We start from the raw sequence: 144,179 nt of genomic DNA, 5'->3' as shown, positions 1-144,179 counted from the left end.
GAATATCGCTCTCAGTTCCAGAATGTTTATCGGGAGAAGAGAGTCTTCCCGAGACCATAGACCCTGAGCTTTCAGGGGTTCCCAGACCGCGCCCCAGCCCACCAGACTGGCGTCGGTCGTGACAATGACCCACTCTGGTCTGCGGAAGCTCATTCCCTGTGACAGGTTGTCCAGGGTCAGCCACCAACGGAGTGAATCTCTGGTCCTTTGATCTACTTGGATCGTCGGAGACAAGTCTGTATAATCCCCATTCCACTGTCTGAGCATGCACAGTTGTAATGGTCTTAGATGAATTTGTGCAAAAGGAACTATGTCCATTGCTGCAACCATCAAACCTATTACTTCCATGCACTGCGCTATGGAAGGAAGAAGAACAGAATGAAGTACCTGACAAGAGCTTAGAAGTTTTATTTTCTGGCCTCTGTCAGAAAAATCTTCATTTCTAAGGAAACTATTATTGTTCCCAAGAAGGGAACTCTTGTTGACGGGGACAGAGAACTTTTTTCTATGTTCACTTTCCACCTGTGAGATCTGAGAAAGGCTAGGACAATGTCCGTATGAGCCCTTGCTTTTGACAGAGACGACACTTGAATCAGGATGTCGTCCAAGTAAGGTACTACTGCAATGCCCCTTGGTCTTAGCACCGCTAGAAGGGACCCTAGTACCTTTGTGAAAATCCTTGGAGCAGTGGCTAATCCGAATGGAAGTGCCACAAACTGGTAATGCTTGTCCAGAAAGACGAACCTTAGGAACCGAAGATGTTCCTTGTGGATAGGAATATGTAGGTACGCATCCTTGAAATCCACCGTGGTCATGAATTGACCTTCCTGGATGGTAGGAAGGATCGTTCGAATGGTTTCCATTTTGAACGATGAAACCCTTAGAAACTTGTTTAGAATCTTGAGATCTAAAATTGGTCTGAATGTTCCCTCTTTTTTGGGAACTATGAACAGGTTGGAGTAAAACCCCATCCCTTGTTCTCCTAATGGAACAGGATGAATCACTCCCATTCTTGACAGGTCTTCTACACAATGTAAGAATGCCTGTCATTTTATTTGGTTCGAAGATAATTGAGACCTGTGGAACCTTCCCCTTGGGGGTAGTTCCCTGAATTCCAGGAGATAACCTTGAGAAACTATTTCTAGCGCCCAAGGATCCTGAATATCTCTTGTCCAAGCCTGAGCAAAGAGAGAAAGTCTGCCCCCCACCAGATCCGGTCCCGGATCGGGGGCCAACACTTCATGCTGTTTTGGTAGCAGTGGCAGGTTTCTTGGCCTGCTTACCCTTGTTCCAGCCTTGCATCGGTCTCCAGGCTGGCTTGGTTTGAGAAGTATTACCCTCTTACTTAGAGGGTGTAGAATTTGAGGCTGGTCCGTTTCTGCGAAAGGGACGAAAATTTGGCTTATTTTTAGCCTTAAAAGACCTATCCTGAGGAAGGGCGTGGCCCTTTCCCCCAGTGATGTCTGAAATAATCTCTTTCAAGTCAGGGCCAAACAGTGTTTTACCCTTGAAAGGGATGATAAGCAATTTGGTCTTGGAGGACACATCCGCTGACCAAGACTTTAGCCAAAGCGCTCTGCGCGCCACGATAGCAAACCCTGAATTATTCGCCGCTAATCTAGCTAATTGCAAAGCGGCATCTAAAATAAAAGAGTTAGCCAATTTAAGTGCTTGAACTCTGTCCATAACCTCCTCATACGAAGATTCTTTATTGAGCGACTTTTCTAGTTCTTCGAACCAGAAACACGCAGCTGTAGTGACAGGAACAATGCATGAAATTGGTTGTAGAAGGTAACCTTGCTGAACAAACATCTTTTTAAGCAAACCCTCTAACTTTTTATCCATAGGATCTTGAAAGCACAACTATCTTCTATAGGAATAGTAGTGCGTTTGTTTAGAGTAGAAACCGCCCCCTCGACCTTGGGGACTGTCTGCCATAAGTCCTTTCTGGGGTCGACTATAGGAAATAATTTCTTAAATATAGGGGGAGGAACAAAAGGTATGCCGGGCCTTTCCCACTCCTTATTTACTATGTCCGCCACCCGCTTGGGTATAGGAAAAGCATCAGGGGACACCGGAACCTCTAGGAACTTGTCCATCTTACATAATTTCTTTGGAATGACCAAATTGTCACAATCATCCAGAGTAGATAATACCTCCTTAAGTAGTGTGTGGAGATGTTCTAATTTAAATTTAAATGTTATGACATCAGGTTCAGCTTGTTGAGAAATTTTCCCTGAATCTGAAATTTCTCCCTCAGACAAAACCTCCCTCCTGGCCCCTTCAGATTGGTGTGAGGGCATGTCAGAACAGTTATCATCAGCGTCCTCTTGCTCTTCAGTGTTTAAAACAGAGCAATCGCGCTTTCTCTGATAAGTAGGCATTTTGGATAAAATGTTTGCAATAGAATTATCCATTACAGCCGTTAATTGTTGCATGGTAATAAGTATTGGCGCACTAGATGTACTAGGGGCCTCTTGTGTGGGCAAAACTGGTGTAGACACATAAGGGGATGATGCAGTACCATGCTTACTCCCCTCATTTGAGGAATCATCATGGGCAATATCATTATCTATGGCATTATTGTCCCTACTTTGTTTGGACACTATGACACAATTATCACATATATTTAAATGGGGAGAAACCTTGGCTTTCATACATATAGAACATCGTTATCTGATGGTTCAGACATGTTAAACAGGCTTAAACTTGTCAACAAAGCACAAAAAACGTTTTACAATAAAACCGTTACTGTCACTTTAAATTTTAAACTGAACACACTTTATTACTGAATATGTGAAAAAGTATGAAGGAATTGTTCAAAATTCACCAAAATTTCACCACAGTATCTTAAAGCCTTAAAAGTATTGCACACCAAATTTGAAAGCTTTAACCCTTAAAATAACGGAACCGGAGCCGTTTTTACATTTAACCCCTATACAGTCCCAGGTATCTGCTTTGCTGAGACCCAACCAAGCCCAGAGGGGAATACGATACCAAATGATGCCTTCTATAAGCTTTTTCAGTGGTTCTTAGCTCCTCACACATGCATCTGCATGCCTTGCTTTCCAAAAACAACTGCGCATTAGTGGCGCGAAAATGAGGCTCTGCCTATGACTAGAAAAGGCCCCCAGTGAAAAAGGTGTCCAATACAGTGCCTGCCGTTTTTTTAAAACAATCCCCAAGATTATAATAACTATTAATAGTTATAATCTGCCAAATATGCTTAGTAAAGTAATCGTTTTAGCCCAGAAAAATGTCTACCAGTTTTTTAAGCCCTAATGAAGCCCTTTATTCTTATACTAAACTAAGAAAATGGCTTACCGGTTCCCATAGGGAAAATGACAGCTTCCAGCATTACCAAGTCTTGTTAGAAATGTGTCATACCTCAAGCAGCAAAAGTCTGCTCACTGTTTCCCCCAACTGAAGTTAATTCATCTCAACAGTCCTGTGTGGAAACAGCCATCGATTTTAGTAATGGTTGCTAAAATCATTTTCCTCTTACAAACAGAAATCTTCATCTCTTTTCTGTTTCAGAGTAAATAGTACATACCAGCACTATTTTAAAATAACAAACTCTTGATTGAAGAATAAAACTACATTTAAACACCAAAAAAACTCTTAGCCATCTCCGTGGAGATGTTGCCTGTGCAACGGCAAAGAGAATGACTGGGGTAGGCGGAGCCTGGGAGGGACTATATGGCCAGCTTTGCTGGGCTCTTTGCCATTTCCTGTTGGGAGGAGAATATCCCACAAGTAAGAATGACGCCGTGGACCGGACACACCTATGTTGGAGGAAATGAAGCATTTTCAGCCCCCGCGAGCCTAACAGCCCACAGGGAAGAGTCAAATTTTTGAAGGTAAGAAAAAATGATTAATCAAATGCATTATCCCAAATATGAAACTGACTGTCTGAAAATAAGGAAAGTTGAACATTCTGAGTCAAGGCAAAATAAAGTTTGAATACATATATTTAGAACTTTATAAACAAAGTGGCCCCAACCATAGCTTAGAGTGTCACAGAAAATAAGATTTACTTACCCCAGGACACTCATCTACATGTTGTGTAGAAAGCCAAACCAGTACTGAAACGAGAATCAGCAGAGGTAATGGTATATATATAAGAGTATATCGTCGATCTGAAAAGGGAGGTAAGAGATGAATCTCTACGACCGATAACAGAGAACCTATGAAATAGACCCCGTAGAAGGAGATCACTGCATTCAAATAGGCAATACCTCTCCTCACATCCCTCTGACATCACTGCACGCTGAGAGGAAAACCGTGGCTCCAACTTGGGCGGAGCGCATATCAACGTAGAATCTAGCACAAACTTACTTCACCACCCTCCATCGGAGGCAAAGTTTGTAAAACTGAATTGTGGGTGTGGTGAGGGGGTGTATTTATAGGCATTTTGAGGGTTTGGGAAACTTTGCCCCTCCTGGTAGGAATGTATATCCCCATACGTCACTAGCTCATGGACGCTTGCTAATTACATGAAAGAAAATGACTGAATTACCTCATTGTGGATAGCAAGAAACCGTTCTCACACTGAAGTTTTTCTGTGCTCCTCAGCTTCTGTGGGAACAGCAGTGGACCTTAGTTACAAATGCTAAGATCATCATCCTCCATGCAGAAATCTTCATCTATCTCCTGCCTGAGAGTAAATAGTACAACACGGTTACCATTTAAAAATAACAAACTCTGGGGCGGAGCTAACCGCCAGCAGAGCAAGAAGCTATCATATAGAGCTCTACACACCAATACTGGTTTAAACTATTAAAAACTACTATTTCTTGGGCAAATATCAGATCTACACTCTTCGATAAGTTCTGTTAAGAGGCCCCTGAACCAGCCTATCTGATGAAGATTTTAGAGAAGCCCGCTTTGTCATTAAGCTCCAGCATGAAGAAGCCCTGAACTAAGGAAAGCTACAAACCACCATTTCTGAGGCACTAGTCTTTCCTTTCTCAACTAGGCACGATAACTAGTATTAATGCACGCCTATCCATTTCCTTACGTTAAACTCCCTTCTTTGACCCGCTGCAATCTGGATTTCGTCCCTATCACTCCACAGAGACAGCTATTGTTAAGGTCACCAACGACTTACTTTCAGCTAAATCAAAAAGGCACTTCTCTCTGCTTATCCTCCTTGATCTGTCCGCAGCTTTTGACACTGTCGACCACCCTCTTTTGCTCCAAACCCTCCAATCCTTCGGCATCTGATGACACAGCCCTTTCGTGGCTCTCTTCCTACCTGTCATAACCGTACCTTCAGTGTAGCCTTCTCTGGGGCCTCCTCTGCCCCGTCACCACTTTCTGTCGGAGTACTGCAAGGCCTCTGTCCTCGGTCCCCTTCTCTTTCTCAATCTATACGTCATCACTAGGTTCCCTAATTAAGTCCCAACGGTTTCCAATATCATTTGTATGCCGATGACACCCAAATCTACTTCTCTGCACCAGAACTATCTCCTTCTTGCTAACCCGTGTCACTAACTGTCTTTCTCACATCTCTTCCTGGATGTCCTCTCACTACCTCAAGCTAAATCTCTCAAAACTGAGCTCCTCATTTTTCCCCCCTTCTTCCAAAATCCTCCACCCCCTAATATCTCTAAAACTGTCGACAACTCCATCATTACCCCTACCTCGCATGCCCAATGTCTCAGGGTCAGCATTTGACTCAGATCTTTCCTTCACTCCTCACATTCAGTCCTTGGCTACAGCCTGCCGCTTCCACCTTTAAAAACATCTCTAAAATTAGCCCTCCTTACACAAGACACAACTAAGATTTTAATACCACTCTCTCATTCTTTCCCGCCTTGATTACTGCCAAATCTCTGTCCTCTCTGGTCTCCCCACCTGCCGTCTAGCTCCTTTTACAATCCATAATGAATGACCTCTGCCAGACTCATCTTCCTTACACGTCGCTCTTCATCTGCTGCGCCTCTCTGCCAATCCCTTCACTGGCTTCCTCTTGCCTCTAGGATCAAACACAAAACTCTCCACTCTTACAACACAAAGCCCTCAACTGCACTGAGCTCCCACCCTACATCTCAGACCTCTGTCTCCAGATACTCTCCCTCCCGTCCCCTTCGCTCTGCTCATGACCTCCTACTCTCCTCCCTCTCTTGTCACCTCATCACACTCCCGTTTACAGGACTTCTCCAGACTGGCTCCCATCTTGTGGAACTCTGCCTCGCTCACAAGACTCTCTTCTAGTTTTAAAGCTTCAAGTGCTCCCTAAAGACTCTACTGTTCAGGACGCATACAACCTACGATAACCCTTCCTAATACTAGTTCCTCTCCTCCACTGCAATCCCCTGAACCCTCTTAGCATGTAAGCCTAAAAGGTCCAGCTGTTTGTAGATACCTTCTTAAGAGTGACTACAAAAGTGCAACCTCTTGGCAGGGGCCCTCTACCCTATAATTGTTTTGTTGTACTCCCCCCTTTTGTTTATAGCGCTGCGGAATCTGTTGGCGCTCTACAAATAACCGATAATAATAATAATAATTTTCAACGCATCACTCTCCATAGAAAGCTACTACAACAAAAATCTTCTGTAGTGGGGACCCGGACCTGCAACCGGACCCCCATAACTTTTTAACTACTAGCAAATATCCCTGTCCTTGTGATCGCTACTCCGTGTCAGGGCAGCTGAACCACCCCCCCCTCACCTTCCTCCTCCTCACAGTGGGGACTACGCAGAGAGCTACGGAACGACAGCGGTGAGTGTACAAGCTTCTGTGTCACTCACTGGCAGCTGCCTATACATATCCATCGCACTTACCAACATGGCACTCGTATACACGGGCGGAGGAAATCCTATGTCAGAGATCAATAGTACAGCACCTTGATCTCAGCAAAGCTGCAGGCACTCATGGATCTGGCCAAGTTCCTGCCACAAGTCAGAGCGGCTCCGCTGCAGAGGGACACAGAGACCTGTCTGGACCGCAATAAAAAGCGGCACCTGAGAGACTGCGCTATACCTACTACAGGCACAAGCCTTTGTGACTAATTCCACATCACCCCTGCAGCGAGTTCACTGACTAATGAGACACTTTCAAGAAGCCGCTTTGTACCCCAGCCACCTAGATGTGCGGCTAATATCGGGACTCACTCTGCTTTCTCTCAGGACTCCCTAGGCACGACCTGGGGGAAGACGCACAAAGGAGATTCAAAAATATGCAGAACTGCTGTGACCCACTGTGCTGTGTTGTCCAGATATCCCCCACCTTCCGAAAGTGCCCACGCACACCACGTGGGAAACATGGCATCGAATCTTTGATCTGGACTACACTATCTAGTTGTGCCCAAATCTGGAATAGGCTACGTGTATTTCTACCCAAATATTTGGTCTTCGGAGGATATAGGTCTGTTTTATAGCAGTCGACTACTCTCATGGCACCATGACCTCCTCTCTTTAAATAAAAGTCTCTCATGGTTCACATGAGGTAGCAAGATAGCCCAGCACAGATGTCTAATCCTCTAAAGACCTAATAGAGATTGTTAAGCCTTTTCATATGTTGTCAAGTTATTGTATATATGAAGTCTATCTGACAGATGTCTGCCTAATAGCTGATGACCACTCTTATCACCTCAGGAGACTCCCCTCCTATAGCACACAAACCTATGAGGCCTGAGCATTGTTTATTTCTTCATGTTACTCTATCATCTTTTTTCTTGTTTCATGACTCACCTCCCCTATCCCTTAATCCACATATGAACACCCAGTGCACTTCCCAAGTCTCCCTTCTCCCTGTGTATAGTAGGGTATAGTAGTGCATATTCATCTATACATGCCACACTTAATTTAAAGCGATTCATTATAGCTCCGCTCCCCCCCCCCTCCCCCCCTACACTGGGTTCTTTACCCATTTCTCTTTTAACCTAAGCAGCTCTTTTCCTGCCCTCGCAGATTTATTACTAATTATACTGTTGACATAAATTTTTTGACATACTATCATCTTGCATCCTCTTCAGCTTACAGAGTGCGGTTACATAAGCTTACCTAGCAACCAAGACAAAGATTTAAGTATGTTAACCCACACCCATACTATTCCTCATAACAGTTCAAAAGAGACCCTATATTTACTTCCGTGACCCTTACACCGCACACTACCCGCTTACAAATGAAGACCTACGTGTGTGTTGGGTGCGAGAAATTATTTTAACTTAGATGTTTAACACTCATCATGTACTTTTGCATATCTGTAAACCTACATGCATATATTCATGTGAAGTTGTAATATGTTATAATTTCTTGTGTGTCTCAATAAAAAATTTATTAAAAAAAAAATAAAAATAACAATCTCTTGATTGAAGATAAAATAAAACTAACAGTTTAACACCTCTTTCACTTTACCCTTCCTGCTTAGAGCCGGCAAAGAGAATGACTGGGGGTGGAGTTAAGGGGGAGCTATATAGCACAGCTCTGCTTGTGGGTGCTCTCTTTTGCCACTTCCTGTTGGGAAGGATAATATCCCACAAGTAAGGATGGAACCATGGACTCGGTACATCTTGCAAAAAAAACAATGGGTATTATGTTCACCCAAAGTAGATAAAAACAATTGTTATAACAGAACCCAACACGTTTCTCAGCTTGTCTAGCTGTTTCCTCAGGCATCTGTAAACATTATGGAAGCACAGGTTCTCTTACCACACTTGAATGTTCCATTATGTCGTAGCCAAGAGCTAGCTCTGCTTTCATCTCTAAGAAGACTAGGAGACAAGAGGTTGCCCAAGGTTAAGTTCTTTCTGTAGATATATGTATATCCTTTTTCTATGTATTGTCTTAGATTCCTGTCCCCCATCATAATGGGTAAATTTTTCCTAATAATAGAACACAATTTTTTACTTCAGTTATTACAGAGCACTGGGGCTCCCATACATTCCAGAGTAAGCATACCTCCAAGCCAGGAGCCAATTGCAGGTGACGCATGCAATGACCGTGACATCACAACGTCAAACAGCGCAGACCAAAGACCGCTGTAAGCAGAGGAACCGATTGAAAAGAGGGGGTGAGAAAGGCCTGCAAGAGCATTTGTGAGACTAGAGAGAGGTCTCCTCTTGCTAATCGTTTGATGCCTTCTACAACCCGAATCTAACTTGATACCTCAGCGGGTGAGTTCAGCTGTCACTGCTCATCGAGTGGGATACCACTATAGCAACACTGTGTTGTACCTTTATCTGCTATTCCGAAATAGAGGTAGGAGGGACATACTCCAACCGTGACATGTGTTGTTGTGGGTTGAGCCTTTTATGGCTAAAGTAATCACTGGCTAAGGACTCTCAAGGGTCTGCTGTGTAAATGTGACTATTTTGCTACATATGAATATACAGGTATTTTAACATTGGATATCTTTTGTACTCTTTTGAACATAGTCAACTATTGGTTCAGTTTGACCATTTTTTTTCTGTGGCTTGCTAAAGGTAACCATAAATATTTGAGGGGCTGGGGCCAAACATTTAGGTAAAAATCTCTGGCCTATACTTTGTACATACAGTCTTGAAAAAGGCTGCCTCAGCTATTCTGTTCATTGGATCTGTTCCTAAAGTGTGTCCTTTAAAAGAATTATGGTACATTTAGACAAGATAGTAATAGGCCTAATTTACTGGCAGAATGTCTTTCTAGATTTACTTTAGTGTTCTTATAAAAAGATTCAGACTTGCTAGGGGAATAATATCTTTGAGCAATATTGAAGGGCTCTCATGGGGTTGTCTCCCAAGTTTGTACTCATACGTGAGAAAACTGATCCTAGGGATCTGCTAGTAAAAGATCCCCTTAACTTGGTTCAGTTTCAATTTAAAAAGGGAAGGAATCCCAGGCGCTTCACAAACTGACGGGAGGCTAGGTGTGTTTTTGTAAAAGGAGTTTTATTGACTAAAACGTTATACAATAAAAACAATATATAATATATTCTCATGGATCCATGGAACAATAACAATGTATTACAATATATTTAACGTCTTAAGGTACACATGACGAATTTTTTCCGTCATAAAACATATTGAGCAACTGAAAGCTGTGTCCTTAAAGGGTTTAAAACAATAAAACACAATATACCACAATATAAACACAATAAAAACAGATATTAAATTGCTGAGCCAATTTAACAGTGCCTTGAGTGATACAGTTCATATAGAACAGATCGCTAGAGTAGGTTATCCACTCCAGTGGATTCAGGTGAGGACAAAATAATAATCCAAATGTGTGACAAAACCAATACGTGTCTAGAAGTGAAAATGATCCTAGTGTTCCAATGAAAAAAATGAAAAAAATGGTAAATAGGAAATTGTGTACTTGAGGATATTCTAAGTTGGGGATGGTGAAAAATTGTGGCGATAAGACAAAAGATAGAAAAAATTAATTAATAACAGTTCGCCCAAAAATAAAAATCCAAATCACACACAATGCGCAAAAATGTGCAAAAAAAATGTGCAGAAAAAATATATAGAAAAAATATGTAGGTAAAGTGAAATTCCACACAATCAAGCGGTCAGTGTTAGTCTGTGTGCAAATAAAACAAAACAGGAATCCGTTGAAGAAGAGTGTGATAAACCACAAATAAATCCAAAGTGTATATCAGTGCTAGAGACTTATAGCTAAAGGCTCCTTAGTGCGGGGTATGCAGAAATTGAGACAACGGTTCTCAAGGTGTGGGGAATATTACTTCAAAGTGTAGGGAAGAAGCCATCGGATCAATGCCTGTGAAAAAGCAAACACAAAACAATGTGCAATACATCCAAAATAATCAGCTAGGATTGAAATTAAACTCACCAGTACGGGGTCTACGCGTTTCGGCCCTTATAGGCCTTTATCAGAAATCTTGATAAAGGCCTATAAGAGTCTTGATATTGCACAGGAAGAATCAAAACTGAAACAGCTGCCCGAAGAACTTTCCTACCAAAAAACTGCTTCCGAAGAAGCAAACACATCAAAATGGTAGAATTTAGTAAATGGATGCAAAGAAGACCAAGATGCTGCTTGCAAATCTGATCAACCCGTAGCTTCATTCTTAAAGCCCACAAAGTGGGAAACTGATCTAGTAGAATGAGATGTAATTCTTTGAGGCGGGGCTTTACCCGACTCCAAATATGCTTGATGAATCAAAAGCTTTAACCACGCGATGCCAAAGAAACGGCAGAAGCCTTCTGACCTTTCATGGAACCAGAAAAGATAACAAATAGACTAGAAGTCTTCCTGAAATCTTTAGTGGCTTCAACATAATATTCCAGAGCTCTCACCACATTCAAAGAATGTAAAGATCTCTCCAAAGAATTCTTAGGATTGGACACAAAGAAGGGACAATAATTTCTCTGTTAATGTTGTTAGAAATCACAACCTTAGGTAAAAATTTAAATGAAGTCCGCAAAACCCGCCTTATCCTGATGAAAAATCCAAAAAGGAGATTCACAAGAGAGAGTGGGATAATTCAGAAACTCTTCTAGCAGAGAGATGGCCAAAAGGAAACAACACACAATACCCTGCTCTCTGATTACAGAGAGTAGGGCACCGATAACCTTTGAAAAGATTCTTGGAGCTGTTGCTAGGCCAAAAGGAAGAGCAACAAATTGGTAATGCTTGTCTAGGAAAAGAGGAATCTCAGGAATCTGATAGTGATCCGGATGAATCGTAATATGAAGATATGCATCCTGTAAGTCTATTGTGGACATATAATGCCCTTGCTGAACAAAAGGCAGAATAGTCCCTTATAGTCACCATCTTGAAAGTTGGTACTCTTACATATTGATTCAAAATCTTTAGATCCAAAACTGGTCTGAATTAATTTTCTTTCTTTGGGACAATGAATAGATTTGAATAAAACCCCAGGCCTTGTTCCTGATAAAAAATCTTCTCACAGGTGGTCTTACTCTGAATCCTATTCTGTACCCCTGAGAGACATACTCTGAATCCAATGATTTTGGACCAAATTGATCCAAACATCTTTGAAGAATTTTTAATCTGCCCCCTACCAGCTGAGCTGAGATGAGGGCTGCACCTTCATGCAGGACTTGGGGGCTGGCTTTGTATCTCTTAAAAGGCTTGGATTGTATTCCAATTTGAGGAAGGCTTCCAATTGGAAACAGATTCCTTTGGGGAAGGGATTAGATTTCTGTTCCTTATTATGTCGAAAAGGAATGAAAACGGTTAGAAACTTTAGATTTACCTTTAGGTTTTTTATCCTGAGGCAAAAAAAACTCCCTTCCCCGCAGTGACAGTTGAAATTATTGAATCCAACATGAGAACCAAATTAATTTATTACCTTGGAAAGAACGAGAAAGCAATCTGGATTTAGAAGTCATATCTAAGATCTTGAGCCCAAAGCTCTTCTAGCTAAAATAGCCTAAAGACTTATATCTAACATCAATTTTGATAATATCAAAAAATGGCATCACAAATGAAATTATTAGCATGTTGAATCAACTTAACAATGCTAGACAGCATAGTCCTTGGACATAGAAAAAGACAAGAGGCAAATAAGAATGGGGTCTTAAATAATGAAAATATTTGGCGCCAAATATGACGCACAACAAACAGTAAAATATTTTTTGGCGCCAAAAACGTCACACTCGCGTCATAGATGACGCAACCTTGTGAAGGACTCGGCGTCAACTAAGACGCCGGAAATGACAAATTTGCGTCAATGAACGTAACTTCGGGCCAAAAAATCTTTGGCATTTTGCGCCCTTGCGAGCCTAATTCTGCCCGCAAATTTAAAAGACAGTCAATTTAAAAAAGAGACTATACCCCAGGTAAGAAATACATTTTCATAAAAAAGCATTTCCCAGATATGAAACTGACAGTCTGCAAAAAGGAAATATACTGAAAACATGAATCATGGCAAATATAAGTACAATACATATATTTAGAACTTTATATAAATACATAAAGTGCCAAACCATAGATGAGAGTGTCTTAAGTAATGAAAACATACTTACCAAAAAGACACCCATCACATATAGCAGATAGCCAAACCAGTACTGAAACTGTTATCAGTAGAGGTAATGGAATATGAGAGTATATCGTCAATCTGAAAAGGGGAGGTAGGAGATGAATCTCTACGACCGATAACAGAGAACCTATGAAATAGATCCTCGTGAGAAAAACCATTGCATTCAATAGGTGAATCTCCCTTCACATCCCCTCTGACATTCACTGTACTCTGAGAGGAATCGGGCTTCAAAAAATGCTGAGAAGCGCATATCAACGTAGAAATCTTAGCACAAACTTACTTCACCACCTCCATAGGAGGCAAAGTTTGTAAAACTGAATTTGTGGGTGTGGTGAGGGGTGTATTTATAGGCATTTTGAGGTTTGGGAAACTTTGTCCATCCTGGTAGGATTGTATATCCCATACGTCACTAGCTCATTTACATGAAAGAAAGAAAGATATTTTACCTCAAAAATTCCTCAGTAGCCACATCCCATTGTAAAGGATTTCTATGCAGCAAATCAGTATGCCTGTCCCGGGACAGCTAAAGGGAGTGAGCTCACGTGCCCACTCATCTGATTTCCCTATTCAGTTTAGGAAGTTTACTATGAAATCTCATGAGAGTTAAGTCAAATCTCATGAGATCACAGTAAAGAGTTCATGACCTCAGCACTGTTTATGCTGATTGGCTGCTGTTCATTTCTTCCTTTTTTTTTTTTTTTTTTTTACCTGCAGCTGGGGCAGCAGCTGAGTATAACTTTTTACACAGAACTTACTCTGCTGAGCTGAGGAGATTGTGAGGTAAAATATCTTCCTTTTTTACATAGAGATGCTCAGGTGATATTTTCCTGTCAGCTTTTTTACAGTTATACTGCATCAGTTTCAAGATCATTTAGCATATGAGTATTAGGTCCCTTTAAGCAAATAGAGATAGAAGAAATAAATTGGAAAGTTGTTTAGCTTCTTTCAGGTCCTTGATTTAAATCACTTCCTCATTTAAAGGGACAGTCAAGTCAAAATATAAACTTTCATGATTTAGTTTAGGGCATGCATATTTATACAACATTCCAATTTACTTTTATCATCAAATTTGTTTTGTTCTCTTCTGTATTCTTTGTTAAAAGTTAAACCTAGGTAGGCTGATAAACTGATTTCTAAGCCGTTGAAGGCCGCTTCTTATTTCAATGCATTTTGACAGTTGTTCACAGCTAGATAGTGCTAGTTCATGTGTGTCATATAGATAACCATTGTGCTCACTCCCATGGAGTTATTTATGAATCAGCACTGATTGGCTAAAATGCAAAGTCTGTCAAAAGAACTGAAATAAGGGGGCTGTCTACAGACAAATAGATACAAGGTAAATCACAGAGGTAAAAAGTATATTAATATAAAAGTGTTAGTTATGCAAAACTAGGGAATGGGTAATAAAGGGATTATCTATTTATTTTAAACAATAACAATTTTTCAAGTAGACTGTCCCTTTAAACAGAAATTTAATTACTGTAAAAATGTCACCAGTAAACATATCATTGCAAACAGAGCAAGCCTGATTGACCCTGGATTAGACATTACCCTAAATGCTGCTTATACCCAGCTATTTTGTCTCCTGCAATGTAGCGAGGAAACTTCTCCCACCTAGAATCATACTAGCTGGCAGTAAACTAATCTATGTATCTGTCCAGCCCAGTGAGAAGTATATTAGAGCTGCCAGTGAGTTTTTAAAACTCTCCTGACTGAGCTGTAGTATAATAATGGTGATTTAACTTGTGTACATTTTTCACACAACAGAGCTAAAAGGTAAATTTTCTAAACCTATACCACAGTGAAGTAATTATACTAAGCACAAAGCATACAATTAAATGAGTTAGAGAAATAATAGGAAGATAAAATGTATACAAAGCATTTGGCTGCAGAGACTGAAACTACAATATGAAGTAAAATGAGGTCGTGCCAGCCAGCATATAACTGAAGGGGAACAGGAACCCCCCCTTTTCAATTTCCCACAATATAATCACTATCCCTAGGGACTATTTACTCACTTACTGAGAGAATGGGACACAGTAACCATGTATAGGGTTGCCACCTTTCTTGGAAGAAAATACCGGCCAAGCTAATTAACATATATTTGCATAAATAATTACTCAAAAACTAAAGCTGATAGGACAGATTTAAATGCATATTTGCTTATAACTCGTATTCATTACACAAAAGAAGTTTCACTTTGACAGGGGCTTTCTTTCAATATTTATTCTTTATTTTCTACATTGACATGAACCTTAAAAATACCGGCCGTGTCAGTAAAATACCCGGCTTGGTGGCAACCCTAACCATGTAGTTTGGGATTAAATATATATTGTATGTTCAGAAGACATTGCATAGAGCTGTAGGACTTGCTGCATGCAACCCTGTCAATGGCCCAAGACCTTGGCAGAAGCAGGAAAGTGTATTGAGAGGGGTTTACAAACTTTCTTAGATCATCAGCATAGAATAATTAGCACATCCCTCACCATCAGTCCCTTGAAAAGTAAAACAAAACTAAAACCAATAAGAAAAGGAAGTGATGTACAAGTGGGAGGAGTCTCAGTGTTTCTGAGAAGTTTCTAGCTACTGCTTATTACAAGAATATAACAGAGGCAAGAGAGAGAGATTGACGTATAAGTAGATTACAAATCTTTGTAAGTAGGTTTTTGCTGACATGTCTCCTTCTTTACCAACTGGTCAACTGGGGGATATATATATATATATATATCTATATTTATATATATATACACACACACACACACACACAAACAAATATAACTGCGCACACTACAACAAATAAAAAGTAAATTAAGTCTGTTTCCAATATTTACTTGATAATAATAAAAAGTAAAAATAAATCAAACTGAAACTTCCAATCACTGATTGACAAAAGTCCTTTAACTAGGTAGAGGAGACCGGCAGCTTCCTAGGTATGCAGGAGGAGGTTCGTCCCTGAAGGTGTATGTACGTATAGTCTGAGTTCTTGCACATGCTCAGTAGGAGCTGCCGGTGACTCAAAAAGTGTAAATATAAAAGATTGTGAACATTTTTTTTAATGGAAGTAAATTGGAAAGTTGTTTAAAATTACATGCTGTATCTGAATCATGAAAATTTAATAAAACCTGAGTGTCCCTTTAAATCTGAAATGAAAAAGGAAGCGCACAAAGATACTCCTCATAGTGCGTATCTTTAATGATATCAAGATTCAAATAATAAAACAAATAACGATGCAGCCCCTTAGGGTGCCTACTCACAGGATAGACCCTCAAACAAAATGAGGTATGTATGCATATATAAAGATAGTCTCTCCGACTCCCAAGGTGTCAATTTGCTTGAAGCATCTCTCCACACTAGGTACAAATGCACCGGCTCTCAACAAAGGATAATTGTTCTTGAAGAACTTCCCCCTATTTCAAAGGTGAGTATTTTCCCCAGACAGTACTTAGTCTTTGTTTAATTCTGCTACAGAGTTTTACTGAAAGCAGGTGAGAGTCTTCTTGCAGCGTGGAACAAGCGACACACAAAGCAGATAGCGTTCAGTAGCGTGAGGTGGGTGTATATATATATAACATAATTTATGTAAGAACTTACCTGATAAATTCCATTTCTTTCATATTAGCAAGAGTCCATGAGCTAGTGACGTATGGGATATACTTTCCTACAGGAGGGCAAAGTTTCCCAAACCCTCAAAATGCCTATAAATACACCCCTCACCACACCCACAATTCAGTTTATACGAATAGCCAAGAAGTGGGGTTGATAAAAAGTGCGAAAGCATATAAAATATAAGGAATTGGAATAATTGTGCTTTATACAAAATCATAACCACCACAAAAAAAGGGCGGGCCTCATGGACTCTTGCTAATATGAAAGAAATGAATTTATCAGGTAAGTTCTTACATAAATTATGTTTCTTTCATGTAATTAGCAAGAGTCCATGAGCTAGTGACGTATGGGATAATGACTACCCAAGATGTGGATCTTTCCACACAAGAGTCACTAGAGAGGGAGGGATAAAATAAAGACAGCCAATTCCTGCTGAAAATAATCCACACCCAAAATAATGTTTAACGAAAAACATAAGCAGAAGATTCACACTGAAAACGCTGCCTGAAGTACTTTTCTACCAAAACTGCTTCAGAAGAAGATAATACATCAAAATGGTAGAATTTAGTAAAAGTATGCAAAGAGGACCAAGTTGCTGCTTTGCAGATGGTCACCCGAAGCTTCATTCCTAAACGCCCAGGAAGTAAGAAACTGACCTAGTAGAATGAGCTGTAAATTCTCTGAGGCGGAGTTTTACCCGACTCAACATAGGCAAGATGAATTAAAGATTTCAACAAGATGCCCAAAGAAATGGCAGAAGCTTTCTGGCCTTTTCTAGGAACCGGAAAGATAACAAATAGACTAGAAGTCTTACGAAAAGATTTCGTAGCTTCAACATAATATTTCAAAGCTCTAACAACATCCAAAGAATGCAACGATTTCTCCTTAGAATTCTTAGGATTAGGACATAATGAAGGAACACAATTTCTCTACTAATGTTGTTGGAATTCACAACTTTAGGTAAAAATTCAAAAGAAGTTCGCAAACACCCCGCCTTATCCTGATGAAAAATCAGAAAAGGAGACTCACAAGAAAGAGCAGATAATTCAGAAACTCTTCTGGCCAGAAGAGATAGCCAAAAGGAACAAACTTTCCAAGAAAGTAATTTAATGTCCAATGAATGCATAGGTTCAAACGGAGGAGCTTGAGAGCTCCCAGAACCAAATTCAAACTCCAAGGAGGAGAAATTGACTTAATGACAGGTTTTATACGAACCAACGCTTGTACAAAACAATGAATATCAGGAAGAATAGCAATCTTTCTGTGAAAAAGAACAGAAAGAGCAGAGATTTGTCCTTTCAAAAGAACTTACGGACAAACCCTTATCTAACCATCTGAAGGAACTGTAAAATTCTCGGTATTCTAAAAGAATGCCAGGAAAAATGATGAGAAAGACACCAAGAAATATAAGTCTTCCCAGACTCTATAATATATCTCTCGAGATACAGATTTACGAGCCTGTAACATAGTATTAATCACAGAGTCAGAGAAAACCTCTTTGACCAAGAATCAAGCGTTCAATCTCCATACCTTTAAATTTAAGGATTTCAGATCCTGATGGAAAAAAAGGGGCCTTGTGACAGAAGGTCTGGTCTTAACGGAAGAGTCCACGGTTGGCAAGAGGCCATCCGGACAAGATCCGCATACCAAAACCTGTGAGGCCATGCCGGAGCTACCAGCAGAACAAACGAGCATTCCTTCAGAATCTTGGAGATTACTCTTGAAGAAGAACTAGAGGTGGACAAGATATAGGCAGGATGATACTTCAAGGAAGTGATAATGCATCCAGTGCCTCCGCCTGAGGATCCCGGAATCTGGACAGATACCTGGGAAGTTTCTTGTTTAGATGGGACGCCATCAGATCTATTTCTGGAAGTTCCCACATTTGAACAATCTGAAGAAATACCTCTGGGTGAAGAGACCATTCGCCCGGATGCAACGTTTGGCGACTGAGATAATCCGCTTCCCAATTGTCTACACCTGGGATATGAACCCGCAGAGACTAGACAGGAGCTGGATTCCGCCCAAACCAAAATTCGAGATACTTCTTTCATAGCCAGAGGACTGTGAGTCCCTCCTTGATGATTGATGTATGCCACAGTTGTGACAATTGTCCTGTCTGAAAACAAATGAACGATTCTCTCTTCAGAAGAGGCCAAAACTGAAGAGCTCTGAAAATTGCACGGAGTTCCCAAAATATTGATCGGTAATCTCACCTCCTGAGATTCCCAAACTCCTTGTGCCGTCAGAGATCCCCACACAGCTCCCCAACCTGTGAGACTTGCATCTGTTGAAATTACAGTCCAGGTCGGAAGCACAAAAGAAGCCCCCTGAATTAAACGATGGTGATCTGTCCACCATGTTAGAGAGTGTCGAACAATCGGTTTTAAAGATATTAATGAGATATCTTCGTGTAATCCTTGCACCATTGCTTCAGCATACAGAGCTGAAGAGGGTCGCATGTGAAAACGAGCAAAGGGGATCGCGTCCGATTGCAGCAGTCATAAGACCTAGAATTTCCATGCATAAGGCTACCGAAGGAATGATTGTGACTGAAGGTTTCGACAAGCTGTAATCAACTTTTAGACGTCTCTTGTCTGTTAAAGACAGAGTCATGGACACTGAATCCATCTGGAAACCCAGAAAGGTTACCCGTGTCTGAGGAATCAAAGAACTTTTTGGTAAATTGATCCTCCAACCATGATCTTGAAGAAACAACACAAGTCGATTCGTATGAGATTCTGCTAAATGTAAAGACTGAGCAAGTACCAAGATATCGTCCAAATAAGGAAATACCACAATACCCTGTTCTCTGATTACAGACAACAGGGCACCGAGAACCTTTGTAAAAATTCTTGGAGCTGTAGCTAGGCCAAACGGCAGAGCCACAAATTGGTAATGCTTGTCCAGAAACGAGAATCTCAGGAACTGATAATGATCTGGATGATCGGAATATGCAGATATGCATCCTGTAAATCTATCGTGGACATATAATTCCCTTGCTGAACAAAAGGTAAGATAGTCCTTACAGTTACCATCTTGAACGTTGGTATCCTTACATAACGATTCAATATTTTTAGATCCAGAACTGGTCTGAAAGAATTCTCCTTCTTTGGTACAATGAAGAGATTTGAATAAAACCCCCTTCCCCTGTTCCGGAACTGGAACTGGGCCATAATTACTCCAGTCAACTCTAGATCTGAAACACATTTCAGAAATGCTTGAGCTTTTACTGGATTTACTGGGACACGGGAAAGAAAAAATCTCTTTGCAGGAGGTCTCAACTTGAAACCAATTCTGTACCCTTCTGAAAACAATGCTCCTGAATCCAAAGATTGTGAACAGAATTGATCCAAATTTCCTTGAAAAACGTAACCTGCCCCCTACCAGCTGAGCTGGAATGAGGGCCGCACCTTCATGTGGACTTAGAAGCAGGCTTTGCCTTTCTAGCTGGCCTTGGATTTATTCCAGACTGGAGATGGTCTTCCAAACTGAAACTGCTCCTGAGGATGAAGGATCAGGCTTTTGTTCTTTGTTGAAACGAAAGAACGAAAAACGATTATTAGCCCTGTTTTTACCTTTAGATTTTTTTATCCTGTGGTAAAAAAGTTCCTTTCCCACCAGTAAACAGTTGAAATAATGGAATCCAACTGAGAACCAAATAATTTGTTACCCTGGAAAGAAATGGAAAGTAAAGTTGATTTAGAAGCCATATCAGCATTCCAAGTTTTAAGCCATAAAGCTCTTCTAGCTAAAAATAGCTAGAGACATAAACCTGACATCAACTCTGATAATATCAAAAATGGCATCACAGATAAATTATTAGCATGCTGAAGAAGAATAATAATATCATGAGAATCACGATGTGTTACTTGATGCGCTAAAGTTTTCCAACCAAAAAGTTGAAGCTGCAGCAACATCAGCCAAAGATATAGCAGGTCTAAGAAGATTACCTGAACACAGATAAGCTTTTTCTTAGAAAGGACTCAATTTTCCTATCTAGAGGATCCTTAAACGAAGTACCATCTGAGCGTAGGCAATAGTAGTACGTTTAGCAAGGGTAGAAATAGCCCCATCAACTTTAGGGATCTTGTCCCAAAATTCTAATCTGTCAGACGGCACAGGATATAATTGCTTAAAACGTTTAGAAGGAGTAAATGAATTACCCAAATTATCCCATTCTTTGGAAATTACTGCAGAAATAGCATTAGGAACAGGAAAAACTTCTGGAATAACCACAGGAGCTTTAAATACCTTATCTAAACGTTTTAAGCAATTAGTATCAAGAGGACCAGAATCCTCTATTTCTAAAGCAATTAGTACTTTCTTTAAGTAAAGAACGAATAAATTCCATTTTAAATAAAATATGAAGATTTATCAGCATCAACCTCTGAGACAGAATCCTCTGAACCAGAGGAATCATCAGAATCAGAATGATGATGTTCAGTTAAAAATTCATCTGTAGGGAGAGAAGTTTTAAAAGATTTTTTACGTTTACTAGAAGGAGAAATAACAGACATAGCCTTCTTTATGGATTCAGAAACAAAATCTCTTATATTATCAGGAACATTCTGCACTTAGATGTTGAAGGAACTGCAACAGGCAATGGTACTTTACTAAAGGAAATATTATCTGCTTTAACAAGTTTGTCATGACAATCAATACAAACAACAGCTGGAGGAATAGCTACCAAAGTTTACAGCAGATACACTTAGCTTTGGTAGATTCAGCACTTGACAGCGATTTTCCTGTAGTATCTTCTGACTCAGATGCAACGTGAGACATCTTGCAATATGTAAGAGAAAAAACAACATATATAAAGCAAAATTGATCAAATTCCTTAAATGACAGTTTCAGGAATGGGAAAAAATGCCAAAGAACAAGCTTCTAGCAACCAGAAGCAATAAAAAATGAGACTTAAATAATGTGGAGACAAAAGTGACGCCCATATTTTTTCGCGCCAAATAAGACGCACCACATTATTTGGCGCCTAAATGCTTTTTGGCGCCAAAAATGACGCCACATCCGGAACGCCGACATTTTTGGCGCAAAATAACGTCAAAAAATGACGCAACTTCCGGCGACACGTATGACGCCGGAAACGGAAATAGAATTTTTGCGCCAAAAAAAGTCCGCGCCAAGAATGACGCAATAAAATGAAGCATTTTCAGCCCCCGCGAGCCTAACAGCCCACAGGGAAAAAGTCAATTTTTAAGGTAAGAAAAATGTTAAATTAAAATGCATTATCCCAAATATGAAACTGACTGTCTGAAAATAAGGAAAGTTGAACATTCTGAGTCAAGGCAAATAAATGTTTGAATACATATATTTAGAACTTTATAAACAAAGTGCCCAACCATAGCTAGGAGTGTCACAGAAATAAGACTTACTTACCCCAGGACACTCATCTACATATAGCAGATAGCCAAACCAGTACTGAAACGAGAATCAGCAGAGGTAATGGTATATATAAGAGTATATCGTCGATCTGAAAAGGGAGGTAAGAGATGAATCTCTACGACCGATAACAGAGAACCCTATGAAATAGACCCCTTAGAAGGAGATCACTGCATTCAAATAGGCAATACTCTCCTCACATCCCTCTGACATTCACTGCACGCTGAGCAGGAAAACCGGCTCCAACTTGCTGCGGAGCGCATATCAACGTAGAATCTAGCACAAACTTACTTCACCACCTCCATCGGAGGCAAAGTTTGTAAAACTGAATTGTGGTGTGGTGAAGGGGTGTATTTATAGGCATTTTGAGGTTTGGGAAACTTTGCCCCTCCTGGTAGGAATGTATATCCCATACGTCACTAGCTCATGGGACTCTTGCTAATTACTGAAAGAAATATATATATATATATACCACACACACAAGTATATAACATGCTTTGCAGATGACACTTAGAGACTTAGGAGTGAAGGTTTTATCAAAAATGCTTTTTCCTCATACAAACATTGGCAGTTCTACATGTCCTTTGTGACTGTATTTAGCTCAATTTCAGCTCAGGGCATTGAGCAATAAGACTCATGTAAGTATTTTGACCTTTATCTGCAGTAAGCACCCTGGGGCACAAATAAATGATAGACATCTTTTGACAAACAATATACAGTATGTAGCAGCTTTAATAGTATAAGCCATACAGAATTCATTTATAATTCAAAAAAATTCCCTGAACTGCTTGCTCTCCAAACTGTTCATGACTTCTGGCACCTGAGAGATAAAAATATTTGTATCAGTTAGGTGACAAAAGAGAGGCAGAGGAAGAGAACAAAAAACAATAGCTCATCCAAACTCAGACAAAACATATAAAGAATGTAAAAAAAAAAAGATTTATATCTGCTCCACATATTGACACAAGGTGTCACTAGAGATGCATATTTGTTAATAGAAGTACTGCAATGAGATGTACATTTATTATCGAGGAGGTTTTTGGCAATTGAAATAATAGGTGAACTATGTCATGTCTATTTTAACCACAAAGGGCTCCTATTACTCCTTATAATAGCTCTATAATGTCTCCTGTTCCACAGAAAATCTCTCTCTATAAAACTGCCATATTAAACTTACCAGTACAGTTGTTTCTGTTGATCCATATACACTCTCACCCATTTCCTTCATATTATATATCTTAATATGATACTTCCCAATAACTTATCCTAGTACTCCTCTGTACAATAGTAATATTAAATCTATATAACACAACCTAACAAATTGCCTGCAAATTACATTAAAACTGAGATCTTATTCACACAATATGGCCATATATGCTTAGCCAGTCACTAACTTACAAGGTCCCAATGATGACTTTATTGGGTTAAAAGCACCCCACCCAAGCTCAGGTGTGCTCATAATAGTGTATTGGAGTTGTATGTATGAAGCCATAGAGTCTCATTCTATTTAATAAGTGACATTAAACACTAAATAAATGCTAGATAGAATGATGTGTTCAAACAAAAGATTAGTCTGTGAATAAAATGTAGATGCCTTTTTTAAAGTTTCATTAGTTGTTCAAATATTGACAAAATAAGGGTAAAGTTTTAGTGTCTATAAAGCAATGGGAGCTGCTATGTTGTAACTTAGGTTACCTTCTCTGCTGAGGCCATATAGAGATAGTTATACATAAGTCAGAAGAGTGTGCAGCCAATGACTGTGTAGAATATAACAATGTTCTGCACTTCCACTACTAACAGGATGAAATATGGGAAAAGGGGACAAAATAAATAATGAAAGTATATTGCACAGTTTTGTTTATATATACAATATATAATTTTATATGACCATCTAAAGTTTTTATTGTCCCTTTAAAGAGAAAATCAGGAATGATTTAGCCCATAAAGGACTAGATTAAAAGTGGAGGGCTATTTATCACCCCTTTTGCACCCTAACTCCGCTAGAAGTAAGCTTTTTACTCATGTCGGGTAGCACTTGTATTACAAGTTAAAAGTAAGTTTTCGCTCGCACACTAAATCAATGCAGGTAAAATCTGATTTCAAAAATCACAACTACATTAACGTTTCCTCCCATAGAAGTCAATAAGGCAAAAAGGTGTATGTGGGGGGGAAACCTACTCGCACGCAAAACCCGATCGCATATTCTCAAGTGCGCTAACCGGTCATGAAAATATTATATTTCACATTCCAATGTTATTTAAATAGCAGAATATGTTCTATTTATTCATAAAGTACATATTTCTACATATATCTTATGGTATTTTGGTACAATATGTGTGTGTAATGTATACTATATATATATATATATATATATACAGGTAGCCCTCAGTTTACTCTGGGGTTAGGTTCCAGAAGGAATGGTTGTAATTGAAACCGGTGTAAATTGAAACCCAGTTTATAATGTAAGTCAATGGGAAGTGAGGGAGTTAGGCTCCAGGCCCTCTCAAAATTGTCATAAGTAACACCTAATACATTATTTTTTAAAGCTTTGAAATGAAGACTTTAAATGCAAAAGAGCATTATAAACCTAATAAATAATCACACAAAAACAGAATATATCATTAAACTAAGTTACATAAACAAAAACATTTGCTAAACAGCATTATAAACTAATAAAATAATCACACACTTTACTTGCATTTCTCTGACAAACAATCTTCTTTCTATGCATTCCAATTGGACAGATTTATAGACCGGAAGATCTTGTTCCTATGAAAGCTGCTCGATAGCTCAGGTCTAGTTATACTGATTAATTTTTAGCTTGCTTGGCTTGCATATCATTGCTGCAAACACAAGCGGACAGTTCCCACCTACTGGCTATTTTAATCAATGCCACTGCTTCACAATGCTTTTCAATAGCAGACACATGACTGAAAAAAAGGTTGTTATTCTGAAACAGTGCAAATTGAACCGTTTGTAAATCAAGGGCTACCTGTATTATATATATATAATTTTATATATATATATTATATATATTATATATATATATTATATATATATAAAGATATAAATAAACTAGAAGCTGTCTAAAAGAGGTTTACTAAAATGGTACATGGTCTAAAATATAAAACGTACAAAGAAAGACTCTGATCTAAATATGTATAGTTTAGAGGATAGAAGGGAAAGAGGTGACATGAATAGAACCTTCAAATATATGAAGGAACTTAATAAAGTAGAAGCTGAAATCATTTTCCACAAAAAAATAAATGCCAAAACAAGGGGTCACAATAAAGTTAGAGGGTAGCAGATTCAGGAGAATTTTGAGGAAGCAGTTTTTTTACAGAAAGGGTGGTGGATTCATGGAAATAAACTTCCATTTGAGTTGGTAAACACAAAGGGGCCAAATTATCAATGTCTGTCCGACATGATACTCTGTAGCGTATCATATCGACAGACATCACTGAATGCCGACCGCATACCGCTGTCAGCATTTAACATTGCACAAGCAGTTCTAGTGAACAGACAGAGATCTGAGAAAACGCGTTGCTTGTTTATCCATTGTTACGGTCACATTTGTGACATTTTATATTGTATTTTACTGCACCATTAAACTATGGTATTTTAACTCTTCGCTGAGAGTCTGAACTTGATTGAAACCTACCCTGGAGTGATTTGCTGCACTGCCTTGGTCAGTGAACTGGAACACTGTGAACTCTCAGTCTTCCTCTAATAAGCACAACAGAGTGCTGCTTTACTTGTGAGTATAAAATCTGTATTCACTCTTTTTAACATTTGTCCAAACTGTATCACACGAGGAGGTGCCTTTGTCTTTGTAATTTTCTTTGCCACAGAGAGAGTATGTACTCCCGTTAATAAAAGGACACCTGTCCACAACCTCTAACTGTCACACTCCAAACTCCACTATGGTGAAGACCAAAGAGCTGTCAAAGGACACCAGAAACAAAATTGTAGACCTACATTAGGCTGGGAAGACTGAATCTGCAATAGGCAAGCAGCTTGGTGTGAAGAAATCAACTGTGGGAGCAAATAATTAGAAAATGGAAGACATACAAGACCACTGATAATCTCCCTAGATCTGGGGCTCCACGCAAGATCTCACCCCGGTCAAAATGATCACAAGAATGGTGAGCAAACATCCCAGAACCACACGGGGGGACCTAGTGAATGACCTGCAGAGAGCTGGGACCAACGTAACAAATTCTACCATCAGTAACACACTACGCTGCCAGGGACTCAGATCCTGCAGTGCCAGACGTGTCCCCCTGCTTAAGCAAGTACATATCCGGGCCCGTCTGAAGTATGCTAGAGAGCATTTGTATGATTCAGAAGCGGATTGGGAGAATGTCATATGGTCAGATGAAACCAAAGTAGAAACACAACTCATCGTGTTTGGAGGAGAGAGAATGCTGAGTTGCAACCAAAGAACACCATACCTACTGTGAAGCATGGGGGGTGGCAACATCATGCTTTGGGGCTGTTTCTCTGCAAAGGGAACAGGACGACTGATCCGTGTACATGAAAGAATGAATGGGGCCATGTATCGTGAGATTTTGAGTGCAAACCTCCTTCCATCAGCAAGGGCATTGAAGATGAAACGTGGCTGGGTCTTTCAGCATGACAATGATCCCAAACACACCACCCCGGGCAACGAAGGAGTTGCTTCGTAAGAAGCATTTCAAGGTCCTGGAGTGGCCTAGCCAGTCTCCAGATCTCAACCCCAAGAAAACCTTTGGAGGGAGTTGAAAGTCTGTGTTGCCCGGCGACAGCGCCCAAAACATCACTGTCTAGAGGAGATCTGCATGCAGGAATGGGCCAACATACCAGCAAACAGTGTGTTGAGAACCTTGTGAAGACTTACAGAAAACGTTTGACCTTCTGTCATTGCCAACAAAGGAGATATAACAAAGTATTGAGATGAACTTTTGATATTGACCAAATACTTATTTTCCACCATAATATGCAAATACATTCTTTCCAAATCAGACAATGTGATTGTCTGGATTTGATTCCACATTTTGTCTCTCATAGTTGAGGTATACCTATGATGAAAATTACAGGCCTCTCTCATCTTACTTAAATGGGAGACTTGCACATTGGTGGTGACTAAATACTTTTTTGCCCCACTGTAATTATGTGTATATATATATATATATATACACACATACACACACACACAGGTGGCCCTCGATTTGCTCCGTTTCAGAATAACAACCTTTTTTTTCAGTCATGTGACTGCTATTGAAAAGCATTGAGAAGCATTGCATTGATTAAAATAGCCAGTAGGTGGAGCTGTCCGCTTGTGTTGCAGCAAAGATATGCAAAGCCAAGCACAGAAACAGGCTGGAAATTAATTTGTCTAGCTAGACATGAAAAGAAAATTAGATAATAGGAGTAAATTAGAAAGTTGCTTAAAATGTCATTGCTCTATCTGAATCCCCAAGAAAAAATGTGGGTTCAGTGTCCCTTTAATTATATATTCTGTGTTGTGTGATTAATAGATACTGTTTATAATGCTGGTTTAGCATTTAAAGTCTCATTTCAAAGCTTTAAAAATAATGTATTAGGTGTTACTCATGACTTTTGAGAGGGGCCTGGAATCTAACTCCTCCACTTTTCATTGACTTACATTATAAACTGAGTTTCAATTTACAACGGTTTCGATTTACAAACTATTCCCTCGGGAACCCTAACCCCGCATAAACTGCGGAGCTACATATATATATATATAACCCCAGCATAAACTGAGGGCTATATATATATATATATATTATATATATATATATATATACTATAATAAGGGCATATATATATATACAATAGGGCTCCAATGCACACACACACACACATATATTATATATATTACTACACACACACACACAACACTATATATATACACACACACACACACACACATTTATTAATAATATACACTCCACATATATATATATATCACACACACACACACACACACACATATATATATATATATACACACACACAACACACACATATATATATATATATATATTTATAGATGTGTACATATGTGTATAGATGTCTGTTAAAGCCCCTTTGCACTGAGACCTCAAATCTTTAAACCCCTTATAACTTTTTTGTGCAATATTTTTTTATTAGTGTTATTATGAGTGTAAAACTGTACTTTTTCCAATGTCATTTTTGATGTGTTTTTGTGACAATTTTCATTTCGAGCGTAACAGAATAACCAGAGCTCTGAGGTCACGCTATCCAGATGGGCGTTTAAATTCAATTGCACTCAAAGTGATTACATTTACTTTCAACTTGCAATATGCGCACTTCACCCAAAGTGCGCAAACTGCCGTGATAAACCCCGATATTGCTCACTCGTAGCTGTTAGCGCGCCACTCGTAATCTGGCCCAAAATATTGTAGTGTTAAGACCAGTCAACATTGGGACACTTTGTATGTTGGTGACTGACTGGCAAAGCAGGAATATTGCCATGTTGTGGTGAATAAGATCCCAATTTTAAAATAAAAGCAAAACATAGGCAATTTTTGCAGCAAATTAAGTATATATTTATATATATATATATATATATATATATATATTATATATATATAAATGTGTGTGTATTGTATAAATCTACTTAAAGGGACATGAACCCAAATTTGTTCTTTCATGATTTAGAAAGAGCATGCTATTTTAAACAACTTTCTAATTTACTTCTAGTATCTATTTTGCTTCAATCTCATGATATTGGTTGCCGAAAAGCATATCTAGATAGGCTTAGTAGCTGCACATAGATGCCTCATGTGATTGGCTCACCAATGTGCATTGCTATTTCTGCAACAAAGAATATCAAAATAATTAAGCAAATTAGATAATAGAAGTAAATTGTTTAAAATTGTATTCTCTACCTGAATCATGAAAGAAAACATTTGGGTTTAGTGTCCCTTTAAGTTAATAGTCAACCCAATTGTAGATATAGCAAAATGCCTGATTGCCTGCTGCAATTACTTACTAGCACTATATATCTATTTTTGTATCCGTCTATTTATACGTGTGTAAATAAATATATAAATATATATATATATATATATATATATATATATACACACATATAGTATATATATATATATATATACACACATACACACACACACAGAGATATATAAATATATATATATATATATATATATATATATATATAAATATATATATATATATATAAATAACCCATTTATATGCACACATATAGATATATACACACAGAGCATATACGTGTGTGTTGCATTAGGTTCCTGACGATTTACTTCTTGGTAACATATGTCACTGTAGCCCTTGGGTGACTGAGATTAAGCAGTCTGGTGTATGTGATGTGGGATGGAGGAAGGGGGAGGGACAATGGGATGTGACAAGAAGGGTTAGAGAATCCTAAGACACGCAGCATCACTGCATCGTGAGCAGAGAGGACACACAGCACGGCGACACTGCCAGGTGACACACTCCAGATCGAACAGACTTACTGCAGGTAAGAGAGGGAAGGGGAGATGGGGAGAAAAGAGGAGTAAAGAGGAACGGATGATAGAGAGAAAAGCACAGAATAGAGAGTTTAAAAGAGGTTGAACTGTGTTAGAGAAAGATTGCAGAAGAATGAATGAGTCCAAAAATGATGATTAGAAAAAAAAGAGGAAACCAGAGAATGCAGTGAAACATGAGTTTATGGAACCAAAGGACTGCAGAATACAGTGGGAATAAAATAATAGGGGGTATATGTGGTATAGGACCAAACAGGTTCGGAGTGGTGACTTTATAACTTTATGCCTTCTACATGGCTGCTTCAAGAGGCCTTTTATGTCCTTATGGTTGCCAGTTTTTCACCACAAAAAATTGGATGGTCAGCGAATAACCATTAGGTGAGAGCATAATCCAGACCTCACATTAGATTTATGACCCCTTCACCCCTCATCAGCATATGACCCCATCAGACCTCAGATGAGATCCAATGGTTCTGCTAGCCCCTGACAATCCAATGACTATATCAGACTCAGCTTAGATCCCATTGCCCTAAGGACAATGTCAGTTATACGCTCACACTGCAACTCATATTGCCACCTATATATATCAAGTTAGATATCACATTAGACCCACAGTCTTGTAGCTTTGTCAGCTATATGCCCAATTATCTAACCTCAGACTAGATTCAACCAGTGTCCAGCTCTATAATGCAGGTTTTACTGGACAGCTGGTTGAAATACCAGATTATCCAGTTCAATACTGGGCAACCAGCAACCCTAGCTGTGTTTAACTGGAGGCCGATTACTTGTATGATGTAAACAGATTGTTTATGTATATAGAGGCACGCTATTTGTCTGCCTATGTGATATCAGCAATGATGTGTGGAAGCAGATTAAATGTTTTGTTAGATGATTATATATATATATATATATATATATATATATATATATATATATATATATATATATTCATATTCAGTGTGTTTGTGTGTCTAGGCAGTTGTATATGTGAGATTGGAGGCATATAGTGAGCATGGCTGGAAGCAGCTTGCGTGTGGCTGGGGGCATAACATTTTTAATCGGAGGTAGGTTGTGAGTGATTAGAGGAGTATAATGTATGTGTGTAACTAGACACATTCAGCATGTGTAACTATAGTCATACAGTATGTTAAAATAGAGGCATACAGTGTGCTTGACTAGAGGTATATAATGCATAACTAGAGACATACAGCATGTGTATCTAGAGGTATACAGTGTGCATATCTAGAGGTATACAGCGTGCGTATCTAGAGGTATACAGCGTGCGTATCTAGAGATATACAGCGTGTGTATCTAGAGGTATACAGAGTGAGTATCTAGAGGTATACAGCGTGTGTATCTAGAGGTATACAGCGTGCGTATCTAGAGATATACAGCGTGTGTATCTAGAGGTATACAGAGTGAGTATCTAGAGGTATACAGCGTGTGTATCTAGAGGTATACAGCGTGCGTATCTAGAGATATACACCGTGTGTATCTAGAGGTATACAGAGTGCGTATCTAGACGTATACAGCGTGTGTATCTAGAGGTATACAGTGTGCATATCTAGAGGTATACAGTGTGCATAACTAGAGGTATACAGCATGTGTATCTAGAGGTATACAGAGTGCGTATCTAGACGTATACAGCGTGTGTATCTAGAGGTATACAGTGTGCATAACTAGAGGTATACAGCGTGTGTATCTAGAGGTATACAGAGTGCGTATCTAGACGTATACAGCGTGTGTATCTAGAGGTATACAGAGTGCATATCTAGACGTATACAGCGTGTGTATCTAGCGGTATACAGTGTGCATAACTAGAGGTATACAGCGTGTGTATCTAGAGGTATACAGAGTGCGTATCTAGACGTATACAGCGTGCGTATCTAGAGGTATACAGCGTGTGTAACTGGAGGTATACAGCGTGTGTATCTAGACGTATACAGCGTGCGTATCTAGACGTATACAGCGTGCGTATCTAGACGTATACAGCGTGTGTAACTAGAGGTATACAGTGTGCGTATCTAGAGATATACAGCGTAGGTATCTAGAGATATACAGCGTGCGTATCTAGAGGTATACAGCGTGCGTATCTAGAGGTATACAGCGTGCGTATCTAGAGGTATACAGCGTGCGTATCTAGAGGTATACAGCGTGAGTATCTAGAGGTATACAGCGTGTGTATCTAGAGGTATACAGCATGTGTAACTAGAGGTATACAGCGTGTGTAACTAGAGGTATACAGTGTGCGTATCTAGAGGTATACAGCGTGTGTAACTAGAGGTATACAGCGTGTGTAACTAGAGGTATACAGCGTGTGTATCTAGGGGTATACAGCGTGTGTATCTAGGGGTATACAATGTGTGTATCTAGGGGTATACAATGTGTGTATCTAGAGGTATTCAGCGTGCGTATCTAGAGGTATTCAGCGTGCGTATCTAGAGGTATACAGCGTGTGTATCTAGAGGTATACAGTGTGCATAACTAGAGGCATACAACGTGTGTATCTAGAGGTATACAGCATGTGTATCTAGAGTAGATACTGTCACTGGGGATATGTAGTATGTGTGATGGGCGTATTGTGTGTGACTTTGTCATTGAAGGTAGCATTGTGTGTTTGTTTTGGCTGCAAATGTCTAACAGATATGAAGAATGTATGTGTATTTGTCAAGGAACAGGTGTGGGATTGTAATATTTGGAAGAAGGTACAGTGATAAACTCAGTACAAAGGAAAACAGCATTTTATATATAGTTTGACCATGGATTGTGTTCTTATGTATGAGAAAATAAGGCACTCATGGAATTGTTACTGCATATAATGTTACAGGGCAATGAGGAAACTCGGGAGCTGAGCTACTGCAGTAAAATATTACAACCACAATAAAGTTCTTAGGAACTATGGGGTGATAATATGAGTAGATGAGAAGTCATTGTTTGTAGTTATTATACAATCAGGCACTTGAGGTAATTGTAACAATTTTCTCTGTCACCTCCCTCTATTCTTCTCTGAAATCCCTCAGGTCCACTATGTGTCCCCTCTTCCTATCCCTGCTCTCCTACCTATCTCCTGGTTTGCTCACTCTCAGGCGTATAAGAGAGCTGTCTTTTTGGAAGGAAGAGTAAGCTTATCCCAACTGCAGAACCTGAGCTGAGGGTGTGCCGGCAATATTCTGAAAGTGAGTATAAGCATATCTGTAGGTGATCACTCAGGATTCCTTATTGTTAACAGGACATATGTTACACACACCTCCCCCAGAGATGTCATTTTGTCTTTAATTAGGTCCCCTCCCATCACTGTCTTCTTTATCACGGTCTGTAGCATCATCTATACCTGTCCCACACAAAACTCATCTAGACACTAGAAAGTTGTTAAAAACTGTGTGATCTGTCTAAATCATGAAATAAATTGTTTGAGTTGAATGTCCCTTTAAGGAATTCCTATTGATGCCGTACTATATATAGCAATATATTGCATGTAAACAGTGCTAATACATTGTTATCAGGGTTGGAATTATATATATCTATATCTGTTTATTAACAGTCAACATTTACTACTCTATTCAATATAAAATAAAGTATGATTTCTTATTAGTCCACTGCAATTTCTTACTACTCCAGGACTATATACTGTTTAATTATTGTGAATTAAAACGGATTGTAGAGCTGTAAGGATGCCATATTTAAGACACAAATTCTAATACTGAGAGTAAATCCTCTAAATTAAAAGACCTCTTTTCAAGAAATTGGAATGCAAAAATCACAATTCATCCTTTTCCCGTAAATTGAACAAACTAAATGCTTTTTGTGCATAGCAAAACACCCTTTCTATACTTTTATTTATTTTGAATTTAACTCTGACAAATAGAGAAATTCTGTCTTATAGAATTATGTTTTTTAAAAAAATAACACAAGAAGAGATTAAATGGACAGTTTATTGCAAATTCGCTCTTATTTAACATGTTTCCAATACTCCATTTTACCTGCTGGAATGTATTAAATTGTAACAAATAAATCATTAAAGGGGCAGTCAACACCAGAATTTCTGTTGTTTAAAAAGAAAGATAGTCCCTTTATTAACTATTCCCCAGTTTTGCATAACCAACACTGTTATAGAAATGCACTTTTTACCTCTGTGTTTACCTTGTATCTAAGCCTCTGCAAACTGCCCCCTCTTATTTCAGTTCCTTTTGACAAACTTGCATTTTAGCCAATTAATGCTCACTCCAGGGTAACTTCACATGCATGAGCTCAATGTTATCTATATGAAACACACTGAACTAGCATCCTCTAGTGGTAAAAAAAACTGTCAAATGCAGAGGCGGCCTTCAAGGTCTAAGGAATTAGCATATGAACCTCCTTAGTTTAGCTTTCAACTAAGAATACAAGAGAACAAAGCAAAATTGGTGATAAAATTAAACTATAAAGTAGTTTTTTTGGACTTGACTGTCCCTTTAACGGGACACTAAACCCCAAATTTTTCTTCTCGTGATTCAGGTAGATCAATACATTTTTTAACAACATTCCAATTTACTTCTATCTTGCTTCATTCATTAAATATGATTGGATATAGTGGTGTGTGGATTAGCGCTAAGGACCCTAAAATAACCTATAGCTTTGAACAAAGGCTACCTAGTAGCCAAAAGAGACAGTAGTAAGCTAGTGGTGTTCAAAGAGCCAGAATAGGCAAGGTATATGAATTAGATATAGGTATATATTAGTGTGTTTAGATAAAAATGCTTTAATTACATCGCACTATAGTGTGTGTCCCACACTAGATTAAATAAGATATATAAAATACACAATAAATATACATACAATAGATTTATATGATAAAACTAACCCAGTGGCCACTGTTCAAATTGTTTTTAAATAAAAATAGCGGATCTATGAATACATTGAGATAATTAAAGAGTGTCCCCCAAGGTATATCAATACCAGAGACTGTGAACCTTTTGTGGTTAGTGTCCCAAATGAGACAATTTGTGTGCACAGTATAAATGGCAATATAAATTAGTAATGTAAACAAATCCTCAAATGTATGCAATACAAATGTGATCAACCAAAAATAACAGGTGATATGTGTCCAAAAAAAGAAAAGAGAAGTTGTAATGGGTCCTGAAAGAGTCACAACTTCTGTTCCTGATGGTGTCATAAAAATAAAAAATGAAAAATCTCTGTGTGACACTCAAAATTCCAATCCTATAGTGAGTAGTGGAAAAAACAATGTGGAAAAATGAAAGAAAAAAATGGAAAAAAAATGCAAAAAATCCCAATGTCTGCATTTAGTGATGTCGAGCAAACATTATTTGCTATAGCAATCATGTTTGCTTGACATTTAGTAAATTTACCCCTAAGTGTGTGGAATCTAATTCTAAACAAAAAAACTTTTCAAAACAGTCTTAGAAGCTTTACTTTCTGGTTCTATGCTGTATAATATTTATGCACAATGTATGCTAATGAGTAGGGCAGGTATTTTTCCTCAAGAAAGCTGGCAACCCTACTGGCAATCAATGAAAGCTTAAAGGGAAAGTCTAGGCCAAAATAAACTTTCATGATTCAGATAGGGCATGCAATTTTAAACAATTTTCCAGTTCTACTTTTATCACCAAGTTTGCTTTGTTCTCTTGGTATTCTTAGTTAAAAGCTTAACCCTAGGAGGTTCATATGCTAATTTCTTAGACCTGAAGCCCCACCTCCTTTCAGATTGCATTTTAACTGTTTTTCACCACTAGAGGGTGTTAGTTCACGTATTTCATATAGATAACACTGTGCTCGTGCACGAGAAGTTATCTGGGAGCAGACACTGATTGGCTAGACTGCAAGTCTGTCAAAAGAACTGAAAAAAGGGGCAGTTTGCAGAGGCTTAGATACAAGATATCACAGAGGTTAAAAAATATATTATATAACTGTGTTGGTTATGCAAACTGGGGAATGGGTAATAAAGGGATTATCTATCTTTTAAAACAATAAAAATTCTGGTGTAGACTGTCCCTTTAATTTCAACATGGCGGCACATTTGACTAGATGCAGGTTGGGAATAACCTCTATACTATGTTATAACCCTTAAAATCATCAGCCTCAGTAACTGTGGGGAGCTAACAAGCTAATTCTAAAAATTTGGTCTTTAACACTTAAGCATAATGGACGTAGGTACTATGTCACAGGGTACTTTGCTTAGGGTCCAACATCTGCCTCATGCTGCGGTCTGGGCTGTCAAGCTTTAACAGTCGTTCTTCCTTTGCCATATGAAGTTAGATTACCAATGCAAACAGTGACACTGTGTACATGTCTGCATTGGCTTGCCGTGGTGCGGAACAGTGTAAGGGAAGAAGGGAGGCGTTTGGGTGGCCCCATCGCCAGAGGGGAGCTGGAGGAAGGGGTTTGATTGGTAGGCCTAAGACAAAAGGAGAGAGATCCACTCACTACAGCAAAGTGGTTTGAGAGGGGCTCTACAGTATAATCACTTGAATGGGGGGTAGAGAGGGTGATGGTGGGACACTGCACTACATGAATGCTTTTTGTTAAAAATGAATTAAAAAATATATAAATAAAAGTGTATATGCTTGGTACTGGTAGACAGCTGCCCAGTACATAAGATGGAGCGTGGGTGGGGGGTGAAAGAGCTGTTTGGGAGGGATCAGGTAGGGAACATGGAGGTGTCAGATGGGGAGGGTAATGCCTACATTATAATATTATTTCCCTTACCAGTTAACTAATGAAACTCTTCACTGCCGTGAATTTCAGAATCATTTGTGTCATTTCAATGAGAAACCCAAAGTTTGTGGAAAGTTAACTTTTTTTTTTTTTTTTTTTTTTTTTTTTTTTAATATGATTGCATTTTGCGGCACAAAACAGTGGCATGAAATTTACCAAAGTGAGTCAAGATCAATACCTTGGGTTGTCCACTAAAAAAATATATATAGGTTGATAAGTAAATAAAAAGCTCCATTTCTGTTTAAATGTAGAGATGGCAAAAAAGCTAAAACAGTCTCTGGTAAGTTGGGCAAGTTTTTTGCTAAAATTCCCAGACCTCAAGGGGTTAACTCATAAGAACTAGAATAAGACTGCATTATTACAACATGCTAAGCATAGCTAAATTCCGTTAGCGAAAACATCGCTAGCATTAAGCTTTTTGCACTTGCCAGTTTCCGCTGGTATTACAAGTTGAAAAAAAAAGTATTTTGCACTACCGGTAACACGAAAAGCGACCTTGCATTCGCCCCTTGCCTAATAACTCCTAAACTGCCATCGCCCCACATCGCAAAGTACCTTATAAAATATTAACCCCTACTTCCCCCGCACATTGCAAACACTAATTTAAACTATTAACCCCTAAACCGCCATCCCCCACATTGCAAAGTACCTAAATAAAATATTAACCCCTAAACTGCCATACCCCCACAACACAAAGTTATAAACCAACATCTAAACCTCCTAAACTATCACCCCCTAATTTAACCCAAATTAAAATACCCCTAAATAGACTAAAACAAAACTACCTTAAAAAAAAGCTAATCTGTAAAATTAAATAAAAACCTAACATTACAAAAAATAAAAAACACTAATATTACAAAAAATTAAAAAACTAACATTACAGATTTTTTTTATAATATTGATTGTATAATTAAATAAATGATTCTAAAACATGCTCTTATGACTTTCAATTACTATGTCTGTGGTATAATATGAAGGAATTCCCATACACTCTATAGAGCAGATAGAATGTGTTAGTGTATTTAAAGGGACATTGTACTTCACAACATTAGATTTGATATTACAACGCAAACATTAATTGCAGTAATTTTGTGGTGACACAGCTACAACCACAATAAGACAATATCTTAGCGGGAGAACTCAAGTGAAGTAGGAATAAAGCATTGCAAGACAGTTTGGACATCATGCCAAAATGTCCTTGTTTTAACAACTGAAGTTATCCAGCTGGACATACAAAAAATTATCATTTTTGCTTATGGGATGGTTGTGTGTTCTACCGTTCTTGATCTCATTCAGTGGTGAAAAGCTCCATCTTGAAGGTTTCTCAGTGTCTCTAAGTATTTGTAAGTCCTTGTTACCAAATCTTTAATTTTGGTCACACAGTAATGAGCATATCTGCAATACTGGTTGCCGCTTTTTTTTATTATCTATTTATTGTGATAATCAAGTGACTCTATGGGAGTTATAGGAGTTATAGTACTTATTTTAAAATAAAGAATATATGTAGCATAATTAAAATTTATATAAATATATATATTCAACACATAGCATTACCTTTCATTTTACGCCTCAACCCTAATTCTATGTGAAATCCTAGTGTGTTGACTGTCTACTCCAAAACATCATATACAGAGCAATACCACATAATACAATTGTACCTTTATTTGATTTGTTCTAAGGCATGTGCGCACAGATTTTTAACCCTGTGTTTGTCAGAATATCTCAAGAAGTACTCAATGCAAACTCAGAACTCAAATTATCTTTCAAATAGCAAAACACAGAGAAGATTATGGTTATATAGTAAACTGTGATGACCTTTGTAAACAGTGTACACAGTATACAGTGAGAATGATCAGGTAGAGAATCACCTTTTCTGTCTAAAAAAAATAAATTTATGTTTACCTGATAAATGTATTTATTTCCGGATATGGTGAGTCTACAACGTCATCAATTACTGTTGGGAATATCACTCCTGGCCAGCAGGAGGAGGCAAAGACCAAAACAGTTAAACTGTTAAGTATCACTTCCCTTCCCACAAACCCCAGTCATCGACCGATGGTAATGGAGAAAAAGGAGTAACACAAAGATGTAGAGGTGCCTGAGGTTTAGTCCAAAACAAAACAACTGTCTAGAAATAAAGGGCGGGTCGTGGACTCACCATATCCGGAAATAAATACATTTATCAGGTAAGCATAAATTTTATTTTCTTTCCTAAGATTTGATGAGTCTACAACGTTATCAATTACTTTTGGGAACCAATACCCAAGCTAGAGGGCACAGATGCCTAGGGAGGGACAAGACAGGCAGGCCTAAACAGAAGGCATCCCCGCTTGAAGAACTTTTCCTCCAAAAGAAACCTCACCCGGGGCAGAAAAATGAAATAGATAAAATTTGGAAAAAGTATGCAAAGAAGACTAAGTTGCAGCCTTGCAAAACCGATCCACAAAAACATAATTTATGTAAGAACTTACCTGATAAATTAATTTCTTTCATATTAGCAAGAGTCCATGAGCTAGTGACGTATGGGATATACATTCCTACCAGGAGGGGCAAAGTTTCCCAAACCTCAAAATGCCTACAAATACACCCCTCACCACACCCACAAATCAGTTTAACGCATAGCCAAGAAGTGGGGTGATAAGACAAAAGTGCGATGTGCTTTATACAAAAAAATCATAACCACCACAAAAAAGGGCGGGCCTCATGGACTCTTGCTAATATGAAAGAAATGAATTTATCAGGTAAGTTCTTACATAAATTATGTTTTCTTTCATGTAATTAGCAAGAGTCCATGAGTTAGTGACGTATGGGATAATGACTACCCAAGATGTGGATCTTTCCACGCAAGAGTCACTAGAGAGGGAGGGATAAAATAAAGACAGCCAATTTCGCTGAAAAATAATCCACACCCAAAATAAAGTTTAAATTATAAGCAGAAGAATCAAACTGAAACAGCTGCCTGAAGTACTTTTCTACCAAAAACTGCTTCAGAAGAAGAAAACACATCAAAATGGTAGAATTTAGTAAAAGTATGCAAAGAAGACCAAGTTGCTGCTTTGCAAATCTGATCAACCGAAGCTTCATTCCTAAATGCCCAGGAAGTAGACACTGACCTAGTAGAATGAGCTGTAATCCTTTGAGGCGGAGTTTTACCCGACTCGACATAAGCATGATGAATTAAAGATTTCAACCAAGATGCCAAAGAAATGGCAGAAGCCTTCTGACCTTTCCTAGAACCGGAAAAGATAACAAATAGACTAGAAGTCTTTCGGAAATTCTTAGTAGCTTCAACATAAAATTTCAAAGCTCTAACTATATCCAAAGAATGCAATGATCTCTCCTTAGAATTCTTAGGATTAGGACATAATGAAGGAACCACAATTTCTCTACTAATGTTGTTAGAATTCACAAACTTAGGTAAAAATTTAAAAGAGAGTTCGCAACACCGCCTTATCCTGATGAAAATCAGAAAAGGAGACTCACAAGAAAGAGCATGATAATTCAGGAAACTCTCTAGCAGAAGAGATGGCCAAAAGGAAACAAAACTTTCCAAGAAAGTAATTTAATGTTCTAATGAATGCATAGGTTCAAACGGAGGAGCTTTGAAGAGCCCCCAGAACCAAATTCAAACTCCAAGAGGAAGAAATTGACTTAATGACAGGTATTTACTACGAACCAAAGCTTGTACAAAACAATGAATATCAGGAAAGAATAGCAATCTTTCTGTGAAAAAGAACAGAAAGAGCAGAGATTTGACCTTTCAGGACTTGCCGACAAACCCTTTATCCAAACCATCCTGAAGAAACTGTAAAATTCTCGGAATTCTAAAAGAATGCCAGGAAAAATTATATGAAAGACACCAAGAAATGTAAGTCTTCCAACTCGATAATATATCTTTCTAGATACAGATTTACGAGCTGTAACATAGTATTAATCACAGAGTCAGAGAAACCTCTTTGACTAAGAATCAAGCGTTCAATCTCCAGAGGCGGAAAGATATAGGCAGGATGATACTTCCAAGGAAGTGACAATGCATCCACTGCTTCCGCTTGAGGATCCCTGGATCCCTGGATCTGGACAGATACCTGGGAAGTTTCTTGTTTAGATGAGAAGCCATCAGATCTATTTCTGGAAGTCCCCACATTTGAACAATCTGAAGAAATACCTCTGGGTGAAGAGACCATTCGCCCGGATGTAACGTTTCGCGACTGAGATAATCCACTTCCCAATTGTCTATACCTGGGATATGAACCGCAGAAATTAGACAGGAGCTGGATTCCGCCCATACCAGTATTCGAGATACTTCTTTCATAGCCAGAGGACTGTGAGTCCCTCCTTGATGATTGATGTATGCCACAGTTGTGACATTGTCCGTCTGAAAACAAATGAACGATTCTCTCTTTAGAAGAGGCCATGACTGAAGAGCTCTGAAAATTGCACGGAGTTCCAAAATATTGATCTGGTAATCTCACCTCATGAGATTCCCAAACCCCCTTGTGCTGTCAGAGACCCCCAAACAGCTCCCCAACCTGTAGACTTGCTCTGTTGAAATTACAGTCCAGGTCGGAAGAACAAAGAAAGCCCCCTGAACTAAAACGATGGTGATCTGTCCACCACGTAAGAGAGTGTCGTACAATCGGTTTTAAGGATATCAAATTGAGATATCTTTGTGTAATCCTGGCACCAATGGTTCAGCATACAGAGCTGAAGAGGTCGCATGTGAAAACGAGCAAAGGGGATCGTGTCCGATGCAGCAGTCATAAGACCTAGAATTTCCATGCATAAGGCTACCGAATGGAATGATAGTGACTGAAGGTTTTCGACAAGCTGAGATCAATTTTAGACGTCTCTTGTCTGTCAGAGACAGAGTCATTGGACACTGAATCTATCTGGAAACCCTAAAAAAGTTACCCTTGTCTGAGGAATCAATGAACTTTTTGGTAAATTGATCCTCCAACCCATGATCTTGAAGAAACAACACGAGTCGATTCGTATGAGATTCTGCTAAATGTGAAGACTGAGCAAGTACCAAGATATCGTCCAAATAAGAAATACCACAATACCCTGTTCTCTGATTACAGACAGAAGGGCACCGAGAACCTTTGTAAAAAATTCTTGGAGCTGTTGCTAGACCAAACGGCAGGAGCCCACAAACTGGTAATGCTTGTCTAGAGAAAGAGAATCTCAGAACTGATAGTGATCTGGATGAATCGGAATATGCAGATATGCATCCTGTAAATCTATTGTGGACATATAATGCCCTTGCTGAACAAAAGGCAGGATAGTCCTTACAGTTACATCTTGAAAGTTGGTATCCTTACATAACGATTCAATATTTTTAGATCCAGAACTGGTCTGAAGGAATTCTCCTTCTTTGGTACAATGAAGAGATTTGAATAAAACCCCAGCCCCTGTTCAGAACTGGAACTGGCATAATTACTCCAGCCAACTCTAGATCTTAAACACATTTCAGAAATGCTCGAGCCTTCGCTGGATTTACTGGGACACGGGAAAGAAAGAATCTCTTTGCAGGAGGCCTTATCTTGAAGCCAATTCTGTACCCTTCTGAAACAATGTTCTGAATACAAAGATTGTGAATTGAATTGATCCAAATTTCTTTGGAAAAACGTAATCTGCCCCCTACCAGCTGAGCTGGAATGAGGGCCGCACCTTCATGTGGACTTGGGAGCTGGCTTTGGTTTTCTAAAAGGCTTGGATTTATTCCAGACTGGAGATGGTTTCCAAACTGATACCGCTCCTGTGGATGAAGGATCAGGCTTTTGTTCCTTATTGTGACGAAAAGGAACGAAAACGATTATTAGACCTAAATTTACCTTTAGATTTTTTATCCTGTGGTAAAAAAGTTCCTTTCCCTCCAGTAACAGTTGAGATAATAGAATCCAACTGAGAACCAAATAATTTATTACCCTGGAAAGAAAGGGAAAGCAATGTTGACTTGGAAGACATATCAGCATTCCAAGTTTTAAGCCATAAAGCTCTTCTAGCTAAAATAGCTAGAGACATATACCTGACATCAACTCTAATGATATCAAAGATGGCATCACAAATAAAGTTATTAGCATGTTGAAGAAGATTAACAATGCTATGAGAATTATGATCTGTTACTTGTTGCGCTAAAGCTTCTAACTAAAAGGTTGAAGCTGCAGCAACATCCGCTAAAGATATAGCAGGTCTAAGAAGATTACCTGAACATAAGTAAGCTTTTCTTAGAAAGGATTCAATCTTCCTATCTAAAGGATCCTTAAAGGAAGTACTATCTGCCGTAGGAATAGTAGTACGCTTAGCAAGAGTAGAGACAGCCCCATCAACCTTAGGGATTTTGTCCCAAAATTCTAATCTGTCAGATGGCACAGGATATAATTGCTTAAAACGTTTAGAAGGAGTAAAAGAATTACCCAAATTATTCCATTCCCTGGAGATCACTTCAGAAATAGCATCAGGCACAGGAAAAACTTCTGGAATAACTACAGGAGATTTTAAAAACCTTAATTTAAACGTTTTAGATTTAGTATCAGAGGACCAGAATCCTCTATTCTAATGCAATTAGACTTCTTTAAGTAAAGAACAGAATAATTCCATTTTGAATAAATATGAAGATTTATCAGCATCAACCCTCTGAGACAGAATCCTCTGAACCAGAGGAACCATTATCAGAATCAGAATGATGATGTTCATTTTAAAAATTCATCTGAAAAATGAGAAGTTTTAAAAGACCTTTTACGTTTACTAGAAGAGGAATAACAGACATAGCCTTCCTTAATGGATTTAGAATCAAAATCTCTTATAATAACAGGACACTCTGAGTATTAGATGTTGACGGAACAGCAACAGGTAATGTAACATACTAAAGGAAATATTATCTGCATTAACAAGTTTGTCATGACATTCAATACAAACAACAGCTGGAGGAACAGCTACCAAAAGTTTACAGCAGATACACTTAGCTTTGGTAGATCCAGCACCAGACAGCGATTTTCCAGTAGTATCTTCTGTCTCAGTGTCAATCTGGGACATCTGGCAAATATGTAATAGAAAAAACAACATATAAAGCAAAATTGATCAAATTCCTTAAATGACAGTTTCAGGAATGGGAAAAAATGCAGTGAACAAGCTTCTAGCAACCAGAAGCAATAAATAATGAGACTTAAATAATGTGGAGACAATAGTGACGCCCATATTTTTTTAGCGACAAAAAAGGCGCCCACATTATTTGGCGCCTAAATGCTTTAGCGCCAAAAAATGACGCCACATCCGGAACGCAACACTTTTGGCGCAAAAAAAAACGTCAAAAATGACGCAACTTCCGGTGACACGTATGACGCCGGAAACAGAAAAAAAAATTTGCGCCAAAAAAGTCTGCGCAAAGAATGACGCAATAAAATGAAGCATTTTCAGCCCCCGCGAGCCTAACAGCCCACAGGGAAAAAAGTCAAATTTGAAGGTAAGAAAAAAATTGATTATTCATATGCATTATCCCAAATATGAAACTGACTGTCTGAAATAAGGAACGTTGAACATCCTGAGTCAAGGCAAATAAATGTTTGAATACATATATTTAGAACTTTATATAAAAGTGCCCAGGACACTCATCTACATGTAGTAGAAAGCCAAACCAGTACTGAAACGAGAATCAGTAGAGGTAATGGTATATATAAGAGTATATCGTCGATCTGAAAAGGGAGGTAAGAGATGAATCTCTACGACCGATAACAGAGAACTTATGAAATAGACCCCGTAGAAGGAGATCATTGAATTCAAATAGGCAATACTCTCCTCACATCCCTCTGACATTCACTGCATGCTGAGAGGAAAACCGGGCTCCAACCTGCTGCGGAGCGCATAACAACGTAGAATCTAGCACAAACTTACTTCACCACCTCCATAGGAGGCAAAGTTTGTAAAAACTGATTTGTGGGTGTGGTGAGGGGTGTATTTGTAGGCATTTTGAGGTTTGGGAAACTTTTGCCCCTCCTGGTAGGAATGTATATCCCATACGTCACTAGCTCATGGACTCTTGCTAATTACATGAAAGAAAGCTTCATCTGTGAAAGCCCAAGAAGAAGAGACAGCACTTGTGTAATGAGCCATAACTCTCCCATGAGACTGCAGCCCCGCAGTATGAATAGCAAATTAATGAAATTTCTCAACCAGAGAAAAGAGAAGAAAAAATATTAAGCACGCACAACATCTGAATTGTGCACAACGTTCCTCAAGAGATAAGAATGAGGACACAGAGCAGGGAACAACAAATTCCCAAACAATATTTCCATTTAGGATAAATAATTGCCTTATCCAAAATAAGATAAAGCAAATCACACTGCAAAGCCGAGAGTACCTAAACTCCCCAAGCAGAAGATATAGCAAAAAAATGAAAATTTTCAAGATAAAAATTTAAAATCTAAGGAATGCTATGGCTCAAACTGAGCCTACTGCAAAACCTTAAAACAAGGTTAAAGCTCCAAGAGGGAGCAACAAACTCAAACACAGGCCTGATACTAACCAGGGTCTGACAAAAAGATTACACGTCTTGCACATCTGCCAGGCACTTGTGCAAGAAAGGATAACGCAGAAATCTGACCCTTCAGAGAATTGACTGACAAACCGTCCTTTAGACCTTCCCGGAGAAAAGCAAAACCCCTAGGAATTATTAACCTTCTTCCAAGAGTAGTCCTGGAATTCACCCCAATCAGGAAATTTACGCCCTGCCTTATGGTAAAAGTTACCAGTAACAGGTTTGCGAACATGAATCATGGTCTCAATGACCGATTCAGAAACCCCACACTTAGACAGAACTAAGCATTCAATCTCCAAGCAGAAAGCTTCAGAGAAAACAAAAGTTGGATGAAAGATTGGCCCTGAATTTGTAGGTCCTTCCTCAGGAACAACCACCAAGGTGGAGAAAATACATCTCCGCTAGGCTTATGTACCAGATCCTGCGAGACTATGCAGGCCAAGGAACCGCCAGGGTATGTAACAGAGCAGCCTGCTGATCTCTTGACCTTTAACATAACTTGGAAGCTTGGCGTACTGCCATCTCCAACCCCAGCATCCCAATCACGGCAAAGGAACTCCAGGTTCCTCCCAGGCGGTTAATGTAAACCACTGAGATGAAATTTTTAAACTAGAACCTGAAAAACCAGTTAAGATAACTGAGGCCAAGCCATCAGAGCATAGTAGATGGCTCTCAACTCCAAGATGGTTAAGAGGAGAGCAGACTCCTCCCGAGTCCGATGTCATCCACCTAACAGGCTAGCGACCATGGTCACAATTACTCAGGAAGGTCTCCGGAAGCATGTGCCCTGGAACAGATGTTCCTAAAAAAAAAAAAGATTCTGGAGAATGCGGGCAACAATCCTGCTACCTCTCGCAAGCTAAGCGAGCACTCTACCACTAGTTCCCCTCTCTGATCCACAGGAAAGAATCTCATGTTGACAAATCTAGATCTATCCTCCGAGACAGAGCCACAAGAACCCGGTCCACTATCTAAACATGCATAACAGCAGACTCTCAGATGGAATTGAGCAAAGGGATGATGTCCAATGAAGCAACCATCAGACAAATTACCTCCATACATTGAGCCACTGAAGGGCCAAACAGTAGAGTGTCGAAAGAGGCAAGAGGAAAGCATCTGTTTTATGACCTCTGTCAAAAATATTTTCAGAGATAGGGAAACTAATATGGTCCCTAAGAAAATACCCCTGTAGTTGGAACAAGGGAACACATTCTCAGATTCACTTCCATCCGAGGGAATGAAGAAATACAACACGAACTCTGTATGAGAGTTTGCTTGTTGAAAAGATGGGGCCTGAACAATTATGTCATCCAGGAAGGGTACCACAGCAATTCCCTGAACCTGATCACTGCCAAAATAACCCCTTCTGGGAGCCGTGGCAAGGCCAAAGGAAAGAGCCACAAACTGAAGTGTTTGACAGAAAGGCAAAACTCAGGAACTTGAAAAAACACGTACCCTGAGAAGACTTGTTGAAACACTTTAGATTCATCATAGGAAGAAAAATTCCCTCTTTCCTTACAGGAACTGGTACTATCACTCAGAGAAGAGAAGGCCCAAACTCACTTCAAAAATACCTCACTGTTATCCGACCTGCAGATAAGATGAGGAGGAATCTGCCTCTGGGAGAACTGTATGAATTCTATGTAGAAGGCTGCGAGAGGACTGCTTGCTGTGTATAATGCACATTGCATTTGAGCTCACAGTATGTATGGAGTTAATAAGCGTAATGCCAGTCAATACATTTTATCTAAAGTTTTTTTTTTGTTTATTTTGCTTCAACCACTAGCAGAATCAGCACTGTACTTGAGAAGAGGCACAGGCTTAACACTGTGTTCGGCTTTAGAGGAAAAGTATTCAATTGCAGCCTGCCGCTCACCCTATTAGCAATTTAGCACATTTAACTGAACAGTGAGTCACAAGAATATTACGAAATCTTTCTTATTAAGCGCTCAATATTATTACAGGCCCATTGTGGAGGGTGGTATGTTATAGAGGGTGGTATATTATAGAATATTGATCCAGTTTTAACAGCTCAATATATATTTAACACAGCAAGAAGTGTTACAGGCCGACTTACAATTTGATCTGCAATGTAAGCGCCCGGCTCCTTCCATTAATGCGGTCATGTGATTGATATTCCGGCGTGTGATGCTCCTACTCACGGTAAGCTCGGTCCTTCTTCAGATTCCAAACTTCAATTCTCAAGTGAAAACACTGGACCGCTCACCGGACTTAAAACTCAAATAACGTTAATAAACTTATTTGAGTTTTAAATCCGGTGAGCGGTCCAGTGTTTTCACTTGAGGATTAACAAGATTATCTAACCTCAGAACAAGCCCACTGCCTGCCCCTTCAAAATCTAGCGCGGCTCTCAGTTTTGTGCAAGCTAGTAAGTGCAGCAGGCTGTGAGCAGAGGCATGGTTACTGTTTGGAATTTTGTTTTAACAGGATATCCGCACGGCCCGTCAGCTGCCAGTATTGTGCTAGTTGAATAAGCTGGGCAGTCATCAAAATTTTGATAACTAGTCTACAAAGGGTGCAAAAAGTGCGCCCCCCCAAAATCTGCCGCCCTAGGCCGTGCCTTGTTTGCCTAGGCCATAATACGCCCCTGTACTTAGCCTATGTGGGACATCTCGTATCCATGTTTGAAGACAAACAGAGAGAGTCAGCCCCCCACCTGGACCCTTTTCCTGAAATATTAGAAATATTCCTGTCAGGTCCGGATCAAACAAGGTTTTACCCTTGAAAGGAAACGCCAGAAGCTTGGACTTCTGCTAGCGTGCTAGCACAGCGAAGCCAGATATCTTGGCTCCCAGCTTAAAAACTTGCATGGTAGCATCAGAAATAAAGGGATTGGTTTCCCTAAAAAAACTGGAGCCTTAATACAGCGCCTTAGACCACTCAGCCACGCTACCATTCCATGTAAGCCTTCAGCTTAGTCCAATGATCCTGAAAAGAACAGGTACACTCACTAGCAATCGTGAGTAGAAAAGTCCTACTACTGTAGGCACTGTGCGTCATGATATTTAATCGAGACAGCAACGAAACATCTTTTTAAAGACAGGAGACGGGGAAACTCCAAGAGTAGCTTTCCCTTTCTTGTGAAAAATCTAGCACTGTCTGGTACAGGAAAAAACTTCACAGAAGAATCCTAGTATTTATAGTTTACTAGATTCTTAAGGGATTGACGACAGACGTATCAGAGTCGCTCCAAAGCAGCCAAAACCTCCTTTAACCAAACACGAAGGTGTTGAAGCTTAAATCTTAAGGATACTTACTTCAGCATCAGATAAAAGAATTATACTGTCCAAATCTGAGATTTCACCCTCAGAGGCTACTGACGTATCCTCCTCATCAGACCTATGAGTAAGGGCAACCTGAGTAGCAGCAGGCGGAACAGAAACCTTGCTATCTGAATCTCTAATTCTCCTCTTGCTATTCCCCTGAAGAGAAGGAAAGGCAGATAAAGCTGCAGATTTAACAGAGAATACCTGAGCTGCAAAATCTGCAGCAAATACACTCCTCCAGGAGATTGAAAGGAACCGCAGGGCACTGCATGTGATGTCATTAAGGCTTGGGACGGTTAAGGAGAAGGCTGTGGCAATGCCTGAACAGCATCATCCTTGGAGACATGAGGCTCAGAGTGCAACAAGCTATGAATACAATCAAAAACTTTAGCAAGAGTTTGCATAGACAAATTAAAACTGTCTAAAATTTGTGCTGAGGAACAAGATGCTCAAAAAAAGACATATCTGTATTTTGAAAAGCAATAACTTTAATATCTGTAGAAATAGACCCTTGTGCCAAGACAATGGAATGTTTACCACTTACTAAAGTGTTAAAAACCATAACATTTGCAAAAACAGCATGGCACATATAAACATAATCATAACAAACGTCTCTACCAGGAAAACATCAATACTATAATGCAAGCAATGTTCCCTTAACGTGAAGAAAACAGAGCTGCTACTCTGAAAATTAAAATACAGACAGTGACCAGAACGCCGCTCCGTTCACAGAACGAGGTGGGGTTACATATATAGCCACAGAGTAGCGTAGTAAAACAGCTAGCTGAATAGGCACACTTTTAAACATTTGAGTTCCGGGAATTAAAATAAAAACAGATATCTTAATTTTATGAGACCCTTTTGCTTTTAGCCCTGTAATGTATGAAGCTCGCTTAACATTATCAGCCTCCAAAAAACATAATTTATGTAAGAACTTACCTGATAAATTAATTTCTTTCAAATTGGCAAGAGTCCATGAGCTAGTGACGTATGGGATATACAATCCTACCAGGAGGGGCAAAGTTTCCCAAACATTAAAATGCCTATTAATATACCCCTCACCACACCCACAATTCAGTTTAACGATTAGCCAAGTAGTGGGGTGATAAAGAAAGGAGTAAAAAGCATCAGCAAAGGAATTTGGAAATAATTGTGCTTTATACAAAAAAATCATAACCACCATAAAAAGGGTGGGCCTCATGAACTCTTGCCAATATGAAAGAAATGAATTTATCTGGTAAGTTCTTACATAAATTATGTTTTCTTTCATGTAATTAGCAAGAGTCCATGAGCTAGTGACGTATGGGATAGCAATACCCAAGATGTGGAACTCCACTTAAGAGTCACTACAGAGGGAGGGATAAAAATAAAAAACATAATTTATGTAAGAACTTACCTGATAAATTCATTTCTTTCATATTGGCAAGAGTCCATGAGCTAGTGACGTTTAGGATATACAATCCTACCAGGAGGGGCAAAGTTTCCCAAACCTCAAAATGCCTATAAATACACCTCTCACCACACCCACAATTCAGTTTAAGGAATAGCCAAGTTGTGGGGTGATAAAGAAAGGAGTAAAAAGCATCAACAAAGGAATTTGGAAATAATTGTGCGTTATACAAAAAAATCATAAACACCATAAAAAGGGTGGGCCTCATGGACTCTTGCCAATATGAAAGAAATGAATTTATCAGGTAGGTTCTTACATAAATTATGTTTTCTTTCATGTAATTGGCAAGAGTCCATGAGCTAGTGACATATGGGATAGCAATACCCAAGATGTGGAACTCAACGCAAGAGTCACTAGAGAGGGAGGGACAAAATAAAAACAGCCATTTCGCTGAAAAAAATAAATCCACAACCCAAATATAAGTTTATTCTCAAAAAATAAAAATAAAAACTTAAATCATAAGCAGAAGAATCAAACTGAAACAGCTGCCTGAAGAACTTTCCTACCAAAAACTGCTTCCGAAGAAGCAAATACATCAAAATGTTAGAATTTAGTAAATGTATGCAAAGAAGACCAAATTGCTGCTTTGCAAATCTGATCAACTGAAGCTTCATTCTTAAAAGCCCAAGAAGTGGAAACTGATCTAGTAGAATGAGCTGTAATTCTCTGAGGCGGGGCTTTACCCGACTCCAAATAAGCTTGATGAATCAAAAGCTTTAACCATGATGCCAAAGAAACAGCAGAAGCCTTATGACCTTTCCTAGAACCAGAAAAAGATAACAAATAGACTAGAAGTCTTCCTGAAATCTTTAGTGACTTCAACGTAATATTTCAGAGCTCTCACCACATTTAAAGAATTAAAGATCTCTCCAAAGAATTCTTAGGATTAGGACACAAAGAAGGGACAACAATTTCTCTATTAATGTTGTTAGAAATCACAACCTTAGGTAAGAATTTAAATAAGCAATGTGTATAAAGATGATGTGTGTAGCGCTAGACAAAAACCCAAATAAGCCTGTCTTGTTTTACTGTCTCCTTCCTAGACAGTTAATTTGGACAAAAAATAATAAAACGGTAAGATGGCGCTAATAGCTTTGGGTTAAATATGGTTCCAATATGATCACCAAATGTCCCTTTGATTATCTGTATTCAATAGGATTTAAAATTATTTTAAAGGTAGCCTTAAGGTATGTCGTTTTCAAATAAAATGATATTATAGAAATACTTAACCAGTGCTCCTTACACTTATCTAATGTATCCAATAATTTAGACTAGAATTGATTCTTAGCTAAAATAAACATGTATTTTATTCTCCACCAATAAAAACAAACAGTTAAATTTCAGACGATTAAAATCTACTAAAATACAAAAATCATTCATACATACATGCAACCTCAGTTCCCTATCAAACTAATTGTGTAGTGTCTATAAGTTATCTAATTGGAATAGTAGCAACACAAAACCTTCTCCTGTGGTATATAGAAACAGACTTCGTTAAGTGTCTGTAAGTTATCTAATTGAAATAGCAGCAAATCAAAAACCTTCTCCTGTGATATATATAAACATGAGATATACAATACTGTGCAAAATACATATGATTGTGCAAAAATAGTTGTGCAAATGAAATAATAATAATAATAAAAAAGAGGGATGAACCAAAATATAATGTTTAGAATTAAGCCACTTTCGGAACCGGTTCCTGTTATACCCAAATGCTCCTTCTTAATGTTTGTGTAAACAATTGAAATGTTAAAGATCTTTCTATAGAAATCTTCAATAGGTCAAACAGTCTTTCTCATAGGCACCTTTTCAATAAATAATTGCGGATCCAATTTCAATTAATAGCTGGGTTAAAGTTTTGAGTTAACGGCTGGGTTAAAATTTCAAATTTTCACCTCATACAGGTTTTTAGTTCGAGTTCAACTTGATAATATTTCTTTAAAAAGCAATGATTATTCAGCAGGTCAGCTATTAGTAAGCTGGCTCTTACCTGCTTTCTTCTCCGGCGGTGTTGTTTGTGTTAATGTCAGACCGGGAGTCCTCGCGCTCTTCCACTTCAAATGCGCCTCTGACGTCACTGGCTTCTGACAGCTGTTCGAATAATAGGAAAATACTTGCGCAAGTATGTCTTTGTATCCGTTCACCGTTGATATCTCTGCACTTGAGTACTTATCGTACGCAGAGATCTTTAGTTTTTCAGCTTGACAGCTCTTTACTCCCTCCGGATCGTAAGTATATATTCTTTTGCAGGTATCGCTCACAGCACTTTCTATGCGTTTCACCCCTGTTATCCAGGGCTTTCTCAAGATCCTGTGTGTATCGCACCTGCTCATTAAATACCCAGCCTGTTCCGGTACTCTCACAGATAGCCTCGTTTCCCTCTTTTAGGAGCCTATTTTAGATGAGATCCTCATGCCTTCATTGTCTGACCACCTCCATTTTTTCTTCTTTTAATCTGTACTCCATACATTGTTCAATTGATTTGATAGTCCCAAAAGTTCAGTGGCTTTTTATTTACTTTTTGTTTTTAACTGGAACTCCCTCATAAATAAATTTGTTAAGTGAAACATTACTTAAAAATCAAATAAAATTATGTATAAAAATGAACGATATAAAAAATGAACGATATATGAGCATGTGACATATGGGATAGCAATACCCAAGATGTGGAACTCAACGCAAGAGTCACTAGAGAGGGAGGGACAAAATTAAAACAGCCATTTCGCTGAAAAAAATAAATCCACAACCCAAATATAAGTTTATTCTCAAAAAATAAAAATAAAAACTTAAATCATAAGCAGAAGAATCAAACTGAAACAGCTGCCTGAAGAACTTTCCTACCAAAAACTGCTTCCGAAGAAGCAAATACATCAAAATGTTAGAATTTAGTAAATGTATGCAAAGAAGACCAAATTGCTGCTTTGCAAATCTGATCAACTGAAGCTTCATTCTTAAAAGCCCAAGAAGTGGAAACTGATCTAGTAGAATGAGCTGTAATTCTCTGAGGTGGGGCTTTACCCGACTCCAAATAAGCTTGATGAATCAAAAGCTTTAACCATGATGCCAAAGAAACAGCAGAAGCCTTATGACCTTTCCTAGAACCAGAAAAAGATAACAAATAGACTAGAAGTCTTCCTTAAATCTTTAGTGACTTCAACATAATATTTCAGAGCTCTCACCACATTTAAAGAATTAAAGATCTCTCCAAAGAATTCTTAGGATTAGGACACAAAGAAGGGACAACAATTTCTCTATTAATGTTGTTAGAAATCACAACCTTAGGTAAGAATTTAAATGAAGTCCGCAAAACTGCCTTATCCTGATGAAAAATCAGAAAAGGAGATTCACAAGAGAGAGCGGATAATTCAGAACCTCTGCTAGCAGAAGAGATGGCCAAAATGAACAACACTTTCCAAGAAAGTAGTTTAAAGTCCAAAGAATGCATAGGCTCAAATGGAGGAGCCTGTAAAGCCTTCAAAACAAAATTTAGACTCCAAGGAGGAGAGATTGATTTAATGACAGGTTTAATACGAACCAAAGCTTGTACAAAACAATAAATATCAGGAAGTTTAGCAATTTTCCTGTGGAATAAAACAGAGAGCAGAGATTTGTCCTTTCAAGGAACTTGCAGACAAACCTTTATCCAAACCATCCTGAAGAAACTGTAAAATTCTAGGAATTCTAAAAGAATGCCAAGAGAATTTATGAGAGAAACACCATGAAATGTAAGTCTTCCACACTTGATAATAAATCTTTCTAGAAACAGATTTACGAGCCTGCAACATAGTATTAATCAGAGAAACCTCTATGACTAAGCACTAAGCGTTCAATTTCCATACCTTCAAATTTAATGATTTGAGATCCTGATGGAAAAACGGACCTTGAGATAGAAGGTCTGGCCTTAATGGAAGTGGCCAAGGTTGGCAACTGGACATGCCGAACAAGATCTGCATACCAAAATCTGTGAGGCCATGCTGGAGCCACCAGCAGCACAAATGATTGCTCCATGATGATTTTGGAGATCACTCTTAGAAGAAGAACTAGAGGCGGGAAAATATAAGCCGGTTGATAACACCATGGAAGTGTCAAAACATCCACTGCTTCCACCTCAGGATCCATGGACCTGGACAGGTACCTGGGAAGTTTTTTGTTTAGATGAGATGCCATCAGATCTATTTCTGGAAGCCCCCACATCTGAATAATTTGACATAACACATCTGGGTGGAGAGACCATTCTACCGGATGTAAAGTCTGACGACTGAGATAATCCGCTTCCCAATTGTCTATACCTGGGATATGAAACGCAGAAATTAGACAGGAGCTGGATTCCGCCCAATCAAGTATCCAAGATACTTCTTTCATAGCTTGAGGACTGTGACTCCCACCCTGTTAATTGACATATGCCACAGTTGTGATATTGTCTGTCTGAAAACAAATAAACGGTTCTCTCTTCAACAGAGGCCAAAACTGAAGAGCCCTGAGAATTGCATGGAGTTCCAAAATATTGATTGGTAATCTCGCCTCTTGAGATTTCCAAACCCCTTGTGCTGTCAGAGATCCCCAAACAGCTCCCCAACCTGAAAGACTCGCATCTGTTGTGATCACAGTCCAGGTTGGACGAACGAAAGAGGCCCCTAGAATTATATGATGGTGATCTAACCACCAAGTCAGAGAAAGCCGAACATTGGGATTTAAGGATATTAATTGTGATATCCTTGTATAATCCCTGCACCATTTGTTCAGCATACAAAGCTGGAGAGGTCTCATATGAAAACGAGCAAAGGGGATCGCGTCCAATGCTGCAGTCATGAGACCTAAAACTTCCATGCACATAGCTACTGAAGGGAATGACTGAGACTCAAGGTTCCGACAGGCTGCAACCAATTTCAAACGTCTCTTGTCTGTTAGAGACAAAGTCATGGACACTGAATCTATCTGGAAACCTAAAAAGGTTACCTTTGTCTGAGGAATCAAAGAACTTTTTGGTAAATTGATCCTCCAACCATGTCTTTAAAGACACAACACTAGTTGATTCACGTGAGATTCTGCAGAACATAAAGACTGAGCAAGTACCAAGATATCGTCCAAATAAGGAAACACCGCAAATACTTTTGAAAAGTTTCTTGGAGCTGTTGCTAGGACAAAAGGAAGAGCAACAAATTGGTAATGCTTGTCTAGAAAAGAGAATCTCAGGAACTGAAAGTGATCCGGATGAATCGGAATATGAAGATATGCATCCTGTAAGTCTATTGTGGACATATAATGCCTTTGCTGAACAAAAAGGCAGAATAGTCCTTATAGTCACCATCTTGAAAGTTGGTAGTCTTACATATCGATTAAAAATCTTTAGATCCAAAACTGGTCTGAATGAATCTTCTTTCTTTGGGACAATGAATAGATTTGAATAAAACCCCAGACCCTGTTCCTGAAACGGAACTGGCATGATTACCCCTGATAACTCTAGGTCTGAAACACACTTCAGGAAAGCCTGAGCCTTTACTGAGTTTGATGGAATGCGTGAGAGAAAAAACCTTCTCACAGGCGGTCTTACTCTGAATCCTATTCTGTACCCCTGAGAGACAATACTCTGAACCCAATGATTTTGGACCAAATTGATCCAAACATCTTTGAAATATTTTAATCTGCCCCCTACCAGCTGAGCTGGAATGAGGGCCGCACCTTCATGTGGACTTGGGGGCTGGCTTTGATCTCTTAAATGGCTTGGATTTATTCCAATTTGAGGAAGGCTTCCAATTGGAAACAGATTCCTTTGGGGAAGGATTATATTTCTGTTCCTTATTATGTCGAAAGAAACGAAAACGGTTAGAAGCTTTAGATTTACCTTTAGGTTTTTTATCCCGAGACAAAAAAAAACCCTTCCCCCCAGTGACAGTTAAAATGATTGAATCCAACTGAGAACCAAATAATTTATTACCTTGGAAAGAAAGATAACAATAGAGATAACAATCTGGACTTAGAAGTCATATCAGCATTCCAAGATTTGAGCCACAAAGCTCTTCTAGCTAAAATAGCTAAAGACATATATCTAACATCAATTTTGATGATATCAAAAATGGCATCACAAATGAAATTAATAGCATGTTGAATCAACTTAACAATGCTAGACAAATCATGATCCGATACTTGTTGCGCTAAAGTTTCCAACCAAAAAGTTGAAGCAGCTGCAACATCAGCCAAAGAAATTGCAGGCCTAAGAAGATGACCTGAATATAAATAAGCCTTCCTTAGATAAGATTCAAGTTTCCAATCTAAAGGATCTTTAAAAGAAGTACTATCTTCCATAGGAATAGTAGTACGCTTAGCAAGAGTAGAGATAGCCCCATCAACTTTGGGGATCTTTTCCTAAAATTCCAATCTAACTGCTGGCAAAGGATACAATTTTTTAAACCTTGAAGAAGGAATAAAAGAAGTACCAGGCCTATTCCATTCTTTAGAAATCATATCAGAAATAGCATCAGGCACTGGAAAAACCTCTGGAATAACCACAGGAGGTTTATAAACAGAATTTAAATGTTTACTAGTTTTAATATCAAGAGGACTAGTTTCCTCCATATCCAATGTAATCAACACTTCTTTAAATAAAAAACGAATATACTCCATTTTAAATAAATAAGAGGATTTGTCAGTGTCAATATCTGAGGCAGGATCTTCTGAATCAGATAGATCCTCATCAGAAAAGGATTAATCAGTATGTTTCCGGTCATTTGAAATTTCATCAACTCTATGAGAAGTTTTATTAGAAGGTGGAATGGCAGACAAAGCCTTCTGAATAGAATTATAAATAAATTATTTTAAATTTACAGGTATATCTTGTGCATTAGATGTTGAGGTAACAGCAACAGGTAATGAACTACTACTGATGGATACATTTTCTGCATGTAAAAGTTTATCATGACAACTATTACAAACCACAGCTGGAGGTATAATTTCCACAGGTTTACAACAAATGCACTTAGCTTTGGTAGAACTGTTATCAGGCAGCTGGGATCCAACAGTGAATTCTGAGGCCGGATCAGATTGAGACATCTTGCAAATGTAAGAGAAAAAAACAACATATAAAGCAAAATTATCAATTTCCTTATTTGGCAGTTTCAGGAATGGGAAGAAATGCAAACAGCATAGCAAGAGGCAAATAGAAATGCGGTTTTAAATATTGAAAATATTTGGAGCCAAGTATGACGCACAACAAACAGAAAGACATTTTTTGGCGCCAAAAACGCAACCTTGTGAAGGACTTGGCGTCAACTAAGACGCCGGAAATTACGAATTTGCGTCAATGAACGTAACTTTGCACCAAAAAATCTCGCGCCAAGAATGACGCAATAAACTTTGGCATTTTGCGCCCTCGCAAGCCTAATTCTGCCTGCGAATTTAAAAGACAGTCAATTTGAAAAAGAGACTACACCCCAGGTAAGAAATACATTTTCATAAAAAAACTAAATTTATGCTTACCTGATAAATTGATTTCTTCTATGGTAAGACAAGTCCACGGATTCATCCTTTACTTGTGGGATATTATCCTTCCCTACAGGAAGTGGCAAAGAGCACCACAGCAGACCTGTCTATATAGCTCCTCCCTTAGCTCCACCCCCAGTCATTCTCTTTGCCTACTCTAAGTACTAGGAAGGTTAAAGTGAAAGAGGTGATAAAATATTAGTTTTTAATTTCTTCAAGCAAGAATTTGTTATTTTAAATGGTACCGGTGTGTACTATTTACTCTCAGGCAGCAGATGGATGAAGACTGCTGCCTGGAGGATGATGATCTTAGCATTTGTAACTAAGGTCCATTGCTGTTCCCACAGAGGCTGAGGAGTACAGGAAACTTCAGTGTGAGGAACGGTTTCATGCTATGCAGCAATGAGGTATGTTGAGTCATATTTTTCTGGAGAGACTGTGTATTTCAGAAAGGCTGACATTATACCCAGGAGGGTAAGGGTAAGCAGTAATCCTAGAGCTAAAAGAAGGGCATTACTTAGCTTGCATATGGGGCCAATTACTAATATGGTTGACACTGAATAGTGATCTGCCCAGTTCCGGAAACAGAACAGGGGCAAGGGTTCTACTCCAATCTGTTTGTGGTTCCCAAAAAAGAGGGAACATTCAGACCAATTTTGGATCTCAAGATCCTAAACAAATTCCTCAGAGTCCCATCCTTCAAGATGGAGACCATTCGGACTATTTTGCCAATGATCCAGGAGGGTCAATATATGACCACCGTGGACTTAAAGGATGCGAAAGGGTGCCAAAGGGGGGCGGAGCTTAACTCCATAACAATGTGCAGGCCAAGTAAAAACACCATAACACACAAATAAATGAATAAAAAAAAACCTCCTTGGATCCCTCTCGTGTTCCCAACCCCAATCACATCCACAATGAGCTGAACTGCCAACTGCATAAGGTTTTCTTAAAAAGAGACAGGGAAGCTTTTTTGTTTTGTGAGGAAAAATGGCAAACCCAAGTCAAAAACATATTGAGGGCTGCTAAGGGGTAATAGGGCAATGAAATAAGAGGGATTTTAACTGAATTCTATAAATTTTGTTGTTAAACACATAGGTAAAGTGCCATGTGTAAAGGCTGAGAAACACTCACTATGTATTATCTATAAAAGGAGAGTATTAGGGATAGTTCCTGGGCTGTGTTTAGTGTTAGAGTCACTTACCTGGACTGCTGTAGACCTCCACTGTATCTTACAAGCTTGCTGAGTCCTTTCTCACAGAATGCTGATTCAGTAGAGAGCCCATCCAGTGCAAGTAAATATACTGCAGAGGATACTGTCGGATATACCAGCAACCCCTCGGGTGGAGGCTAAGGGACAGGGTCCCCGCAACGCCTGAGGGCAAATATGACTGAGAGATTTATCCTTGAGAATACTGAGATGCTGTAACTCAGGCATTCCTTTACCCCTGCTTCATTCAGAATCTTGGAGAAATTATTCAGAAGTCATCCCTGAATGAAGATAGAAGAGGGACACTGTGTCTTAAGTCAGGTCTGAGCTCCCAATAAATGACTAGAAAATAATAAAATCTTGGTTGCAGAGCATTTCTCTCAACCTCTCTCCTCAGAGGCCAAGAACAAACAGTGGGGAGAGGGATTAAAGCTCTTGTGAGGGTTCTTGACCTCCTCCTAGTGGCAGGAAAAATATCTCACATGTTATGGACAACAACGGAATCATTTTACGAAAGAAATTGACAATTTAGAAGCAGGTGCTAGTTTAGCCTTATTTCAGATATAATAGAAACTACAGTCATATTATACCTGAGTTATATTAAAATAGCTATTATAATCCATCTGTCATTTTTTAATCAATATTTGCTTTGCTTCCTTGCAAAATGTATAAGGGCTTGCAAGAAAGTTATTATCACTAAACATTACACACTTATTTAATTAACATTGATTACCTTGAGATCTGTATTAAAATGTGAGCAATCAACAAAGCTCACAATGTTTTCAAAATAAGTATCTTTTCAGAAAACTAAAGTATTATTTTGACATATTGATTTTAAATGACTCACCGACAACCAGTAGAATTTAGAAAAATGGTTTTTTTTTTGTGTGAGTGTAAATTACAGAATCCATTTGTGCTTGTTTGTTGTGAATAATATGAAGTCAATTGTGTACTATTTATATTTTCCTGTTTAAACCCCATAACGTTTATTGAACTACTACAATTGTGGCATAAGGGATCTTTCTTTTTCTTTTTTAATTATGTTACCACTTAAAAGGGACATGAAACCCAAAATACTTATTTCATTATTCAGATAGCATGTGCTAGTGCTCATAAGTGTTCCTTCAAAACTGCTGCCATAGTCATCCAGACACCTGCATGCTACCTACCTAGGTATTCTCTTCAACAAACACCACCATGAGAATATAGTAAATTTAATAATAAATGTAAATTGGAAACTTTTTTTTAAAAACTGTATGCTCCACATGAATTATGAAAGAAAAAACATAATTTATGTAAGAACTTACCTGATAAATTCATTTCTTTCATATTAACAAGAGTCCATGAGCTAGTGACGTATGGGATATACATTCCTACCAGGAGGGGCAAAGTTTCCCAAACCTTAAAATGCCTATAAATACACCCCTCACCACACCCACAAATCAGTTTAACGAATAGCCAAGAAGTGGGGTGATAAGAAAAAAGTGCGAAGCATATAAAATAAGGAATTGGAATAATTGTGCTTTATACAAAAAAATCATAACCACCACAAAAAAGGGTGGGCCTCATGGACTCTTGTTAATATGAAAGAAATGAATTTATCAGGTAAGTTCTTACATAAATTATGTTTTCTTTCATGTAATTAACAAGAGTCCATGAGCTAGTGACGTATGGGATAATGAATACCCAAGATGTGGATCTTTCCACACAAGAGTCACTAGAGAGGGAGGGATAAAATAAAGACAGCCAATTCCTGCTGAAAATAATCCACACCCAAAATAAAGTTTAATGAAAAACATAAGCAGAAGATTCAAACCGAAACCACTGCCTGAAGTACCTTTCTACCAAAAACTGCTTCAGAAGAAGAGAATACATCAAAATGGTAGAATTTAGTAAAAGTATGCAAAGAGGACCAAGTCGCTGCTTTGCAAATCTGATCAACTGAAGCTTCATTCCTAAACGCCCAGGAAGTAGAAACTGACCTAGTAGAATGAGCTGTAATCCTCTGAGGCGGAGTTTTACCCGACTCAACATAGGCAAGATGAATTAAAGATTTCAACCAGGATGCCAAAGAAATGGCAGAAGCTTTCTGACCTTTTCTAGAACCAGAAAAGATGACAAATAGACTAGAAGTCTTTCGGAAAGATTTAGTAGCTTCAACATAATATTTCAAAGCTCTAACAATATACAAAGAATGTAACGATTTCTCCTTAGAATTCTTAGGATTAGGACATAATAAAGGAACCACGATTTCTCTACTAATGTTGTTGGAATTCACAACCTTAGGTAAAAATTCAAAAGAAGTTCGCAACACCGCCTTATCCTGATGAAAAATCAGAAAAGGAGACTCACAAGAAAGAGCAGATAATTCAGAAACTCTTCTGGCAGAAGAGATGGCCAAAAGGAACAAAACTTTCCAAGAAAGCAATTTAATGTCCAATGAATGCATAGGTTCAAACGGAGGAGCTTGAAGAGCTCCCAGAACCAAATTCAAACTCCATGGAGGAGAAATTGACTTAATGACAGGTTTTATACGAACCAAAGCTTGTACAAAACAATGAATATCAGGAAGAATAGCAATCTTTCTGTGAAAAAGAACAGAAAGAGCAGAGATTTGTCCTTTCAAGGAACTTGCGGACAAACCCTTATCTAAACCATCCTGAAGAAATTGTAATATTGTCGGAATTCTAAAAAAATACCAAGAAAAATGATGAGTAAGACACCAAGAAATATAAGTCTTCCAGACTCTATAATATATCTCTCTAGATACAGATTTACGAGCCTGTAACATAGTATCAATCACAGAGTCAGAGAAACCTCTTTGACTAAGAATCAAGCGTTCAATCTCCATACCTTTAAGTTTAAGGATTTCAGATCCGGATGGAAAAAAGGACCTTGCGACAGAAGGTCTGGTCTTAACGGAAGAGTCCATGGTTGGCAAGATGCCATCCGGACAAGATCCGCATACCAAAACCTGTGAGGCCATGCCGGAGCTATTAGCAGAACAAACGAGCATTCCCTCAGAATCTTGGAGATTACTCTTGGAAGAAGAACTAGAGGCGGAAAGATATAGGCAGGATGATACTTCCAAGGAAGTGATAATGCATCCACTGCCTCCGCCTGAGGATCCCGGGATCTGGACAGATACCTGGGAAGTTTCTTGTTTAGATGAGAGGCCATCAGATCTATCTCTGGAAGTCCCCACATTTGAACAATCTGAAGAAATACCTCTGGGTGAAGAGACCATTCGCCCGGATGCAACGTTTGGCGACTGAGATAATCCGCTTCCCAATTGTCTACACCTGGGATATGAACCGCAGAGATTAGACAGGAGCTGGATTCCGCCCAAACCAGAATTCGAGATACTTCTTTCATAGCCAGAGGACTGTGAGTCCCTCCTTGATGATTGATGTATGCCACAGTTGTGACATTGTCTGTCTGAAAACAAATGAACGATTCTCTCTTCAGAAGAGGCCAAAACTGAAGAGCTCTGAAAATTGCACGGAGTTCCAAAATATTGATCGGTAATCTCACCTCCTGAGATTCCCAAACTCCCTGTGCCGTCAGAGATCCCCACACAGCTCCCCAACCTGTAAGACTTGCATCTGTTGAAATTACAGTCCAGGTCGGAAGCACAAAAGAAGCCCCCTGAATTAAACGATGGTGATCTGTCCACCACGTTAGAGAGTGTCGAACAATCGGTTTTAAAGATATTAATTGAGATATCTTCGTGTAATCCCTGCACCATTGGTTCAGCATACAGAGCTGAAGAGGTCGCATGTGAAAACGAGCAAAGGGGATCGCGTCCGATGCAGCAGTCATAAGACCTAGAATTTCCATGCATAAGGCTACCGAAGGGAATGATTGTGACTGAAGGTTTCGACAAGCTGTAATCAATTTTAGACGTCTCTTGTCTGTTAAAGACAGAGTCATGGACACTGAATCTATCTGGAAACCCAGAAAGGTTACCCTTGTTTGAGGAATCAAAGAACTTTTTGGTAAATTGATCCTCCAACCATGATCTTGAAGAAACAACACAAGTCGTTTCGTATGAGACTCTGCTAAATGTAAAGACTGAGCAAGTACCAAGATATCGTCCAAATAAGGAAATACCACAATACCCTGTTCTCTGATTACAGACAGAAGGGCACCGAGAATCTTTGTGAAAATTCTTGGAGCTGTAGCAAGGCCAAACGGTAGAGCCACAAATTGGTAATGCTTGTCTAGAAAAGAGAATCTCAGGAACTGAAAATGATCTGGATGAATCGGAATATGCAGATATGCATCCTGTAAATCTATTGTGGACATATAATTCCCTTGCTGAACAAAAGGCAATATAGTCCTTACAGTTACCATCTTGAACGTTGGTATCCTTACATAACGATTCAATAATTTTAGATCCAGAACTGGTCTGAAGGAATTCTCCTTCTTTGGTACAATGAAGAGATTTGAATAAAACCCCATCCCCTGTTCCGGAACTGGAACTGGCATAATTACTCCAGCCAACTCTAGATCTGAAACACAATTCAGAAATGCTTGAGCTTTCACTGGATTTACTGGGACACGGGAAAGAAAAAATCTCTTTGCAGGAGGTCTCATCTTGAAACCAATTCTGTACCCTTCTGAAACAATGCTCTGAATCCAAAGATTGTGAACAGAATTGATCCAAATTTCTTTGAAAAAACGTAACCTGCCCCCTACCAGCTGAACTGGAATGAGGGCCGTACCTTCATGTGAACTTAGAAGCAAGCTTTGCCTTTCTAGCAGGCTTGGATTTATTCCAGACTGGAGATGGTTTCCAAACTGAAACTGCTCCTGAGGACGAAGGATCAGGCTTTTGTTCTTTGTTGAAACGAAAGGAACGAAAACGATTGTTAGCCCTGTTTTTACCTTAGATTTTTTATCCTGTGGTAAAAAAGTTCCTTTCCCACCAGTAACAGTTGAAATAATAGAATCCAACTGAGAACCAAATAATTTGTTTCCCTGGAAAGAAATGGAAAGTAGAGTTGATTTAGAAGCCATATCAGCATTCCAAGTCTTAAGCCATAAAGCTCTTCTGGCTAAGATAGCTAGAGACATAAACCTAACATCAACTCTAATAATATCAAAAATGGCATCACAGATAAAATTATTAGCATGCTGAAGAAGAATAATAATATCATGAGAATCACGATTTGCTACTTGTTGCGCTAGGGTTTCCAACCAAAAAGTTGAAGCTGCAGCAACATCAGCCAATGATATAGCAGGTCTAAGAAGATTACCTGAACACAGATAAGCTTTTCTTAGAAAGGATTCAATTTTTCTATCTAAAGGATCCTTAAACGAGGTACCATCTGACGTAGGAATGGTAGTACGTTTAGCAAGGGTAGAAATAGCCCCATCAACTTTAGGGATTTTGTCCCAAAATTCTAACCTGTCAGGCGGAACAGGATATAATTGCTTAAAACGTTTAGAAGGAGTAAATGAATTACCCAATTTATCGCATTCTTTGGAAATCACTGCAGAAATAGCATTAGGAACAGGAAAAACTTCTGGAATAACCGCAGGAGCTTTAAAAACCTTATCCAAACGTATAGAATTAGTATCAAGAGGACTAGAATCCTCTATTTCTAAAGCAATTAGTACTTCTTTAAGTAAAGAGCGAATAAATTCCATCTTAAATAAATATGAAGATTTATCAGCATCAATCTCTGAGATAGAATCCTCTGAATCAGAAGAGTCCAAAGAATCAGAATGATGGTGTTCATTTAAAAATTCATCTGTAGAGAGAGAAGATTTAAAAGACTTTTTACGTTTACTAGAAGGAGAAATAACAGACAAAGCCTTCTTTATGGATTCAGAAACAAAATCTCTTATGTTATCAGGAACATTCTGCACCTTAGATGTTGAGGGAACTGCAACAGGCAATGGTACATTACTAAAGGAAATACTATCTGCTTTAACAAGTTTGTCATGACAATTATTACAAACAACAGCTGGAGGAATAGCTACCAAAAATTTACAGCAGATACACTTAGCTTTGGTAGATCCAGCAGGCAGTGATTTTCCTGTAGTATCTTCTGGCTCAGATGCAACGTGAGACATCTTGCAATATGTAAGAGAAAAAACAACATATAAAGCAAAATAGATCAAATTCCTTATAAGACAGTTTCAGGAATGGGAAAGAATGCCAAATATCAAGCTTCTAGCAACCAGAAGCAAATGAAAAATGAGACTGAAATAATGTGGAGACAAAAGCGACGCCCATATTTTTTTAGCGCCAAATAAGACGCCCACATTATTTGGCGCCTAAATGCTTTTGGCGCCAAAAATGACGCCACATCCGGAACGCCGACATTTTTGGCGCAAAATAACGTCAAAAAAATGACGTAACTTCCGGCGACACGTATGACGCCGGAAACGGAAAAGAATTTTTGCGCCAAAAAAGTCCGCGCCAAGAATGACGCAATAAAATGAAGCATTTTCAGCCCCCGCGAGCCTAACAGCCCACAGGGAAAAAAGTCAAATTTTTGAGGTAAGAAAAATATGATAATTCAATGCATAATCCCAAATATGAAACTGACTGCCTGAAAATAAGGAAAGTTGAACATTCTGAGTCAAGGCAAATAAATGTTTGAATACATATATTTAGAACTTTATAAATAAAGTGCCCAACCATAGCTTAGAGTGTCACAAAAAATAAGACTTACTTACCCCAGGACACTCATCTACATGTTTGTAGAAAGCCAAACCAGTACTGAAACGAGAATCAGTAGAGGTAATGGTAAATATAAGAGTATATCGTCGATCTGAAAAGGGAGGTAAGAGATGAATCTCTACGACCGATAACAGAGAACCTTATGAAATAGACCCCGTAGAAGGAGATCACTGCATTCAATAGGCAATACTCTCTTCACATCCCTCTGACATTCACTGCACGCTGAGAGGAAAACCGGGCTCCAACTTGCTGCGGAGCGCATATCAACGTAGAATCTAGCACAAACTTACTTCACCACCTCCCTTGGAGGCAAAGTTTGTAAAACTGATTTGTGGGTGTGGTGAGGGGTGTATTTATAGGCATTTTAAGGTTTGGGAAACTTTGCCCCTCCTGGTAGGAATGTATATCCCATACGTCACTAGCTCATGGACTCTTGTTAATTACATGAAAGAAATGTGTCTTGCTTAGAGTCCCCACTCAGATTCATGCATGCTTCTTTGATAAGTCAGTTAGTGTAGTGCAAATTTTTTGATTGAAGGTTTATCTTATGACGGTGCCATTAATTCAAGGGCTTTACTATTGAAGCAGACCTCCTAAACTGTCCTCAATTTTATCTGGTTTTACAATGCATGGTGGATCCCATATACAGTTACCAGGAAAGACTTAATGACCCCTGCATGTATCCGTTAGAGAAGGGAAAGAGGTGAATTTTCAAGTATATTAAAGGGATACTGAACCCAATTTTTTTCTTTCAGTCCTTCCACTAATTAATCCTGAACCTACTTTAGGTTGACATCATGACCACTTGTTCTGGAATTGCTCTTCATGAAAAATACTTACAGCCTCAGCTTTGTTAAGCTCCTTAAAGGGATACTGAACCCAAATTTGTTTCTTTCATGTTTCAGATAGAGCATGTAATTATAAGCAACTTTCTAATTTACTCCTATAATCAATTTTTCTTCGTTATCTTGGTATCTTTATTTGAAAAAGCAGGAACATAATCTTACGAACCAGCCCATCTTTGGTACAGCACCTGGGTAGCGCTTGGTGATTTGTGGCTAAATGTAGCCACCAATCAGCAAGCGCTATCCAGGGTGCTGAACCGAAAATGGGCCATCTCGTAAGCTTACATTCCTGCTTTTTCAAATAAAGATACCAAAAGAACGAAGAAAAATTGATTATAGGATTAAAGGGACACTGAACCCAATTTTTTTTCTTTTGTGATTCAGATAGAGCATGGCATTTTAAGCAACTTTCTAATTTACTCCTATTATCAAATTGTTTTCATTCTCTTGGTATCTTTATTTGAAATGCAAGAATGTAAGTTTAGATGACGGCCTATTTTTGGTGAACAACCTGGGTTGTCCTTGCCAATTGGTGGATAAATTCATCCACCAATAAAAAAGTGCTTTCCAGAGTACTGAACCAACAAAAAAAAAAGCTTAGATGCCTTCTTTTTCAAATAAAGATAGCAAGAGAACGAAGAAAAATTGATAATAGGAGTAAATTAGAAAGTTGCTTAAAAATGCATGCTCTGAGTGGTTTCCGGAGGAGGAGCTAACTGCACACACCTGTGTGTGATTACCTTCCAGTCCTGCAGCTGCTGGTGGAGTTTCTCGTGCCAAACCCAGGGACCTGGGTAGCTTCTTGGATAGCCTGTATCAACGCTCCTGGAACCAGACAGTGGACAGACATCCCACTGTGCTGACATTATTAGTCAGCTTGCAAAAAGCCTATACCTTGGGCTTCCTCTTTTTATATATATTAGAACTTGTGATATAACTTCAAAGAGGAACAGAGTGCCTCCCTCCCCCACCGGTGCTGCGTGGGAGGTTGAGGCTATCTTTATACACTCTCTCTGCTATACTGATAAACTGCCTTGAACCTGGCCCTAATTACCTGCAGGATAACAGCAGATTCTCTCCATACCCTTTCCTCCCCCACCGGTGCTGCGTGGGAGGATAAGGCTATTTACATATATCAACACTGCTGCACTAACAAAGGACCTGATGTTTTTTTCCTGACTCCTGCCCTGAGTACCCACAGCAGCGCGGCGGACCCCCCACATACCTTCCTCTCCCCCACCGAAGTTGCGAGGGAGACAGAAATCATCCGTGAGACTGAGCTGAAGTGTGGTGGCGGAGCCGCATCTTCAAGCAGGGAGCGATAAGTACTCGAAGCGGCTCTGCTCGGTGCCGGACTGAAAGCTTGCTGGAGAATCCCCCCTCCCCCACCGGTGCTGCGTGGGAGGTCGGGGCTGTGTGTAGCTAGCCTGGCAGTTGCCGCTGAGATCTCCCTGTGCAGCGCCTCTGCATATCTCTGCTCTGGTTCCTCGAGACGCTGTGGGTAAGCGCTAAATTAGGAGGTGCTCAATCTGGGAGCATGTTTTTCTCTCTTCACCTTTTTTTGGGGGATACCAACCAGAGCTGCATGTCCTGGGGAACACTGTATGGATCCTGGTAAAAATGCTATGGAAGATGGCTGTATAATTAACCCCTCTAATAGGTATCAGCAATTTTGGCATTTTCTCATATTGAAGGCTCTTTCCGCCCACCTACCTGGCTATTAGTTGAACGCTGATGCATAGAATGACCAGGTAAGGTGACGAGCTGCATACATACAAGAACTGGCTGAACTTTATTAACTATATAAAGGAACTTTTTTTTTTTTTTTTTTTTTTCATTGGCTCCTTATATGATTCTTTTTTCTGCATATGATTTGTTTGGCGCATTTAATTTTATTTAACTATATTACTTGTCGCTACAATTTTTGTCATATCAATGTATTGAGCAAATCTAGGCAAAAATGTTAATGCTTAAGAATGTGTAAAATGTGCATAGTATGTAAAAAGACATTGTACTTTCTCCTCTAAAAAGTGAAACATTCTCAGGGGAGAGAGAAGGGAGGGGAGAAGGGGAGTTATTGAGTGTGAATAAGGAATTAATAATTCAATACCAGAGAAATTTACTATAACCTTTTTCAGGATATATTACCCATTATTACTGCTTGGAGGGAAGGGCTATATAGAGATAAAAGATCCTCAGTTATATTATCTAATAACTCTTTCCTAAGAATAAATCTCCTACGTTCCCTGAAAATAAAATACTATCCCTTACTATTGGACAGGGAGAAAGTTTATATAGAAATATAAAGATCATTAGTTAAAACTACCTTATAAATTTTCTTTAAAGAAGAGATATTTTAACTTCTCTGAAAATAAAATACAAATGAAACTGACTGAACCAGGATATAACTAGGTCACTGTGAATATGCTTGCTTACCCATAAAATATACTGTATATAATTGCTGGAATAATATTTTCTTGGATATAAATCTAATTAAGAAATTGCTGTTGCTGCTTTCAGAGATACCATTTCCTTTATTGTGTCTTTTGAAGATTAGCAACAGTAAGACAATTAACAAACTGGCATAAAATTGCCTAACATTAATAACGTCCCTGATCTCTGCATCCCTGGCTGGATCTAAATAACACGATTTAATTCACAGTTTATTATTTTTCCTTTCTTTCCTTTTTTTTTTTTTTTTTTCTTTCTCTCTCCCCTTTTCTTTTCCCTCACTTGGTCACAATAGTGCACATCCCTATCCTCACTTGTCTATTTGAGAACGCTTCACCTTCTCAAACTTAACTCTAAAATTAAGTTCACTCCCTGTATTGATCTTCACTTAGATAAATTGCCTCACTTCAATTTTTTTTAATTCTCTTTTCTTTTCTGGCACATGGATAAATTCCTTCACACCTCACCCCGGAATATTTCTCCAGCCATGGCAGCAAGACAGAGAGACAGAAAATTGAAGGGTAATCAGGAGCCTCCCACAGAAGCGCAACCAACTATGTTAAATGTACCAGTTGTACAAGAAGTAACCAATATTCACAGCTTAGTCGCTAGTATATCTGATGCGCTCTCTCCTAAATTTGAGGCTCTTAGAGCTGAAATCAAACAAGATTTTCTTTCTCTGACACAAGAGGTTCGTCAATTCTCTAATAGGCTGCAGGAAGCCGAACAAAGAGTTTCGGACCTGGAAGATCTAACAATAACGCATAGTTCTAATCTAGAAGGTATAAATAATAATGTACAGAAAATTCAAAACAGATTAGAAGATCTAGAAAATCGTTCTAGAAGAAATAATATAAGAATTATAGGCCTTCCGGAAGAACAACAATATGACAATCTTGTTAATTTTATATCAGAAACCTTGCCTACAATTTTAAAGATGCCATCTACCCTATATCCCATCCCAGTGGAGAGAGCGCACAGACTTGGTCTACCTCGCTCAGGCAATAAAGATAGAACTAGGCCTAGGCCTGTTATCGCTAGAATATTAAATTTTCAAGACAAACTTACCTTATTCCAGCATTATCGCAAACAACAGCCTGTTAAGGCTGGAGACGCTACAATCCTTATGTTTCAAGATTTCTCCGCTGACACTGCAGCAAGGAGAAGGGAGCTTGCTCCTATTTGTTCCAAACTGATACAAAAAGGGTACCAGGCAACCATAATGTACCCCTACAAATTAAAGGTTAAAGTTGGGGAAGTCACACACTTCTTTGAAGAAGCTCAACTGGCTGAGAGCTTCTATAACACACTGGGTTCCTAAGCTTAATAACAGCAATATTGAATATCTGATTATTAGACTGAGTGTAAGCTATAGGTTTTTGCTTATGGGAAAGACCGTGTCTCTTCTAGACGTGAGTCCTAGGACCCAACCCCCACCTGTGCAGAGAAAATTTAGGTGTCTAATTTTAAATTATTATTATTATTTTTTTTTTTTATTATTATTATTATTTTTTTTTTTTTATTTTTATTTATTTATTTTATTTATTTATTTATTTTTTTTTCTCTTTCTCTCTTCTCTTTCTCCCTCCTTAATGTATAAATGAATATGCTGAATAAAAATTGTAAAATAGTATCTTGGAATGTAGGTGGTATATCTACCCCTATAAAGAGAAAAGCAATCCTTAATCACCTGCGAAAGATCCAGACTGACATAGGTTTTATTCAAGAAACCCATTTATCAGCTGAAGAATCTTTAAAACTTAAATCAACATGGGTAAAAGAAATCTATTTTGCACCTAGTGTTAAGAGGAAAAGGGGGGTAGCAATTCTAATAGGAAAGAAAATTGATACCGAAGTCACACATTTTGAGGCTGACATCGGGGGGAGATATGTACTACTGAAAATAAAGATTGCCCAGAAGATGTATACATTATGTAATACATACGGCCCTAATGTATTTGATCCAAAATTTTGGAACACTTTGCAGACCAAATTATTATCCTTCACGGAAGGCTCTTTAATTATGGGAGGAGATTACAATATGGCACCACAATGCCCGATCGATAGGCTAAGACATAATGTCAAACAGTTAAAACAAAAAAAAGATAATCTAGAGGGTAAGATGTTTAAAAAAATAATGCAGAACTTAGCACTGCGGGATATCTGGAGACAGCAAAATCCTTCTACTCAAAATTTTACCTGTCTTTCCAAGGCGCATAAGACGCTCTCCAGAATCGACATTTTTCTAATTGATGAACGTATGGTGATGAGAGGGGTAAAAAACAGATATAGGACCAATATTTCTTTCAGATCATGCACCGATTGTACTTGAGTTTCAGCTTTCACATTTGTATTCTGCTGCAACACGTTTCTTTTTTCCCTACTATCTGACGACTGAGGTAAAATTCAAGAACTGGCTTATAAATAGATATAAGGAATTTGTACATTTTAATAAAGACTATTTAAACCGCCCTGAAGTATTTTGGGACACTGCAAAAGCAGTAATGAGAGGCGAAATAATTTCATATAGCTCAGCCCTGCATAAGAAAATTCGATCTAGAGAAAGAGAATCATGCCAATGTTTAACTAACACTTATAATCATTATCTGCTTGACAAAACCCCCTTAAATTGGGCAAAATACGTTAAAGCAAAAAATGAAAGGGATACTTTTGTTTTACTGCAAGAAACTCAAAAGGAATTAAAAATGCAGGCTAAGCTATATAAATATGGTAATAAATCAGGTAAGATGCTGGCCAAATTAATAAAAAATGAGAAAAAACAACCAATCATAGACAAATTGTATAATAAAGGTCTTCAGCTTTCTAAAGCCGAAGACATACTAGCTGCATTTAATGAATATTACCAGGAATTATATTCATTTAAAACAAGTGATACGCATACATCTGATGACTTTTGGAGAGATATCACGTATCCTACTGTCACATCAGAAATGGCTGATAGCCTCAATGTCCCTATTTCCATAGAAGAAATAGAGAAAGTAATATCCAAGCTTGCCTCAAATAAAGCAGCAGGTCCAGATGGCTTGCCTAGTGAATTCTATAAGATCCTGATTGGTGAAGCCACCCCACATCTTTGCACGCTCTTTAACAGCTTCTTTATTAGTGGTAAAATGATCCCCTCTTCATTTACCAATTCTTACACAACTTTGATATTAAAAGGCGGAAAAAACCCTGAATACAAGGAATCCTACAGACCAATTGCACTGTTAAATTCAGATTACAAAATTCTTACTGCAATTCTAGCATCTAGACTTCAAAGACCCCTCTCAGAAATTATACATACTGATCAAGCAGGTTTTCTAAATAACCGCAACTCAGCCTCAAAAATTAGGGAAGCCCTATTGGTGACAGAATATTTTGAGGTACTATCTAATTTAACTAGCGGGGGGGAGGACATACCTGACCTTGCTATTATTTCCTTAGATGCTGAAAAAGCCTTTGATTCAATATTTTACGAACATATCAAAACATCGTTAAGACAATTTGGCATCAGAGGTAATTTTCTTGAATTTATCGAAAATCTATATAAACACCCATCTACAAGATTGATAGTGAATAACAACATTTCCCCCTCTATCTTGTTAGGTAGAGGAACAAGGCAGGGCTGTCCTCTTTCCCCGCTCTTATTTAATATTTCCATTGAACCTCTGGCAATTAAAATACGCCATCATTTGGATGGTATAAAAATTCGTAACTGCGAAATAAAAATCGGTCTGTATGCTGATGATCTGCTGCTTTATTTGGCTAACACCAAACTGAACTTACCAAAACTTCTTCAGATCTTGGAACAATTTGGTACATTCTCTGGATACAAAGTAAATATGACAAAATCAGAGATAGTGTGGCTCAGGAAAAATAAAACTTCAATATTAAAAACTCCTTTTCGCCAAGTAAAAGATTCTTTTAAATATCTAGGGATTCATATTCCGACAAGGTCCGTAGATCTCTATACATTGAATATACCCCCAGTAGTAAAAATGATCAAAGAAAAGCTTTTGTTATGGCAAAATCTCCCAATATCACTTTCTGGAAGGATTGCCCTTTTTAAAATGGCTCTTCTTCCAAAACTTTTATATATACTTCAAAATACACCAATAATTCTATTAGGTAAGGATATACGTTCAATCAATACTTCACTTATACAGTTCTTATGGCAGAATAAGAGGTCAAAGATATCTCTTATGAAACTTTCAATATCAAGAAAGGATGGTGGTCTTGCCTTACCAGACATAAGGCTATATAACCTCTCCTTTCTGGCTCGTGTCGTAACAGACTGGATCTCATCTAATAACTATGTCTTGAATAATTATCTCGAGACCAGTGTCTGCTACCCATATTCTCTATCTGCATTAATACACTTAGTACCTAAAGAAATCCCCTCAGAAATTAAACGATTTAAAACAATTCTTAACCCACTTAAAGCTTGGCACAAGATAGTAACCTTTCTTTCAATTAATAATAGTGCTACCTGTCTTTTGCCTATAATAGGTAACCCTATTTTTCAATCAGGATTGCATTCCGAAGTCTTTAGGAAATGGCATAATCGGGGGTTAACCAAGGTATACCAAATAATTGATAAAGAGAGAAAATATATCAAAACATTCCAGGAATTAAAAAGAGATTTTGATTTGCCCAATAAAGACTTCTTTGCGTATTTGCAATTAAGGCATTTTGCACAGGACCTAGTTAAGAAAGCTGGTTGGGAATGGGGACTAGGTAAACTCGATGATTGGCTTGCTCTAACAAGAAATGGTCATATGTCAATTGCACCATGTTATCATCTTCTGGGTACAAATAAAGGAGAACCGGTACTGGCAAAGATTGCCCTCTACTGGAATACAGCAATCCCTCAGAGTAATATTGAGTCTAAAACTATTCAATTGTCAATTAAAAAAATTGCACAAGTAACGCTCTCTGCAACTTGGAGGGAGGCACATGTTAAGCTCCTTCATGGGGCATATTTTACCCCCGAGAGAGGTTTCAAATGTGTGAATGTAGGGTTTAATAAATGTCCTAAATGTTCGTATCAGGCAGCTGATTTAATACATATGTTTTGGTATTGTCCAAAGATTAAAAATCTCTGGGCTAGGCTCGAATACTGGCTAAAAAAGGTGCTTAAGATAGGCTATGTCTCTTTGACAATATATCAGATAATACTCTGCCTTAAGGAAGAGCCTGGTAAGCAAACTGATGAAAAAATAATAATCTCCGCTATTCTTGCTACCAGGTATTTAATCTGTAAGAAGTGGAAAAGTCATGCAATGCCAAGTATTACTGAAATTAAAAACTGCATGAAAAAACAATGCATTTTAGACCAGAGAAACGCGGATATAAATAATGAACAAGACATTAAAAGGTTCTTTGATAAATGGGCTGCCTTCTTAAAAATCTTTCCGGCTGCAGAAATAGATTATATAATCTTCCCCTTTAGAAATACAGAAATTGTTCTATTAGGGAACTGGTAAAGCTTCAGGAGGAAGAAAGTGATGGTAATTTTTTTTTTTGTTTTTGTTTGTTTTGTTTTTTTGTTTTTTTGGGGGTTTTTTTTTGGGTTTTTTTTTTTTGTTATGTTTTCTCTTCGCATGGGGGGGGGGAACAAGGGGGGGGGGTTATACTGAAAATCAAAAACTCCAAGCATTGTAGGAAAATAAAATGTTTGTGTTCATTAATGTGATGATTAGCCTAAATTTAACTACATGTATAAATGAACATAGTACTATGTTGTCAAATTTATTGTATCTTTTGATTATGTCATGTTTTCAAAATGGTTGATATTGTTTTTGGACAGTGACTTGGATTATAAATAAAACAATTAAAAAAAAAAAATGCATGCTCTATCTGAATCACTAAAGAAAAAAATTGGGTTCAGTGTCCCTTTAAATTAGAAAGTTGCTTATAATTGCATGCTATATCTGAGACATGAAAGAAACAAATTTGGGTTGAGTGCTAAGCTGGATTTAATTTTTTTTTTATTTACTAACCCCCCCCCCACCCAGATCCCCAAGCCTTATACCGTTGGAAAGGTTAGGCAATTACCTTTCCAACATTCTTGGGGGTCTGTAGCTGCTTAGATGCCTGAGATACAGGCTTCTAAGCAGCATGCCCCCTTTCCCTATACTTTGTATTGGAAATTTTCAATAAAGTTGCGCAGTGACGTGATTGTGCGTGATGTCACCGCACGTAACGGGAAATGGGAGTCGGTGGGAGTCCCCAGATTGCCCTAAAGGTGGTTGAGTGCTAGCGACGCCTCTGAACCGTCGTTAGCACTCAAGCGGAGCTTAACAAAGCTGAGGCTGTAAGTATTTTTCACGAAGAGCAATTCCAGAAACAGTGGTCATGATATCAACCTAAAGTAGGTTCAGGATTAATTAGTGGAAGGACTGCTTCACAGAAAGGGTGGCCGATTCATGAAATAAGCTTCCATTAGAGGTAGTAAAGACGAAGACTTTCAGGGACTTTAAGAATGCCAGGTATAAACATAAGGCTATCATATAAACTATATAAGCTTACACTTTTAGGACATTTTGGGCAGACTTGTGCCTATGGTTATCTGTGGTCAAAATCAATGTTTCTATGTTGCAGTATCACTGCATCAATGTACTTGCTAAAAACCTCCATCTGTTATTTTCTGTTGTGACTTTAAATACAGCAGTTACTGCATATCCATCATCTTTAGTTAAAGGGACACAGGTTAAATTACATTTTCATGATTCAGATACAGCATGTAATTTTAAACAACTTTCCAATTTACTTCCATTAAAAAAAATATGCACAGTCTTTTATATTTACAATTTTTGAGTCACCAGATCCTACTGAGCATGTGCAAGAATTCACAGACTATACGTATATGCATTTGTGATTGGCTGATTGCTATCACATGGTACAAGGGGAGTGGAAATATACATAACTTTGAAATTTGTTAGAACAAAAACTACTACTCATTTGAAGTTCAAACTAAGTGCTATTGCATTGTCTTGTTATATTGCATTTGTTGTTTATGCAAATCTAATGTGTTGACTGGTCCTTTAACTGATTTTGCCACTGTAAATAATTTCAATCTACTCTGTGCATTTAGGCCAAATGCATTATTTTATTTCTTCATATTTACCAACATCTTTCAGAGATCTCATTCTATCTGTGCTTGTCATTCTGCCCCTAACAGTGCCTTTTTTCTTGCAGATGCCTGCTGTTCTCAGGACCAAATAAATGCCCCTTCTCTTCACCCATTCCCATGGGAACTATGTGGACCATTAAGTTCAAGGTGAGATCCTACACCCTGTGCAGGTCCGAAGCTGCCAACATAAGTAAAATAAAGCAGACACATTATTTTTGATCCAGTAAATTGACATTTCCCCACTAAAAAAAACAGTGCAAAAATGTATCCTGGATTGAAGCCTCCTGTTAGGTCCCTACAAGGGGCGCGATCCGATATAGATCGCAGTTTGCGGCGCAAGCGAGGGAACCGGCGTCGCCCGCAGTTTCAGCTCGCAACTCGAGCTATCCCATATAAGTCGCCGTCAGATGCTAACGTGCCGTAAGTCTGACAAACCAGCGATGTCCAGAAATCTGCGCAAGTACAAATTTCTGGCGTCGCCAGTGACTTGCGGCACGTTAGAAACTGCCGGCGCCTATAAAACCTGACTAAAGTCTAAAACACCCGCTTTGTCTAACACGCCTCCCTAACATAGCCCGACACGTCTAACCCTCTATCCGCTATCCCCCCTCACTAGCCTAACAATAAAAAAGCTATTAACCCCTAAACCGCCGCTCCCGTACCCCGCCGCAACCTAATAAAGTTATTAACCCCTAAACCGCCGCTCCCGTACCCCGCCGCCAGCTATATTATATCTATAACCCCCTAAAGTGAGCCCCTAACACCAACGCCATCTATATTAAAATTATTAACCCCTAATGTAAGCCCCTTACACCGCCGCCATCTCTATTAAAATGATTAACCCCTAATTTAATCTACCTACCCTGCCGCCAGCTATATTATCTATATTAACCCTAAGTATATTATAGTTAATATAGGTATTACATTATATATATTAACTATATTAACCCTAATTATATTAGGGTTAATATAGTTAATATAGTTACTATAGTATTTATATTAACTATATTAACTCTATCTAACCCTAACTAAATTTATATTAAATTAATCTAATTCATTTATAAACTAAAATATTCCTATTTAAATCTAAATACTTACCTATAAAATAAACCCTAAGATAGCTACAATATAATTAATAATTACATTGTAGCTATGTTAGGGTTAATATTTATTTTACAGGTAAATTGTTAATTATTTTAACTAGGTATAATAGCTATTAAATAGTTATTAACTATTTAATATCTACCTAGTTAAAATAATTACCCAATTACCTGTAAAATAAATCCTAACCTAAGTTACAAATACACCTACACTATCAATAAATTTAATAAACTACAAACATCTATCTAAAAATACAATTAAATTAACTAAACTACAAAAAAAACAAAACACTAAATTACAAAAAATAAAAAAAAGATTACAAGATTTTTAAGCTAATTACACCTATTCTAAGCCCCCTAATAAAATAATAAACCCCCAAAATAAAAAAAATTCCCTGCCCTATTCTAAATTAAACAAATTTCAAAGCTCTTTACCTTACCAGCCCTTAAAAGGGCCTTTTGTGGGGCATGCCCCAAAGAATTCAGCTCTTTTGCATACAAATACAATACCCCCCCCCCCATTACAACCCACCACCCACATACCCCTATTCTAAAACCACCCAAACCCCCCTTAAAAAAGCCTAACACTACCCCCCTGAAGATCTCCCTACCTTGTCTTCACCACACCGGGCCGAACTCCTGATCCGATCCGGGCGATGTCTTCCTCCAAGCGGCAAAGAAGAATTCTTCCTCCGGCGATGTCTTCCTCCAAGCGGCAAAGAAGAATTCTTCCTCCGGCGACGTCTTCCTCCAAGCGGCAGCAAAGTCTTCATTCTTCCGGCGGCATCTTCAATCTTCTTTCTTCGCTCCGCCGCCGCGGAGCATCCATCCCGGCCGACTGCTGAACTACGAATGAGGTACCTTTAAATGACGTCATCCAAGATGGCGTCCGCCGAATTCCGATTGGCTGATAGGATTCTATCAGCCAATCGGAATTAAGTTAGAAAAATCTGATTGGCTGATTGAATCAGCCAATCAGATTCAAGTTCAATCCGATTGGCTGATCCAATCAGCCAATCAGATTGAGCTTGCATTCTATTGGCTGTTCCGATCAGCCAATAGAATGCGAGCTCAATCTGATTGGCTGTTCGGATCAGCCAATCGGATTGAACTTGAATCTGATTGGCTGATTCAATCAGCCAATCAGATTTTTCTAACTTAATTCCGATTGGCTGATAGAATCCTATCAGCCAATCGGAATTCGGCGGACGCCATCTTGGATGACGTCATTTAAAGGTACCTCATTCGTAGTTCAGCAGTCGGCCGGGATGGATGCTCCGCGGCGGCGGAGCGAAGAAAGAAGATTGAAGATGCCGCCGGAAGAATGAAGACTTTGCTGCCGCTTGGAGGAAGACGTCGCCGGAGGAAGAATTCTTCTTTGCCGCTTGGAGGAAGACATCGCCCGGATCGGATCAGGAGTTCGGCCCGGTGTGGTGAAGACAAGGTAGGGAGATCTTCAGGGGGGTAGTGTTAGGCTTTTTTAAGGGGGGTTTGGGTGGTTTTAGAATAGGGGTATGTGGGTGGTGGGTTGTAATGGGGGGGTATTGTATTTGTATGCAAAAGAGCTGAATTCTTTGGGGCATGCCCCACAAAAGGCCCTTTTAAGGGCTGGTAAGGTAAAGAGCTTTGAAATTGTTTAATTTAGAATAGGGCAGGGAATTTTTTTTATTTTGGGGGTTTATTATTTTATTAGGGGGCTTAGAATAGGTGTAATTAGCTTAAAAATCTTGTAATCTTTTTTTTATTTTTTGTAATTTAGTGGGGTTTTTTTTTTGTAGTTTAGTTAATTTAATTGTATTTTTAGATAGATGTTTGTAGTTTATTAAATTTATTGATAGTGTAGGTGTATTTGTAACTTAGGTTAGGATTTATTTTACAGGTAATTGGGTAATTATTTTAACTAGGTAGATATTAAATAGTTAATAACTATTTAATAGCTATTATACCTAGTTAAAATAATTAACAATTTACCTGTAAAATAAATATTAACCCTAACATAGCTACAATGTAATTATTAATTATATTGTAGCTATCTTAGGGTTTATTTTATAGGTAAGTATTTAGATTTAAATAGGAATATTTTAGTTTATAAATGAATTAGATTAATTTAATATAAATTTAGTTAGGGGTGTTAGGGTTAGATAGAGTTAATATAGTTAATATAAATACTATAGTAACTATATTAACTATATTAACCCTAATATAATTAGGGTTAATATAGTTAATATATATAATGTAATACCTATATTAACTATAATATACTTAGGGTTAATATAGATAATATAGCTGGCGGCGGGGTAGGTAGATTAAATAAGGGATTAATCATTTTAATAGAGATGGCGGCGGTGTAAGTGGCTTACATTAGGGGTTAATAATATTAATATAGCTGGCGGCGGTATAGGGGGATTAGATTAGGGGTTAATAATTTTTATATAGGTGGCGGCGGTGTAAGGGGTCAGAATAGGGGATAGATAAGGTAGATGACAGCGGTGTAAGGGGTCAGAATAGGGGATAGATAAGGTAGATGACAGCGGTGTAAGGGGTTCTAATTAGGGGATAGATAAGGTAGATGGCGGCGGTTTTAGGGGCTCACAGTAGGGGGTTAGTTTATGTAGATGGCGGCGGGGTCCGGGAGCGGCGGTTTAGGGGTTAATAACTTTATTAGGGATTTCGGGGGGGGGGGGATCGCGGTTGACAGGTAGATAGACATTGCGCATGCGTTAGGTGTTAGGTTTATTTTAGCAGATCGCGGTTGACAGGGAGATAGACATTGCGCATGCGTTAGGTGTTACGTTTATTTTAGCAGCCAGTTTAGGAAGTTACGGGGCTCCAATAGTCAGCGTAAGGCTTCTTACGGCTGCTTTTTGTGGCGAGGTGAAAATGGAGTAAGTTTTCTCCATTTTCGCTACGTAAGTCCTTACGCTGCATATTGGATACCAAACTGCGCGGGTTTGGTATACCTGCCTATAGCCCAAAAAACTACGGGCGACGGCAGAAATATACGCGCGTAACTTCTAGGTTACGCCGTATATGTGATACCAAACCCGCGCAAATATTGGCGTCGCCAGCTTTTGCGGGCGACGATTTTTATCGGATGGACCCCAAGGTGCCTTGATCAGTTCTATATTACTTTTTAAACTGAATCATTTTAGACTGAAAAGAGTGACAGATTGCAGAAAGTAAACGGAAGGTTTTGGGAGGCGCTTAAACAGCAGTCTGCTACTATCTCTTATATTCTTAGTAAGATTTAAAGTTAATGATCACAATACATATGGGTAAAAGATATATGTAGAAAATAATCCCTTTAAAGCATATGTGCCCAAAGTATTTTCAGAAGAAATTCCCTAGAGAGATTATTTACAGCCTTTTAAATAATATACAAGACCCCTCATAAAATTTAAAACACATAAAAATTATACAATTAATAATATCCCTATAATTCTAGGACACCGGTGTCTCAAATAAACTTGATATTTTCATATAAGAGTAAATCCAAATGACTTCATTCAGCTAAAGCTAAAACCAATTAATTAAATCAAATAGATCGATACATTCTGTATATATACACTCAATTAGTGCTCAAATAGTACAAACAGCTCCTATTGCTAAAAATAACCTCGTTAAGCAGATGTATATAAGTTAAAGTATTCAGTTAAAAATCTAATTATAAACCGTGTGCTTTGCGTAAAAACAGAGAATGGTAACAAAAAAGGTGTTTTCAAAGAATGAATACACAGTATACTTTTAACGTATATTCAATCACAAACAGTCTGGCCAGGGAAGTTTTCCCTTTTTTTTTTTTTTTTTTGTATATTGTATCCGAAGTCAATTAATTTTCACAGATTTATATATTTTGTTCAGGTTTAGACATCATGCATTTATCATTCCTAGTAACTGTTTGTTTCGCAATTGTAAGTCTTGTTAGTAAGTATATAGGATAATAAAAAGGATTCCTTTAAGCATAGATTGGAAGTGACAGATTGCATCCTACAAGATCCAGAAGAGGACCGGGGACCGCCCATTCATGCTGACTTAGACTCGGCGGGCTTCTTGCTCTGCTTGGATTTATTCCAGGACTGAGCTGGCTTCCAAGAGCTCTTGGTTTGCTCAGGCTTAACGGAGGACTGCTGACATGGGCTTTATCAAAACGAAAAAAAGAACGAAAATTGTCCTTAGACTCGTTGAGATTCTCTTGAGGTAGAAGGGCACCCTTGCCCCCTGTGACTGTGAAGATAATTGAATCCAGGCCTGCACCAAACAAATCATTCCCTTAAAAGGGAGGGAAAGAAGTCTAGACTTAGAAGTCATATACGCAGACCATGACTTCAGCCGGAGCCCGACGGGCCTTAACAGAAAAGGCTGAAGCCTTAGCATTTAGGCGAATAATCTGCCTAATAGCATCACAGATAAAAGAATTAGCAACCCTCAAGGCCATAAATCTTTCCTGAGTAATGTCGAGTGGACCTCTCCACCCCGATCAATCCTATAAGGAGTCACACCAGAAGGTAGTTTCTCCAGCAACCGTGGCAACGGCCACCTCTGGTTGAAACAAATATCCCGTATATTGAAAACAACTGTCTTAACAGCGTTTCCATCCTTTATCCATGGGTTCTTAAAACAAAGAGCTATCTTAAAACGTGATAGTAAGACGTTTAGCAAGGGTGAAGATAGCGCCATCCCATTTAGGGACGGAACCTTGCAACTCCATTGAGAGTCCAGGGTCGGGAACGATTTGTTAAAGGGAGAAGAGAGGAAAAATCCAGTCCCATTCATGCTTAATATGTTCACCATCTAAAAGGAGCAAGGAAGGATAAGGTACCACCCTGTCCTCAAGCTCTATCCAATTTAGGAATTAAAGGTTCCTCAGGCAATTTGGCCTCTGGAACCACTGAATTCCCTAAAACTAAAGTCTGGATCCTCCGCAGCCGGAGGTTTAGAGGCATCACCGTCCCTGCTATAAAAAAAGTGCGCCAAGCTTGTAAGCTGCATGGCTCTCAAAGTGAAAGTAAAACCTGTATGTTCCATAACAGCCTATGAGCCCATAACATCTCACACATAAAAGCAGCATAAAATCAAATAAACATATAAGATAATTCCCCCCTGTTCAATAATCCCCCTCAGGAGATATTTACCCTTGATTCTATACAGATAAAAGGAGTCACACTGTGACCCTGTCTTCTAGCGTTATCATACATGTATAAAAAAATGAAACAATCTTACTAGAATCTATGCCGTGGAACAGGAACACGGCCTTTCAAGTGTGACAGGTTAGTAACATCGCTCTTGACATGGACTTGAGAGCAGAAAGCAGGCAGCGAAACTCGTCAACGCTGATTGCTTATGGAGCTGTTAATCTGAGTCGGGATGGTTTCGCAGAGACGACACTCTGCATCTCTGGACTCTAACTTTCACCCATGCTCTCACTGAGAGGCTGACAGGACTACTTAAAACTCCAGTCCCATTGTGAAGAGTACTACCCTCCATAAGAGACTACTCCGAATCTTCCGACACTTCTCTGCCAACCTCCTGTGACAAAAGGCAAAGAATGACTGGGGGATGAGGGGAGTGGGGGAGGTATTTAAGCCTTTGGCTGGGCGGTCTTTGCCTCCTCCTGGTGACCAGGTTCTTAATTCCCACAAGTAATGAATGAAGCAGTGGACTCTCCTCCCATTAAGATGGAAAGCTGTCTTAAAAATAAGGTCGGGTCATGGGCTCTCAATGCCATGGACTCTCCCTGCCAGGAAAGAAAATAATTTATCAGGCAAGTACAAATTATGTTTTCTTTCCAATGGCATGGAGAGTCCACGATTTCCATTCAATTACTAGTGGGAACCAATACCAAAGCTAAAGTCCACAGAATGGAAGGGAGGCAAACATAAGACAGGCGAACCTAAACAGAAGGCACCACCACTTGAAAAACTTTCCGTCCAAAGAAGCCTCAGCTGATGCAAAAACATCAAATTTGGAAAAGTATGCAATGATGACCAAGTGGCCGCCTTGCAAATCTGTTCCACAGAGGCATCATTTTTAAAAGGCCCAAGAGGAAGCGACAGCCCTAGTGGAGTGAGCCATAATTTTCTCTGGAGGCTGCTGTCCAGCTGACCCTTCCGTTTACCAGAAAAGAGAACAAAAAGAGCAGAAGATTGAGGTAAATCTTTTGTAGCCTGTAAATAGAACCTTAAAGCACACACAACATCCAGATTGTGCAATAACCGCTCCTTTTTAGAGGAAGGATTAGGATAAAATGAAGGAACAACAATTTCTTGGTTGATATTGCGTTCCAAGACCACCTTAGGTAGAAAACCTAACTTAGAACAGAAAACCGCCTTATCCACATGAAGAATAAGATAAGGAGAATCACACTGTGGAGCCGAAAGCTTTGAAACTCTACGGGCAGAGGAAATTGCCAGCAGAAACAAAACCTTCCAGGACAATAACTTGATATCAACAGAATGCATAGGCTCAAATGAAGCTTGCTGCAGAACTTTACCACATTAAGACTCCAAGGAGGAACAATTGCCCTAAACACGGGCCTGATTCTAACCAAAGCCTGGACAAAAGATTGATTATCTGACAAAATTGCCAGACGCTTCTGCAGAAGAATCGACAGAGCCGAAATCTGACCCTTTAGGGTACTGACTGATAAACCCTTCTCCAGGCCCTGGAGGACAGAATACGGGGAATTTCTCACCTGACTCCAAGAAAAACCCCTAGATCTGCACCAATGAAGGTATCTAGGTCATACCTTATAATAAATCTTGCGAGAAACAGTCTTACTAGCCTGAAACATAGTCTCAATAACCTTCACAGAAAAACCTCATCTGGACAAGACTAAGCGTTTAATCTCCAAGCAGTTAACTTCAGAGAGACTAAGTTTGGATGGAGGAAGGAACCCTGAAGTAGAAGATCCTTCCTCAGAGGCAATTTCCACGGTGGAAATGAGGACAACCTCACTAGGTCCGCAAACCAAGTTCTGCGAGGCCACCCTGGAGCTAGTAGAATCACCAAAACCTGCTCCTGTTTGATATGAGCTATCACCCGAGTAAGGAGGGCAACCGGAGGAAACCGATAAATTAGACCAAAATCCCATGGCACTGTCAGGGCGTCTACCAGAGCTGCATGAGGATCTCCTGATCTTGCTCCGTAACTTCGAATCTTGACGTTTAGACGAGATGCCATCAGATCCAGCTTCGGAACTCCCCACTAGAGGGTTAACATCAAGAAAAACTTCCAGATGGAGAGCCCATTTCCCTAGATGAAAAATCTGCCTGCTCAGATAACCCGCTTCCCAGTTGTCACTCTGCCTACTGAAGAATGCGAGTCACCTCCTTCATAGCTAACATGCTCCGAGTTCCTCCTTGTTACTTGATATTAGCCCTCGAAAAGATGTCCTATTGAAATCTGATAAACCAGGCTAAAACTCAGTTGAGACCCTACTGATAGAGCATAGAGAATTGCTCTCAATTTTTGGATATTTATAGGAAGGGCAGACTCCTGAGTCCAAAAGTCCCTGAGCTCTTAATGACTCCCCAAACTGCTCCCCAGCCTAACAGGCTGGCATCCGTGGTCAGACTCTATCAAGAAGGTCTCAGGAAACAAGTGCCCCGAGACAAAAGGTCCTGGGAGATCCATCAAGACAGAAACATTCTTGTCTGAGAGTCTAAAACTATCCTCAGAGAGATCCAAGTGGATTCCGTTCCATTGATTGAGCATACATAACTGTAGAGGTCTCAGATGGAAGCGGGCAAATGGAATAATATCCATGAATGCCACCATGAGACCAATTACTTCCATGCATACAGATACTGATGGACGAACAGAGGACTGAAGAGAATAGGCCTCAAGAAGCTTGACTTTTCTGACCTCATACCCTGGTACTTGGCACCAAGAAACTTTTCCCTAGATTCACCTTCCACCTGTGAGAGCGGAGAATAGCTAACAGAGAATCTGTATGTGATCTTGCTAACTAAAAAGATGGCGCCTGGACCAAGATATTGTCCAGGTTAGGAGCCACCGCAATCCCTAGAGATTTGGCCACAGGCAAAAAAGCCCCTAGAACTTTCGTAAAGATTCGAGGAACAGCAGCGAGGCCGATAAGGCAGGGCTACAAATTAGAAATATCAATCCAAAAAAGCTAACCTCAAGAACTTGAAATGTTCCCTGTAGATAGGCACATGAAGATACGCATCCTTTAGGTCCATACTGGTCATAAACTGACCCTCCTGAACCAGAGAGAGAGTATAACGAATAGTCTCCAATTTGAAGGACGGACCTTGAGAAACTTGTTGAGAGATTTTAAGACTATAATGGGTCAAAAAGTTCCCTCTTTGGGAACTACAAAAAGATTTGAACAAAACCCCTGACCCTGTTCTGCTAGAGGAACTGGGATAATCACTCCAAGAGAGAACCAATCCCTAACGCAGTTTAAGCCACTGCCCAAGGATCTAGAACATCACAAATCCAAGTCTGCTGGAAAAAAAAGGAAAGCCTGCCCCTACCTGGTCCAAAACTGGATCAGGGGCAGCCCCTTAATGCTATCAGCCTCAGTGGAGGGCTTTCTGAATTGTTTACCCTTGTTCCAGGGCTGGCCAAATTTAGAAGATGAGGAAGATCACTGTCCCTTGAAGTTACGAAAGGAACAAAAATTAGAAGTCTGACAACCCTTGGGTCTATTCTTCTTATCCTGTGGTAAAAAAAAACTCCCTTTCCACCAGTAACCGTGGAAATGATCTCTGCCAGACCAGGGTCAAATAAAGTCTTACCGTTAAAAGGTAGAGACAGAAGCTTGGATTTAGAAGTCACATCCGCAGACCAAAACTTTAACCAAAAGGGCTCTGCGGGCTAGTATCGCAAAACTAGAAATCCTGGCTCCCAGTATAACAACGTGCATACTGGCATCACAGATAAAAGTATTAGCCAGCTTTAGAGCCTTGATCCTATCCTGAATCTCCTCTATAGTAGTCTTTTCTGAAACTAGATCAGAAAAAGTCACACCAATAAGAGGCTGCACCAGCAACTGTCACAGTTCTAGCAACTGGTTACCACTGCAAACCCTGATAAAGAAACATTTTTCAGTTTCTTATCCATAGGGTCTCTAAAAAAGGAACTATCCTCAAGTTTTCTTGGCTAAGGTAGATATAGCGCCCTCTACTCTAGGAACAGTGCGCCACAGATCTCGCACTGTATCAGCCACAGAAAACATCTTTTTAAACACAGGAGACTGGTTAAAAGGAACACCCGGCTTCTCATATTCCTGAGATGTTATACATGCGATCAGGAACAGGAAAAACCTCCACAGATTTAGGTTTGACATCAAAAAACTCTAGTCAGTTTATTAGCCTTTTTAGGGGCCTCTGCAACAGTTTCAGAGTTATACAAAGTAGCTAAAATCTCTTTCAAAAGTAAACAGGGATGCTCTAGTTTAAATTTAAAATTAACCTCCTCAGAATCTATTGTACTATGAACTGCAAATTCTGAATCAGATCTCGCCCTCAGAAGCTGCAGAGGAATGATCCTTGCTAGATAGCTGAGAAAGACTAACCAAATCAGTCTTGGCGGAATCAGAACCCATAGAAATGTTCTTAGATTTCCTCTTCCTTTTACCAGAACTAGGTAAACTGAGCGGAACCGCAGGCACTGCATGTGAATCTGTCAAAGACTGGGACATGTTAGCAGAAAGCTGAGACAACCCCTGAACAGCATTATCTTGAGAAAAAAAGAAGGCTCAGATAAGGAATCCTTAGACAATAAAAACTTTATTAAGGCAAGGGGAACAAAATTGCATCAGCACAATAAAGGCATTATCAAATGACAGAGAAAGCTTGGGATCGGCTTCCAAAGTAAATAAAATAGCCCTTTATTTCCCTTATACTCTAATTTCAATATAAAAAAATAGAATACAATTCTAAGCATAGATTATTGAAACCTGCACCCCAGCCACGCTGGAGAGACTCACCCAACCTGTAACCAGGAATCCAATCCACACCAGCAGATAAAACAATCCTGTTCAAACTGCAAATGCTATAAAGCTGCAACCATCAGAAAAAAGCAACAGGCAGGAAAAACAATCCTATGGCAGAAAAACCACTCTGATTCCTTGAAAATCCAACTTTCTTAAAGAGATATTACCCAAACAAAATAAAAGGTAACATTTGTGCAAAAAAATCCCCATAGCAAAAAACAAAAAAGCCTTCACATGACAGGACAGTGCCCTGAACTGCTGCCCAATAAATCCCCAACCTATAAAAGGGATATTCAGTCGCATAAGGATCCACCTTGTTCTCTAAGTATCCTATTTTCTTTTCTTAAACAAGGAAATCCTAAATGCTGCATCCTTCTCACCTAGAAGGTAAAAGCACCTACCTGTGGATACGCTGTAGGGCAGATACAGCAAACAGGTATGACAGATAAAAAACAGAATTTATGTTTACCTGATAAATTTCTTTCTCCTACGGTGTGTATGGTCCACGGCTTCATCCTTACTTGTGGGATATTCTCTTCCCCTACAGGAAATGGCAAAGAGAGCACACACCAAGAGCTGTCCATATAGCCCCCCTTCTGGCTCCGCCCCCCAGTCATTCGACCGACGGTTAGGAGAAAAAGGAGAAACTATAGGGTGCCGTGGTGACTGTAGTGTATGGAATAAAATGTTTTAAACCTGACTAAAAGCCAGGGCGGGCCGTGGACCGGACACACCGTAGGAGAAAGAAATTTATCAGGTAAACATAAATTCTGTTTTCTCCTACATTGGTGTGTCCGGTCCATGGCTTCATCCTTACTTGTGGGAACCAATACCAAAGCTTTAGGACACGGATGAAGGGAGGGAGCAAGTCAGGTTACCTAAACGGAAGGCACCACGGCTTGCAAAACCTTTCTCCCAAAAACAGCCTCCGAAGAAGCATAATTATCGAATTTGTAAAATTTGGCAAAAGTATGCAGAGAAGACCAAGTCGCTGCCTTACAGATCTGATCAACAGAAGCCTCGTTCTTGAAGGCCCATGTGGAAGCCACAGCTCTAGTAGAGTGAGCTGTAATTAGTTCAGGAGGCTGCCGTCCGGCAGTCTGATAAGCCAATCGGATGATGCTTTTCAGCCAAAAAGAAAGAAAGGTAGCAGTAGCTTTCTGCCCTCTCCTCTTACCAGAATAAACGACAAACAAGGATGATGTCTGTCTGAAATCCTTTGTTGCTTCTAAATAGAATTTTAAAGCACGGACCACATCTAGGTTGTGTAACAAACGTTCCTTCTTTGAAACTGGATTCGGACACAGAGAAGGAACAACTATTTCCTGGTTAATATTCCTGTTGGAAACCACTTTTGGAAGAAAACCAGGCTTGGTACGTAAAACTACCTTATCTGTATGGAACACCAGATAGGGAGAAGTACACTGCAAAGCAGATAATTCAGAAACTCTTCTAGCAGAAGAAATAGCAACCAAAAACAGAACTTTCCAAGATAGTAACTTAATATCTATGGAATGCATGGGTTCAAACGGAACCCCCTGAAGAACTGAAAGAACTAAATTTAGACTCCAAATGACATATAAATATGATATAAACCAATCGATTTAGCCCACAATAGTGTCAACCAGCATAGAGCCCATTTTATAAGCCTTAATTCTGTTATGAGTCTAAGAAAATGGCTTACCGATCCCATAAGGGAAAACTGACAGTCTTCTAGCATTACTATGTCTTGTTAGAAAATAGACTGATCATACCTGGAGCAGAAAAGTCTGCAAACTGTTCCCCCCAACTGAAGTTCTCTGGTTTCAACAGTCCTGCGTGGGAACAGCAATGGATTTTAGTTACTGGTGCTAAAATCATACTCCTCTTTTAACAGAACTCTTCATCACTTTCTGTTGTAGAGTAAATAGTACAAACCGGCACTATTTTAAAATAACAAACACTTGATAGAAGAAATAAAAACTACAACTAACACCACATACTCTTTACCATCCCCGTGGAGATGCTACTTGTTCAGAGCGGCAAAGAGAATGACTGGGGGGCGGAGCCAGAGGGGGGGCTATATGGACAGCTCTTGCTGTGTGATCTCTTTGCCATTTCCTGTAGGGGAAGAGAATATCCCACAAGTAAGGATGAAGCCGTGGACCGGACACACCAATGTAGGAGAAAAATACAGATTAACCAATCCTGGTTTTCTATATAGGGGTAGCATAAATGTTGGAAGATAAGCAAAGACCACCTCACCATCTTCCAACTGCTAAAAGCCACCATTACTCTTACTAAAGAGAATTACATGGACACAGCATAACCCCAATCATTGCTTGCAGGGAAAAGTACCCATTAAAGGATTAACAACTTGATTTCTTTAGACACCTTCTTCGCACATCACCTACAATATTACGCAGGCAAAGAATGACTGGGGATTGTGGGTAATGGGAGGATACTTAAGGCTTTGCTGGGGTATTCTTTGCCTCCACCTGGTGGCCAGGAGTTGAATTCTCACTAGTAATTGAATGGATTTGTGGGCATGCCATTGGAAAGAAAAAAGTTTTATATTGCATGCTCTATCTGAGTTTCTTTTACAAGATATAACGAGTCCACAGGTTTCATCCTTTACTTGTGGGATATATTCCTCCTGCTAACAGGAAGTGGCAAAGAGCACCACAGCAGAGCTGCTATATAGCTCCTCCCCTAACTCCTCCCCCCAGTCATTCTCTTTGCCTATGCTAGCATTAGGAAGGGTAAAGTTTATTTGGTGATAAAAAGATAGTTTAGTTCTTCTTCAATCAAGATTTTTTTATTTTAAATGGTACTGTTTTTACTCTGGCATGAAATAGAAGAAGAATCATGCCTTGAGTCTGATGATCTTAGCAGTAGTAACTAAGATCCATGTTCGTTCTCTCAAGTTTTACTGAGGAAGTACAGGAGAAATCTTCAGTATGGGGGAACGTTTTCTTGCTGCAAGCAGTATCAAGGTATGTGCAAATTATAATGTGGGGAGTGGTATACACAAATGCACACCACACCCTTTAGGGTGCGCCTCCCAATTGCCAAAAAATCATATAAGGTAAGTAATCTAGAACCTAGACATAAAACAATGCACACAGTGACAAGGATATAACACCAGATCAATGAACTATACAGTAGGTATAAGTATGTTAAAGTCCATTCATCAAACGAGTCCCACTATCCGGCGGCAGCACTCTGTCAAAGGATGGTCGTCCTGATGGTTAGAAACTGCAAATAGAAGAACACAGAGGCGCCACCATGGCCCAGTACCACCAAAACAGAGAGAAAAGTATATAGAAGGCACTATATATACTCACAAACATCAAGCACCCAGATGGTGCTAGTGGAGCAGGCTGAAACTTCACAGTAGTCCAGCTCACTGATATGCCTCCAAACAGATCCAGTCGGTGTTCCTTGAGAGCCTAAGATCCTATGCCTAGAAAAGAGAAAGGCAAACCAACATGGCCTAGTATTGTTTGCGCCCAGGGAGAATATAGCCCTAATGGGTATACTCACAGGAAACAAAGCACCTCCAGGTGCAATATCAGCAAGCTGGAACCACAAGTCGCCCAGTAGACAAACCACAGCAAGTAATCCTCAACTTCCAGTAGTATAACGATTGATAGGGGAGGGGTATAAAAATCCCCACAACAGATTATTGGGTCAAAATACCACACAAGCAAGTGTATATAAAAGTAAAAATCTTTAATAACACAGCGACGCGTTTCTCAGCCGCCTATGGGCTGTTTCATCAGGCTATAATAAAACATTAAAAAATACACTTGCTATATACCAAATTAAAAAACCTAAAAATCATCTGATTGGACAATCAATTAAAAATCTAGCCAATGTGTGATCATTCTCAATCAATTGCTATGACAACGATTTAGTTAGTATTCGGGTGGATAGGTGTAGCCAGGTGTGCACCTAGTTAACAAACTGATACACCACCTAGCTTGCAGCCCCTGTTGCTAATTGTTGCCATAGTGACCACAATACAATACATACACAATATAGGTTTATCTAGTGACAGTACATACACATGAAAAGTTTATCTCATATACATAACACATTTACATTTGATTAGCACAAAGGAAATAATGACAAGTACCCAATAATTCATTTAGTACCCACCTCCAGAGTTATACTTATGAGAGGGCAATGCGCGACCATAAAAGATAGTCCGGAGCTCATATGTGATCTATACGTGTTTACCAGCCTAATATTCGTAGTATCACCAGCCCCATATGAGAACCTTTGTTGGATTCGATATGTGAGAGCGTATTAAATCTATGTAAAGGAATGGTGATCATCGTATAGTGAGCCGTGTGCAAACCTAGAGCTATCATTATGACATTCTACGTGTCTTAACGTTAAAGCCTGCTTAACATGAGTACCTTCTTGTCAATGTAATTCTTTCCATAACGATCTTTTTTGCCACCAGGCATCTGTTTGCCCTATTGCCTGATCATACTCGATGTTTGTGGAAGACCCCAGACGCCTTCAAATGCGTCTCACTCTCTAACTATGTCATGTTCCAATGTTTAAAAATATCGGAGCTATTCTCCAATCGTGCTAGTGGCTCTAAGGGGAGTGTACACCCGCTCCAATGAGAATGCTTGTTGTGGGAGGGATAAGAACCTGATCAAATCCTATTCCTATTCAACTAACATGCGTGTTGGCCCCGGAGATGGGAGCGCGTATGAGAACACTCTTCATCACACTCTTACGGCACACCTCCCATTTACTCGGCTCCTATTGGTCCGAGGGCATGTGAGGCGTGCTTACCAACTCTACATAGCCTTTGCAGTAAGCCAGGACAATATTGGTCCTGACCTCGATAAAGTGCCCATATCATATTAAACGCACAGGGATATGTGTCTTATAACTAAAATACAAAATATATATAGATAATGATAAGTAAAAAATAATACAATTTGGTGCTCATGAAATCCTAACATTTAGGATGATATGTCATTGTGTGTTGTATCGTGCACGCGATCGAAGGTGGGGGGGGGGGGGGGGGGGAAGGGAAAAAGAACATGCAAGGGAACTACTTATTAATAGGCCCAGAGATGTATGATACTATTGTATCTCGTTATAATGTACCATACTGGGCTAGCCCACTGTACTCATATAATAGGGATGGTGATAGTATAAAAGGAAGTGATAATAAGACTTATTGGTTATGTGTACTTCTTGGTGTGAAAAAGTGGTGTGTGGGATGCTAATGTGTCATTAGTATGCTAGTGACCCAGTGGTTTTTAACTAGTGTAAACTATTATTTTTATCTGTATAATGTATATATATATACCTTAACCTAAATAAATTATAATTAGTAGACTGTTATAGTCTAATACTGTAGGTGGTGCAATGCCGGTAAGTCTAATATCATACAGTGAGTGGTGCAGTGCCAGTAAGTGACTTATATGTTAATCTAGATTAGATGATGCCTCCCATGTATCCCATAGATAAATCACTAAACTGTTAATGGAAACATTATTATATAATACTTATCATACGTGAGTGTAAGTGGAGTGTCATTGTAACTAATAATGTGTCTAGAAAATACATGTTGATAATAGTAAATAATAATATTAAATAAAAAATGAAATAAATTAAATGACTGGTAATGAGAACTCATATGGTGCTCATGGTGATCTGACCATATAAATGAATGAAAGATAGAATATATTAATATATAATATAATAAAATATGTTAGGGGTGTGAGAATTAACTGACATCTATGTACAGGGAATTGACACTTTGTGAGTCAATATTTAACTAGCCTTGAGTGATGGCGGTTATTTATTACCGAGCATACAACCTACTGGTAACTAAAGGAACCAATCTCATAATCCATCATTAGGGGAGAACACTTGTGGACAAGAAAGAGGGGGAGAGGGAGAGTGGGGTATGATGTCCCCATCCCCTAGCACCCTAGATTGTTCTGTCTTCAGAATGCCGCCATGTCAAGGTTCTCATTGAGACCATCTGGCTGTAGAGTTTGTAGTTTTTTGATCCAGAAGGTCTCTCTTTTTCTGAGAGTAAGGAAGGAGTTAGGGAATGATCTAGAAATCGACTCAATAGGTATGATACTCATAGGGTTCTTTTGTTTTTTATGGTAAATTAAACAGTGTCTAGAAACACTGTGGGACTTGGAATGCTTTTTGATGTTATAGGCATGTTCCCCCCATCTTTTTTTGATTTTCCGACAGGTACGTCCAACATATTGGACCCCACATTTACAATTCAGGAGGTATATGACGAAAGATGTTTCACATGTCAAAAATCCTTTAATATTGAATGACTCCCCCGTCGTATGTGATGTAAAAGAGGTAGCCTTGTGGGATATGAAGCTGCACATCCCACAGCGTTTCCTATAACATTTGGATATTCTGTTTTTAGGAGTAACAGAACTTCCGGGGATTACTTCCCCCCATGGGTTAGTGAGCCCACCGTTAGTGGAGGTGTGCTTGTCCCTAACAACCTTGCTAGGGGCTAGCACATTTTTTAGAGTAGGTGCTCTCCTGAACACCACTTTTGGCTTGGTTCCTATAATTTCCAAGTCCCACAGTGTTTCTAGACACTGTTTAATTTACCATAAAAAACAAAAGAACCCTATGAGTATCATACCTATTGAGTCGATTTCTAGATCATTCCCTAACTCCTTCCTTACTCTCAGAAAAAGAGAGACCTTCTGGATCAAAAAACTACAAACTCTACAGCCAGATGGTCTCAATGAGAACCTTGACATGGCGGCATTCTGAAGACAGAACAATCTAGGGTGCTAGGGGATGGGGACATCATACCCCACTCTCCCTCTCCCCCTCTTTCTTGTCCACAAGTGTTCTCCCCTAATGATGGATTATGAGATTGGTTCCTTTAGTTACCAGTAGGTTGTATGCTCGGTAATAAATAACCGCCATCACTCAAGGCTAGTTAAATATTGACTCACAAAGTGTCAATTCCCTGTACATAGATGTCAGTTAATTCTCACACCCCTAACATATTTTATTATATTATATATTAATATATTCTATCTTTCATTCATTTATATGGTCAGATCACCATGAGCACCATATGAGTTCTCATTACCAGTCATTTAATTTATTTCATTTTTTATTTAATATTATTATTTACTATTATCAACATGTATTTTCTAGACACATTATTAGTTACAATGACACTCCACTTACACTCACGTATGATAAGTATTATATAATAATGTTTCCATTAACAGTTTAGTGATTTATCTATGGGATACATGGGAGGCATCATCTAATCTAGATTAACATATAAGTCACTTACTGGCACTGCACCACTCACTGTATGATATTAGACTTACCGGCATTGCACCACCTACAGTATTAGACTATCACAGTCTACTAATTATAATTTATTTAGGTTAAGGTATATATATATACATTATACAGATAAAAATAATAGTTTACACTAGTTAAAAACCACTGGGTCACTAGCATACTAATGACACATTAGCATCCCACACACCACTTTTTCACACCAAGAAGTACACATAACCAATAAGTCTTATTATCACTTCCTTTTATACTATCACCATCCCTATTATATGAGTACAGTGGGCTAGCCCAGTATGGTACATTATAACGAGATACAATAGTATCATACATCTCTGGGCCTATTAATAAGTAGTTCCCTTGCATGTTCTTTTTCCCTTCCCCCCACCCCCCCCCCCCCTTCGATCGCGTGCACGATACAACACACAATGACATATCATCCTAAATGTTAGGATTTCATGAGCACCAAATTGTATTATTTTTTACTTATCATTATCTATATATATTTTGTATTTTAGTTATAAGACACATATCCCTGTGCATTTAATATGATATGGGCACTTTATCGAGGTCAGGACCAATATTGTCCTGGCTTACTGCAAAGGCTATGTAGAGTTGGTAAGCACGCCTCACATGCCCTCGGACCAATAGGAGCCGAGTAAATGGGAGGTGTGCCGTAAGAGTGTGATGAAGAGTGTTCTCATACGCGCTCCCATCTCCGGGGCCAACACGCATGTTAGTTGAATAGGAATAGGATTTGATCAGGTTCTTATCCCTCCCACAACAAGCATTCTCATTGGAGCGGGTGTACACTCCCCTTAGAGCCACTAGCACGATTGGAGAATAGCTCCGATATTTTTAAACATTGGAACATGACATAGTTAGAGAGTGAGACGCATTTGAAGGCGTCTGGGGTCTTCCACAAACATCGAGTATGATCAGGCAATAGGGCAAACAGATGCCTGGTGGCAAAAAAGATCGTTATGGAAAGAATTACATTGACAAGAAGGTACTCATGTTAAGCAGGCTTTAACGTTAAGACACGTAGAATGTCATAATGATAGCTCTAGGTTTGCACACGGCTCACTATACGATGATCACCATTCCTTTACATAGATTTAATACGCTCTCACATATCGAATCCAACAAAGGTTCTCATATGGGGCTGGTGATACTACGAATATTAGGCTGGTAAACACGTATAGATCACATATGAGCTCCGGACTATCTTTTATGGTCGCGCATTGCCCTCTCATAAGTATAACTCTGGAGGTGGGTACTAAATGAATTATTGGGTACTTGTCATTATTTCCTTTGTGCTAATCAAATGTAAATGTGTTATGTATATGAGATAAACTTTTCATGTGTATGTACTGTCACTAGATAAACCTATATTGTGTATGTATTGTATTGTGGTCACTATGGCAACAATTAGCAACAGGGGCTGCAAGCTAGGTGGTGTATCAGTTTGTTAACTAGGTGCACACCTGGCTACACCTATCCACCCGAATACTAACTAAATCGTTGTCATAGCAATTGATTGAGAATGATCACACATTGGCTAGATTTTTAATTGATTGTCCAATCAGATGATTTTTAGGTTTTTTAATTTGGTATATAGCAAGTGTATTTTTTAATGTTTTATTATAGCCTGATGAAACAGCCCATAGGCGGCTGAGAAACGCGTCGCTGTGTTATTAAAGATTTTTACTTTTATATACACTTGCTTGTGTGGTATTTTGACCCAATAATCTGTTGTGGGGATTTTTATACCCCTCCCCTATCAATCGTTATACTACTGGAAGTTGAGGATTACTTGCTGTGGTTTGTCTACTGGGCGACTTGTGGTTCCAGCTTGCTGATATTGCACCTGGAGGTGCTTTGTTTCCTGTGAGTATACCCATTAGGGCTATATTCTCCCTGGGCGCAAACAATACTAGGCCATGTTGGTTTGCCTTTCTCTTTTCTAGGCATAGGATCTTAGGCTCTCAAGGAACACCGACTGGATCTGTTTGGAGGCATATCAGTGAGCTGGACTACTGTGAAGTTTCAGCCTGCTCCACTAGCACCATCTGGGTGCTTGATGTTTGTGAGTATATATAGTGCCTTCTATATACTTTTCTCTCTGTTTTGGTGGTACTGGGCCATGGTGGCGCCTCTGTGTTCTTCTATTTTCAAGGTATGTGCAGTCATTTACATTCTGAGGAGACCTGATATATCAGAATTTGGCTGACATATTTCCAATGCGGGGAAAGGGTAAGCAGTATTCCTTATATAAAATAAAAAAGGGGTGGTACTGTAGTAACCTGTGTATTATTATCCCATTCAAGATAATATGGGATACTTAAGGGCTGGTTTTAGACACTAGGGCAGCCTAGGAAACACCTAATGGTACGATTATGGGGTTTATTGAGGCTGAGTTTAATTTTTCTGTGGGGTTCACATGGCATGTTCGTTACAAAAAAGCAGTGTGTGCATATTTTTATTGTTGAAACGCTTCCCATGCGATTTTTCTCAAGTTGTCGGTTAATCAGACATGATGGGCGGGGCCTAATTTCGTGCTTCAGTGCGCAGTTAGTTTCTGGAGAGGTAGCAGCCATTAGCTCCGGTTGGAACCAGACTGTGAGGCTGTATTTTGGAGTGGGACCGGATCGTTTTGACAGGTCTTGGGGGCAGGTAGGCGCCACAGCAGAGCTGTGGCGAGGTGCAGAATCCATTAAGTGAAAATTGTCTGCAGATCGTTTTTTACTGCCTAAATTACTAAAAATAAGATTTAACTCTCCTATTACTTTTGGTGCAATATCCGATAACACATTAGGCTCTCATATCAACAAAATTATTCATTTTGAATATCGTTTTAACGACTATGCAAAATAGTGTACACTTTTTATTCTTAAAGGCGCAGTAACCGTTTTTTGTGCTGAATTGTTTTTTTTTCACATATAATAAAGATTGGGAACGACTTGTGCTGTTATTACTAGTCTGTACAATATGTCTGACATGGGAACTCAGTGTTCTATGTGTTTAGAAGCCATGGTGGAACCCCCTCTTACATTGTGCCCTTCTTGTACTGAAAGGGCCTTACACTGTAAGGATCACATTTTAAATAAAGAAAGTGGGCCTCAGGATGGTTCTCAGTCTGCAGAGAATCAGGATATGCCATCTAATTCTCCCCAAGTGTCACAACTTTTAACGCCCACACAAGCGATGCCAAGTACTTCTAGTGCGTCTACTTCTTTTACTTTGCAAGATATGGCTTCAGTTATGTCTACTACCCTTAAAGAGGTATTGTCTAAACTGCCAGGTTTGCAGGGTAAACGCCATAGGTCAGATATTAATGTAGATACTGAACCTTAGTGGCTATTTCCGATGCACCCTCCCAATGCTCTGATTTGGGGGTTAGGGATTTTATGTCTGAGGGAGAACTTTCAGAGTCAGGAAATGTATTACCTCAGACAGATTCGGACTTCATGTCCTTTAAATTCAAATTAGAACACCTCCGCTTATTGCTCAAGGAGGTTCTGGCGACTCTGGATGATTGTGACCCGATCACGATTCCCCCAGAAAAATTGTGTAAAATGGACAAATATTTGGAAGTACCTACTTACACGGATGTTTTTCCGGTTCCTAACAGAATTTCGGAAATTGTTAAGAAGGAATGGGATAGACCAGGTATACCGTTTTCTCCCCCTCCTAGTTTTAAAAATATGTTTCCCATATCTGACACCATGCGGGACTTCTGGCAATTGATTCCCAAGGTGGAGGGAGCTATATCTACTTTAGCTAAACGTACAACTATACCCATTGAGGACAGTTGTGCTTTTAAAGACCCTATGGATAAAAAATTAGAGGGTCTTCTAAAGAAAATATTTGTTCACCAGGGTTTCTTCTTACAGCCTATAGCTTGCATGGTTCCAGTAACTACTGCAGCTGCCTTTTGGTTTGACGCCCTGGAAGAGTCTCTGAAGGTTGAGACACCTTTAGAGGACATTTTAGACAGAATTAGGGCTCTTAAACTAGCAAATTCTTGTATGACTGATGCTGCTTTTCAACTTGCAAAATTAGCAGCGAAAAACGCAGGCTTTGCCATTGTAGCACGTAGAGCGTTAAGGCTAAAGTCATGGTCGGCTGATGTATCGTCTAAATCTAAGCTTTTATCTATTCCCTTCAAAGGTAAGACCCTATTCGGGCCGGAGTTGAAGGAAATAATCACTGACATTACTGGAGGTAAGGGTCACACCCTACCTCAGGAAAAGCCCCTCAAGATGAGGAGTAAACAAAATAATTTTCGTTCCTTTCGAAATTTTAAAGGAACATCCTCTGCTTCCTCTTCCTACACTAAGCAGGAAGGGAGCGTTGCACAATCCAAGGCGGTCTGGAGACCTAACCAGGCCTGGAATAAAGCCCGCTGCTGCTACCAAGACAGCATGAAGGGGCAGCCACTCTCTTTCTTTGCTCAGTCTTGGGCAAGGGATGTACAGGATCCCTGGGCATTGGAAATTGTGACCCAGGGGTATCAGTTGGAATTCATGGACTTCCCCCCAAGGGGAAGATTTCATCTTTCACGACTGTCTGTAGACCAGACAAAAAGAGAGGCGTTCTTACGCTGTGTAAAAGACCTCTACACCATGGGTGTAATTTGTCCAGTTCCAGATCGGGAACAGGGGCAGGGGTTCTATTCAAACCTATTCGTGGTTCCCAAAAAAAAATTTTTTACAAATAGTCTCCATCTTGAACGATGGGACTCTGAGAAACTCAGACCGATTTTAGATCTCAAATGTCTAAACAAGTTTCTCAGACTACCATCGTTCAAGATGGAGACTATTCGTACAATTTTGCCAATGATCCAGGAGGGTCAATACATGACCACGGTGGACCTGAAGGATGCGTACCTTCACATTCCTATCCACAAGGATCATCATCAGTTCCTGCGATTTGCATTTCAGGACAAACATTATCAGTTTGTGGCCCTTCCCTTCGGGTTGGCCACGGCTCGCAGGATCTTCACGAAGGTTCTAGGGTCTCTTCTAGTGGTTCTCAGGCCGCGAGGCATAGCGGTGGCGCTCTATCTGGACGATATCTTGATCCAGGCGTCAACCTATCATCTGTCCAAATCTCACACGGACATCGTGTTGTCATTTCTGAGAACTCACGGTTGGAAAGTGAATGTAGGAAAGAGTTCACTAGTTCCACAGACAAGAGTTCCATTCCTGGGAACTCTGATTGACTCGGTAGACATGAAAATATTTCTGACAGAAGTCATAAAATCAAAGATTCTAAATACTTGCCGGGCTCTGCAGTCCATTCATCGGCCATCAGTGGCTCAGTGTATGGAAGTCATCGGACTAATGGTAGCAGCAATGGATATCATCCCGTTTGCTCGCTTTCATCTCAGACCACTACAACTGTGCATGCTCAGTCAGTGGAATGGGGATTATGCGAATTTATCTCCTCAGATAACTCTAAACCAAGAGACCAGAGACTCTCTTCGGTGGTTGTTGTCGCAGGACAATCTGTCCCAAGGGATGTGCTTCCGCAAGCCCTCTTGGGTAATAGTAACGACGGACGCCAGTCTTCTGGGCTGGGGTGCAGTCTGGAATTCCCTGAAGGCTCAGGGTGTGTGGACTCAGACGGAGTCTCAATTGCCAATCAATATTCTGGAACTGAGAGCGATATCCAACGCGCTGCTAGCGTGGCCTCAGTTGGCTTTGGCCAAATTCATAAGATTCCAGTCGGACAATATCACGACTGTGGCATATATCAATCATCAGGGGGGAACAAGGAGTTCTCTAGCAATGATAGAAGTATCAAAGATAATTCGATGGGCGGAGGCTCACTATTGCCATCTGTCTGCGATCTATATCCCAGGAGTAGAAAACTGTGAAGTGGATTTTCTAAGTCATCAGACTTTTCATCCGGGGGAGTGGGAACTCCATCCGGAGGTGTTTGCAGCCTTGACTCATCAATGGGGCACACCGGAATTGGATCTGATGGCATATCAACAGAATGCCAAACTTCCACGCTACGGGTCCAGGTCAAGGGATCCCCAGGCTGTACTGATAGATGCTCTAGCAGTACCTTGGTCGTTCAACCTGGCTTATGTGTTTCCACCGTTTCCTCTCCTTCCTCGTGTGATTGCCAGAATCAAACAGGAGAGGGCTTCAGTAATTCCTGGTATGCAGATCTAGTGGATATGTCGTCTCTGCCACCGTGGAGACTGCCATTGAAAAAGGACCTTCTCAATCAAGGTCCTTTCCAGCATCCAAATCTCACTTCTCTACAGCTGACTGCGTGGAGATTGAACGCTTGATTTTATCTAAGCGGGATTTCTCTGAGCCGGGCATTGGTACCTTGATTCAGGCTCGCAAGCCGGTCACTAGAAAAATTTACCATAAGATATGGTGTAAATATCTTTCTTGGTGCGAATCCAAGGGTTACTCATGGAGTAAGATTAGGATTCCTAGGATTTTGTCTTTTCTCCAAGAAGGATTGGAGAAGGGATTATCAGCTAGTTCCTTGAAGGGACAAATTTCTGCTTTGTCAATTTTGCTTCACAAGCGTCTGGCAGATGTCCCAGATGTTCAGGCTTTTTGTCAGGCTTTAATCAGAATCAAGCCTGTGTTTAAACCAATTGCTCCGCCATGGAGTTTGAATTTGGTTCTTAATGTTCTTCAAGGGGTTCTGTTTGAACCCATGCATTCCACAGATATTAAACTGTTATCTTGGAAAGTTTTGTTTTTAGTAGCTATTTCTTCGGCTCAAAGAGTTTCGGAGCTCTCTGCGTTGCAATGTGATTCCCCTTATCTTATATTCCATTCTGATAAGGTGGTTTTGCGGACTAAACCTGGATTCCTTCCTAAGGTTGTTTCAAATAAGAATATTAAATCAGGAAATTGTGGTTCCTTCCTTGTGTCCTAATCCTTCCTCTAAGAAGGAACGTTTGTTAAATAATTTGGATGTGGCTCGCTCTTTTAAAATTTTATTTACAAGCGACCAAGGATTTCCGTCAAACATCTTCCCTGTTTGTTGTTTATTCTGGTAAGCGTAGGGGTCAAAAACCTACGGCTACCTCTTTCTCTCTTTTTATCTGAGAAGCATCATCCATAGAAACATAGAATTTGACGGTAGAGAAGAACCAAAAAGGCCCATCAAGTCTACCCATATTACATGTTACTTTTTCCTTAGGATAGCCTTATGCATGTCCCAGGCATTTTTAAATTCCTTTACACTCTTTGTGTTTACCACCTCAAATGGAAGTTCATTCCATGAATACCCAACCCTTTCTGTAAAAAATCGTTCTGCTTGGCATATGAGACTGCTGGACAGCAGCCCCCTGAAAGGATTACGGCTCATTCCACTAGAGCTGTGGCTTCCACTTGGGCTTTTAAGAACGATGCTTCTGTTGAACAGATTTGTAAGGCTGCGACTTGGTCCTCCCTTCATACTTTTTCCAAATTTTATACTTTTGCTTCTTCTGAGGCTATTTTTGGGAGAAAGGAGCTTCAAGCAGTGGTGCCTTCCGTTTAGGTCCCTGTCTTGTCCCTCCCTTTCATCCGTGTCCTAAAGCTTTGGTATTGGTATCCCACAAGTAAAGGATGAAACCCGTGGACTCGGTATATCTTGTAAAAGAAAAGGAAATTTATGCTTACCTGATAAATTAATTTCTTTTACGATATACCGAGTCCACGGCGCACCCTGTCATTTTGGGACAGGATTTATTTTTTTTATAAACTTCAGTCACCTCTGCACCTTGTTAGTTCTTTCCCTTTCTCTTCCTATACCTTCGGTCGAATGACTGGGGGGAGGAGCTATATAGCAGCTCTGCTGTGGTGCTCTTTGCCACTTCCTGTTAGCAAAGAGCACCACAGCAGTGCCATGGACTCGGTATATCGTAAAAGAAATTAATTTATCAGGTAAGCATAAATTTCCTTTTTTCATTGGGTGCATTATTTGGGGGCTTTATATGAACAGACTATGAAAGCTTGTTTTGGGTGTGGGATTTTTTTTTTTAACATTTTCTAAAATGATAGAAACACACAATTCTATTTGACATCCCATAAAATGCTAAGGGCGACAACAGATTCAATAGTGTCTCTCTCTCGGTGCAGTGTGGACTGAATCCCTGTGACAGATATTGTGTCATCTCCGATTATTAGATGGTAGCACAACATTATAGAACAAATGGAGAGAGCACAAAAACATAATTTATGTAAGAATTTACCTGATAAATTCATTTCTTTCATATTGGCAAGAGTCCATGAGCTAGTGACGTATGGGATATACAATCCTACCAGGAGGGGCAAAGTTTCCCAAACCTCAAAATGCCTATAAATACACACCTCATCACACCCATAATTCAGTTTAACGATTAGCCAAGTAGTGGGGTGATAAAGAAAGGAGTAAACAGCAACAAAGGAATTTGGAAATAATTGTGCTTAATACAAAAATATCATAACCACCATAAAAAGGGTGGGCCTCATGGACTCTTGCCAATATGAAATAAATGAATTTATCAGGTAAATTCTTATATAAATTATGTTCTCTTTCATGTAATTGGCAAGAGTCCATGAGCTAGTGACGTATGGGATATCAATACCCAAGATGTGGAACTCCACTCAAGAGTCACTAGAGAGGGAGGGATGAAAATAAAAAAACAGCCATTTTCCGCTGAAAAAATAATCCACAACCCAAATTATAAGTTTATTCTTAATGACAAGAAAAACTTAAAACATCAGCAGAATAATCAAACTGAAACAGCTGCCTGAAGAACTTTTCTACCAAAAACTGCTTCTGAAGAAGCAAATATACATCAAAACGGTAGAATTTAGTAAATGTATGCAAAGAGGACCAAGTTGCCGCTTTGCAAATCTGATCAACTAAAGCTTCATTCTTAAAAGCCCACGAAGTAGAGACAATCTGGTAGAATGAGCTATAATTCTCTGAGGCGGGGCCTGACCCAACTCCAAATAAGCTTGATGAATCAAAAGCTTTAACCAAGAAGCAAAGGAAATATCAGAAGCCTTCTGACCTTTCCTAGAACCAGAAAATATAACAAAAAGACTAGAAGTCTTCCTGAAATCTTTAGTAGCTTCAGCATAATATTTCAAAGCTCTCACCACATCCAAAGAATGTAAGGATTTTTCCAAAGAATTCTTAGGATTAGGACACAAGGAAAGGACAACAATTTATCTACTAATGTTGTTAGAATTCACAACCTTAGGTAAAAATTTAAATGAAGTCCGCAAAACCGCCTTATCCTGATGAAAAATCAGAAAAGGAGATTCACAAGAAAGAGCAGATAGCTCAGAAACTCTTCTAGCAGAAGAGATGGCCAAAAGGAACAACACTTTTCAAGAAAGTAGTTTAATGTCCAAAGAATGCATAGGCTCAAATGTAGGAGCCTGTAAAGTCCTCAAAACCAAATTAAGACTCCAAGGAGGAGAGATTGATATAAACTAAAGCCTGCACAAAACAGTGAATATCAGGAAGTTTAGCAATCTTTCTGTGAAATAAAACAGAAAGAGCAGAGATTTGTCCCTTCAAGGAACTTGCAGACAAACCCTAATCCAAACCATCCTGAAGAAACTGTAAAATTCTAGGAATTCTAAAATAATGCCAAGAGAATTTATGAGAAGAACACCATGAAATATAAGTCTTCCAAACTCAATAATAAATCTTCCTAGAGAAAGATTTACAAGCTTGTAACATAGCATTAATCACTGAGTCAGAGAAAACTCTATGACTTAGCACTATGTGTTCAATTTACACACCTTCAAATTTAATGATTTGAGATCCTGATGGAAAAACGGACCTTGAGACAATAGGTCCGGCCTTAACGGAAGTGGCCAAGGTTGGCAACTGGACATCCGAACAAGATTCGCATACCAAAACCTGTGAGGCCATGCTGGAGCCACCAGCAACACAAACGATTGCTCCATGATGATTTTGGAGATCACTCTTGGAAGAACTAAAGGCGGGAAAATATAAGCAGGTTGATAACACCAAGGAAGTGTCAACACATCCATTGCTTCCACCTGAAAATCCCTGGACCTGGACAGGTATCTGGGAAGTTTCTTGTTTAGATGAGAGGCCATCAGATCTATCTCTGGAAGACCCCACATCTGAACAATCTGAGAAAACACATCTGGATGGAGGGACCACTCCCCCGGATGTAAAGTCTGACGGCTGAGATAATCCGTCTCCCAATTGTCTACACCTGGGATATGTACCGCAGAAATTAGAGAGGAGCTGGATTCTTTCATAGCTTGGGGACTGAGTCCCACCCTGATGATTGACATATGCCACTGTTGTGATATTGTCTGTCTGAAAACAAATGAATGGTTCTCTCTTCAACAGAGGCCAAAACTGAAGAGCTCTGAGAATTGCAGTTCTAAAATATTGATTGGTAATCTCGCCTCTTGAGATTTCCAAACCCCTTGTGCTGTCAGAGATCCCCAAACAGCTCCCCAACCTTAAAGACTCACACCTGTTGTGATCACAGTCCAGGTTGGCCGAACAAAGAAGCCCCTCAAACTAAATGCTGATGATTTAACCACCATGTCAGAGAGTGTTGAACATTGGGATTTAAGGATATTAATTGTGATATCTTCTTATAATCCCTGCACCAATGATTCAGCATACAAAGCTGGAGAGGTCTCATGTGAATAGGAGCAAAGGGAATTGCGTCCGATGCTGCAGTCATGAGACCTAAAACTTCCATGCACATAGCCACTGAAGGGAATGACTGAGACTGAAGGTGCCGACAGGCTGCAACTAATTTTAAATGTCTCTTGTCTGTTAGAGACAGAGTCATGGACACTGAATCTATCTGGAGACCTAAAAAGGTGACCCTTGTCTGAGGAATCAAGAAACTTTTTGGTAAATTGATCCTCCAACCATGTTTTCGAAGAAACAACACTAGTTGATTTGTGTGAGATTCTGCAGAACGTAAAGACTGAGCTAGTACCAAGATATCGTCCAAATAAGAAAACACTGCAATACCCTGCTCTCTGGTTACAGAGAGCAGGGCACCTAGAACCTTTGAAAAGATTCTTGGAGCTGTTGCTAGGCAAAATGGAAGAGCAACAAATTGGTAATGCTTGTCTAGAAAAGAGAATCTCAGGAACTGATAATGATCTGGATGAATCAGAATATGAAGGTATGCATTCTGCAAGTCTATTGTAGACATATAATGTCCTTGCTGAACAAAAGGCAGAATAGTCCTTATAGTCGCCATCTTGAAAGTTGGTACCACCTTCATAGGAGGCAAAGTTTGTAAAACTGAATTGTGGGTGTAGTGAGGGGTGTATTTATAGGCATTTTGAGGTTTGGGAAACTTTGCCCCTCCTAGTAGGATTGTATATCCCATACGTCACTAGCTCATGGACTCTTGCCAATTACATGAAAGAAAGTGCAATACCATTTTTTATTATTAGACAATATTAAACATGGTCATACACTCACATTTATAAACCTCAAACACGTGAGGTTTGTGTGCAGCATATCGCTAAAATAACTCTCCTCGTTATGTCTGTGTGTGACTGTGCTCAATCTGTTTCAGGCTAGTGGCTAGTAAAGATCACCGGCAATGTTATAAAATTAAACTTGCATGATTCAGATAGAGCATGTCATTTTAAAACACTTTTAAATTAACTTCTATTTCCAAATGTGTTTTGTTCTCTTGGTATCACTTGTTGAAAAAGAATACACACATATCCTACACTAGTGGGAGCTAACTGTTGATTGAAGCCTGCTAACTAGATGTGTTCAGCTAGCTGCCAGTAGTGCAATGCTGTTCCTACAGCAAAGGATAACAAGAGAATGAAGCAAATTTGATAGAAGTAAATTGGAAAGCTGTTTAAAGTTGTATGTTGTATCAAAATCATTAAAAAAAAATTTGGGGTTTCCTGTCCCTTTAAGAATGTATACAAAATAAAAATGCCTTAGACTTGCAAGCATATCCCTTACATGTTTTAAAGGATATCTTCCTTCTTCATCAGAGGGTTTAACTTGGGGCAATTTACCTCATATCAATTGAGGTCATTTCTAGGAAGGGATATCGAACCAGGATTATTTTGTGGCCTGTAACATATAGATAGATATATAATATATATAGAGATCTAGAAAGAGAGAGAAAGTCTGTTGTCACCACATTGTACTTGCTGGATATTTTATATCCTTATAAGTTTAGTTACATGCTGCTTTGGTTCTAACAATTAATATTCATTTCAGTCTCAATAGAGCTTTTGCACTAATACTAAAATTACCTCTGTATAGTGCTGCTTGCCAATATATTCAGAGTGGAAGTGTGTGTATGTATATATATATATATATATATATATATATATATATTATTGAACTTTTAACAGAAGATTGCTCTGGAAAAAAATCTAAGTCGTCTAGCAAATAGCAGTGCCCATTAGACAGTATGTCCAACTGTATAAAAAAAATTGAATAAGTACAGTTCCAATAGATGTGCATTGTTATCAAAACTGCATGCACCTTAGAGAAAGAAAACTAACAGATTGCTTTAAAAAAACAATTAACAGATACTCTGAAACAAAGGATGGCAGGCAATTTGGGTACATTTACCTATATATAAGCCAAACTCGTTTATAAAAGCAAAAAGCCTATGGAAGAATGGCTGATCTTCTTGATTAGTACACGATCTACAGTGGAATAAAGGATCCTACTTTTCCAATAAAACATATTAAAACTAGAGAACAAAATAAGTATTTGGAAGGGGAAAAAAACCTGAGATCAATACTTTGCAAAATAAGGTACACCCGACGCACCACAACTGAGAGAGCAAAAAGAAGGGGGGGGAGATAAAAAATATCCAACATATACATTTATAAATGAAGCCCCTCATAATAAAGGTATTCAACTACCTCCACTGGTATTAGTCGCCAACCAAGCATCCCAGACCCCCCCCCATGTCAAACTAAGAATACCCACCCAATCCTCAGCTTCCAAGGAGAACTCCTCCATTTTCCTAATATGTTTAAATAATGTCCAGGGTCAGAGCCCAAGTGGGTTTGTTTAATTTTAGTCACCTATGGGCAATAGCCAATTTAGCAACCAATAAAATATATATTGTTGCATATCTAGCAGGTATGGAGAACTTTTGATGACCTAAATGGAATAAGGCCTCGTCTGGAGACAGAGTAGAGACTAAGCCCAATTCCCAGTACTACTAACTTTTACAAATGGATAGAAAAGATGAGCTTCCTAAACCATACTACAGGTCATGTGGCCTGATGAATTTCACTTCTACTTTGAAAGTTCAGTAACAGCTGATTGCAACACAATCCATTTTAGTAACTAGAATCCTCCTGTGTGTCCCATACATCCTCTAAAACATTGGGTCCAACCTGTAATAAATTTGCGTCTGTGTCTTCTCTATTCTTAGGTGTGAATCATATCTAAGGAGGGTACAGTGTATGTATCTTTGCTCACCACATATCTCTGCATGGGGAGATCCAGATTCTGCTACAGGAATCAAAGAGTTGCCTTTGTGCCAAGGATTCTGTGATCATTGGTAGGTCTACACAAATCTATTCTTTAAATGTTGTTGTGCATTTTAATCACCTGAATCTGAAATAGGTTTACTTGGCTCAAACTTTCCACTAACCCACAAGCCATTGGCGAGTGTAAATTTAACAGGAGCCAGTGAATGTTGGGCTACCTGCTACAAATATTATCTAAAGGGATATTATATACAGGTATACCATACTTTTCAAAGACAGTGCTTTGTTGAGCTGAAGTTCAGCCTCTAAGGATTTTGAAACAGTGCTATTCTCATCGTAAAATTGCGAGAAAAGTGACAGGCACCATTTTGTTATGCGCAGTTCACTCTGTGTCTCAGTGTTGTAGTCTGGCAAATTTTACTACAGTAATTGTCACTATTTTACAGGTACAGTATATATTGAATACTTTGCTGTGCTAGTGTTAAACTAAAACGTAGCACTATTGCACCCCTAATATATGTTAGTTCAAACATGTTTTCAAGTTTTTAAATACACTGGCAAGTAAAAAGAAAGCTAAAACCGCCTTGTTTCACTTTAAGGCGATTTTCACTTTACAGCAGGGCTCCGGTCCCTAACACACTGTATGAGTGGGGTATAGCTGTATCCACAAGAGGGCAAATATATGATATTCTTCTAGGGCTATAGGGACCCCAATTAGTGCTTAGACTGTTATGTCTGAGAGAGTAAACAGGGGCAGAGAGAGGCTGGAGAGGAAAAATGAGAATGGAGAAAAAGATAGCGTTAAGAAATAGTTGCTATGCACTTATTATTGTTAATTTATTACTGTATGCAGCATTATTTAATTTATGGTTTAAACCAAACAATATTAAAAAAAATACTTCACAATAAGGTGTTTCACATTGGCTAAACATATGCAAAGAGAGGGGTGGGAGCAAAAGTGGAGAGTAACATTTTGGTCTGGCTAGTAGCTTAGAGCTTAAAATGGTGTGCCCTGCATTAGCTTAGTTTCATATATGCAGGCTTAGTAAAAGCAAACAGCTGAAAATATAAGTACATACTGAGTAGCAACTTGACAGAAGAGATTTGTGGGAGATGTAGTCCTAAATATGTCTATCATGCTGAAGCACGGAGAGCAATGAATACTTGTAGTATAGTGCATGTATCTACAAATAGACTACATGTGCACTTCACACAGACAAACTTTACCATAAAAAAAAAAAAGTCTAGAAAATTCAACTGCAAAGATATATCAACAGAGTTAAAGAAATCAATCAAATACTGAAACACATGGGAATTCTGAAAAATAAACTCCTTCACCTTACAAAAAATTAACATAATATATATTTTTGTTTGGTGGGGGAATTTTAATTCTGTAATTTCCATGTTTCTGGCATTGATGTTTTTTTTCTCTTTTTTTTTTTTATTAAATGTGTATATATTACTGTAGGTAGCTTTGATCATTTAGTTAAAGCATGTACATCAAATGTGTGGCCACAGGCATTCATAATTGTGTACATAGGATTGTCTTTATGAGAGTATATTTTACCTTTTGTATTCATCTCAACGTACATATATCCAGGACAGTCACATGCTTTTATTTACCTATTGTAGGTTTGATGCGTGTAAAGAGGATTTAATATGTACAGACTCCACTAGCAGTGCTACAAACTGCTCCCAAGGTTGTGACACTTACACACAGGTGAGCAAAATAATTTGTAATAGAGGTGTGTGTGTGGGGGGGGGGGATAATATTTACCTTACTGTAAAATCTCTCAGAAATATGCATCACAGTCCATAAGAGTCAGGTTCTACTATCATAATTGTTTTTCAGATATTTGGAACAGGGAGACAGCTCTGTGATAACATCTGGAATCATTCATTTGTTACGGTTCCCAAGCCATGCTTCTGCATCACTCCACCAGGAGAAGAGCCATCACAAGACTTTACCCCTGAGGAGCCAGACAACAATCAGGAGGGACCTTCTGGGTATTCTGAACTGTGTCCCACAGCTCCCCCAGAAATTATCCCAAAGCAGAGGACAAGAAGGGCTTTACGAAAGAAGAGAGTCTTTGTGGAGGATGTAGAAGGAAGTGGAAGTGGCTTTTAAGAGAAGACAGCTAACGTTCTACTTCACCACATCATGTTCTGGGTGATCTTGTCTAATTCCTTCAGTAAAATGCCCCAATATCTTAAAAACGATTAGCCTCCCAATTAACTAAAAAGGACATTGTGCTTTAAAAAAAAAATTCTCTTGCATTTGAAAGAGCAACATTTAATCATGTTGACAACATTTTGCCTGAAAAATCATTAAGTAAAAACTATTTTAATTTAAAGAGAATCAGGTTTAAGTATCCTAATGTTCACTGGAAACTCCTACATTTGTATTTGTGACAAGGGACACATCTACACACAGGACAAATTGGTATGCTCGGGATATGAACATGCATAAAAATTAAAATACATTTTAAAATTACATTGTCCCTTTAAGAATTCAGCACAGGCAGCCACAAATATATAGATATATTAAGAATTGATTAGGTAATACATGTAAGAGAGAGCTTCTACCTTTCTTTATATCAGCCAGGCAAAATGAGTCTCACATTTCTGCTCAGTGCAATTTTTTTTTAAACTGTGGTCCCTTGACTGGGCTGGAAGCAAACAAAACTAAACAATTGTGTGCTTGCTCTGCTTCCCATCCAACTGATCCTCCAATCCTGATTATGCCTCCTTCATACAGAAAATTAAAATGTAAATAAATGGCCATTTCTCCTGAATCAACTCTTTCTCCTTCCCTAAATTAAAGGGACACTGCAGTGCAATATCTAGAGCTATAACAACTAATCAATAAAAATCGATTATGAAAATAGTTGTCAAAGAATCTCATAATCGATTAGTTGATTTGCAATTAGTTGGTCTGTGCACAGCACCAGCTGCTTTACTCCACTGAGCTCCTGCACATGGTATTGGGTTTTATGGTTATGTCCTTAGTCTAACGGACGTCTACTTTTCACTTTTTCAGGACAGTATAAGTTTACAACTACTCCTGGCTTATGTGCAACCCAGAAATAAATAGGAGTCCTCATTTGGATTGTTTATATTAAATCAGGTGATTTGGGACCATGCTTTGCATGATATAGAGCTGAGCTTGTAATTTACACCTAGCCCTAGATTGATGGGATTTTTTATTTGAATTGATGTGCAGTATTATCTGTTTGCACAATTATTAGCGGATTGCTTGCTATTGCTGATTATATGTACTGCATAGATAAATGTGCAAGGCTTTGTCCTGTTATTGATATATAGTAATTAGTGCTTTTGACCTTTTTTAAAAAATATTTAATTGTAATATGTACCAAATTCAACCTATAAGAATATTTCTCTTATTTCAAGATATTTTTGCCCTAACCTTATAGCTAGTTATTTACCATTGCATATAGATATTTAAGATATTTTTATGTTAGAATGAAGTCCAGGCTACTTTAAAAGGCCCCTTGCCAAGGAGGAAAACACTTTGCATTGGTGGAAAGTTGACAAAGATAAATATCTCGCCCTGGGGAAAATTGACAAAACCCTACTTTTGCATCTCAGGCACCTCAACACCATCTGAGCACCTCTTCTCTGCTGCAGGCAATATTGCTTGCAAAAAAAAAAAAAGAGAGCCAGCCTCAGCCAGGAGCATGTAGACATTTTTGCATTTTAATGCAAAGGTTCTAAAAAGAGTGAATAACAGAAACAAACCCTGATCATCTACCTCTTTCTAGCTCTACCTCTTTTGCAACCGTTCATGGTTTTGTTTCGCATAATTATATAAAATTTGTTGTGCTGCTTAAAAATTAGACAAACCGTTGTATTAATGTAAAGTTTTAGTCTGAAGTTTATATTTGTAACACTCAGTATGTGGATTTTATTTTAAATATAGGAAAAACAGAATTTATGCTTACCTGATAAATTACTTTCTCCAACAGTGTGTCCGGTCCACGGCGTCATCCTTACTTGTGGGATATTCTCTTCCCCAACAGGAAATGGCAAAGAGTCCCAGCAAAGCTGGTCACATGATCCCTCCTAGGCTCCGCCCACCCCAGTCATTCGACCGACGGACAGGAGGAAATATATATAGGAGAAACCATATGATACCGTGGTGACTGTAGTTAGAGAAAATAATTCATCAGACCTGATTAAAAAACCAGGGCGGGCCGTGGACCGGACACACCGTTGGAGAAAGTAATTTATCAGGTAAGCATAAATTCTGTTTTCTCCAACATTGGTGTGTCCGGTCCACGGCGTCATCCTTACTTGTGGGAACCAATACCAAAGCTTTAGGACACGGATGAAGGGAGGGAGCAAATCAGGTCACCTAAATGGAAGGCACCACGGCTTGCAAAACCTTTCTCCCAAAAATAGCCTCCGAAGAAGCAAAAGTATCAAATTTGTAAAATTTGGCAAAAGTGTGCAGTGAAGACCAAGTCGCTGCCTTACATATCTGGTCAACAGAAGCCTCGTTCTTGAAGGCCCATGTGGAAGCCACAGCCCTAGTGGAGTGAGCTGTGATTCTTTCAGGAGGCTGCCGTCCGGCAGTCTCATAAGCCAATCGGATAATGCTTTTAAGCCAAAAGGAAAGAGAGGTAGAAGTCGCTTTTTGACCTCTCCTTTTACCAGAATAAACAACAAACAAGGAAGATGTTTGTCTGAAATCTTTAGTAGCCTCTAAATAGAATTTTAGAGCACGGACTACGTCCAAATTGTGTAACAAACGTTCCTTCTTTGAAACTGGATTCGGACACAAAGAAGGTACAACTATCTCCTGGTTAATATTTTTGTTGGAAACAACTTTCGGAAGAAAACCAGGCTTAGTACGCAAAACCACCTTATCTGCATGGAACACCAGATAGGGCGGAGAACACTGCAGAGCAGATAACTCTGAAACTCTTCTAGCAGAAGAAATTGCAACCAAAAACAAAACTTTCCAAGATAATAACTTAATATCTACGGAATGTAAGGGTTCAAACGGAACCCCTTGAAGAACTGAAAGAACTAGATTTAGACTCCAGGGAGGAGTCAAAGGTCTGTAAACAGGCTTGATCCTAACCAGAGCCTGAACAAATGCTTGAACATCTGGCACAGCTGCCAGTCTTTTGTGAAGTAAAACAGATAAAGCAGAGATCTGTCCCTTCAGAGAACATGTAGATAATCCTTTCTCCAAACCTTCTTGTAGAAAGGATAGAATCTTAGGAATTTTTATCTTGTTCCATGGGAATCCTTTAGATTCACACCAACAGATATATTTTTTTCCATATTTTATGGTAAATTTTTCTAGTTACAGGCTTTCTAGCCTGAATCAGAGTATCTATTACAGAATCTGAAAACCCACGCTTTGATAAAATCAAGCGTTCAATCTCCAAGCCGTCAGTTGGAGGGAAACCAGATTTGGATGTTCGAATGGACCCTGAACAAGAAGGTCCTGTCTCAAAGGTAGCTTCCATGGTGGAGCCGATGACATATTCACCAGGTCTGCATACCAAGTCCTGCGTGGCCACGCAGGAGCTATCAAGATCACCGAGGCCCTCTCCTGATTGATCCTGGCTACCAGCCTGGGGATGAGAGGAAACGGTGGGAATACATAAGCTAGGTTGAAGGTCCAAGGTGCTACTAGTGCATCTACTAGGGTCGCCTTGGGATCCCTGGATCTGGACCCGTAGCAAGGAACCTTGAAGTTCTGACGAGACGCCATCAGATCCATGTCTGGAATGCCCCATAATTGAGTTATTTGGGTAAAGATTTCCGGATGGAGTTCCCACCCCCCTGGATGGAATGTCTGACGACTCAGAAAATCCGCTTCCCAATTTTCCACTCCTGGGATGTGGATCGCAGACAAGTGGCAGGAGTGATCCTCCGCCCATTGAATTATCTTGGTCACTTCTTTCATCGCCAGGGAACTCCTTGTTCCCCCCTGATGATTGATATATGCAACGGTCGTCATGTTGTCTGACTGAAACCTTATGAATTTGGCCTTTGCTAGTTGAGGCCAAGCTCTGAGAGCATTGAATATCGCTCTCAGTTCCAGAATGTTTATCGGGAGAAGAGACTCTTCCCGAGACCATAGACCCTGAGCTTTCAGGGATTCCCAGACCGCGCCCCAGCCCACTAGGCTGGCGTCGGTCGTGACAATGACCCACTCTGGTCTGCGGAAGCTCATTCCCTGTGACAGATTGTCCAGGGTCAGCCACCAACGGAGTGAATCTCTGGTCTTTTGATTTACTTGAATCGTCGGAGACAAGTCTGTATAATCCCCATTCCACTGTCTGAGCATGCACAGTTGTAATGGTCTTAGATGAATTAGTGGAAAAGGAACTATGCCCATTGTTGCAACCATCAATCCTATTACTTCCATGCACTGCGCTATGTAAGGACGAGGAACAGAATGAAGTACTTGACAAGAGCTTAGAAGTTTTGATTTTCTGACCTCTGTCAGAAAAAACATAATTTATGCTTACCTGATAAATTCCTTTCTCCTGTAGTGTGATCAGTCCACGGGTCATCATTACTTCTGGGATATTAACTCCTCCCCAACAGGAAGTGCAAGAGGATCACCCAGCAGAGTTGCTATATAGCTCCTCCCCTCTACGTCACACCCAGTCATTCGACCAAGGACCAACGAGAAAGGAGAAGCTAAGGGGTGCAGTGGTGACTGGAGTATAATTTAAAAATTTAGACCTGCCATAAAAAACAGGGCGGGCCGTGGACTGATCACACTACAGGAGAAAGGAATTTATCAGGTAAGCATAAATTATGTTTTCTCCTGTTAAGTGTGATCAGTCCACGGGTCATCATTACTTCTGGGATACCAATACCAAAGCAAAAGTACACGGATGACGGGAGGGACAGGCAGGATCTTTATACAGAAGGAACCACTGCCTGAAGAACCTTTCTCCCAAAAATAGCCTCCGAAGAAGCAAAAGTGTCAAATTTGTAAAATTTGGAAAAAGTATGAAGCGAAGACCAAGTTGCAGCCTTGCAAATCTGTTCAACAGAGGCCTCATTCTTAAAGGCCCAAGTGGAAGCCACAGCTCTAGTGGAATGAGCTGTAATTCTTTCAGGAGGCTGCTGTCCAGCAGTCTCATAAGCTAAACGTATTATGCTACGAAGCCAAAAAGAGAGAGAGGTAGCAGAAGCTTTTTGACCTCTCCTCTGACCAGAGTAAACGACAAACAAGGAAGACGTTTGTCGAAAATCTTTAGTTGCCTGTAAATAAAATTTTAGGGCACGAACTACATCCAGATTGTGCAGAAGTCGTTCCTTCTTTGAAGAAGGATTTGGACACAAGGATGGAACAACAACAATCTCTTGATTGATATTCCTGTTAGTGACTACCTTAGGTAAGAACCCAGGTTTAGTACGCAGAACTACCTTATCCGAGTGAAAAATCAAATAAGGAGAATCACAATGTAAGGCTGATAACTCAGAGACTCTTCGAGCCGAGGAAATAGCCATTAAAAATAGAACTTTCCAAGATAACAACTTTATATCAATGGAATGAAGGGGTTCAAACGGAACGCCCTGTAAAACGTTAAGAATAAGGTTTAAACTCCATGGCGGAGCAACAGTTTTAAACACAGGCTTAATCCTGGCCAAAGCCTGACAAAAAGCCTGAACGTCTGGAACTTCTGACAGACGTTTGTGCAGCAGAATGGACAGAGCTGAGATCTGTCCCTTTAAGGAACTAGCGGATAAACCCTTTTCTAAACCTTCTTGTAGAAAAGACAATATCCTAGGAATCCTAACCTTACTCCAAGAGTAACCTTTGGATTCGCACCAATATAGGTATTTACGCCATATTTTATGGTAAATCTTTCTGGTAACAGGCTTCCTAGCCTGTATTAAGGTATCAATCACTGACTCAGAAAATCCACGTTTTGATAAAATCAAGCGTTCAATTTCCAGGCAGTCAGCTTCAGAGAAATTAGATTTTGATGTTTGAAGGGACCCTGAATCAGAAGGTCCTGTCTCAGAGGCAGAGACCAAGGTGGACAGGATGACATGTCCACTAGATCTGCATACCAGGTCCTGCGTGGCCACGCAGGCGCTATTAGAATCACCAATGCTCTCTCCTGTTTGATCCTGGCAATCAATCGAGGAAGCATCGGGAAGGGTGGAAACACATAAGCTCTCCCGAAGGTCCAAGGTGCTGTCAAAGCATCTACCAAGGCCGCTCCCGGATCCCTGGATCTGGACCCGTAACGAGGAAGCTTGGCGTTCTGTCGAGACGCCATGAGATCTATTTCTGGTTTGCCCCAACGTCGAATTATTTGGGCAAAGACCTCCGGATGAAGTTCCCACTCCCCCGGATGAAAAGTCTGACGACTTAAGAAATCCGCCTCCCAGTTCTCCACTCCCGGAATGTGGATTGCTGATAGATGGCAAGAGTGAGACTCTGCCCAGCGAATTATCTTTGATACTTCCATCATCGCTAGGGAGCTTCTTGTCCCTCCTTGATGGTTGATGTAAGCTACAGTCGTGATGTTGTCCGACTGAAATCTGATGAACCCCCGAGTTGTTAACTGGGGCCAAGCCAGAAGGGCATTGAGAACTGCTCTCAATTCCAGAATGTTTATTGGCAGGAGACTCTCCTCCTGAGTCCATGATCCCTGAGCCTTCAGGGAATTCCAGACAGCGCCCCAACCTAGCAGGCTGGCGTCTGTTGTTACAATCGTCCATTCTGGCCTGCTGAATGGCATCCCCCTGGACAGATGTGGCCGAGAAAGCCACCACAGAAGAGAATTTCTGGTCTCTTGATCCAGATTCAGAGTAGGGGACAAATCTGAGTAATCCCCATTCCACTGACTTAGCATGCACAATTGCAGCGGTCTGAGGTGTAAGCGTGCAAAGGGTACTATGTCCATTGCCGCTACCATTAAGCCGATCACCTCCATGCATTGAGCCACTGACGGGTGTTGAATGGAATGAAGGACACGGCAAGCGTTTTGAAGTTTTGTTAACCTGTCTTCTGTCAGGTAGATCTTCATTTCTACAGAATCTATAAGAGTCCCCAAGAAGGGAACTCTTGTGAGTGGAAAGAGAGAACTCTTCTTTTCGTTTACCTTCCACCCATGCGATCTTAGAAATGCCAGTACTAACTCTGTATGAGACTTGGCAGTTTGAAAGCTTGAAGCTTGTATCAGAATGTCGTCTAGGTATGGAGCTACCGAAATTCCTCGCGGTCTTAGCACCGCCAGAAGAGCCCCCAGAACCTTTGTGAAGATTCTTGGAGCCGTAGCCAACCCGAATGGAAGAGCTACAAACTGGTAATGCCTGTCTAGGAAGGCAAACCTTAGATACTGGTAATGATCTCTGTGAATCGGAATGTGAAGGTAAGCATCCTTTAAATCCACTGTGGTCATGTACTGACCCTTTTGGAGTAGAATTGTCCGAATAGTTTCCATTTTGAACGATGGAACTCTTAGGAATTTGTTTAGGATCTTTAAATCCAAGATTGGTCTGAAGGTTCCTTCTTTCTTGGGAGCCACAAACAGATTTGAGTAAAATCCCTGTCCGTGTTCCGACCGCGGAACCGGATGGATCACTCCCATTAGTAACAGATCTTGTACGCAGCGTAGAAACGCCTCCTCCTTTATTTGGTTTGTTGACAACCTTGACAGATGGAATCTCCCTTTTGGGGGAGAGGTTTTGAAATCCAGAAGATATCCCTGAGATATGATCTCTAGTGCCCAGGGATCCTGGACATCTCTTGCCCAAGCCTGGGCGAAGAGAGAAATTCTGCCCCCCACTAGATCCGTTCCCGGATCGGGGGCCCTCAATTCATGCCGTCTTAGGGGCAGCAGCAGGTTTTCTGGCCTGCTTGCCCTTGTTCCAGGACTGGTTAGGTCTCCAGCCTTGTCTGTAACGAGCAACAGCTCCTTCCTGTTTTGGAGCAGAGGAAGTTGATGCTGCTCCTGCTTTGAAATTACGAAAGGAACGAAAATTAGACTGTCTAGCCCTAGGCTTGGCTCTGTCTTGAGGCAGGGCATGGCCTTTACCTCCTGTAATGTCAGCGATAATTTCTTTCAAACCGGGCCCGAATAAGGTCTGCCCTTTGAAAGGTATGTTAAGTAACTTAGATTTAGAAGTAACGTCAGCTGACCACGATTTTAGCCACAGTGCTCTGCGTGCCTGAATGGCGAAACCGGAATTCTTAGCCGTAAGTTTAGTTAAATGTACTACGGCATCTGAAACAAATGAATTAGCTAGCTTAATGGTTTTAAGCCTGTTTGAAATCTCTTCGATAGTAATTGAGTCAAGAGTCTCTTCCAGGGACTCGGACCAAAAGGCGGCCGCGGCCGTGACAGACGCAATACATGCAAGGGGTTGTAGTATAAAACCTTGTTGAACAAACATTTTCTTAAGGTAACCCTCTAATTTTTTATCCATTGGATCTGAGAAGGCACAGCTATCCTCCACCGGGATAGTGGTACGCTTAGCCAGAGTAGAAACCGCTCCCTCCACCTTAGGGATCGTCTGCCATAAGTCCCGAGTGGTGGCGTCTATTGGGAACATTTTTCTAAATACAGGAGGGGGGGGGAAAAGGGTACACCGGGCCTATCCCACTCCTTAGTAATTATCTCTGTAAGCCTCTTAGGTATAGGAAATACGTCAGTACTCGCCGGTACCGCATAGTATCTATCCAGCCTACATAACTTCTCTGGAATTGCAACGGTGTTACAATCATTCAGAGCCGCTAATACCTCCCCTAGTAGAACGCGGAGGTTCTCAAGCTTAAACTTAAAATTAGAAATGTCTGAATCCACTCTATTGGGATCAGAACCGTCACCTGCAGATTGAAGCTCTCCGTCCTCATGTTCCGCATACTGTGACCCAGTATCTGACATGGCCCTAGTATTATCAGCGCACTCTGTTCTCACCCCAGAGTGGTCACGCTTCCCTCTAAGTTCGGGTAATTTAGACAAAACTTCAGTCATAACATTAGCCATGTCCTGCAATGTGATTTGTAATGGCCGCCCTGAAGTACTCGGCGTTACCAAATCACGCACCTCCCGAGCGGGAGATTCAGGTACTGACACGTGAGGCAAGTTAGTCGGCATAACTTTCCCCTCGTTTGGTGAATGATGTTCAATTTGTACAGATTGACTTTTATTTAAAGTAGCATCAATGCAATTAGTACATAAATTTCTATTGGGCTCCACTTTGGCTTTAGCACATATAGCACAGAGATATTCCTCTGAATCAGACATGTTAAACACACTAGCAATTAAACCAGCAGCTTGGAAATACTTTTCAATTTAAGTTTCAATAGTATGAAAAAAACGTACTGTGCCTTTAAGAAGCACAGAAGTTATGGCAGTTGATTAACAATAAAATCAAATTTTTACCGGAAAAATTATATATTTAGCAAAGGATTGCCCCCATTAGCAATGGATAACTAACCCTTAAATGACAGAAAAAAAGTACAGAATATAACGTTTTTTATCACAGTCAAGCACTATCTCACAGGTCTGCTGTGAGTGATTACCTCCCTCAAAATAACTTTTGACGACCCTTAAGCTCTGTAGAGACGAACCGGATCATGCAGGGAAGAAAAACAGACTTGTGACTGAATTCCTGATGCGTAGTAAAAGCGCCAAATTAAGCCCCTCCCCCTCACACACAACAGTGAGGGAGATCAGTAAACTGTCAAAAATTGAATAAAATGCCCGCCAAGTGGATAATTAGTGCCCAACACAATTTTTCACCCAGTACCTCAGAAAATTAAACGATTTAACATGCCAGCAAAACAATTAACCTGATAATAAATTGTCACAGAAACCTACTGCTAGCCGTTCTCACTGCAATATAGGCTAAGGTTTATTCATACAGTATCATTCCAGTGAAGTGCCATTCCCCAGAATACTGAAGTGAAAATATACATACATGACAGCCTGATACCAGTTGCTACTACTGCATTTAAGGCTGAACTTACTTTATATAGGTATTTGCAGTATTTTCTAATCAATTCCATTCTCAGAAAATAATAAGCTGCTACATACCTCTTTGCAGGTGACCCTGCCCGCTGTCCCCTGATCTGAAGTATACCTCACCCCTCAGATGGCCGAGAACAGCAACATGATCTTAACTACTCCGGTTAAAATCATATAGAAACTCAGGTAGATTCTTCGGCTCCGGTGCTGTTTTAAAATAAACTTTTGATTGAAGTCATAAAAACTAAGTAAAATCACCACAGTCCTCTCACACATCCTATCTATTAGTTGGGTGCAAGAGAATGACTGGGTGTGACGTAGAGGGGAGGAGCTATATAGCAACTCTGCTGGGTGATCCTCTTGCACTTCCTGTTGGGGAGGAGTTAATATCCCAGAAGTAATGATGACCCGTGGACTGATCACACTTAACAGGAGAAATCCTCATTTCTAAGGAATCTATTATTGTTCCCAAGAAGGGAACTCTTGTTGACGGGGACAGAGAACTCTTTTCTTTGTTCACCTTCCATCCGTGAGATCTAAGAAAGGCTAGGACGATGTCTGTATGAGCCTTTGCTTTTGACAGGGACGACGCTTGAATCAGGATGTCGTCCAAGTAAGGTACTACTGCAATGCCCCTTGGTCTTAGAACCACTAGAAGAGACCCTAGTACCTTTGTGAAAATCCTTGGAGCAGTGGCTAATCCGAATGGAAGTGCCACAAACTGGTAATGCTTGTCCAGAAAAGCGAACCTTAGGAACTGATGATGTTCCTTGTGGATAGGAATATGTAGGTACGCATCCTTTAAATCCACGGTAGTCATAAATTGATTTTCCTGGATAGAAGGTAGGATCGTTCGAATAGTTTCCATTTTGAACGATGGTACCCTGAGAAATCCCTTCAGAGAACTTGTAGATAATCCTTTCTCCAAACCTTCTTGTAGAAAGGATAGAATCTTAGGAATTTTTATCTTGTTCCATGGGAATCCTTTAGATTCACACCAACAGATATATTTTTTCCATATTTTATGGTAAATTTTTCTAGTTACAGGCTTTCTAGCCTGAATCAGAGTATCTATTACAGAATCTGAAAACCCACGCTTTGATAAAATCAAGCGTTCAATCTCCAAGCCGTCAGTTGGAGGGAAACCAGATTCGGATGTTCGAATGGACCCTGAACAAGAAGGTCCTGTCTCAAAGGTAGCTTCCATGGTGGAGCCGATGACATATTCACCAGGTCTGCATACCAAGTCCTGCGTGGCCACGCAGGAGCTATCAAGATCACCGAGGCCCTCTCCTGATTGATCCTGGCTACCAGCCTGGGGATGATAGGAAACGGTGGGAATACATAAGCTAGGTTGAAGGTCCAAGGTGCTACTAGTGCATCTACTAGGGTCGCCTTGGGATCCCTGGATCTGGACCCGTAGCAAGGAAACTTGCAGTTCTGACGAGACGCCATCAGATCCATGTCTGGAATGCCCCATAATTGAGTTATTTGGGTAAAGATTTCCGGATGGAGTTCCCACCCCCCTGGATGGAATGTCTGACGACTCAGAAAATCCGCTTCCCAATTTTCCACTCCTGGGATGTGGATCGCAGACAAGTGGCAGGAGTGATCCTCCGCCCATTGAATTATCTTGGTCACTTCTTTCATCGCCAGGGAACTCCTTGTTCCCCCCTGATGATTGATATATGCAACGGTCGTCATGTTGTCTGACTGAAACCTTATGAATTTGGCCTTTGCTAGTTGAGGCCAAGCTCTGAGAGCATTGAATATCGCTCTCAGTTCCAGAATGTTTATCGGGAGAAGAGACTCTTCCCGAGACCATAGACCCTGAGCTTTCAGGGATTCCCAGACCGCGCCCCAGCCCACTAGGCTGGCGTCGGTCGTGACAATGACCCACTCTGGTCTGCGGAAGCTCATTCCCTGTGACAGATTGTCCAGGGTCAGCCACCAACGGAGTGAATCTCTGGTCTTTTGATCTACTTGAATCGTCGGAGACAAGTCTGTATAATCCCCATTCCACTGTCTGAGCATGCACAGTTGTAATGGTCTTAGATGAATTCGTGGAAAAGGAACTATGTCCATTGTTGCAACCATCAATCCTATTACTTCCATGCACTGCGCTATGGAAGGACGAGGAACAGAATGAAGTACTTGACAAGAGCTTAGAAGTTTTGATTTTCTGACCTCTGTCAGAAAAATCCTCATTTCTAAGGAATCTATTATTGTTCCCAAGAAGGGAACTCTTGTTGACGGGGACAGAGAACTCTTTTCTTTGTTCACCTTCCATCCGTGAGATCTAAGAAAGGCTAGGACGATGTCCGTATGAGCCTTTGCTTTTGACAGGGACGACGCTTGAATCAGGATGTCATCCAAGTAAGGTACTACTGCAATGCCCCTTGGTCTTAGAACCATTAGAAGAGACCCTAGTACCTTTGTGAAAATCCTTGGAGCAGTGGCTAATCCGAATGGAAGTGCCACAAACTGGTAATGCTTGTCCAGAAAAGCGAACCTTAGGAACTGATGATGTTCCTTGTGGATAGGAATATGTAGGTACGCATCCTTTAAATCCACGGTAGTCATAAATTGATTTTCCTGGATAGTAGGTAGGATCGTTCGAATAGTTTCCATTTTGAACGATGGTACCCTGAGAAATTTGTTTAGGATCTTTAGATCCAAAATTGGTCTGAATGTTCCCTCTTTTTTGGGAACTATGAACAGATTGGAATAAAAACCCATTCCTTGTTCTCTTATTGGAACTGGATGTATCACTCCCATCTTTAACAGGTCTTCTACACAATGTAAGAATGCCTGTCTCTTTATTTGATTTGAAGATAATTGAGACCTGTGGAACCTTCCCCTTGGGGGTAGTTCCTTGAATTCCAGAAGATAACCTTGAGAAACTATTTCTAGCGCCCAAGGATCCTGAACATCTCTTGCCCAAGCCTGAGCAAAGAGAGAAAGTCTGCCCCCCACTAGATCCGGTCCCGGATCGGGGGCTATCCTTTCATGCTGTTTTGGTAGCAGTGATAGGCTTCTTGGCCTGCTTACCCTTGTTCCAGCCTTGCATTGGTTTCCAGGCTGGTTTGGGTTGTGAAGTATTACCCTCTTGCTTAGAGGATACAGAATTAGAGACTGGTCCGTTTCTGCGAAAGGGACGAAAATTAGGCTTATTTTTAGCCTTAAAAGACCTATCCAGTGGGAGGGTGTGGACCTTTCCCCCAGTGATGTCTGAAATAATCTCTTTCAAATCAGGTCCAAATAATGTTTTACCTTTGAAAGGAATGTTAAGCAATTTTGTCTTGGAAGACACATCCGCTGACCAAGACTTTAGCCAAAGCGCTCTGCGCGCCACGATAGCAAACCCTGAATTTTTCGCCGCTAATCTAGCTAATTGCAAAGCGGCATCTAAAACAAAAGTTAGCCAATTTAAGTGCTTGAACTCTGTCCATAACCTCCTCATACGAAGATTCTTTACTGAGCGATTTTTCTAGTTCCTCGAACCAGAAACACGCTGCCGTAGTGACAGGAACAATGCATGAAATTGGTTGTAGAAGGTAACCTTGCTGTACAAAAATCTTTTTAAGCAAACCCTCTAATTTCTTATCCATAGGATCTTTGAAAGCACAACTATCTTCGATAGGAATAGTAGTGCGTTTGTTTAGAGTAGAAACCGCCCCCTCGACCTTGGGGACTGTCTGCCATAAGTCCTTTCTGGGGTCGACTATAGGAAATAATTTCTTAAATATAGGGGGGGGAACAAAAGGTATGCCGGGCCTTTCCCACTCTTTATTTACTATGTCCGCCACCCGCTTGGGTATAGGAAAAGCGTTGGGGGGCACCAGAACCTCTAGGAACTTGTCCATCTTACATAATTTCTCTGGAATGACCAAATTGTCACAATCATCCAGAGTAGATAACACCTCCTTAAGCAGTGCGCGGAGATGTTCTAATTTAAATTTAAATGTCACAACATCAGGTTCAGCTTGATGAGAAATTTTTCCTGAATCTGAAATTTCTCCATCAGACAAAACCTCCCTCATGGCCCCTTGAGATTGGTGTGAGGGTATGTCAGAACAGTTATCATCAGCGTCCTCTTGCTCTTCAGTGTTAAAACAGAGCAATCGCGCTTTCTCTGATAAGTAGGCATTTTGGATAAAAGATTTGCTATGGAGTTATCCATTACAGCCGTTAATTGTTGCATGGTAATAAGTATTGGCGCACTAGATATACTAGGGGCCTCCTGTGTGGGCATAACTGGTGTAGACACAGTAGGGGATGATGTAGTATCATGTTTACTCCCTTCATTTGAGGAATCATCTTGGGCAATATCATTATCTGTGGCATTACTGTCCTTACTTTGTTTGGACACTATGGCACAATTATCACATAAATTTAAATGGGGAGACATATTGGCTTTCATACATATAGAACATAGCTTATCTGATGGTACAGACATGTTAAACAGGCTTAAACTTGTCAAAAAGCACAAAAAACGTTTTAAAATAAAACCGTTACTGTCACTTTAAATTTCAAACTGAAAACACTTTATTACTGAATATGTGAAAAAGTATGAAGGAATTGTTCAAAATTCACCAAAATTTCACCACAGTGTCTTAAAGCATTAAAAGTATTGCACACCAAATTTCAGAGCTTTAACCCTTAAATTAACGGAACCGGAGCCGTTTTTACATTTAACCCCTATACAGTCCCAGCTATATGCTTTGCTGAGACCCAACCAAGCCCAGAGGGGAATACGATACCACAAGACGCCTTCTATAAGCTTTTTCAGTGATTCTTAGCTCCTGACACATGCATCTGCATGCCTTGCTCTCCAAAAACAACTGCGCATTAATGGCGCGAAAATGAGGCTCTGTCTATAACTAGAAAGGCCCCCATCTGAAAAAGGTGTCCAACACAGTGCCTGCCGTTTTTCTAAACGTTCCCCAAGATTATAATACCAATAATTAGTTAGAATCTGCATAATATGCCTAGTAAAGCAATCGTTTTAGCCCAGAAAAATGTCTACCAGTTTTTAAGCCCTTTTTGAAGCCCTTTATTCTTTTATGTTTAACTAAGAAAATGGCTTACCGGTCCCCATGAGGGGAAATGACAGCCTTCCAGCATTACATGGTCTTGTTAGAAATATGGCTAGTCATACCTTAAGTAGAAAAGTCTGCCAACTGTTTCCCCCAACTGAAGTTACTTCATCTCAACAGTCCTGTGTGGAAACAGCAATCGATTTTAGTTACTGTCTGCTAAAATCATCTTCCTCTTACAAACAGAAATCTTCATCCTTTTCTGTTTCAGAGTAAATAGTACATACCAGCACTATTTGAAAATAACAAACACTTGATAGAAGAATAAAACTACATTTAAACACCAAAAAAACTCTTAACCATCTCCGTGGAGATGTTGCCTGTGCAACGGCAAAGAGAATGACTGGGGTGGGCGGAGCCTAGGAGGGATCATGTGACCAGCTTTGCTGGGACTCTTTGCCATTTCCTGTTGGGGAAGAGAATATCCCACAAGTAAGGATGACGCCGTGGACCGGACACACCAATGTTGGAGAAAAAGTTTTTTTCCCCCCGATAATTGAAAAAATAATCAGCTAATTAATCTATTTTTAAAGTTAGTTGCAAGCCCTAGCAATATCGTAGCTCTATAACACTAGAATAGTTTTCTATGTGGTCTGTTAAGTCAAGTGTTTGGGTTTTTTTTTTAACTCTAAGACTGACCACAGTGAGAACGAGGTACAGATCTCACAGTATTGCAAAGGTTTAGACTGATACATACACCATTTAAATCGATTCAATAATCAAGATGTGTACATACTTGTCAGTAGTTGCATATGCTCTCAGACCTGCACAGTGGAAATGCTAACTGTGCCTTACTCACAGATTAATATAAAGCCTTGCTGTTGCCTAGTAACATTTACAAACACAAGTAAACTAGAAAGCATATCTTAAATGATACTATACCAAATAAGTATAAATCTATACATAAACATACAAAAGGTTTACACAAAATATTTTGCAATCATATTTATTAACAATTGTGTTTATTTTAATAGGGCTATCAATGTCAAAGACCACTAGGCAAAGTATAAACATCACACGTAACACAAGATGCACATCACTCACATCTCTGTGAGCCAGTGTTTGTCCTGGCATTACAATGGGTCATAGCAACAAGATATGCTACCTCATTTGCAAGATATAAAATTTACAAAATTTGAAAAAAACTTTTTTTTATTCAGAACACAGCTCAAAAATTGTGAGCACAAAGTCCTTTCAAATGTCACATTGTTGAAATATAAGACCAGCATACATCTTTATTACACTCTCAGAAATGTCATCTCAGATATACAGGACGTGCATAGGACAATGGTTATTATATCTACACAGGGCTAGAGTAAATGTCTTACAATGCTGAGATGCAGGGTGCACACAAACAGCTGTCCCTATGAAATCTGAGCTTTATACCAAGTGCTGTAGATCCAAATACATCTCAGTATTATTGATATTAAATGTCTCAGTGACATTTTTATTTCCTTATAAATCCACCAATGGCTCCAGTTGTCTTTCCTGAAAAAACCTGTGGATTCGAGGCTGAGACACCTCCTTTTGCACAAAAAAGGACTTGACGGATGGGGTAGATTTACCAGCTGCACCGTCTGCATCATCATCCTCATCAGCCCTGCTCAAGGAAAAAACACAAAACAAAAACTAATAATGTACAGCAATAGGTATTTTGTCTCTAATGCACACACACACAAATAAAAATATTAAATACAATTATAAAGTTAGTTGTCAGGAAGACCACAGCCATGTGCACTGGCTGAAAAGCAGAACTACCAGTGCTTTAACGATGGAAGCAATGTGACCAACAACAAAACATTCTGTTTTTCACTACAAGAACACCTAATATATTTGAAATGACTTTTTTTAAGATGCATTCAAAAAACAGAATTTATGCTTACCTGATAAATTTCTCTCTTGTGATGTATCGAGTCCACGGATTCATCCATACTTATGGGATATTCTCCTTCCCAACAGGAAGTGGCAGAGAGAGCACCCACAGCAGAGCTGTCCATATAGCTCCTCCCTTAGCTCCACCCCCCAGTCATTCGACCGAAGGCTAGGAAGAAAAAGGAGAAACTATAGGGTGCAGTGGTGACTGAAGTTTTTTAAATAAAAATATACTACCTGTCTTAAATAGACAGGGCGGGCCGTGGACTCGATACATCACAAGAGAAAGAAATTTATCAGGTAAGCATAAATTCTGTTTTCTCTTGTAAGATGTAACGAGTCCACGGATTCATCCATACTTATGGGATACCAATACCAAAGCTTTAGGACACGGATGAAGGGAGGGACAAGACAGGTACCTTAAACGGAAGGCACCACTGCTTGAAGAACCTTTCTCCCAAAAATAGCCTCCGAAGAAGCAAAAGTATCAAATTTGTAAAATTTGGAAAAAAGTATGAAGCGAAGACCAAGTCGCCGCCTTACAAATCTGTTTAACAGAAGCCTCATTTTTAAAAGCCCATGTGGAAGCCACTGCTCTAGTAGAATGAGCAGTAATTCTTTCAGGAGGCTGCTGGCCAGCAGTCTCATAAGCCAAACGGATGAAGCTTTTCAGCCAAAAGGAAAGAGGTAGCCGTAACCTTTTGACCTCTCCGTTTACCAGAATAAACAACAAACAATAAAGATGTTTGATGGAAATCTTTAGTTGCTTGTAAGTAGAACTTTAAAGCACGAACCACATCAAGATTGTGCAACAGACTTTCCTTCTTTGATGAAGGATTAGGACATAGCGAAGGAACAACAATCTCCTGATTGATATTCCTATTAGAAACAACCTTAGGAAAAAACCCAGGTTTGGTATGCAAAACCACCTTATCTGCATGGAAAACTAGGTAAGGTGAGTCACACTGTAAAGCAGACAACTCAGAAACTCTTCGAGCCAAAGAGATAGCTACTAAAAACAAAACTTTCCAAGATAGAAGCTTAATATCTATGGAATGCATAGGCTCAAACAGAACCCCTTGAAGAACATTAAGAACCAAATTTAGGCTCCATGGTGGAGCAACAGGTTTAAATACAGGCTTGATCCTGACCAAGGCCTGACTAAACGCTTGAACGTCTGGGACATCTGCCAGACGTTTGTGTAAAAGAATAGACAAAGCAGATATTTGTCCCTTTTAAAGGAACTAACTGATAATCCCTTCTCCAATCCTTCTTGGAGAAAGGACAAAATTCTAGGAATCCTAATATTACTCCATGAGTAACCCTTGGATTCACACCAACAAAGATATCTGCGCCAAATCTTATGATAGATTTTCCTGGTGACAGGCTTTTTAGCCTGAATCATGGTATCAATGACCGACTCAGAGAAACCACGCTTTGATAGAATCAGGCGTTCAATCTCCAAGCAGTCAGACGCAGAGAAGTTAGATTTGGTTGCTTGAATGGACCTTGGATTAGAAGGTCCTGCCTCAATGGCAGAGTCCACGGTGGAACAGATAACATGTCCACCAGGTCTGCATACCAAGTCCTGCGTGGCCACGCAGGCGCTATCAGAATCACTGAAGCTCTCTCCTGCTTGATTCTGGCAACCAGAAGTGGGAGAAGAGGAAACGGTGGAAATACATACGCCAGATTGAAGGACCAGGGCACTGCTAGAGAATGTATCAGTACCGCCTTCCAAACAAGGAAGTTTGGCGTTCTGTCGGGACGCCATCAGATCCAATTCTGGTGTGCCCCATAGCTGAGTCAGCTGGGCAAATACCTCCGGATGGAGCTCCCACTCCCCCGGATGAAAAGTCTGACGACTTAGGAAATCCACATCCCAGTTCTCTACCCCTGGGATATGGATTGCTGAGAGATGGCAAGAGTGATCCTCCGCCCATCGGATTATTTTGGTTACCTCCATCATCGTTAGAAACCTCCGTGTTCCTCCTTGATGATTGATATAGGCTACAGTCGTGATGTTGTCCGACTGAAATCGGATTAATTTGGCCGCAGCTAGCTGAGGCCATGCCTGAAGCGCATTGAATATCGCTCTCAGTTCTAGAATGTTTATCGGGAGGAGAGATTCCTCCTGAGACCATAAGCCCTGTGCTTTCAGGGATTTCCAGACTGCACCCCAGCCTAGCAGGCTGGCATCTGTCGTTACTATGAGCCACTCTGGCCTGTGGAAACACATTCCCTGAGACAGGTGGTCCTGAGACAACCACCAGAAAAGAGAATCTCTGGTCTCTTGGTCCAGATGCAGTTGAGGAGATAAATCTGCATAATCCCCATTCCACTGTTTGAGCATGCATAGTTGCAGTGGTCTGAGGTGTAGGCGGGCATAAGGAACTATGTCCATTGCCGTTACCATGAGTCCGATTACCTCCATACACTGAGCCACTGATGGCCGAGGAATGGAATGAAGAGCTCGGCAAGTGATTAAAAGTTTTGATTTTCTGACCTCCGTCAGAAATATTTTCATTTCTACCGAGTCTATAAGAGTCCCTAGGAAGGAAACTCTTGTGAGAGGGACGAGAGAACTCTTATGTTCACATTCCATCCGTGAGATCTCAGAAAAGCCAACACGATTTCCGTGTGAGACTTGGCTAGCTGGAAAGTCGACGCCTGAATTAAGATGTCGTCTAGATAAGGCGCCACTGCTATACCCCGCAGTCTTAGAACCGCCAAAAGGGACCCTAGCACCTTTGTGAAAATTCTGGGAGCTGTGGTCAACCTGAAAGGAAGGGCCACAAACTGGTAATGCCTGTCCAGAAAGGCGAATATGAGGAATTGATGATGATCTCTGAATAGGGATGTGTAGATACGCATCCTTTAAATCCACGGTAGTCATATATTGACCCTCCTGGATCAGAGGAAGAATAGTCCGAATAGTCTCCATCTTGAAAGATGGTACTCTGAGGAATTTGTTTAGAATTTTGAGATCCAAGATCAGTCTGAAAGCTCCCTCTTTTTTGGGAACCACAAACAGGTTGGAGTAAAAACCTAGCCCTTGTTCCGCTCTTGGAACTGGGCGGATCACTCCCATGGTATGTAGGTCTTCTACACAGCGTAAGAACGCCTCTCTCTTTGTCTGGTTTGCATGCAATTGAGAAATGTGAACTCTCCCCCTTGGGGGGGGGGAGTCTTTGAAGTCCAGAAGATATCCTTGGGACACAATTTCTAAAGCCCAGGAATCGTGAACATCTCTTGCCCAAGCCTGAGCGAAGAGAGTCTGCCCCCTACTAGATCCGGTCCCAGATCAGGGGCTACCCCTTCATGCTGTCTTAGAGGCAGCAGCAGGCTTCTTGGCCTGTTTACCTTTGTTCCAAGCCTGGTTAGGTCTCCAGACTGACTTGGCTTGGACAGAATTCCCCTCTTGCTTTGCTGCAGGGGAAGCTGAAGCGGGACCTTTGAAGTTCCGAAAGGAACGAAAATTATTTTGTTTGGTCCTCATCTTATTTGTTTTATCCTGAGGGAGGGCATGGCCTTTCCCTCCAGTGATGTCTGAAATAATTTCTTTCAGTGTAGGCCCGAATAGGGTCTTTCCTTTGAAAGGGATGTTCAACAACTTTTTTTTGATGACACATCAGCAGACCAGGAATTAAGCCATAACGCCCTGCGTGCTAAAATGGCAAAACCTGAATTCTTTGCCGCTAATTTAGCCATTTGGAAAGCGGCATCTGTAATGAAAGAATTAGCCAACTTAAGGGCCTTAATTCTATCCATAATATCCTCCAATGGAGTCTCCACCTAGAGAGCCTCTTCTAGAGCCTCAAACCAGAAAGAAGCTGCAGTAGTTACAGGAACAATGCATGCAATAGGTTGGAGAAGAAAACCTTGATGAACAAAATTTTTCTTTAGGAGACCCTCTAATTTTTTATCCATAGGATCTTTGAAAGCACAACTGTCTTCGAAAGGTATAGTTGTACGCTTAGCAAGAGTAGAAATAGCTCCCTCCACCTTAGGAACAGTCTGCCACGAGTCCTGTATGGTGTCAGATATGGGAAACATTTTCTTAAAAACAGGAGGGGGAGCGAACGGAATACCTGGTCTATCCCACTCCTTAGTAACAATAGTCACAATCCTCTTAGGGACTGGAAAAACAGTGTAAACAGGAACCTCTAAGTATCTGTCCATTTTACACAATTTCTCTGGGACCACTATAGGGTCACAATCGTCTAGAGTAGCTAATACCTCCTTGAGCAATAAGCGGAGGTGTTCAAGCTTAAAGGGCCACTGTAAGTAAATATTTTCTATGCCTGTTACTAACTAACTACCCCAAATACGCTTTTTATCAATAGCATTTCATTAACATATCTCTACCGTATATCAGAAATCTTGTCTGCAAATTTAATTGATTTCCAAACCCACTCAGTGGGTATCCTTTGCTCTGTACCAATCCGTTTACAATACCTAGGTTTCAAAATGGCGCTTTAAACACAAAGTTATTGGTTTAAGTATTTTGAACATGCAGTGCTGAAAATAGTGGGCAGGATAACGTGACATCATCGGCGAATAAAAGATATAACTTTTAGAACGTTATGAAACTTCGTTTTGGAGAAAATATAGGTCAGTAGGTTTTAATTAATGTTTATTAACTTTAATATGTTAGTTGTTTAGCTTAAAAATTATAACAGATAGTAATCCTTTAAATTTAAAGGCCGTCATATCAGAATCTGTCTGAGGGAGCGTCTTTCCTGAATCAGAAATCTCTCCCTCAGATAACAAATCCCTTACCCCTACTTCAGAACATTGTGAGGGTATATCGGATACGGCTACTAAAGCGTCAGACGGCTCAGCATTTGTTCTTAACCCAGAGCTGTCACGCTTTCCTTGTAAACCAGGCAGTTTAGAGAAAACCTCTGTGAAGGTTTTATTCATAACTATGGCCATGTCTTGTAAAGTAAATGAATTAGACGCATTAGAGGTACTTGTCACTTGTGCGGGCGTTACTGGTTGTGACATTAGGGGAGAGCTAGATGCTAAACCCTCATTTCCTTCTAACTGAGAATCATCTATTGCAATATTTTTAAGTGCTAAAATATGCTCTTTATAATTTATAGACATATTAGTGCAAGTGGGACACATTCTAAGAGGGGGTTCCACAATTGCTTCTAAACACATAGAACAAGGATTTTCCTTGTTGTCAGACATGTTAAACAGGCTAGTAATGAAACAAACAAGCTTGGAAAACACTTTAATCAAAGAAAATAACACTTTAAACAAAAACGGTACTGTGCCTTTAAGAGAAAAAAAGCTGCACAAACTCTGCAAAATAGTGTAAAAAAGCAGTAAACAAAACGAAATTTTTACAGTAGCATCATAAAGCCTTAGTAACTTTGCACCATTATGCAAATAAACAATTAACCCCTTAATGTAAAAACCGGATTGAAAAAACTTCAAAACCGGTAAAATAACGTTCAGCACCTTGCCACAGCTCTGCTGTGGCGCCTACCTGCCCTTTAGGAACGATTTGTGGGGAAAAAAACCTCCTTACAGCCCTCAAATACAGCAGGAATCTCTGGAGAAGTAGCTGGATGCTTCTGAGGTAAACTGTGCAACTGAAAATAGGCCCCTCCCACCTCACTCGATGTTATGGGCCTAAAAAACACCACAGAGTGTTTCTTAAACTAGCCATGTGGGTTAATAACCCTTAAACAAGCCACAAAGACCCCTTAAAGTCCCTCAAAAAACGTTTTATTTGTAATTAAACCAAAACGTTTTTTCCTATTAGTGTCACCAGTAACTATGAGCCCTTTATGCAAGCTTGGATTCCTCTTTTACTGAATACAGCTTACCTTTCCCTCATGGGGATATTGCCAGCCTTTTCTAGAAATAACAGTCTGCCTAGAAAAAAATAGACTGAACATACCTTAATGCAGTTTAGCCTGCAAACTGTTCCCCCAACTGAAGTTTTCCTTTACTCTTCAGCCCTTGTGAGAACAGCAGAGGATCTTAGTTACAAAATGCTAAGATCATCATCCTCCTTGCAGAAATCTTCATCCCTTTTCTGCCAGATAGTAAATAGTACACACCGGTACCATTTAAAATAACTAACTTTTGCTTGAGAAAATAAAAACTAACATTTTTGTCACCACACTCCCTTTGCCCTTCCTAGCAGTTAAGCAGGCAGAGAATGACTGGGGGTGGAGCTAAGGGAGGAGCTATATGGACAGCTCTGCTGTGGGTGCTCTCTCTGCCACTTCCTGTAGGGAAGGAGAATATCCCATAAGTATGGATGAATCCGTGGACTCGATACATCTTACAAGAGAAAAGTAGTTCACTGTCCCTTTTATAAGTAGGCCTGTAGTCACATGGTATGTGCAAAGATGAAACCTAATGGTTGTTAAACAGCAACTACATGCTAGATATGAAGTAGTCAAATCAAAGATTAGCCTTAGAATATTTAAATGTATTTTTACAATTGGACTAGTTGTTTATATATTGAAAATGTAAGTGTAAAGGTTTAGCTTCTATAATGTAGAACTAGTTTTTTATTTTTTATTTATCTCTGTTTGTACAAACAAAGCTGTGTGCAAACCCTTTTTATTGCCCGTTTTAGATCTGTCCCCAATTGTTTTCAGCAGGGGAAACAGATAAGCAGCAACAAGTTCAAACATGGCGGCACCCAATACTTTAAAGAAACTCAGTGGAATTTAGAAAAGCAAACATTTCAAAAAAAAAAAAAAAAAGATACAGGAAATAGGGCATTTTTTCAACTACACATAATTAAACATTTTATATTACAATCTCATACTGTGTAAGATTCCTTTAATATGGGTCAAAACAGATGGTTAGAATGAAGGGACACATATTGGAGAGCAATAAAAAGAGCTGTGTATGGATAAGATGGGGGAGGGAGTGTGACGTACGCTGAAATCCTTCTAATGCAACACAAGGTCTGTCCGACCTCTTTCTCTCTCCCTCATGCAAAATAATCTGACACCGCTAATCTAGATGATCACAACAAACATGAGGAACCAAGGCCAAGATAAGCAGAGAAGGAAACAGCACCTACAGGTTGTATATGTCTTTACAATGAATTGAGAAGGGGATTGTACTTTATTAACCCTCTATCCAGCAGACATGCACTTTGCTATTTCTTCATTACACCTGTCTTTTGCTCACCAGAGAACTGGGGCCGCTTTGCTTTCCAGGATACTCTGTGCTGTGCTCCAGCTGAACCTCACAAACTGTGGGTATCCAAACACAGGATCCAAGTGTTTGGCAAGCCACTCCTTCGTCTTGGGATCTGCAGGGTGGATTCAGAAAGAGAGGATTTAGTGGAAGGTGTTCATTATGAGATTTAACAAAGTAAAGAAGAAATGTATTAGAGGAAAATAGGAATTTAGAACAAGAGCTTAAAAATAAAATAAAAATACTGTGTCATGAAATAGAAGGAAAACAAATGCCAAGCTGACAAAGGGACAGTTAACTCAAAAAATTGTTTTGTTTAAAAAGATAGATAATCCCTTTATTACTCATTCCTCAGTTTTGCATAACCAACATGGTTATATTAATATACTTTTTACCTCTGATTACCTTGTATCCAAGCATCTTCTGACAGCCCCCTGATCACAACTTTTTATTTATTATCTATTGACTTGCATTTTAGCTGTGTTCTGCAGAACCCACAGGCGAGATCACAATGTTATCTATATGGCCCACATAAACTAGCAGTCTCCTGTTGTGAAAAGCAAATTAAAAAAGAATGTGATAAGGGGCTGTCTATAGTGACTTAGAAACAGGCAGAAATTTAGAGGTTTAAATGTTATAAAGTATATTAATAGAACAATGTTGGTTTGTCCGAAGCTGGGGAATAGGTAGTAAAGGCGTTCTCTATCTTTTTAAACAACAATTTTAGTGCTGACTGTCCCTTTAAAGTGTTATTGAACCTGCAATTTTTTATTTCATGATTCAGATAGAGAATGCAATTTTTTTTTTTAAACTTTTATTTGTAATCCAAGAAAATGTTAAACAGATATAAACAGCTTTAAACACATAGCATAGTCCATAAATTATACATAAGTTCATTCATATAGAACTGTATTTAGCTATGCATACAGATATATTTTAACTAGTCTACATATTGATATAACACATTCAGCTTACTTATTGACATTACTTGGGATTTTTATTTTCAACCCCCCCCCCCTGAACCCTCCCCCAAACCCATACCCCTCCCGTGCAGAGAAGCAGCCCAGCAAAAAAAAAAAAAAAAAGGTAGAGAGAAAGAGGGGAAAAAGAAAGGGGGAGTCAACTTTAATGCTACCTCTCTTTTGGTGTTTACCAATTCCCTAATAAAACAATTTCTGTATTCCTGAAAGGAAAGATTATATAGTTCATTTCAGGTACAGGAAAAATTCTTAAAAAAACCGCCCATTTGTCAAAAAATCTTTTAATGTCCTGATCATTATTTATATCTGCGTCACTCTGTTCTAAAATGCATTGCTTTTCATGCAGTTTTTTATCTCAGAGATACTTGGAATTACACAGCTTTTCCATTTTTTACAAATTAAATATCTAGTAGCAAGAATGGCAGAGATTACTATTCTCTCATTTTGCCTGCCAGATTCTTTCTTAAGACAAAATATTGTCTGATATAATGTAAGTGAAAGATTAGCTATCTTGAGCACATTCTTGAGCCAATATTCCACCTTAGCCCAAAGATTTTTGATCTTTGGACAGTGCCAGAACATGTGGATTAGATCAGCTGCCTGAAGTGAACATTTTGGATATTTATAAAATCCCATGTTGGCACATTTGAAGCCTCTCTTAGGGGTAAAATATGCCCCATGTAGGAGTTTAACATGCGCCTCTCTCCAGGTTGCAGATAATGTTACTTGAGAAATTTTCTTAATTGATAATTGAATAGTATTTATTTCAATATTACTTTGTGGGATTAATTCATTCCAGTAAGCGACCAATTTTGCCCGTACCGAGACTCCTTTATTTGTACTCAGAAGATGATAGCACGGTGCAATCGACATATGACCATTCCTTGTTAAAGCTAGCCAGCTCTCCAGTATACCCAGTCCCCATTCCCAGCCCATTTTCTTAACTAAATCTTGAACAAAATGTCTTAGTTGCAGATATGCAAAAAAGTCCTTATTAGACAAGTCAAAATCTATTTTTAATTTCAGAGAATGCAATTTTAACTAACTCTCTAATTTACGCCTATTTTTTTCTTTGTTCATTTAGTATTATTTGATAAAGTGGGAATGTAAGCTTAGGAGCCGGACCATTTTTAGTTCAGCACCATGGGTAGCGCTTGCGGATTGGTGGCTACATTTAGCTAACAATCAGCAAGCCCTACCCAGGTGCTTACATTTCTGCTTTTTTAAATCAAGATACCAAGAGAAAGAAGGAAAAACAGAATTTATGTTTACCTGATAAATTACTTTCTCCAACGGTGTGTCCGGTCCACGGCGTCATCCTTACTTGTGGGATATTCTCTTCCCCAACAGGAAATGGCAAAGAGCCCAGCAAAGCTGGTCACATGATCCCTCCTAGGCTCCGCCTACCCCAGTCATTCGACCGACGTTAAGGAGGAATATTTGCATAGGAGAAACCATATGTTACCGTGGTGACTGTAGTTAAAGAAAATAAATTATCAGACCTGATTAAAAAAACCAGGGCGGGCCGTGGACCGGACACACCGTTGGAGAAAGTAATTTATCAGGTAAACATAAATTCTGTTTTCTCCAACATAGGTGTGTCCGGTCCACGGCGTCATCCTTACTTGTGGGAACCAATACCAAAGCTTTAGGACACGGATGAAGGGAGGGAGCAAATCAGGTCACCTAAATGGAAGGCACCACGGCTTGCAAAACCTCTCTCCCAAAAATAGCCTCAGAAGAAGCAAAAGTATCAAATTTGTAAAATTTAGAAAGAGTGTGCAGTGAAGACCAAGTCGCTGCCTTACATATCTGATCAACAGAAGCCTCGTTCTTGAAGGCCCATGTGAAAGCCACAGCCCTAGTGGAGTGAGCTGTGATTCTTTCAGGAGGCTGCCGTCCGGCAGTCTCATAAGCCAATCGGATAATGCTTTTAATCCAGAAGGAGAGAGAGGTAGAAGTTGCTTTTTGACCTCTCCGTTTACCAGAATAAACAACAAACAAAGACAAAGTTTGTCTGAAATCCTTAGTAGCTGCTAAGTAAAATTTGAGAGCACGAACTACATCCAAGTTGTGCAACAAACGTTCCTTCTTTGAAACTGGATTAGGACACAAAGAAGGCACAACTATCTCCTGGTTAATGTTTTTGTTAGAAACAACTTTTGGAAGAAAACCAGGTTTAGTACGCAAAACCACCTTATCTGCATGGAACACCAGATAAGGAGAAGAACACTGCAGAGCAGATAATTCTGAAACTCTTCTAGCAGAAGAAATTGCAACCAAAAACAAAACTTTCCAAGATAATAACTTAATATCAACGGAATGTAAGGGTTCAAACGGAACCCCCTGAAGAACTGAAAGAACTAGGTTGAGACTCCAAGGAGGAGTCAAAATTTTGTAAACAGGCTTGATTCTAACCAGAGCCTGAACAAAGGCTAGAACATCTGGCACAGCTGCCAGCTTTTTGTGAAGTAACACAGACAAGGCAGAAATCTGTCCCATCAAGGAACTTGCAGATAATCCTTTTTCCAATCCTTCTCGAAGGAAGGATAGACTCTTAGGAATCTTAACCTTGTCCCAAGGGAATCCTGCAGATTCACACCAACAGATATACCAAATTATGTGGTAATTTTTCTGGTTACAGGCTTTCAGGCCTGAACAAGAGTATTAATAACAGAATCTGAGAACCCTCGCTTTGATAAGATCAAGCGTTCAATCTCCAAGCAGTCAGCTGGAGTGGGTCGAACGGACCTAGAACAAGAAGGTCTCTCAAAGGTAGCTTCCATGGTGGAGCCGATGACATATTCACCAGATCTGCATACCAAGTCCTGCGTGGCCACGCAGGAGCTATCAAAATCACCGACGCCCTCTCCTGATTGATCCTGGCTACCAGCCTGGGGATGAGAGGAAACGGCGGGAACACATAAGCTAGTTTGAAGGTCCAAGGTGCTACTAGTGCATCCACTAGAGCCGCCTTGGGATCCCTGGATCTGTACCCGTAGTAAGGAACTCTGAAGTTCTGACGAGAGGCCATCAGATCCATGTCTGGAATGCCCCACGGTTGAGTGACTTGGGCAAAGATTTCCGGATGGAGTTCCCACTCCCCCGGATGCAATGTCTGACGACTCAGAAAATCCGCTTCCCAATTTTCCACTCCTGGGATGTGGATAGCAGACAGGTGGCAGGAGTGAGACTCCGCCCATAGAATGATTTTGGTCACTTCTTCCATCGCTAGGGAACTCCTTGTTCCCCCCTGATGGTTGATGTATGAACTTGGCCCTCGCTAGCTGAGGCCAAGCTTTGAGAGCATTGAATATCGCTCTCAGTTCCAGAATATTTATCGGTAGAAGAGATTCTACCCGAGACCAAAGACCCTGAGCTTTCAGGGATCCCCAGACCGCGCCCCAGCCCATCAGACTGGCGTCGGTCGTGACAATGACCCACTCTGGTCTGCGGAAGGTCATCCCTTGTGACAGGTTGTCCAGGGACAGCCACCAACGGAATGAGTCTCTGGTCCTCTGATTTACTTGTATCTTCGGAGACAAGTCTGAATAGGAACTATGTCCATTGCCGCTACCATCAAACCTATCACTTCCATGCACTGCGCTATGGAAGGAAGAGGAACGGAATGAAGTATCCGACAAGAGTCTAGAAGTTTTGTTTTTCTGGCTTCTGTCAGAAAAATCCTCATTTCTAAGGAGTCTATTATAGTTCCCAAGAAGGGAACCCTCGTTGACGGAGATAGAGAACTCTTTTCCACGTTCACTTTCCATCCGTGAGATCTGAGAAAGGCCAGGACAATGTCCGTGTGAGCCTTTACTTGAGGAAGGGACGACGCTCGAATCAGAATGTCGTCCAAGTAAGGTACTACAGCAATGCCCCTTGGTCTTAGCACCGCCAGAAGGGACCCTAGTACCTATGAGAAAATCCTAGGAGCAGTGGCTAATCCGAAAGAAAATGCCACGAACTGGAAATGCTTGTCCAGGAATGCAAACCTTAGGAACCGATGATGTTCCTTGTGGATAGGAATATGTAGATACGCATCCTTGAAATCCACCTTGGTCATGAATTGACCTTCCTGGATGGAAGGAAGAAGTGTTCGAATGGTTTCCATCTTGAACGATGGAACCTTGAGAAACTTGTTCAAGATCTTGAGATCTAAGATTGGTCTGAACGTTCCCTCTTTTTTGGGAACTATGAACAGATTGGAGTAGAACCCCATCCCTTGTTCTCCTAATGGAACAGGATGAATCACTCCCATTTTTAGCAGGTCTTCTACCCAATGTAAGAATGCCTGTCTTCTTATGTGGTCTGAAGACAACTGAGACCTGTGGAACCTCCCCCTTGGAGGAAGCCCCTTGCACTCCAGAGAATAACCTTGGGAGACTATTTCTAGCGCCCAAGGATCCAGAACATCTCTTGCCCAAGCCTGAGCGAAGAGAGAGAGTCTGCCCCCCACCAGATCCGGTCCCGGATCGGGGGCCCGCATTTCATGCTGTCTTGGTAGCAGTGGCAGGTTTCCTGGCCTGCTTTCCTTTGTTCCAGCCTTGCATAGGTCTCCAGGCTGGATTGGCTTGAGAAGTATTACCTTCCTGCTTAGAGGACGTAGCCCTTGGGGCTGATCCGTTTCTGCGAAAGGGACGAAACTTAGGTTTATTTTTGGTCTTGAAAAGACCTATCCTGAGGAAGGGCGTGGCCCTTGCCCCCAGTGATATCAGAGATAATCTCTTTCAAGTCAGGGCCAAAGAGTGTTTTCCCCTTGAAAGGAATGTCAAGCAATTTGTTCTTGGAAGACGCATCCGCTGCCCAAGATTTTAACCAAAGCGCTCTGCGCCACAATAGCAAACCCAGAATTTTTTCGCCGCTAACCTAGCCAATTGCAAGGTGGCGTCTAGGGTGAAAGAATTAGCCAATTTAAGAGCACGAATTCTGTCCATAATCTCCTCATAAGAAGAAGAATTACTAATAATCGCCTTTCCTAGCTCATCAAACTAGAAACACGCGGCTGCAGTGACAGGGACAATGCATGCAATTGGTTGTAGAAGGGAACCTTGCTGAACAAACATCTTTAGCAGACCTTCTAATTTTTTATCCATAGGATCTTGGAAAGCACAACTATCTTCTATGGGTATAGTGGCGCGCTTGTGTAGAGTAGAAACCGCCCCCTCGACCTTGGGGACTGTCTGCCATCAGTCCTTTCTGGGGTCGACTATAGGAAAACAATTTTATAAATATGGGGGGAGGTACTAAAGGTATACCGGGCCTGTCCCATTCTTTACTAACAATGTACGCCACCCGCTTGGATATAGGAAAAGCTTCGGGGGGCCCCGGGGCCTCTAAGAACTTTTCCATTTTACATAGTGGTTCTGGAATGACCAGATAATCACAATCATCCAAATTGGATAACACCTCCTTAAGCAGAGCGCGGAGATGTTCCAACTTAAATTTAAAAGTAATCACATCAGGTTCAGCTTGTTGAGAAATGTTTCCTGAATCTGAAATTTCTCCCTCAGACAAAACCTCCCTGGCCCCCTCAGACTGGTGTAGGGGCCCTTCAGAAACCATATCATCAGCGTTCTCATGCTCTACAGAATTTTCTAAAACAGAGCAGTCGCGCTTTCGCTGATAAGTGGGCATATTGGCTAAAATGTTTTTGATAGAATTATCCATTACAGCCGTTAAATGTTGCATAGTAAGGAGTATTGGCGCACTAGATGTACTAGGGGCCTCCTGTATGGGCAAGACTGGTGTAGACGAAGGAGGGGATGATGCAGTACCATGCTTACTCCCCTCACTTGAGGAATCATCTTGGGCATCATTTTTACTAAATTTTTTTATGACATAAAATACATATAGTTAAATGAGAAGGAACCTTGGTTTCCCCACAGTCAGAACACAATCTATCTGGTAGTTCAGACATGTTAAACAGGCATAAACTTGATAACAAAGCACAAAAAACGTTTTAAAATAAAACCGTTACTGTCACTTTAAATTTTAAACTAAACACACTTTATTATTGCAATTGCGAAAAAGTATGAAGGAATTGTTCAAAATTCACCAAAATTTCACCACAGTGTCTTAAAGCCTTAAAAGTATTGCACACCAAATTTGGAAGCTTTAACCCTTAAAATAACGGAACCGGAGCCGTTTTTATATTTAACCCCTTTACAGTCCCTGGAATCTGCTTTGCTGAGACCCAACCAAGCCCAAAGGGGAATACGATACCAAATGATGCCTTCAGAAAGACTTTTCTATGTATCAGAGCTCCACACACATGCAGCTGCATGCCATGCTGTCCTCAAAAACAAGTGCGCCATACCGGCGCGAAAATGAGGCTCTGACTATGATTAGGGAAAGCCCCTAAAGAATAAGGTGTCTAAAACAGTGCCTGCCGATATAATCATATCAAAATACCCAGAATAAATGATTCCTCAAGGCTAAATATGTGTTAATAATGAATCGATTTAGCCCAGAAAAAGTCTACAGTCTTAATAAGCCCTTGTGAAGCCCTTATTTACTATCTTAATAAACATGGCTTACCGGATCCCATAGGGAAAATGACAGCTTCCAGCATTACATCGTCTTGTTAGAATGTGTCATACCTCAAGCAGTAAGAGACTGCACACTGTTCCCCCAACTGAAGTTAATTGCTCTCAACAGTCCTGTGTGGAACAGCCATGGATTTTAGTTACGGTGCTAAAATCATTTTCCTCATACAAACAGAAATCTTCATCTCTTTTCTGTTTCTGAGTAAATAGTACATACCAGCACTATTTTAAAATAACAAACTCTTGATTGAATAATAAAAACTACAGTTAAACACTAAAAAACTCTAAGCCATCTCCGTGGAGATGTTGCCTGTACAACGGCAAAGAGAATGACTAGGGTAGGCGGAGCCTAGGAGGGATCATGTGACCAGCTTTGCTGGGCTCTTTGCCATTTCCTGTTGGGGAAGAGAATATCCCACAAGTAAGGATGACGCCGTGGACCGGACACACCTATGTTGGAGAAATTAATGAGTAAATTAGAAAGTTGCTTAAAATTGCATGCTCCATCTGAACCGTAAAAGAAAAAAATTTGGTTCAGTATTCCTTTAAATAGCATACCATGATTATTATTTTTTTCACTATTAGATCTTTATTAACAATTAAGATGCCAAATCCCTATTTTGCGGTCTTCTGCTGGGTCTGTGAGCCAAAGTAAATAAAATATGTATGGCTGGCGCATATGCTATCTATGCCTGCAAGTTACCACTTTCGATCTTAAATGCTGTATGACACCTTCATGCAGGCATTTGAGCTTCTGTTTTTGGATGTTGTATCATCTTGCAGTTTTTTCTTCTTCCTTCTAACTACAGTGAAAGGGGTTAAATATAAAGGGATGTGTTACCCATTAGCTAAATCACTTGAAAGTGATGCCAAATATCTGCAAAAAGCAGGCAAGAGAATATCAATATCACATTAACATCTCTATGTAAAAAAAGGAAGATATTACATCACAATGTATTTAGATAACAGCAGTAAATGCACTGTGAGCAATTATTCTTCAGCTATTCTTATTACTGTTACCTGTATGGTAAAAAATAAATAAACAATCAGCATCATCAGTGCTTTACTGTGATCTTGTAGGATTTCACTATAATCTTGTAAGATTTCCCAAGAAGAAAATAAAATTACTGTTCCTGTACATACCAAATGCATACTTCCTTTGTAAGTCCCCAGACAAGTATCCTGATTGGCTGCTTAAAGGGACAGTCAACACCCAAATTTTTGTTTAAAAAGATAGATAATCCCTTTATTACCCATTCCCTAGTTTTGCATAACCAACACAGTTATAATAATACATGTTTTACCTCTGTAATTACCTTGTATCTATGCCTCTGCAAACTGCCCCTTATTTCAGTTCTTTTTCTTCAGTGCTGACTCCTAGGAGCTTCACGTGCACAAGCTCAATGTTATCTGACACACATGAACTAACGCCCTCTTAGTGGCGAAAAACTGTCAAAATGCTTATTCAGATTAGAGGCGGTCTTCAAGGTCTAAGAAATTAGCATATGAGCCTACCTAGATTTAGCTTTCAACTAATACCAAGAGAATAAAGCAAAATTGGTGATAAAAGTAAATTGCAAAGTTGTTTAAAATTACATGACCTATTTGAATTATGAAAGTTTGTTTTGGACTTGACTGTCTCTTTAAAGTCCTTTTATAATGGGATGTCGCTGAAAACATTTTGAAGTAAAATATCTTCCTGTTCATAGAGATGTTCACGTTTAATTTTCTAGTTAGCTTTTTACATATACGCTGCATAATTTTCAAAAGATTCATGATATAGATAACGTGCCCTTTTAAAAAGGTAAACAAATATCCAATACAATCCTGCAGTAGTTATTGTATGGTTCTTCTAGTCTCAAAGTGAAATTACTGGCCCCATTTATCATTGTCAGGGCAGACAAGGTTCCCAACCAGGGAACCTATCTGGCCAGGATTGCGGAGAGACAGATGCTTGTGCAACGCCACCACCTACAGTGAGTGTTAATCACCCCAGACGGATTAGTCCAGTTAATTTTAACCATCCACCTCGAAGGTGGCAGAGAGGCTAAGAAACTAACAAAACAATTTGTTGTAGCCTACACCTCAAGGGCTTCGAAGCTGCTACGCCAGCTTGGAAAATGAAGCCCTATGGTGCGCTTAAAATAACAGGAGTTTTGTTGCTGCTGCTTTTTTTTTTTGTATATATAAAAGTTTGCCTTTTAAGATTTCTAGGTATTTAAAGACTTAGATACTGAAGCAAAGTAAAGCAGGGCTGACAATCATAGTATTGCTATGTATGTAACCGAGGATTAACAACTTGTTAGGCACGTGCATTCGGCAGTTTCATTAGCTGTTGAATGCAGAAGAAGGCAGCAGTCAGCTACTTTCAGAGCCAGATTTCTTCTTGAATTTGCACAGATCTTAGTGAGTTGCACTTTCACAAGAACTCTGGCTCCCAAAAGAGCTGAATGTTGCAAGTGGCTGCCTTGTTCTGCATTTGGCAGCTAACAAAATTGCGAATGCAAGTCTATATGTTTGAGTTACTGACTGCTAAGAGGTTAAATAAAATACCAGTAACCGCTATGCAAAAAATGAAATTTATGCTTACCGATAAATTTGTTTCTTTCTTGACATGGTGAGTCCACGGATCATCATAATTACTATTGGGAATATCACTCCTGGCCTGCAGGAGGAGGCAAAGAGCACCACAGCCAAAGCTGTTAAAGGGACAGTCTACACCAGTATTTTTATTGTTTTAAAAGATAGATAATCCCTTTATTACCCATTTCCCAGTTTTGCATAACCAACACAGTTATAACCTCTGATTATCTTGTATCTAAGCCTCTGCAAACTGCCCCTTTTTTCAGTTCTTTTGACAGACTTGCAGTCTAGCCAATCAGTGCCTGCTCCCAAATAACTTCTCGTGCACGAGCAGTGTTATCTATATGAAATACATGAACTAACACCCTCTAGTGAAAAACTGTTAAAATGCAATCTGAAAGAGGTGGGCTTCAAGGTCTAAGAAATTAGCATATGAACCTCCTAGGTTAAGCTTTCAACTAAGAATACCAAGAGAACAAAGCAAAATTGGTGATAAAAGTAAATTGGAAAATTGTTTAAAATTACATTCTCTATTTGAATCATGAAAGTTTATTTTGGCCTAGACTGTCCCTTTAAATACTACACCCCTTACCCACAATCCCCCAGTCATTCGACCAAAGGGAAAGGAGAAAGGAAAATAATATAAGGTGCAGAGGTTTATAAAAAAAAAAAAAAAAAAAAAAAAACTGTCTGAAAATACAGGGCGGGGCCGTGGACTCACTGTGTCAAGAAAGAAACAAATTCATCAGGTAAGCATAAATTTCATTTTCTTTCTA

At 39.7% G+C, this 144,179-nt stretch overlaps 2 protein-coding genes across 3 annotated transcripts in view; one reads left to right on the top strand and one right to left on the bottom strand.

Moving 5' to 3' along the window:
• Positions 1 to 30,507: 30,507 nt before the first annotated feature.
• RTBDN (retbindin) lies at positions 30,508 to 109,646 on the top strand. Its single transcript, XM_053719394.1, has 6 exons — positions 30,508 to 30,559; positions 32,591 to 32,671; positions 75,359 to 75,440; positions 107,095 to 107,223; positions 108,785 to 108,872; positions 109,005 to 109,646. The coding sequence occupies exons 1-6, from the start codon at positions 30,508 to 30,510 to the stop codon at positions 109,278 to 109,280; spliced, it is 708 nt and encodes a 235-aa protein (XP_053575369.1). The 3' UTR covers positions 109,281 to 109,646.
• A 15,522-nt stretch (positions 109,647 to 125,168) lies between these two features.
• Positions 125,169 to 144,179, bottom strand: part of RNASEH2A (ribonuclease H2 subunit A) — a 48,557-nt gene continuing 29,546 nt past the window's right edge. For both annotated transcript variants that reach the window (XM_053716033.1, XM_053716034.1), the window contains exons 7-8: positions 133,284 to 133,407; positions 125,169 to 125,838 (exon numbers count right to left, since the gene is read on the bottom strand). In XM_053716033.1, the coding sequence (XP_053572008.1) occupies positions 125,694 to 125,838; positions 133,284 to 133,407 (269 nt within the window). In that variant the 3' untranslated portion in view covers positions 125,169 to 125,693. The remainder of the gene's footprint in view (positions 125,839 to 133,283; positions 133,408 to 144,179) is intronic.

The sequence above is a fragment of the Bombina bombina genome, chromosome 6, assembly GCF_027579735.1.
Source record: "Bombina bombina isolate aBomBom1 chromosome 6, aBomBom1.pri, whole genome shotgun sequence".
Classification (NCBI taxonomy): Eukaryota; Metazoa; Chordata; class Amphibia; order Anura; family Bombinatoridae; genus Bombina; species Bombina bombina.
Note: the sequence above shows the minus strand (reverse complement) of the source record. Positions and strands in the feature narration are given on the sequence as shown.

Bases quoted from the DNA above. Each gene is read 5' to 3' on its own strand.
- RTBDN (XM_053719394.1), top strand. From the start codon at position 30,508: ATGGCTGGAAGCAGCTTGCGTGTGGCTGGGGGCATAACATTTTTAATC. The intron at 75,441-107,094 runs GTGAGATCCTAC...CTCTATTCTTAG, and splicing joins TGTGGACCATTAAGTTCAAG to GTGTGAATCATATCTAAGGA. The intron at 107,224-108,784 runs GTAGGTCTACAC...TACCTATTGTAG, and splicing joins CAAGGATTCTGTGATCATTG to GTTTGATGCGTGTAAAGAGG.